We start from the raw sequence: 140,445 nt of genomic DNA, 5'->3' as shown, positions 1-140,445 counted from the left end.
GGCACCTGGTGGGCCACTGCGAGTAGCAGAGTGCTGGACTAGATGGACTCTGGTCTGATCCAGCAGGCTCGTTCTTATGTTCTTAAAGGTTAAAAAAAAATCCCAGTTTGCTACGCCATGAAAAAACACACCAGCTAATTCCCCACAATAATCTGAATGTCTGTTTATGTGTTTGCAAGGGTGCAAGATCTTGGAACGAGGAAGGATACAAACACCAAGACTTTGCTCGCTGTATGTGCCACAGAACAGCGCTGGGGACTGCACAAAAAACCAGCAGTGGATTTTCAATTAAGCCGAGGAGCCGGTTCAAAATTGTACTGTAAATGTCACAGGTCTGCTCCTCGTATATTTCTTTTTAAAGCTGCACAATCAACATATTTTTTTTTGCCACAACAGCACAGATGCGATGTCAAGGCCAGATAGTCATTTATCAAAAAACACTGGGTGCCAACCTCATTTGCCGACTAGGGGAGTTGTGGTCAACAACTCAGCATCCTCCTCCTAGGAGAAGACTCTTAGCTAAGGGTCATGGGGTTGGGTTTTTTTTTTACTAAAATAAGGACAGTTCTATAAAATCTGGATCGCTCCAGACGCGGATGTTGCCTTCAAATTTTTAACCCGTCATTATCTGCCACTTAAAGAGACAATTCAAATGAAAATGTTACCAAGGGCAAACAGCTATTTCTCGTTCTTAAAAAACACACACACATGTGTATCTGTACGCCTATATGTATCTCAGAAACTTATTTTAGGTGCTGCTTATTTATTTTAGGAGCAGCAGTGGCATAGTGGTTAAGAGCAAGTGGTTAAGAGCAAGTGCATTCTAATCTGGAGGAACCGGGTTTGATTCCCCGCTCTGCCGCTTGAGCTGTGGAGGCTTATCTGAGGAATTCAGATTAGCCTGTGCACTCCCACACACGCCAGCTGGGTGACCTTGGGCTAGTCACAGTTCTTCTGAGCTCTCTCAGCCCCACCCACCTCACAGGGTGTTTGCTGTGAGGGGGGAAGGGAAAGGAGTTTGTAAGCCCCTTTGAGACTCCTACAGGAGAGAAAGGAGGGGATATAAATCCAAACTCTTCTTCTTCTTCTCTTCTTATACACCAACGCATTAAAGGTTCCGAGATGGTGACATGAAGGGCATGGCTCTACGCGCACACATTATTTTTTTTTAAAAAGAATATTTTAAAGTATTAAAAATAAATCTGCAGCAGTTACTGAGCCGCTGAAGCATAAAAAGTAAATACACTGTGAACAGCTTAATCCAAATTGGTTGAAGTGGCCTGCAGATTTATGGAGAGGGAGGCTATTTCACATTCGGGAGTATTTCCCTCCATCTTCTGATGGAACGACGGTGACATCCAGTGGCCAAAAAGATGCACCGTGCCCTTTCCGATAAATTCCGCACCTTCCCATTTAACTACAATATACGGATGTCACGCAAGGATGTTAACTCTCCGTTTTTTGCCAAACCGACCTGCAAATTGAACCGCATATACCTATATATAAACCCAACCTTTAAGCCAGAATTATATTACAATCTTTTTTTCTTTTCTTGGCACAATATATTTCAGTATAAAAATATCGCCCCAACCTGGCCCGCAGATTCATTGCTCCCTCCCTCCACCTCCAATAAAACTATACCTCCAAGCATCGATCTTGCCATCTACGCGCCAACATTTCAAGGAGAGGCGGTCTAAATTTGTCCAGGCCCAGCAGGTCAGGAAGCATAACGCAGTGCATCGCAGCAAGCTGACTCCATCCTGTTAAGACACAGGTTGAGCACCGTTTCAGAGGGTTGCCATCTTGGTCTGCGGTAGAACATCTAGATTTGAACCCAATAGCTCTCCAGAGACCGACAAGCTTTTCAGGGGTATGAACTCTTGAGAGTCAAAGCTCCCTTCATTGGATACAAGCCGAAATGGAGATCCTTAAGTTCCTGATATCCTGGTAGGAGGAATGTTGCAAAGAAGGGACTCAGGATGCAAAGTTAACGCCTCTCCCACCTCTTACTAGGATATAAAGACTCAAGGATCTACTGATTTGCATCTGATGAAGGAAGCTTTGAGTCAAAGAAGAAGAAGAGTAGTTTTGGATTTACATCCCCCCTTTCTCTCCTGTAAGGAGACTCAAAGGGGCTTACAAACTCCCTTCCCTCCCCCCCTCCACCCACAACAAACACCCTGTGAGGTGGGTGGGCTGAGAGAGCTCCGAAGAACTGTGACTAGCCCAAGGTCACCCATCTGGCATGTGCTGGAGGGCACAAGGTAATCTGGGTCGCCAGACAGGCCTCCATACCCCCAAAATCTTGCTGGTCTCTAAGACGCTACTGGACTTGAACCTAGTTTAAATATAAAAACCCAGCATCACAGAAGTAACTGAACACCACACTATTCATCAGCATTTACTGTGTTTTGTCAGGCATAACCATGGTTTACTCTCAAAGAATATATATATTTCAAATTAAGGCTGAACCCATGGGTGAGAATTCTCTGTTTTGCATTCATTGGTGTTGCTGTAAATGCAAATTGGCACCAGAGGTTTCCACCTGGGAGTTTTCTGCATACTTCCCTCTGTCAGCTATTTGTTGAATTTGCCCCCACCCCAGGGGGGGGGGCACTGGACAGCTCCCCCCCCCGGTGAATTGGTAATTGGTGTAGCTTAAAAATAAATAAAGCTTAAGAAACCTTCCAGAGGCAAGTGAGAAAAAGGGCAGTCATTGGGAGCTACCAGAAGGAAAATGGCACCAGTGTAGGTGGGACCTTGAGAAAAAGGCAGGTTTGGTAAAAATATATATACTGAAGATGTGAAAAAGATGATTCGAGCACAATATTGTGCAGATACTCCAAAACGAACGCTCCAATTTGACATCCGAAATGTAAGAAAAACTTACACATGGAAGCAGCCTTAATATAAGGTTGGAACAACTCTAGACAACATACAATTAAACTTACTTCAGCATGTATTTGGACTGTAGAGTCTTGTCCTAATCCTTACATCAAGTGAACTAAACTTTACCTTTGTTATAATCTAATCATATCTTGGTGGCTTTTGCCTCTGCCTTTTTTCCTCAGGTCCAAGAAAGGGCCACTGGCTGCTTGGGATGACTTTAGAACGCCAGCCCTTCGGACCAAATGGAACAAAGGAATGATTTTTTTTTTTTAAAAAAAGACTATACAGAAAGTGAACAGTTTTGCAAACTCCAAGAAAACAAGCATGCAAACCTCAAATGAAAAAGTGGGCAAGTGTTTCCTTGACCTCAATAGCTATCTGATTTGCAAACCCCATCTAACAAAACCTTTACTGAGATTTTAAAAAAAGGAGATGGAACAAAATGGGAAAGAGAAATAACTGTGTCTCAGGAGTCATCAAATGAACACCACTATCTCTTCCTAATATCCTGCTTGCTCTCTGCCCCAGTGATTTATCATGACACCAAAAAAAATCATATCTCATCTTAATCTTCAAGACAAGATCACATACTATCCAAATACTAAATATAATCACATATATAATATTTAGAGGCTACATTTTTAAGACTCTTGTGCTATTTTTTTTAAAAAACCTACCTCTTTCATCTTGCTTCAATCAGTTAATTGCATGCTGCAGGTTTATCACAACACAATTATGCACAAAGATGAAAAACACACAAAATGGCTGCAATCCTGCCCTACGTTGGAAAAAACCTATACACCATGCCACCTATACACCCACACTATAGTGCCGTGCTGGCGAACCTTTGGCACTCCAGATGTTATGGACTACAACTCCCATCAGCCCCTGCCAGCATGGCCAATTGGCTATGCTGGCAGGGGCTGATGGGAATTGTAGTCCATAACATCTGGAGTGCCAAAGGTTCGCCACCACTGCTATAGTGTATCAAACAGGAAGCAGTGCCCTCTGTGAACAATATCAAGGTACTGGTGTGTCGCTATGTGCAGCATAGACCAGCAACACAACCAGGAAGGAAGGTTAGAGTACAGCAAGCAAAATCTTGCCCCATATACTGCACCCTCTTCCTGAAGAGAAGCAGTGGGGTAGAATTATCTAGCTCAGCACTCGTGATCCAGAGAATTGTACTGCATGTGGAATGCCATAGGAAGAAGCCCCCCCCAAAAACTCCGGAGCACTGGAATCAATTCTTTTTAGAAAGAGCATCAATGTCATTTAGGCTGAAGCCACGAAGAATAACATGAGAGTGACATGGCCGTTGGGTACCAGAGTCGGTCTTTTGGATGCCTTGATGACCATGTTCCTAGGACTTTTCTAGCCCTGCTAGCAACGACACCTACTTAGGTGCAGGATTGCAGCCAATATGGAAGCTAAAACATGGACAACTCTGCAGGGAAAGGAAAAACTCCCCCGAACCCCCCCCCCTCCCCCGCAGCTAAGGAAACCAAGTACCAGATTTTAATACCACACAAAGCAAATACTACTATTACTACTAATAATAATAACAACAACAACGACAGTCTTAAAAGACAGGACATTACCAGAAAACTAAAATATTGATCTTCACCAATAACAAGATAAGAGAATTGATTTTATATTGGAATCACTCTACGCCACGTCAAATCATATTAACTAGAGAATTTTTGTTTTAATCTCACACGTCTTTGTGACAAAAAATTAAAAGATACCTCTTTCAGGCTTGTGCACGTTACATTATTTTTCGTACTTTGAACAGACTTTGAACAGAGCGGAGGCAAAAACTATTTATCTATATTTAGCTATTTATCTATATTTAGCAAAATATCCCTGCCCCCAATATGGGGGCCCAAACCCAGGTCAAAGATTCTGTTACTTGCCATTTTTGTGTATGTACCAGTGCCATGCTCCTCGTTTTGACTTTTGGGACCTCTTTGCAAACACATCCTCTAACTCACAGGTGTCAAACTTGCGCCCCTCCAGATGTTATGGACTACAGTTCCCATCATCCCCTGCCAGCATCATGCTGGCAGGGGATGATAGGAACTATAATTCATAACATCTGGAGGGCCGTGAGTTTGACACCTATGCGTCTAACTTGTTTATAAAAGGGTTTGCTCTCTCTGCTATCATCAAGTAAATAAGTCTGATTCACTACATAGTGCTGATGCATCATTCCGCTCATGGTGAGATCTCCTATTGGGTGCAACCACCTTGTGTCTAATCAAAGAAGAAAGTATGCAACAGGGAGAAAGATGATACCACCATTGGGGGGGGGGGATGTGGCTGCCCAAGAGGGTTTTAAACCCCGCCCCGCATATTTGCCTAGGGGGCGGGTAAAAAGTTCACCTCCCCAAAATCTCAACGTCTGATAAAATTGAAATCGGGGAATGTTTGGCACAGCTACATCAGCAGCTCCAAAGGGGAGCAAACGTTCAGTCCTTGAATCACTTTAGAAGTAGACTGGACAGCTACTTGATTCTAGTGAATTATTTTTTTAGAGTAAGCTTGCTGTTTTTCCATGACCTAAATGAAGACTTTCTTTTTCAAGGCGGCGACTACAGGATATAACGCAACGTGTGCCGAAGCCATTAGGCTCATTTGTGTTACCTGTTGGGGGGGGGGGAGGGGGGGAAACACGATTGCTTGTTTGTTGTGTAAAAGGAAAAACTGAATACGCTGAATGGCGTTCTCTTTCTGAATGAGATACAATTTTGGTAATCGAAGGAGCTAGCCATGAAATCGCTTAGACATTAAAATGTATAAAGCTTATAGCTCTCTAAACATTGTGATCCTACAGTCATTTGGAGAAACCCATCTTGAGTCATTATTAAGAGTTAATAAGGCTAAGTGGATAAATGCTCAGTTTTTTATTCATTTGCAGCTTACACTGCTCTAGTCGCTACGGGTTGTAAAGCGATCGCGAATCTTGTTAACGGGCCCCTAGCAGACAAAGTCAACAATAAGGTACCACAGGCTTACAAAAAACCGGTGCCCTATAGCCTAATGCTGCGTTAGTAAAGAAAAACATTCCCAAATCTTAATTTTAGTTCTTTTTTTTCGCTTCTTAATTTATTTTATACAGTTAAATATTTATATCCTGCTTTTCCGCCTGGCTTAAGGCAGCTCTACTTTCCCAGTTAAAATAAAATAAAATAAAATAAAAAGCTCTACTTTCCCAGTTGAAAGCTTACTGGCCCTGAAAAAAATATCTTCACGTGCAAGCCAGCACAAAAAAAGGTACTGACTTGTGTTTCTATTCTATGTTTCCCAATCGTTCCACTTGTTAAACTGCATAAAACCTAATTCTGCAAACTCATGGGGATTCACAGTGCAATCCAAAACAGGTTTATGACCTAAGTCTATTTAAGTCAAAGGGCTTTTTTAAAGGACTGAACAGATAAAAGCTGGGGTAGCTGTCCATCCGTCCCCCACCCGCCCACGCTGAAAGCGGTTAGTTAAAAAGCAAACATAAAGAACTTAAATATTCATTCCTTAACCGGCAGGATTAGCTGGCTGTTTTAAGTGATATATAGTCTTTCTGCCTTTTTAAGTGATCTGGCCCAAAGGCAGAGGAAACAAATTAAAATTGATCATTAGTTCCAAGTAAAGGTTGCTAAGTGAAGCTTGTCTGACTATTGCAAAGTGGATGGAGGCGTAGATTAAGAGAGGCACGTAACCATGAGAGAGCAAGTTAGTCAAGAGGGGGTGGGGGGGAAAGGCCAAGTAAGACAGATAGAAACGGAGGCGAAGAATACCTTCATTTACTAAGAAACAGGTATGTAAAGGAGAAGCAGGGTCAGAGCCAGAGTGATCAGCTTCAGTGCTAGCAGAAACAGCGGGAGCAACTTGAGTAGGAAAGAGAAATAAAGAGGATAATGAAGACAGACGTTTTCCAGGAAAAGGGAAAGAAAACTGGTTAGTATTACTAAATATTTTTTTAAAAACAAAAAGTTAATTAAAAGAACAGAGAATCCCCAAGGTTATCGTAACCCAAACAATTATCTTACGACGACCTCCCAAGAAATGTGTTGGGGGGAAAAAAGTCAATTATAGAACAAAAAAGGAGATCTATGTGGAAGGCTTTCGTGGCCAGAATCAACTGGATGTGTTGGGTTTTCCAGGCTGGGTGGCTGTGATCTGGTAGTCATACGCCAGTCATGAACGCGGGCGAAATGTTAGGAGCGAAAACTACCGGACCACGGCCCCACAGCCTGGAAAACCCACAACAAAAAAGAGATAATTTGCTTACTTTGACTGTACCCAGAAACACTCAAGAAAATCCCATTTTTATATAAGGGGAGGAGGGAAGTTACAACCCTACTCACAGTCATGTTAGGGAAAATAAATTGAGAATGTGTCACTTAGTCACTATTGTGGCTACTTTTAAAATTACATGCAACTCCATCCTCCAAAACCTTAAATATAAATAACCACCCCCTGTTCCAATCCCGACCTACCTCCCCACCCCAGCAACTTTGCTGAACCTAAATTTGAGCGTTTCAAACCTTTGAAGATTCCTTTCAAACGCCAGACCAAATAAAACCACCTTGAAAACTAATCTCCTAAAGGCCATGTTGGGATTGATTTAACGTGTAACCTTCAACTACTTCCAGCGAAGAAGCCACTTAAAACTTAATTGCTCAAAACAGTTTTTGCCAAATTAAAATTTCTGCAGTTTTACGACGGCCGTTTTCTGAATGGCGGAGGGGGTCCTTATTTTTTTAATGGGAAGGCAGTCCAGAGGCAGCCGTAAACTTTATAGTTTCACTAATGCTCCATGAATCAAATTATCATATGAAAGGACGGGCAGACCTTATGGCACACACCATTCTACAACCAGAGGTCAATGGTAAGATTTCGAGGTCACTAGCTGCCACTTCCTTCTCCCAGAGAATTACCATATGTCATGCACAAGCATCTTCAAATTAATCCTCCTCTTTTATTCCGCTGCGGAGCAACAATGGATTCGGGCTCCCTGAACAGATTAACCATTGTTTCCTGAATGGTATGTTTGGTTTTCATGCAGTGAACTTCTTCTGTCGCTCTAAGACATCTGCATCAAGAATTACTTCTTCCCCGTGATTTCCACGCAAACGCATCACGGCGGCACGTGCAAAGCGGCAAGCAGTAACACCGTAAAACTAGATCACGGGTATTTTCCAAGACCTTTTGTGTGTTTCGATTTTGGTTTTACTGGCATTTGAGTGGGCGAAACGTGTGCTGATAAACAAAGGGCTTTTTCTGAAATTACATACTCGGCCGGCCCCCTCTGATAGATGAAGTTTACTGTTTGCTATTTTAGCTTTTCTCCTTTGTGACCGGGGGCGGGGGGGGGGGGGCGCAAGTGAGGGACAAGAACAGCCTCTCTGGCTGTCATTGTTTATATCAATCAGGGTAACCGAAAGTAACAGCTGGCTTGGTAGCTCGGTAGCACCAGGCTTTCTGGAAAGCTGAAAATAATAACCACATGAATTGATCACTCCCAACCTCCCTCCAATGTGTATTAACTGCACGGCAAGCTGCACCCCTTTTTGTAGCCACAGAATTTCAAAATTCACAAGGAGGGATGTTTCAGGAAACAGAAAGCTGGTGAAAAAAATTCCTGAATTTAAAACAGCATCTAGGAATTAATACCAGAGATGCAGGAGGGAATCTAAGCTATAATCCTAGCCTTAATCAAATATTCATCACTACTAAAAGAAGAAGAAGAAGAGTTTGGATTTATATCCCCCCTTTCTCTCCTATAGGAGACTCAAAGGGGTTTACAAACTCCTTTCCCTTCCTCTCCTCACAACAAACACCCTGTGAGGTGGGTGGGGTTGAGAGAGCTCCGAAAAGCTGTGACTAGCCCAAGGTCACCCAGCTGGCATGTGTTGGAGTGCACAAGCAAATCTGGTTCCCCAGATAAGCCTCCACAGCTCAAGTGGCAGAGCTGGGAATCAAACCCGGTTCCTCCAGATCAGAGTGCACTTGCTGTTAGCCACTTCGCCACTGATTCGGTCATGCATTGGACTGCTCCGGTCATGCACTTCGGTCATGCATTGGACGGTAAGTGCCACAGTGGGATCCAGGAAATCCAGGTTCGAATCCCCACTCTGCCATGGAAACTTGCTGGGTTACCATGGGCCACTCTCAACCTCAACACAGGTGAGTATTTGGACAGGAGATGTCAAAGGAATACCAAGGCGTGATGTGGAGGCAGGCAATGGCAAACCACCTCCGAGCATCACTTGTCTTGAAAACCCTGCAGGGTCGCCACATGTCAGCTGTAGCTTGATGGCAACAGGACTGTTGTTTTTAAGACACAGGGTCAGAGTTGAATAGCCAGCAGCAGAAGGCCTCGGGGTTTCTTTCCCCCCACCATCTCCTGCTTTTGCTTTTTACACCCAGCCTGATAAAAAAAAGTTTGCTAGAATTCTGTCTGCTTTGTTATTTGGGTTGGTCATGCTAAAATACATCACACGACGTTGGTTGGGAGTTTTTCTTTGGAATAATATTGAATTATTCAATTTCTGTCTTGCTTTGGAAGGTTGTCTCAGGAGATGTGAGTTCCCTGTGGACAAAATGTGGAACAAGATGCTGTTGGGGGGGCGGGGGGGGGGGGGGGGGATCAGGAAAAACCTCCCTCTTCTGAGAGATCCGTGAATATATTGAGTGGCAAATTCCCTCTTGCAGGAATGACTGCTGCCTTGCTCATTTTGGGGAGCAGAACACAGATAATTTCAAGTTGACAACAGACAACAGCCATGATGGCTTTCCTAGCCCCGGAATCTGAGAAAGAACATCTACAGTGAAATCTACAGACCCCACGCGAGGGGAACTTCATGCCCAGTTAGATCAGGTTGGAGGATTATAGAAAGGCTGCACTGAAGAAGAAGAAGAAGAAGAAGAAGAAGAAGAAGAAGAAGAAGAAGAAGAAGAAGAAGAAGAAGAAGAAGAAGAAGAAGAAGAAGAAGAAGAAGAGGAGGAGGAGGAGGAAGAAGAGGAGGAGGAAGAAGAGGAAGAAGAAGAGGAAGAGGAAGAGGAAGAAGAAGAAGAGGAGGAGGAGGAGGAGGAGTTTGGATTTATATCCCCCCTTTCTCTCCTGTAGGAGACTCAAAGGGGCTTACAATCTCCTTGCCCTTCCCCCCTCACAACAAACACCCTGTGAGGTAGGTGGGGCTGAGAGAGCTCCGAGAAACTGTGACTAGCCCAAGGTCACCCAGCTGGCGTGTGTGGGAGTGTGCAGGCTAATCTGAATTCCCCGGAGAAGCCTCCACAGCTCAGGCGGCAGAGCTGGGAATCAAACCCGGTTCCTCCAGATTAGATACACGAGCTCTTAACCTCCTACGCCACTGCTGCTCCTCTGAGTGGGCAGAGGAATAATAGGGCCAAACTAGAAAGACAAACTGATGTTGCATCAGAACAAGATAAACTAGTGGCACTGCGTCAGTGGCACTGGAGTCACTCGTGGCAGTTATGAGCACTATTCTCCAATGTGGCTCCTGACCCCTGTTTCAGGTAAGTGGAGGTTGTTCAGTGGAGGTTGGAAGCTGGTTTTCACCTGGAAATAGATGTTGCCAGAGGAATGAGTAAACTGAAAGGCTGAGGCACAGACTTCATGCCACAGATGCAGGGTAGCACTTAGTTAAAGTGCCACCTGAGGGTCACCATGGGTGCCATGCCCCACACAGCTGTGCCCCTGTCCTGTTGGGGTCAGGGGTGCAGCTGAACGCTGGCTAGCTTGCTGGGGGAGCATTTCAGGGTCGCCCTCACCCTCGCAACTGCATCCAGTCCTGAACTCCCCATGGGGTTCAGGACAGGGACAACGTTGAATGTCAGAGAGCGGGGCTCACCTCACCCCCATGGAAACTGGGGGCAGGGTGAACCCCACTTGCTGGTATTCAACTGTGTCCCTGTCCCAATCACCACCGAGAGTTTGGGAGGGGGCATAGTTGCAAGGGGGGGGTGTGGCCTTAAAATGTGTCCCCAGCACATGGCACCTGGGACTCCAGCCCCCCTGCCCCCCCTTGAAATACCACTGCACAGATGGGGCTACATGTGGCTGTACTAGTTGATGGTAATTGTGAATGTGTCTGGAATATGCTGCCACAGGAGGTGGTGAGGGCCACTAACCTGGATAGCTTTAAAAGGGGCTTGGACAGATTTATGGAGGAGAAGTCGATCTATGGCTACCAATCTTGATCCTCTTTGATCTGGGGTGGGGGGGGGGGGGGGTGGGGGGGGGGGGGGGTGGGGGGGGGGGGGGGTGGGGGGGGGGGGGGGTGGGGGGGGGGGGGGGTGGGGGGGGGGGGGGGTGGGGGGGGGGGGGGGTGGGGGGGGGGGGGGGTGGGGGGGGGGGGGGGTGGGGGGGGGGGGGGGTGGGGGGGGGGGGGGGTGGGGGGGGGGGGGGGTGGGGGGGGGGGGGGGTGGGGGGGGGGGGGGGTGGGGGGGGGGGGGGGTGGGGGGGGGGGGGGGTGGGGGGGGGGGGGGGTGGGGGGGGGGGGGGGTGGGGGGGGGGGGGGGTGGGGGGGGGGGGGGGTGGGGGGGGGGGGGGGTGGGGGGGGGGGGGGGTGGGGGGGGGGGGGGGTGGGGGGGGGGGGGGGTGGGGGGGGGGGGGGGTGGGGGGGGGGGGGGGTGGGGGGGGGGGGGGGTGGGGGGGGGGGGGGGTGGGGGGGGGGGGGGGTGGGGGGGGGGGGGGGTGGGGGGGGGGGGGGGTGGGGGGGGGGGGGGGTGGGGGGGGGGGGGGGTGGGGGGGGGGGGGGGTGGGGGGGGGGGGGGGTGGGGGGGGGGGGGGGTGGGGGGGGGGGGGGGTGGGGGGGGGGGGGGGTGGGGGGGGGGGGGGGTGGGGGGGGGGGGGGGTGGGGGGGGGGGGGGGTGGGGGGGGGGGGGGGTGGGGGGGGGGGGGGGTGGGGGGGGGGGGGGGTGGGGGGGGGGGGGGGTGGGGGGGGGGGGGGGTGGGGGGGGGGGGGGGTGGGGGGGGGGGGGGGTGGGGGGGGGGGGGGGTGGGGGGGGGGGGGGGTGGGGGGGGGGGGGGGTGGGGGGGGGGGGGGGTGGGGGGGGGGGGGGGTGGGGGGGGGGGGGGGTGGGGGGGGGGGGGGGTGGGGGGGGGGGGGGGTGGGGGGGGGGGGGGGTGGGGGGGGGGGGGGGTGGGGGGGGGGGGGGGTGGGGGGGGGGGGGGGTGGGGGGGGGGGGGGGTGGGGGGGGGGGGGGGTGGGGGGGGGGGGGGGTGGGGGGGGGGGGGGGTGGGGGGGGGGGGGGGTGGGGGGGGGGGGGGGTGGGGGGGGGGGGGGGTGGGGGGGGGGGGGGGTGGGGGGGGGGGGGGGTGGGGGGGGGGGGGGGTGGGGGGGGGGGGGGGTGGGGGGGGGGGGGGGTGGGGGGGGGGGGGGGTGGGGGGGGGGGGGGGTGGGGGGGGGGGGGGGTGGGGGGGGGGGGGGGTGGGGGGGGGGGGGGGTGGGGGGGGGGGGGGGTGGGGGGGGGGGGGGGTGGGGGGGGGGGGGGGTGGGGGGGGGGGGGGGTGGGGGGGGGGGGGGGTGGGGGGGGGGGGGGGTGGGGGGGGGGGGGGGTGGGGGGGGGGGGGGGTGGGGGGGGGGGGGGGTGGGGGGGGGGGGGGGTGGGGGGGGGGGGGGGTGGGGGGGGGGGGGGGTGGGGGGGGGGGGGGGTGGGGGGGGGGGGGGGTGGGGGGGGGGGGGGGTGGGGGGGGGGGGGGGTGGGGGGGGGGGGGGGTGGGGGGGGGGGGGGGTGGGGGGGGGGGGGGGTGGGGGGGGGGGGGGGTGGGGGGGGGGGGGGGTGGGGGGGGGGGGGGGTGGGGGGGGGGGGGGGTGGGGGGGGGGGGGGGTGGGGGGGGGGGGGGGTGGGGGGGGGGGGGGGTGGGGGGGGGGGGGGGTGGGGGGGGGGGGGGGTGGGGGGGGGGGGGGGTGGGGGGGGGGGGGGGTGGGGGGGGGGGGGGGTGGGGGGGGGGGGGGGTGGGGGGGGGGGGGGGTGGGGGGGGGGGGGGGTGGGGGGGGGGGGGGGTGGGGGGGGGGGGGGGTGGGGGGGGGGGGGGGTGGGGGGGGGGGGGGGTGGGGGGGGGGGGGGGTGGGGGGGGGGGGGGGTGGGGGGGGGGGGGGGTGGGGGGGGGGGGGGGTGGGGGGGGGGGGGGGTGGGGGGGGGGGGGGGTGGGGGGGGGGGGGGGTGGGGGGGGGGGGGGGTGGGGGGGGGGGGGGGTGGGGGGGGGGGGGGGTGGGGGGGGGGGGGGGTGGGGGGGGGGGGGGGTGGGGGGGGGGGGGGGTGGGGGGGGGGGGGGGTGGGGGGGGGGGGGGGTGGGGGGGGGGGGGGGTGGGGGGGGGGGGGGGTGGGGGGGGGGGGGGGTGGGGGGGGGGGGGGGTGGGGGGGGGGGGGGGTGGGGGGGGGGGGGGGTGGGGGGGGGGGGGGGTGGGGGGGGGGGGGGGTGGGGGGGGGGGGGGGTGGGGGGGGGGGGGGGTGGGGGGGGGGGGGGGTGGGGGGGGGGGGGGGTGGGGGGGGGGGGGGGTGGGGGGGGGGGGGGGTGGGGGGGGGGGGGGGTGGGGGGGGGGGGGGGTGGGGGGGGGGGGGGGTGGGGGGGGGGGGGGGTGGGGGGGGGGGGGGGTGGGGGGGGGGGGGGGTGGGGGGGGGGGGGGGTGGGGGGGGGGGGGGGTGGGGGGGGGGGGGGGTGGGGGGGGGGGGGGGTGGGGGGGGGGGGGGGTGGGGGGGGGGGGGGGTGGGGGGGGGGGGGGGTGGGGGGGGGGGGGGGTGGGGGGGGGGGGGGGTGGGGGGGGGGGGGGGTGGGGGGGGGGGGGGGTGGGGGGGGGGGGGGGTGGGGGGGGGGGGGGGTGGGGGGGGGGGGGGGTGGGGGGGGGGGGGGGTGGGGGGGGGGGGGGGTGGGGGGGGGGGGGGGTGGGGGGGGGGGGGGGTGGGGGGGGGGGGGGGTGGGGGGGGGGGGGGGTGGGGGGGGGGGGGGGTGGGGGGGGGGGGGGGTGGGGGGGGGGGGGGGTGGGGGGGGGGGGGGGTGGGGGGGGGGGGGGGTGGGGGGGGGGGGGGGTGGGGGGGGGGGGGGGTGGGGGGGGGGGGGGGTGGGGGGGGGGGGGGGTGGGGGGGGGGGGGGGTGGGGGGGGGGGGGGGTGGGGGGGGGGGGGGGTGGGGGGGGGGGGGGGTGGGGGGGGGGGGGGGTGGGGGGGGGGGGGGGTGGGGGGGGGGGGGGGTGGGGGGGGGGGGGGGTGGGGGGGGGGGGGGGTGGGGGGGGGGGGGGGTGGGGGGGGGGGGGGGTGGGGGGGGGGGGGGGTGGGGGGGGGGGGGGGTGGGGGGGGGGGGGGGTGGGGGGGGGGGGGGGTGGGGGGGGGGGGGGGTGGGGGGGGGGGGGGGTGGGGGGGGGGGGGGGTGGGGGGGGGGGGGGGTGGGGGGGGGGGGGGGTGGGGGGGGGGGGGGGTGGGGGGGGGGGGGGGTGGGGGGGGGGGGGGGTGGGGGGGGGGGGGGGTGGGGGGGGGGGGGGGTGGGGGGGGGGGGGGGTGGGGGGGGGGGGGGGTGGGGGGGGGGGGGGGTGGGGGGGGGGGGGGGTGGGGGGGGGGGGGGGTGGGGGGGGGGGGGGGTGGGGGGGGGGGGGGGTGGGGGGGGGGGGGGGTGGGGGGGGGGGGGGGTGGGGGGGGGGGGGGGTGGGGGGGGGGGGGGGTGGGGGGGGGGGGGGGTGGGGGGGGGGGGGGGTGGGGGGGGGGGGGGGTGGGGGGGGGGGGGGGTGGGGGGGGGGGGGGGTGGGGGGGGGGGGGGGTGGGGGGGGGGGGGGGTGGGGGGGGGGGGGGGTGGGGGGGGGGGGGGGTGGGGGGGGGGGGGGGTGGGGGGGGGGGGGGGTGGGGGGGGGGGGGGGTGGGGGGGGGGGGGGGTGGGGGGGGGGGGGGGTGGGGGGGGGGGGGGGTGGGGGGGGGGGGGGGTGGGGGGGGGGGGGGGTGGGGGGGGGGGGGGGTGGGGGGGGGGGGGGGTGGGGGGGGGGGGGGGTGGGGGGGGGGGGGGGTGGGGGGGGGGGGGGGTGGGGGGGGGGGGGGGTGGGGGGGGGGGGGGGTGGGGGGGGGGGGGGGTGGGGGGGGGGGGGGGTGGGGGGGGGGGGGGGTGGGGGGGGGGGGGGGTGGGGGGGGGGGGGGGTGGGGGGGGGGGGGGGTGGGGGGGGGGGGGGGTGGGGGGGGGGGGGGGTGGGGGGGGGGGGGGGTGGGGGGGGGGGGGGGTGGGGGGGGGGGGGGGTGGGGGGGGGGGGGGGTGGGGGGGGGGGGGGGTGGGGGGGGGGGGGGGTGGGGGGGGGGGGGGGTGGGGGGGGGGGGGGGTGGGGGGGGGGGGGGGTGGGGGGGGGGGGGGGTGGGGGGGGGGGGGGGTGGGGGGGGGGGGGGGTGGGGGGGGGGGGGGGTGGGGGGGGGGGGGGGTGGGGGGGGGGGGGGGTGGGGGGGGGGGGGGGTGGGGGGGGGGGGGGGTGGGGGGGGGGGGGGGTGGGGGGGGGGGGGGGTGGGGGGGGGGGGGGGTGGGGGGGGGGGGGGGTGGGGGGGGGGGGGGGTGGGGGGGGGGGGGGGTGGGGGGGGGGGGGGGTGGGGGGGGGGGGGGGTGGGGGGGGGGGGGGGTGGGGGGGGGGGGGGGTGGGGGGGGGGGGGGGTGGGGGGGGGGGGGGGTGGGGGGGGGGGGGGGTGGGGGGGGGGGGGGGTGGGGGGGGGGGGGGGTGGGGGGGGGGGGGGGTGGGGGGGGGGGGGGGTGGGGGGGGGGGGGGGTGGGGGGGGGGGGGGGTGGGGGGGGGGGGGGGTGGGGGGGGGGGGGGGTGGGGGGGGGGGGGGGTGGGGGGGGGGGGGGGTGGGGGGGGGGGGGGGTGGGGGGGGGGGGGGGTGGGGGGGGGGGGGGGTGGGGGGGGGGGGGGGTGGGGGGGGGGGGGGGTGGGGGGGGGGGGGGGTGGGGGGGGGGGGGGGTGGGGGGGGGGGGGGGTGGGGGGGGGGGGGGGTGGGGGGGGGGGGGGGTGGGGGGGGGGGGGGGTGGGGGGGGGGGGGGGTGGGGGGGGGGGGGGGTGGGGGGGGGGGGGGGTGGGGGGGGGGGGGGGTGGGGGGGGGGGGGGGTGGGGGGGGGGGGGGGTGGGGGGGGGGGGGGGTGGGGGGGGGGGGGGGTGGGGGGGGGGGGGGGTGGGGGGGGGGGGGGGTGGGGGGGGGGGGGGGTGGGGGGGGGGGGGGGTGGGGGGGGGGGGGGGTGGGGGGGGGGGGGGGTGGGGGGGGGGGGGGGTGGGGGGGGGGGGGGGTGGGGGGGGGGGGGGGTGGGGGGGGGGGGGGGTGGGGGGGGGGGGGGGTGGGGGGGGGGGGGGGTGGGGGGGGGGGGGGGTGGGGGGGGGGGGGGGTGGGGGGGGGGGGGGGTGGGGGGGGGGGGGGGTGGGGGGGGGGGGGGGTGGGGGGGGGGGGGGGTGGGGGGGGGGGGGGGTGGGGGGGGGGGGGGGTGGGGGGGGGGGGGGGTGGGGGGGGGGGGGGGTGGGGGGGGGGGGGGGTGGGGGGGGGGGGGGGTGGGGGGGGGGGGGGGTGGGGGGGGGGGGGGGTGGGGGGGGGGGGGGGTGGGGGGGGGGGGGGGTGGGGGGGGGGGGGGGTGGGGGGGGGGGGGGGTGGGGGGGGGGGGGGGTGGGGGGGGGGGGGGGTGGGGGGGGGGGGGGGTGGGGGGGGGGGGGGGTGGGGGGGGGGGGGGGTGGGGGGGGGGGGGGGTGGGGGGGGGGGGGGGTGGGGGGGGGGGGGGGTGGGGGGGGGGGGGGGTGGGGGGGGGGGGGGGTGGGGGGGGGGGGGGGTGGGGGGGGGGGGGGGTGGGGGGGGGGGGGGGTGGGGGGGGGGGGGGGTGGGGGGGGGGGGGGGTGGGGGGGGGGGGGGGTGGGGGGGGGGGGGGGTGGGGGGGGGGGGGGGTGGGGGGGGGGGGGGGTGGGGGGGGGGGGGGGTGGGGGGGGGGGGGGGTGGGGGGGGGGGGGGGTGGGGGGGGGGGGGGGTGGGGGGGGGGGGGGGTGGGGGGGGGGGGGGGTGGGGGGGGGGGGGGGTGGGGGGGGGGGGGGGTGGGGGGGGGGGGGGGTGGGGGGGGGGGGGGGTGGGGGGGGGGGGGGGTGGGGGGGGGGGGGGGTGGGGGGGGGGGGGGGTGGGGGGGGGGGGGGGTGGGGGGGGGGGGGGGTGGGGGGGGGGGGGGGTGGGGGGGGGGGGGGGTGGGGGGGGGGGGGGGTGGGGGGGGGGGGGGGTGGGGGGGGGGGGGGGTGGGGGGGGGGGGGGGTGGGGGGGGGGGGGGGTGGGGGGGGGGGGGGGTGGGGGGGGGGGGGGGTGGGGGGGGGGGGGGGTGGGGGGGGGGGGGGGTGGGGGGGGGGGGGGGTGGGGGGGGGGGGGGGTGGGGGGGGGGGGGGGTGGGGGGGGGGGGGGGTGGGGGGGGGGGGGGGTGGGGGGGGGGGGGGGTGGGGGGGGGGGGGGGTGGGGGGGGGGGGGGGTGGGGGGGGGGGGGGGTGGGGGGGGGGGGGGGTGGGGGGGGGGGGGGGTGGGGGGGGGGGGGGGTGGGGGGGGGGGGGGGTGGGGGGGGGGGGGGGTGGGGGGGGGGGGGGGTGGGGGGGGGGGGGGGTGGGGGGGGGGGGGGGTGGGGGGGGGGGGGGGTGGGGGGGGGGGGGGGTGGGGGGGGGGGGGGGTGGGGGGGGGGGGGGGTGGGGGGGGGGGGGGGTGGGGGGGGGGGGGGGTGGGGGGGGGGGGGGGTGGGGGGGGGGGGGGGTGGGGGGGGGGGGGGGTGGGGGGGGGGGGGGGTGGGGGGGGGGGGGGGTGGGGGGGGGGGGGGGTGGGGGGGGGGGGGGGTGGGGGGGGGGGGGGGTGGGGGGGGGGGGGGGTGGGGGGGGGGGGGGGTGGGGGGGGGGGGGGGTGGGGGGGGGGGGGGGTGGGGGGGGGGGGGGGTGGGGGGGGGGGGGGGTGGGGGGGGGGGGGGGTGGGGGGGGGGGGGGGTGGGGGGGGGGGGGGGTGGGGGGGGGGGGGGGTGGGGGGGGGGGGGGGTGGGGGGGGGGGGGGGTGGGGGGGGGGGGGGGTGGGGGGGGGGGGGGGTGGGGGGGGGGGGGGGTGGGGGGGGGGGGGGGTGGGGGGGGGGGGGGGTGGGGGGGGGGGGGGGTGGGGGGGGGGGGGGGTGGGGGGGGGGGGGGGTGGGGGGGGGGGGGGGTGGGGGGGGGGGGGGGTGGGGGGGGGGGGGGGTGGGGGGGGGGGGGGGTGGGGGGGGGGGGGGGTGGGGGGGGGGGGGGGTGGGGGGGGGGGGGGGTGGGGGGGGGGGGGGGTGGGGGGGGGGGGGGGTGGGGGGGGGGGGGGGTGGGGGGGGGGGGGGGTGGGGGGGGGGGGGGGTGGGGGGGGGGGGGGGTGGGGGGGGGGGGGGGTGGGGGGGGGGGGGGGTGGGGGGGGGGGGGGGTGGGGGGGGGGGGGGGTGGGGGGGGGGGGGGGTGGGGGGGGGGGGGGGTGGGGGGGGGGGGGGGTGGGGGGGGGGGGGGGTGGGGGGGGGGGGGGGTGGGGGGGGGGGGGGGTGGGGGGGGGGGGGGGTGGGGGGGGGGGGGGGTGGGGGGGGGGGGGGGTGGGGGGGGGGGGGGGTGGGGGGGGGGGGGGGTGGGGGGGGGGGGGGGTGGGGGGGGGGGGGGGTGGGGGGGGGGGGGGGTGGGGGGGGGGGGGGGTGGGGGGGGGGGGGGGTGGGGGGGGGGGGGGGTGGGGGGGGGGGGGGGTGGGGGGGGGGGGGGGTGGGGGGGGGGGGGGGTGGGGGGGGGGGGGGGTGGGGGGGGGGGGGGGTGGGGGGGGGGGGGGGTGGGGGGGGGGGGGGGTGGGGGGGGGGGGGGGTGGGGGGGGGGGGGGGTGGGGGGGGGGGGGGGTGGGGGGGGGGGGGGGTGGGGGGGGGGGGGGGTGGGGGGGGGGGGGGGTGGGGGGGGGGGGGGGTGGGGGGGGGGGGGGGTGGGGGGGGGGGGGGGTGGGGGGGGGGGGGGGTGGGGGGGGGGGGGGGTGGGGGGGGGGGGGGGTGGGGGGGGGGGGGGGTGGGGGGGGGGGGGGGTGGGGGGGGGGGGGGGTGGGGGGGGGGGGGGGTGGGGGGGGGGGGGGGTGGGGGGGGGGGGGGGTGGGGGGGGGGGGGGGTGGGGGGGGGGGGGGGTGGGGGGGGGGGGGGGTGGGGGGGGGGGGGGGTGGGGGGGGGGGGGGGTGGGGGGGGGGGGGGGTGGGGGGGGGGGGGGGTGGGGGGGGGGGGGGGTGGGGGGGGGGGGGGGTGGGGGGGGGGGGGGGTGGGGGGGGGGGGGGGTGGGGGGGGGGGGGGGTGGGGGGGGGGGGGGGTGGGGGGGGGGGGGGGTGGGGGGGGGGGGGGGTGGGGGGGGGGGGGGGTGGGGGGGGGGGGGGGTGGGGGGGGGGGGGGGTGGGGGGGGGGGGGGGTGGGGGGGGGGGGGGGTGGGGGGGGGGGGGGGTGGGGGGGGGGGGGGGTGGGGGGGGGGGGGGGTGGGGGGGGGGGGGGGTGGGGGGGGGGGGGGGTGGGGGGGGGGGGGGGTGGGGGGGGGGGGGGGTGGGGGGGGGGGGGGGTGGGGGGGGGGGGGGGTGGGGGGGGGGGGGGGTGGGGGGGGGGGGGGGTGGGGGGGGGGGGGGGTGGGGGGGGGGGGGGGTGGGGGGGGGGGGGGGTGGGGGGGGGGGGGGGTGGGGGGGGGGGGGGGTGGGGGGGGGGGGGGGTGGGGGGGGGGGGGGGTGGGGGGGGGGGGGGGTGGGGGGGGGGGGGGGTGGGGGGGGGGGGGGGTGGGGGGGGGGGGGGGTGGGGGGGGGGGGGGGTGGGGGGGGGGGGGGGTGGGGGGGGGGGGGGGTGGGGGGGGGGGGGGGTGGGGGGGGGGGGGGGTGGGGGGGGGGGGGGGTGGGGGGGGGGGGGGGTGGGGGGGGGGGGGGGTGGGGGGGGGGGGGGGTGGGGGGGGGGGGGGGTGGGGGGGGGGGGGGGTGGGGGGGGGGGGGGGTGGGGGGGGGGGGGGGTGGGGGGGGGGGGGGGTGGGGGGGGGGGGGGGTGGGGGGGGGGGGGGGTGGGGGGGGGGGGGGGTGGGGGGGGGGGGGGGTGGGGGGGGGGGGGGGTGGGGGGGGGGGGGGGTGGGGGGGGGGGGGGGTGGGGGGGGGGGGGGGTGGGGGGGGGGGGGGGTGGGGGGGGGGGGGGGTGGGGGGGGGGGGGGGTGGGGGGGGGGGGGGGTGGGGGGGGGGGGGGGTGGGGGGGGGGGGGGGTGGGGGGGGGGGGGGGTGGGGGGGGGGGGGGGTGGGGGGGGGGGGGGGTGGGGGGGGGGGGGGGTGGGGGGGGGGGGGGGTGGGGGGGGGGGGGGGTGGGGGGGGGGGGGGGTGGGGGGGGGGGGGGGTGGGGGGGGGGGGGGGTGGGGGGGGGGGGGGGTGGGGGGGGGGGGGGGTGGGGGGGGGGGGGGGTGGGGGGGGGGGGGGGTGGGGGGGGGGGGGGGTGGGGGGGGGGGGGGGTGGGGGGGGGGGGGGGTGGGGGGGGGGGGGGGTGGGGGGGGGGGGGGGTGGGGGGGGGGGGGGGTGGGGGGGGGGGGGGGTGGGGGGGGGGGGGGGTGGGGGGGGGGGGGGGTGGGGGGGGGGGGGGGTGGGGGGGGGGGGGGGTGGGGGGGGGGGGGGGTGGGGGGGGGGGGGGGTGGGGGGGGGGGGGGGTGGGGGGGGGGGGGGGTGGGGGGGGGGGGGGGTGGGGGGGGGGGGGGGTGGGGGGGGGGGGGGGTGGGGGGGGGGGGGGGTGGGGGGGGGGGGGGGTGGGGGGGGGGGGGGGTGGGGGGGGGGGGGGGTGGGGGGGGGGGGGGGTGGGGGGGGGGGGGGGTGGGGGGGGGGGGGGGTGGGGGGGGGGGGGGGTGGGGGGGGGGGGGGGTGGGGGGGGGGGGGGGTGGGGGGGGGGGGGGGTGGGGGGGGGGGGGGGTGGGGGGGGGGGGGGGTGGGGGGGGGGGGGGGTGGGGGGGGGGGGGGGTGGGGGGGGGGGGGGGTGGGGGGGGGGGGGGGTGGGGGGGGGGGGGGGTGGGGGGGGGGGGGGGTGGGGGGGGGGGGGGGTGGGGGGGGGGGGGGGTGGGGGGGGGGGGGGGTGGGGGGGGGGGGGGGTGGGGGGGGGGGGGGGTGGGGGGGGGGGGGGGTGGGGGGGGGGGGGGGTGGGGGGGGGGGGGGGTGGGGGGGGGGGGGGGTGGGGGGGGGGGGGGGTGGGGGGGGGGGGGGGTGGGGGGGGGGGGGGGTGGGGGGGGGGGGGGGTGGGGGGGGGGGGGGGTGGGGGGGGGGGGGGGTGGGGGGGGGGGGGGGTGGGGGGGGGGGGGGGTGGGGGGGGGGGGGGGTGGGGGGGGGGGGGGGTGGGGGGGGGGGGGGGTGGGGGGGGGGGGGGGTGGGGGGGGGGGGGGGTGGGGGGGGGGGGGGGTGGGGGGGGGGGGGGGTGGGGGGGGGGGGGGGTGGGGGGGGGGGGGGGTGGGGGGGGGGGGGGGTGGGGGGGGGGGGGGGTGGGGGGGGGGGGGGGTGGGGGGGGGGGGGGGTGGGGGGGGGGGGGGGTGGGGGGGGGGGGGGGTGGGGGGGGGGGGGGGTGGGGGGGGGGGGGGGTGGGGGGGGGGGGGGGTGGGGGGGGGGGGGGGTGGGGGGGGGGGGGGGTGGGGGGGGGGGGGGGTGGGGGGGGGGGGGGGTGGGGGGGGGGGGGGGTGGGGGGGGGGGGGGGTGGGGGGGGGGGGGGGTGGGGGGGGGGGGGGGTGGGGGGGGGGGGGGGTGGGGGGGGGGGGGGGTGGGGGGGGGGGGGGGTGGGGGGGGGGGGGGGTGGGGGGGGGGGGGGGTGGGGGGGGGGGGGGGTGGGGGGGGGGGGGGGTGGGGGGGGGGGGGGGTGGGGGGGGGGGGGGGTGGGGGGGGGGGGGGGTGGGGGGGGGGGGGGGTGGGGGGGGGGGGGGGTGGGGGGGGGGGGGGGTGGGGGGGGGGGGGGGTGGGGGGGGGGGGGGGTGGGGGGGGGGGGGGGTGGGGGGGGGGGGGGGTGGGGGGGGGGGGGGGTGGGGGGGGGGGGGGGTGGGGGGGGGGGGGGGTGGGGGGGGGGGGGGGTGGGGGGGGGGGGGGGTGGGGGGGGGGGGGGGTGGGGGGGGGGGGGGGTGGGGGGGGGGGGGGGTGGGGGGGGGGGGGGGTGGGGGGGGGGGGGGGTGGGGGGGGGGGGGGGTGGGGGGGGGGGGGGGTGGGGGGGGGGGGGGGTGGGGGGGGGGGGGGGTGGGGGGGGGGGGGGGTGGGGGGGGGGGGGGGTGGGGGGGGGGGGGGGTGGGGGGGGGGGGGGGTGGGGGGGGGGGGGGGTGGGGGGGGGGGGGGGTGGGGGGGGGGGGGGGTGGGGGGGGGGGGGGGTGGGGGGGGGGGGGGGTGGGGGGGGGGGGGGGTGGGGGGGGGGGGGGGTGGGGGGGGGGGGGGGTGGGGGGGGGGGGGGGTGGGGGGGGGGGGGGGTGGGGGGGGGGGGGGGTGGGGGGGGGGGGGGGTGGGGGGGGGGGGGGGTGGGGGGGGGGGGGGGTGGGGGGGGGGGGGGGTGGGGGGGGGGGGGGGTGGGGGGGGGGGGGGGTGGGGGGGGGGGGGGGTGGGGGGGGGGGGGGGTGGGGGGGGGGGGGGGTGGGGGGGGGGGGGGGTGGGGGGGGGGGGGGGTGGGGGGGGGGGGGGGTGGGGGGGGGGGGGGGTGGGGGGGGGGGGGGGTGGGGGGGGGGGGGGGTGGGGGGGGGGGGGGGTGGGGGGGGGGGGGGGTGGGGGGGGGGGGGGGTGGGGGGGGGGGGGGGTGGGGGGGGGGGGGGGTGGGGGGGGGGGGGGGTGGGGGGGGGGGGGGGTGGGGGGGGGGGGGGGTGGGGGGGGGGGGGGGTGGGGGGGGGGGGGGGTGGGGGGGGGGGGGGGTGGGGGGGGGGGGGGGTGGGGGGGGGGGGGGGTGGGGGGGGGGGGGGGTGGGGGGGGGGGGGGGTGGGGGGGGGGGGGGGTGGGGGGGGGGGGGGGTGGGGGGGGGGGGGGGTGGGGGGGGGGGGGGGTGGGGGGGGGGGGGGGTGGGGGGGGGGGGGGGTGGGGGGGGGGGGGGGTGGGGGGGGGGGGGGGTGGGGGGGGGGGGGGGTGGGGGGGGGGGGGGGTGGGGGGGGGGGGGGGTGGGGGGGGGGGGGGGTGGGGGGGGGGGGGGGTGGGGGGGGGGGGGGGTGGGGGGGGGGGGGGGTGGGGGGGGGGGGGGGTGGGGGGGGGGGGGGGTGGGGGGGGGGGGGGGTGGGGGGGGGGGGGGGTGGGGGGGGGGGGGGGTGGGGGGGGGGGGGGGTGGGGGGGGGGGGGGGTGGGGGGGGGGGGGGGTGGGGGGGGGGGGGGGTGGGGGGGGGGGGGGGTGGGGGGGGGGGGGGGTGGGGGGGGGGGGGGGTGGGGGGGGGGGGGGGTGGGGGGGGGGGGGGGTGGGGGGGGGGGGGGGTGGGGGGGGGGGGGGGTGGGGGGGGGGGGGGGTGGGGGGGGGGGGGGGTGGGGGGGGGGGGGGGTGGGGGGGGGGGGGGGTGGGGGGGGGGGGGGGTGGGGGGGGGGGGGGGTGGGGGGGGGGGGGGGTGGGGGGGGGGGGGGGTGGGGGGGGGGGGGGGTGGGGGGGGGGGGGGGTGGGGGGGGGGGGGGGTGGGGGGGGGGGGGGGTGGGGGGGGGGGGGGGTGGGGGGGGGGGGGGGTGGGGGGGGGGGGGGGTGGGGGGGGGGGGGGGTGGGGGGGGGGGGGGGTGGGGGGGGGGGGGGGTGGGGGGGGGGGGGGGTGGGGGGGGGGGGGGGTGGGGGGGGGGGGGGGTGGGGGGGGGGGGGGGTGGGGGGGGGGGGGGGTGGGGGGGGGGGGGGGTGGGGGGGGGGGGGGGTGGGGGGGGGGGGGGGTGGGGGGGGGGGGGGGTGGGGGGGGGGGGGGGTGGGGGGGGGGGGGGGTGGGGGGGGGGGGGGGTGGGGGGGGGGGGGGGTGGGGGGGGGGGGGGGTGGGGGGGGGGGGGGGTGGGGGGGGGGGGGGGTGGGGGGGGGGGGGGGTGGGGGGGGGGGGGGGTGGGGGGGGGGGGGGGTGGGGGGGGGGGGGGGTGGGGGGGGGGGGGGGTGGGGGGGGGGGGGGGTGGGGGGGGGGGGGGGTGGGGGGGGGGGGGGGTGGGGGGGGGGGGGGGTGGGGGGGGGGGGGGGTGGGGGGGGGGGGGGGTGGGGGGGGGGGGGGGTGGGGGGGGGGGGGGGTGGGGGGGGGGGGGGGTGGGGGGGGGGGGGGGTGGGGGGGGGGGGGGGTGGGGGGGGGGGGGGGTGGGGGGGGGGGGGGGTGGGGGGGGGGGGGGGTGGGGGGGGGGGGGGGTGGGGGGGGGGGGGGGTGGGGGGGGGGGGGGGTGGGGGGGGGGGGGGGTGGGGGGGGGGGGGGGTGGGGGGGGGGGGGGGTGGGGGGGGGGGGGGGTGGGGGGGGGGGGGGGTGGGGGGGGGGGGGGGTGGGGGGGGGGGGGGGTGGGGGGGGGGGGGGGTGGGGGGGGGGGGGGGTGGGGGGGGGGGGGGGTGGGGGGGGGGGGGGGTGGGGGGGGGGGGGGGTGGGGGGGGGGGGGGGTGGGGGGGGGGGGGGGTGGGGGGGGGGGGGGGTGGGGGGGGGGGGGGGTGGGGGGGGGGGGGGGTGGGGGGGGGGGGGGGTGGGGGGGGGGGGGGGTGGGGGGGGGGGGGGGTGGGGGGGGGGGGGGGTGGGGGGGGGGGGGGGTGGGGGGGGGGGGGGGTGGGGGGGGGGGGGGGTGGGGGGGGGGGGGGGTGGGGGGGGGGGGGGGTGGGGGGGGGGGGGGGTGGGGGGGGGGGGGGGTGGGGGGGGGGGGGGGTGGGGGGGGGGGGGGGTGGGGGGGGGGGGGGGTGGGGGGGGGGGGGGGTGGGGGGGGGGGGGGGTGGGGGGGGGGGGGGGTGGGGGGGGGGGGGGGTGGGGGGGGGGGGGGGTGGGGGGGGGGGGGGGTGGGGGGGGGGGGGGGTGGGGGGGGGGGGGGGTGGGGGGGGGGGGGGGTGGGGGGGGGGGGGGGTGGGGGGGGGGGGGGGTGGGGGGGGGGGGGGGTGGGGGGGGGGGGGGGTGGGGGGGGGGGGGGGTGGGGGGGGGGGGGGGTGGGGGGGGGGGGGGGTGGGGGGGGGGGGGGGTGGGGGGGGGGGGGGGTGGGGGGGGGGGGGGGTGGGGGGGGGGGGGGGTGGGGGGGGGGGGGGGTGGGGGGGGGGGGGGGTGGGGGGGGGGGGGGGTGGGGGGGGGGGGGGGTGGGGGGGGGGGGGGGTGGGGGGGGGGGGGGGTGGGGGGGGGGGGGGGTGGGGGGGGGGGGGGGTGGGGGGGGGGGGGGGTGGGGGGGGGGGGGGGTGGGGGGGGGGGGGGGTGGGGGGGGGGGGGGGTGGGGGGGGGGGGGGGTGGGGGGGGGGGGGGGTGGGGGGGGGGGGGGGTGGGGGGGGGGGGGGGTGGGGGGGGGGGGGGGTGGGGGGGGGGGGGGGTGGGGGGGGGGGGGGGTGGGGGGGGGGGGGGGTGGGGGGGGGGGGGGGTGGGGGGGGGGGGGGGTGGGGGGGGGGGGGGGTGGGGGGGGGGGGGGGTGGGGGGGGGGGGGGGTGGGGGGGGGGGGGGGTGGGGGGGGGGGGGGGTGGGGGGGGGGGGGGGTGGGGGGGGGGGGGGGTGGGGGGGGGGGGGGGTGGGGGGGGGGGGGGGTGGGGGGGGGGGGGGGTGGGGGGGGGGGGGGGTGGGGGGGGGGGGGGGTGGGGGGGGGGGGGGGTGGGGGGGGGGGGGGGTGGGGGGGGGGGGGGGTGGGGGGGGGGGGGGGTGGGGGGGGGGGGGGGTGGGGGGGGGGGGGGGTGGGGGGGGGGGGGGGTGGGGGGGGGGGGGGGTGGGGGGGGGGGGGGGTGGGGGGGGGGGGGGGTGGGGGGGGGGGGGGGTGGGGGGGGGGGGGGGTGGGGGGGGGGGGGGGTGGGGGGGGGGGGGGGTGGGGGGGGGGGGGGGTGGGGGGGGGGGGGGGTGGGGGGGGGGGGGGGTGGGGGGGGGGGGGGGTGGGGGGGGGGGGGGGTGGGGGGGGGGGGGGGTGGGGGGGGGGGGGGGTGGGGGGGGGGGGGGGTGGGGGGGGGGGGGGGTGGGGGGGGGGGGGGGTGGGGGGGGGGGGGGGTGGGGGGGGGGGGGGGTGGGGGGGGGGGGGGGTGGGGGGGGGGGGGGGTGGGGGGGGGGGGGGGTGGGGGGGGGGGGGGGTGGGGGGGGGGGGGGGTGGGGGGGGGGGGGGGTGGGGGGGGGGGGGGGTGGGGGGGGGGGGGGGTGGGGGGGGGGGGGGGTGGGGGGGGGGGGGGGTGGGGGGGGGGGGGGGTGGGGGGGGGGGGGGGTGGGGGGGGGGGGGGGTGGGGGGGGGGGGGGGTGGGGGGGGGGGGGGGTGGGGGGGGGGGGGGGTGGGGGGGGGGGGGGGTGGGGGGGGGGGGGGGTGGGGGGGGGGGGGGGTGGGGGGGGGGGGGGGTGGGGGGGGGGGGGGGTGGGGGGGGGGGGGGGTGGGGGGGGGGGGGGGTGGGGGGGGGGGGGGGTGGGGGGGGGGGGGGGTGGGGGGGGGGGGGGGTGGGGGGGGGGGGGGGTGGGGGGGGGGGGGGGTGGGGGGGGGGGGGGGTGGGGGGGGGGGGGGGTGGGGGGGGGGGGGGGTGGGGGGGGGGGGGGGTGGGGGGGGGGGGGGGTGGGGGGGGGGGGGGGTGGGGGGGGGGGGGGGTGGGGGGGGGGGGGGGTGGGGGGGGGGGGGGGTGGGGGGGGGGGGGGGTGGGGGGGGGGGGGGGTGGGGGGGGGGGGGGGTGGGGGGGGGGGGGGGTGGGGGGGGGGGGGGGTGGGGGGGGGGGGGGGTGGGGGGGGGGGGGGGTGGGGGGGGGGGGGGGTGGGGGGGGGGGGGGGTGGGGGGGGGGGGGGGTGGGGGGGGGGGGGGGTGGGGGGGGGGGGGGGTGGGGGGGGGGGGGGGTGGGGGGGGGGGGGGGTGGGGGGGGGGGGGGGTGGGGGGGGGGGGGGGTGGGGGGGGGGGGGGGTGGGGGGGGGGGGGGGTGGGGGGGGGGGGGGGTGGGGGGGGGGGGGGGTGGGGGGGGGGGGGGGTGGGGGGGGGGGGGGGTGGGGGGGGGGGGGGGTGGGGGGGGGGGGGGGTGGGGGGGGGGGGGGGTGGGGGGGGGGGGGGGTGGGGGGGGGGGGGGGTGGGGGGGGGGGGGGGTGGGGGGGGGGGGGGGTGGGGGGGGGGGGGGGTGGGGGGGGGGGGGGGTGGGGGGGGGGGGGGGTGGGGGGGGGGGGGGGTGGGGGGGGGGGGGGGTGGGGGGGGGGGGGGGTGGGGGGGGGGGGGGGTGGGGGGGGGGGGGGGTGGGGGGGGGGGGGGGTGGGGGGGGGGGGGGGTGGGGGGGGGGGGGGGTGGGGGGGGGGGGGGGTGGGGGGGGGGGGGGGTGGGGGGGGGGGGGGGTGGGGGGGGGGGGGGGTGGGGGGGGGGGGGGGTGGGGGGGGGGGGGGGTGGGGGGGGGGGGGGGTGGGGGGGGGGGGGGGTGGGGGGGGGGGGGGGTGGGGGGGGGGGGGGGTGGGGGGGGGGGGGGGTGGGGGGGGGGGGGGGTGGGGGGGGGGGGGGGTGGGGGGGGGGGGGGGTGGGGGGGGGGGGGGGTGGGGGGGGGGGGGGGTGGGGGGGGGGGGGGGTGGGGGGGGGGGGGGGTGGGGGGGGGGGGGGGTGGGGGGGGGGGGGGGTGGGGGGGGGGGGGGGTGGGGGGGGGGGGGGGTGGGGGGGGGGGGGGGTGGGGGGGGGGGGGGGTGGGGGGGGGGGGGGGTGGGGGGGGGGGGGGGTGGGGGGGGGGGGGGGTGGGGGGGGGGGGGGGTGGGGGGGGGGGGGGGTGGGGGGGGGGGGGGGTGGGGGGGGGGGGGGGTGGGGGGGGGGGGGGGTGGGGGGGGGGGGGGGTGGGGGGGGGGGGGGGTGGGGGGGGGGGGGGGTGGGGGGGGGGGGGGGTGGGGGGGGGGGGGGGTGGGGGGGGGGGGGGGTGGGGGGGGGGGGGGGTGGGGGGGGGGGGGGGTGGGGGGGGGGGGGGGTGGGGGGGGGGGGGGGTGGGGGGGGGGGGGGGTGGGGGGGGGGGGGGGTGGGGGGGGGGGGGGGTGGGGGGGGGGGGGGGTGGGGGGGGGGGGGGGTGGGGGGGGGGGGGGGTGGGGGGGGGGGGGGGTGGGGGGGGGGGGGGGTGGGGGGGGGGGGGGGTGGGGGGGGGGGGGGGTGGGGGGGGGGGGGGGTGGGGGGGGGGGGGGGTGGGGGGGGGGGGGGGTGGGGGGGGGGGGGGGTGGGGGGGGGGGGGGGTGGGGGGGGGGGGGGGTGGGGGGGGGGGGGGGTGGGGGGGGGGGGGGGTGGGGGGGGGGGGGGGTGGGGGGGGGGGGGGGTGGGGGGGGGGGGGGGTGGGGGGGGGGGGGGGTGGGGGGGGGGGGGGGTGGGGGGGGGGGGGGGTGGGGGGGGGGGGGGGTGGGGGGGGGGGGGGGTGGGGGGGGGGGGGGGTGGGGGGGGGGGGGGGTGGGGGGGGGGGGGGGTGGGGGGGGGGGGGGGTGGGGGGGGGGGGGGGTGGGGGGGGGGGGGGGTGGGGGGGGGGGGGGGTGGGGGGGGGGGGGGGTGGGGGGGGGGGGGGGTGGGGGGGGGGGGGGGTGGGGGGGGGGGGGGGTGGGGGGGGGGGGGGGTGGGGGGGGGGGGGGGTGGGGGGGGGGGGGGGTGGGGGGGGGGGGGGGTGGGGGGGGGGGGGGGTGGGGGGGGGGGGGGGTGGGGGGGGGGGGGGGTGGGGGGGGGGGGGGGTGGGGGGGGGGGGGGGTGGGGGGGGGGGGGGGTGGGGGGGGGGGGGGGTGGGGGGGGGGGGGGGTGGGGGGGGGGGGGGGTGGGGGGGGGGGGGGGTGGGGGGGGGGGGGGGTGGGGGGGGGGGGGGGTGGGGGGGGGGGGGGGTGGGGGGGGGGGGGGGTGGGGGGGGGGGGGGGTGGGGGGGGGGGGGGGTGGGGGGGGGGGGGGGTGGGGGGGGGGGGGGGTGGGGGGGGGGGGGGGTGGGGGGGGGGGGGGGTGGGGGGGGGGGGGGGTGGGGGGGGGGGGGGGTGGGGGGGGGGGGGGGTGGGGGGGGGGGGGGGTGGGGGGGGGGGGGGGTGGGGGGGGGGGGGGGTGGGGGGGGGGGGGGGTGGGGGGGGGGGGGGGTGGGGGGGGGGGGGGGTGGGGGGGGGGGGGGGTGGGGGGGGGGGGGGGTGGGGGGGGGGGGGGGTGGGGGGGGGGGGGGGTGGGGGGGGGGGGGGGTGGGGGGGGGGGGGGGTGGGGGGGGGGGGGGGTGGGGGGGGGGGGGGGTGGGGGGGGGGGGGGGTGGGGGGGGGGGGGGGTGGGGGGGGGGGGGGGTGGGGGGGGGGGGGGGTGGGGGGGGGGGGGGGTGGGGGGGGGGGGGGGTGGGGGGGGGGGGGGGTGGGGGGGGGGGGGGGTGGGGGGGGGGGGGGGTGGGGGGGGGGGGGGGTGGGGGGGGGGGGGGGTGGGGGGGGGGGGGGGTGGGGGGGGGGGGGGGTGGGGGGGGGGGGGGGTGGGGGGGGGGGGGGGTGGGGGGGGGGGGGGGTGGGGGGGGGGGGGGGTGGGGGGGGGGGGGGGTGGGGGGGGGGGGGGGTGGGGGGGGGGGGGGGTGGGGGGGGGGGGGGGTGGGGGGGGGGGGGGGTGGGGGGGGGGGGGGGTGGGGGGGGGGGGGGGTGGGGGGGGGGGGGGGTGGGGGGGGGGGGGGGTGGGGGGGGGGGGGGGTGGGGGGGGGGGGGGGTGGGGGGGGGGGGGGGTGGGGGGGGGGGGGGGTGGGGGGGGGGGGGGGTGGGGGGGGGGGGGGGTGGGGGGGGGGGGGGGTGGGGGGGGGGGGGGGTGGGGGGGGGGGGGGGTGGGGGGGGGGGGGGGTGGGGGGGGGGGGGGGTGGGGGGGGGGGGGGGTGGGGGGGGGGGGGGGTGGGGGGGGGGGGGGGTGGGGGGGGGGGGGGGTGGGGGGGGGGGGGGGTGGGGGGGGGGGGGGGTGGGGGGGGGGGGGGGTGGGGGGGGGGGGGGGTGGGGGGGGGGGGGGGTGGGGGGGGGGGGGGGTGGGGGGGGGGGGGGGTGGGGGGGGGGGGGGGTGGGGGGGGGGGGGGGTGGGGGGGGGGGGGGGTGGGGGGGGGGGGGGGTGGGGGGGGGGGGGGGTGGGGGGGGGGGGGGGTGGGGGGGGGGGGGGGTGGGGGGGGGGGGGGGTGGGGGGGGGGGGGGGTGGGGGGGGGGGGGGGTGGGGGGGGGGGGGGGTGGGGGGGGGGGGGGGTGGGGGGGGGGGGGGGTGGGGGGGGGGGGGGGTGGGGGGGGGGGGGGGTGGGGGGGGGGGGGGGTGGGGGGGGGGGGGGGTGGGGGGGGGGGGGGGTGGGGGGGGGGGGGGGTGGGGGGGGGGGGGGGTGGGGGGGGGGGGGGGTGGGGGGGGGGGGGGGTGGGGGGGGGGGGGGGTGGGGGGGGGGGGGGGTGGGGGGGGGGGGGGGTGGGGGGGGGGGGGGGTGGGGGGGGGGGGGGGTGGGGGGGGGGGGGGGTGGGGGGGGGGGGGGGTGGGGGGGGGGGGGGGTGGGGGGGGGGGGGGGTGGGGGGGGGGGGGGGTGGGGGGGGGGGGGGGTGGGGGGGGGGGGGGGTGGGGGGGGGGGGGGGTGGGGGGGGGGGGGGGTGGGGGGGGGGGGGGGTGGGGGGGGGGGGGGGTGGGGGGGGGGGGGGGTGGGGGGGGGGGGGGGTGGGGGGGGGGGGGGGTGGGGGGGGGGGGGGGTGGGGGGGGGGGGGGGTGGGGGGGGGGGGGGGTGGGGGGGGGGGGGGGTGGGGGGGGGGGGGGGTGGGGGGGGGGGGGGGTGGGGGGGGGGGGGGGTGGGGGGGGGGGGGGGTGGGGGGGGGGGGGGGTGGGGGGGGGGGGGGGTGGGGGGGGGGGGGGGTGGGGGGGGGGGGGGGTGGGGGGGGGGGGGGGTGGGGGGGGGGGGGGGTGGGGGGGGGGGGGGGTGGGGGGGGGGGGTGGGGGGGGGGGGGGGGGTTTGGGGGGAGGGGGGGTGGGGGGGGGGGGGGGTGGGGGGGGGGGGGGGGGGGGGGGGGGGGGGGGCGGGGGGGGGGTGGGGTTGGGGGGGGGGGGGGGTGGGGGGGGGGGGGGGGGGGGGGGGGGGGGGGTGGGGGGGGGGGTGGGGGGGGGGGGTGGGGGGTGGGGGGGGGGGGGGGGGTGGGGGGGGGGGGGGGGGGGGGGGGGGGGGGGGTGGGGGGGGGGGGGGGGGGGGGGGGGGGGGGGGGGGGGGGGGGGGGGTGGGGGGGGGGGGGGTTGGGGGGGGGGGGGGGTGGGGGGGGGGGGGTAGTTCCTGAACATCTGGAGAGCCGCAGGTTCCCTACCCCTGATCTATACATTATAAACATACCAAACAGCATAAAAAATACTAGACAAAACAAAAGTATCTAAGGGGGATGCCATATTCAGATCATTTTTTTCTTTTTCATAATGAATAGGCAGAATTTTGCTGCCCATTTAGTAATGTTCTCCTTATCTTGTAATAGTTTTTCACAACAAACTTTATCAAAACAATATGTCATCTTATGTAGCAGATGTGACAGGCAATTTTTCCTTGCCTCCTCATAAAGGGGACATTTTAATAACATGTGTTCTATAGTTTCTATAGAATTCAGAGAGCAAGAACATAACCTTGCAGCATAAGGTATCTTTTGATATTTCCCTTCTAAGACAGCAGAAGGTAAATGTGCCCTTCTTGCAAGAGTAAAAGCTCTCCATAGATCTTTGTCATTCAGATAAGTTAAATAAGGAGCAAGGGCAGTGATATATTTCTGTGTAGAGTATAGAGGAAAATCTGAATATCTTGCCAGATCAGACTGTCGTGATACATCTTTGATTCTTTGGGTAAGTTCACTTTTATAATGATCCCAATTTTTGATCATATGGATGTTATATGGAAGGCCGCATTGATTAAGGCACTTCTGCATATCTTGAGCCCACCTAGGTTTGTAAGAATCTTGGTGTCCAGATTAAGGCGAGAAGGTTAGTGGCGTGCGAATGTCGAGATGTGGTACGAGATCCTGCCCGCTTTGACCGTCATGTATGTCTGTTTGTGTATCCCTGGATTCTCCACCACCAGGATCCACAGATACACGAATGGGGGAAAGGAGAAGCGGACTGCTCTGAACACCTATCAGTGGTATCTGATGGAAAGGGACAGGCATGTTTCCCAAACCAATCGCTACTATGAATCAAAGGGCTTGGAGAACATTGACTGAACCCATGACGTGATAAGTTCTACCTGAACCAGCTTAATATCAATAAACATGAATTTAACAACAACAACAACAACAACAACAAAAGGTTTATAAGAATCTTTTGCTAGAAAAGGCCAGAGGCTACCAAATGGCCTGGGGTAGGGCTCTTCTTCTATCTTCCATCCCACCCACAACCCTACTTATGGTTGCCTATCAGCCACAGTTTTATTAAAGCTGAATATAGAAGACTGTTTAGTTCTTCCCACGCAGTACTTTACAAATGATTGCCGCTTATTGTAAAGCTCCTTGTACAATTACTGGGGCAATTTTCCCTTGGCCCAATCCCTTCCCCAAACTGCATTTTCCTGCTTTCTTGCTACACGTTTATGCCAAATGGAGATTTTGATTTTCCACAGCCCAGCCTACCAAGACTTTGCCTACACAGAGGTGAACAGTTATCACTTACACTAGATTTATATTGCTGTCTAAACCAGAGTTAAGATTCATGCCCCCAGAGGGACAAACAAACAACGCACTCCCATAGATGCTTATTCAGAATTAAACTCAATAACAGGACGTGTTTTGAAGTAGACATGCGCAGGACGGCCAGCTAGAGGTCAGCATTATAACTTTTGTTAATACAAGTTAATGGTGCCTTTAAATATTTCACAAGAAGGATTTTCAGATCCACAGTTTCACATGGCTAGAAAGAACAGCACAATTCTGGGTGAACTGTACTGGTCGTTATTAAAGAAGGATAGTCATTTTCTCTCATCAACTTACGCTGCAGTTTTCTGGAGGAACGAGTAGCTGTGTTATTTCTCCACCGTGCACACAGAAGATGTGCTTCATTTCTCCAGAAAAGATGTCCCAGATAATGACTGAAAAGTCTACGCCACCTGAGACCAAGTATCTCTGGTCATAGCGAGAAGAGACCTGGTGAGGATACAGCAAACACGTGACTTTGTTCCGATGGCCCCGCAGGGTTCTGTGGGGTGGCCAACCTGCAAGATGCGGGGAGGGGGGGGGGGGTTGAAAACAAATAACAGTTTGCATGAAAGGCATCATGAAACGTTTCAGCGCGGATAATCACATTTCATCACAGGCATTAACCTTAAAAGATATTTATTTACTTACTAACTTACTTCATTTACGTAAAAGATATTTAATTATTTATACCCCGCCATATCTCTACGACTCAAGGCGGCTTACAGTAAAAACAGAAATAGAGATGATGAAGAAGAAGGGTTTGGATTTATACCCCACCTTTCTCTCCTGTAAGGACACTCAAGGTGGCTTACAAGCTCCTTTCCCTTCCTCTCCCCACAACAGACACCTTGTGAGGTAGGTGGGGGCTGAGAGAGTCCTGAACAGACTGTGACTAGCCCAAGGTCGTCCAGCAGGAATGTAGGAGTGTGAAAACACAACTGGTTCACCAGATAAGCCTCCGTCACTCAGGTGGAGGAGTGGGGAGTCAAACCTGGTGCTCCAGATTGGAATCCACCTGCTCTTAACCACCACACCACACTGGCTCTCCAACAATTTTAAGCAAATTCAACAACAAATCCAACAAATCCAACAATTAATCAAAATTCAACAACAATCCATGCAATTTTAGTGAAAAAACACATAGTGAAGACACACACACACATGTATGTGTACAATTTCAGTGAATGCAAATTACCACTACTGCATGTTACAAGATCTGAAATTAGATGGAGAACCGAAGGTGACCATGGCTTGACAAGGCTCATGCATAGTTCTAAGGGTAGTGTTTTTATAAGTCCTAGCTTTTATGTCTTAGAAGGAACACAGCCTGGCTTGAAGAGGATAAAGTGGTCCAATCCATTACAATATAATTTAGCTCATACCTTGGTTAAGGAGGATATATGGGCACGTCAGCAATTGTTACTGTGGGAAGACTCCAACACTGTCAATATATTGAAGATATTATATATTTGTCCAAACCTTGGTTATGCAATAAAAGACCTTTAGAAGGATTAACTTACTATTGCCATAGAGGATGGTTTGATCAAGACTGGAGAATAGCTAGAAAGGCTTTAGTTAAGTACTCCCGCCTGGTCTGAGGTAATAAAGAGGGAGCAATACTACACAGAAGAAGAAGAAGAAGAAGAAGAAGAAGAAGAAGAAGAAGAAGAAGAAGAAGAAGAAGAAGAAGAAGAAGAAGAAGAAGAAGAAGAAGAGGAGGAGGAGGAGGAGGGGGAGGAGGAGGAGGAGGAGGGGGAGGAGGAGGGGGAGGAGGAGGAGGAGTAGTTTGGATTTATATCCCCCCTTTCTCTCCTGTAGGAGACTCAAAGGGGCTTACAATCTCCTTTCCCTTCCCCCCTCACAACAAACACCCTGTGAGGTGGGTGGGGCTGAGAGAGCTCTGAGAAGCTGTGACTAGCCCAAGGTCACCCAGCTGGCATGTGTGGGAGTGCACAGGCTAATCTGAATTCCCCAGACAAGTTTCCACAGCTCAGGCGGCAGAGCTGGAAATCAAACCCGGTTCCTCCAGATCAGAGTGCACCTGCTCTTAGCCACTACGCCACTGCTGCAAATTGTAATTTGTGTGTGTGTGTGTACTTGCAGCTTGCATTCATTAAAATGGTTCAATTAATCCAGAAAAATACCAGAAGTTCCTTCAAATGCTACTGGTATATGAATTCACAGCCCCATTCACAGGCTGGGAATGGTTGCACTAGCCTGTCACTTCCAAGGGTCCCAGCAGCATAGGGAGATTTAAAATATAAAACAGCCTCGCTGCCCCCAGAAAACCCTCATTAGCCTTAATGGAAATACATCACAGAAAAGATGGCATAAATCCTATGCCCCGGCTGCCAGCACAACTAGGGCGGCAGCCAGGTGGGAGCCGACTTGTGTCAACTGAAACTCCCAGTAAAACCACCGGACCACACGGCAGCAGGGGCGAAGGATCACTGGTGTAGCATTCAGTGCTGCATCCTACTGCCAGGGAGGGCCACAGCAGCCATACACAGGTAGATTTGCCCCTCCCCCAGGGAAGGACCCTAAGGATGGCAAATCCACCGGTATGGGCTGGCACGCTCCCAACAGCAGATACAGGCCCCTCCCCTTTGGATGGGGCCGACAGACAGCCATATCATAAAACACGACAGAGCACACAACTGACAGATACGTTCTGTGACTGCACACACCTCTTCTGCGCATGTGTTCGTCTTGCAAGAGTTGAACAACAGCGGTCTGAGTAGCGGGCACAATAACAATGCTTCCGTCTTCACGACCGCAAACCAAGCGTCCGTGCGCCGGGATGTAAACGCTGGCTGTCACTTTAAGCGGCTCGTCGCTGTGGGGCATGAAGCTCAACTGATCGATAATTCCAGCAGGGCGTGGAACAAGTTTGGTGAAAGCTTCTTGCAGCGAAGTGGAGGTGGTTACTTTTAATCCTGGTTTTAAAACAAAAATATTCTGAAGAGAGCTCCCAAGGCTTCTCACTAGATTTGATTTTAGAGAGCAAGCTATTAAAACGGGTTAGGGTTAATGTGTAACAGACTTCCCTCCGTGATACACCTCTGAAGATGCCAGCCACAGAGGCAGGCGAAACGTTAGGAACAAGATCCACCAGACCACGGCCACGCAGCCTGGAAAACCCACCACAACCAGTTGAATCAGGCCGTGAAAGCCTTCGGCAATACACTGATTTATTACCCTGTTTCCCCGAATATAAGACATCCCCTGAAAATAAGACGTAGTAGAGGTTTTGCTGAAGTAAGTAAGTAAGCAAAGTAAGACGTAGCAAAGTTTTTGTTTGGAAGCATGCCTGATGAACAGAACACAGAAAAATAAGACATCCCCTGAAAATAAGACATAGCGCATCTTTGGGAGCAAAAATTAATATAAGACACTGTCTTATTTTCGGGGAAACACGGTAACTTCTTTGGTTTTTCATCCCTGTTTTCTTGTTCAAAAATTTCTACTGTTAGAACAACAGTTCAACAGCACATATAAAAGAGTCTGAAGGATGATCAAAAAGACACTCAAGGTTTTTTTTTAAAGGCCATCCCCATTAGGAAGCGCTATCCCAATCAGGGTAGTGCCAATGCTAAAGCTCTGTAAACCAGTGAACTTCAAAGTTGCTACCTTCTGTCAGGTCTTGCTGGTCAAGCGTATCTGGCACACTCCAAATGCTGAGCCTGCCTGACGAGTCTCCCTGGATAAGCAGTTTATGGAAACACTTCCTGCGGCCATAGAAGAACCGAGAAACGGGAGGGCAGATTAATAACTGCAAAATAAAGAGGCATTAGAACGATCTCAGGTGGCGAGTAACAAGACGTAACAGGTGGCAAGTAACAAGATCTCAGGTGGCAAGTAACAAGAACTAAATGTAAGTTAGAACTCTGTCAGGATGCATTCTGCCATTGATACATTGATGCATGAGATTAAGGTGCAAGGACTCACACCTGCCTGTGGGGAGGGGGGAAGCTGTCTTCAACTCTGATATGTTAATGGACCTTTTCCTTCGGTGCTGGCAACTATAGCCGATGTAGACGCAACCCTGGTGCCGACCCAGCAGGGGGCGGTGGCAGGTGGCTGGACACTATCCACTGGACACTATTCCCACTGTCCTTGAGATCCTCGACTCCCAAACATCTCCCTTTCCACTGTAACGTTCCCACTTTTCATGAGAACCAGGGAGGGGGGATTCTGGCAGGAAGACTGCAGGGATAAACGTAACCCTCTTCGCCAAGTCAGGTACCAGCTGCGTTCAATAATTATTTATTATTATTATTTATTCAATTTGGTATACCGCCCCATCCCCGGAGGGCTCTGGGCAGTGTACAGCATCAACATAAAATACAATAACAAGAGGGGCGAGTAAATAACAACCAATAAATACCTAACTGATCCAGCATCCAGAGCATGTTTATTGACTTCAGTCTAAGACCTGACAGATTCCACCATAGCAAGCCTTTGTTTCGGCAGCTACTTGGATAACGAGGTACATTCACTGGGGTAGTTGTTACGAGGGGTCTTTTTCAAAGGACGGGATGGGCCCATGGAGAAACATTTTTAAATGGCATTCCCTTTCGAACCTTTCTGGACATTCCCAAGGCAGCTATCAGTCGATGGATTATCTTTTTTTGCACAGGTTATTTCCCTGCTCTCTCTTCCTGCGCAGCTTTCCCAGCACAGAACGTCTCCTTACCTGTTTATCGGATTTCACCGCCGCTCGGTCCACGGTACAATGGAGCTGAGGCGGGTTTAGATTTTCAACAACCTTCCCGACATCACTGCGAAAGGTTTCACTAGCCGGCAAACAACTGGGAAGGAAAAAAGAATGAGGGAAACCACATGATGGAGGGATATGTAATAACCGCAAAACTATGGCTAAAAGGGAGATGGAGAGATCAGAGGTCCCCCTCATCTGCTTGAATTACTTTATAGTTCAGCTCTGCCAGAGCTTTGGATGGGTGAAAATTAGGGGTGTGTGCTCTTTTTAAAAAAAATTGTAACAATTCCAGAAATTTTTGGAAAAAAAATTAATCTCCATGTCAGGTTTTTTAAGTTTTTGAAAATTTTAGCCAGCTCTGCGTAGAGGCGGGAGGCAGCTCTGCGTAGAGGCCCCTTCCGCACATGCAAAATAATGCGTTTTCAAACCACTTTCACAACTGTTTGCAAGTGGATTTTGCTATTCCGCACAGCTTCAAAGAGCACTGAAAGCAGTTTGAAAGTGCATTATTCTGCACGTGCGGAATGAGCCCAAGTTAGGATGGTGCATATTACTGTATGCTAGTTTAAAACAAAGGGCTGGAAACCAAAGGACTACACTATGTGTGTGTTTGTGTGTATAAAAGAAGAAGAAGAGGAGTTTGGATTTCCTGTAGGAGACTCAAAGGGGCTTACAATCTCCTTTCCCTTCCCCCCCTCACAACAAGGTAGGTGGGGCTGAGAGAGCTCCAAAGACCTGTGACGAGCCCAAGATCACCCAGCTGGCGTGTGTGGGAGTACACAGGCTAAACTGAAATCCCCAGATAAGCCTCCACTGCTCTAGTGGCAGAGCGAGGAATCAAACCCGGTTCCTACAGATTAGAATGCACCTGCTCTTAACCACTTCGCCACCTGCTCTTAACCACTACGCCACTGATGCTATAGTGTGTGTGTGTCTGCGTGTATTAAGTGCTGCTGTCACTTTCAGCTTATTACAACCCAATGGATTAATGGTGGTAGAAAGTATTGTCAAGTCACAGGTTAAGGTGACTCCAGAGGGTTTTCAAGGCAAGAGTGTTCAGAGGTGGTTTGCCACTGCCTGCGTCTACGTGGGCTGAGAGAGTTCAGAGAGAACTGTGACTGGTCCATGGTCACCCAGCAGGCTTTATGTGGAGTAGTGATGTATTGAACTGGGTTCTGAAGATTAGAGTCCACAGATTTCAACCGCTACACCTCGCTGGAACTCTCTCAGTCCATGCAGGGGCAGGAAATGGCAAACCACCTCCATGAAACATACTGGGATATCCAGAGAGATCATGCCTTAACTTTAACTGCTGCTAATAATAATATTAACAAAGGGTTTGAACATTTGGGAGGGGGAGGAGACAGAAATAGAGCAATTTGGTCCAAGGAAGGAAGAATTAATGAACACCTAAATCTGCAGTAATGAGGGAACAAACTTTGCGCTTTTATCCATCCCGGGGGGGGGGGGGGGGGGAGCATCTTCCTGCTTTGCATAACAAACATTCTCTTTAATCAGGTCTCCCCAGTAAAAAAAAAAAATCACCATCTCTCTCTGTGCCACGTGGTTAACAGGGCAGCAACTCGTCCCTGTACCAAACTTTTCAAAGTTAAACCTCTTAATAAGCAAGAAAAGGCTAAAAGAGTGTGCCCATGTAACGATGGCTCAGTTGAATCTCTGGCCCACCGATTACTACACTGTCTCAGATTCAAGGAAATCAGATCCAAGTATGTGAATCTTACTCCTTACTGACACTTACCTCACAGAGTGTTTGCTGTGAGGGGGGAAGGGCAAGGAGATTGTAAGCCCCTTTGAGTCTCCTGTAGGAGAGAAAGGGGGGATATAAATCCAAACTCTTCTTCTTCTTCTTCTTCTTCTTTACATTTATCCCATCTCCCTGATTTAATTAGATTACACTACTTGTTGGACAATCCTGATCCTTCTCTCTGTATGATAGTGGCAGACTTTCTCCTGGAAATTACTAAACGCCAGTAGATTTCCTTCGACCTAACATTTATTTCCTGTATTGTATATGCTTTTTAATCCGCTTTTTATTATTGTTGTACTGTTGTCTATGCCAATAAAGGCTTGCTGGAAAAAAAAAGTTAAACCTCTTTCCTTCTCCCCTGTTACATCTAACTCCACTTACCTGGCGGGCAGTTTATATATAAAGCTTTGACCATCTTCTGTCCATATGATCACTTTGTCCGCTGATACAAAATCGCCTCCTGTCCAGGTCTGCCCATTCTCGCTGGGGACGGAGCACAACAGGGAATAATCTCCAGCATCAAACACCTGATGAAAAAGATTTACAGCACAGAATCGTTATGCCATAAAACAAGACAGTGAACGGTCTAGTGGAAAATACCACATAGCTTATCTTTTTTGCCCTTCTTAGATGTTCCAAACAAGCCAAGTTTGGCTTCAAAAAGCCAGCGTGCAAAATGCAATCTTAAACTGCAAACTCTTCCAATAATCACTGAACATGCATTCATAAATGTTAGAAAGCATACTTCTGATGGTCTAAGGTTAACAATCAGAAAGCCTTTTAGTGATATTATACATTACCACATCATTTTTAAAAAGGCAGCTAATGTTTGGACACAAAAACAATGCGTCAGCCTCAGTGTGAGATCACATACACCAAGGAGATTATGCATTCAATTAAAGTGAGCCCTAATTGATTTATAATCTGACCATCCTGAGCTTCTTTGCATACAGGCCGCAGTGACAATTTGATTACAGCAGGTTTCACCGCAAAGAAAGGCCTGCTTTGACTTAACTGGTTATCCTTACCCTCCAGTATTTGGAGCACACGACCAAAAGCGACCGTTGGGTAAAAGCACAGAAAGAAATGCTCTGGCAGTTCTGGCAGTAAATCGGTTTCGACTCCTCCTCAAAGATCGGTTCCGTATCCTAAAGAGACAGAGGAAGTTGCATTATTTATATTGCTCGTGTAATGTCATCAGCAACTGAGAAGCACAGCCATAAGCTGGAGCGCTCGAGGGTCACAGGTACTGGATGATCACTAATACCATGTGTTTGTTAGGTCTTGGATCTTTAGCCAATAAATAGACTCTGGATTCTTGATCAGTAGCGTTTATTGAAAGGCTTAGTACCTAGTTTGAGAAAGCCAGTTCTGATCACCCTGGCTTACCTGGGTCCATTTATCTTTGCACAGCCCGCTCTCCTGATTTCCCAGAGAAAGTGTGAAAAGGTCTATTTGGAGGCTTAGGTGCCTCAAGGCCACACGATAGGGATAGATGCACCCACCTGCCTCACCTCCCCCCCCCCCTTTCAGGCCAACAGGCACATCCTGTTTCTCCAAGGGAGAGAGGATCCTCAGGCTCATGTAGCCTAGTTATCTACAATCGTGTCAAATCTATAAACATCAGAGAAAGGACGTAAGGAAAGAGAGAAAGGCCCTCTACATATCAATCAAGGTGCATATCAATCAGGTTACATGAGAGTTACAATCAGTGGTGGGATCCAAAAATTTTAGTAACGGGTTCCCTCGCCAGCCCCACCTCAGCAAAGGGGGCAGAGGCGTACCTAGGCAAACCTGAGCCCTGGGCAAAACCTGAGTTGGATGCCCCCCCCCATGACCCCCCCATTTTTTTGTACCAGGTCATTTCTAAATCATCATCACATTACAGAAAATGCCCCAACTCACAAATCTGAACACAGCAATGGTGAAACACACAGGTTCTTTGATAGAGACTGGTGAGATAAAAGGTACGAAAGGCTGAGAATCAATGAATTGCAGTACCTGAAAGGGATTAACCCGGTTCAGGGAGTGACATTATTAGTCGCAATTGCTATATGGAACCTTCACGTTCAAAGGCAGGATGCCTCTCGGGGAGGCGAGGGCGTGGAGATGGAAAAGCGGACCCAATTGGTAACCCCCTCTCGGCACACACAAATAATTAGTAACCCACTCTCAGGAACTGGTGAGAACCTGCTGGATCCCACCTCTGGCTACAATCGGTTACATAGGCCAGGCTCTGTTCCTGACAGTGTAAGATCCAAAGTACCACAGTTGAGTGAACTGGGTCGAGCAGAACTGCCGTGTCTCCGGCCTCGAGCTGCTACCACCCGCTGGGCCCCCATCCTAAATATTCTGATCCTGGAGGATCAAGAGATCCTTGGCAACAACGTGGAAGGCAAAGGGGGAGCGGGGAAACTAGTACCAATTACAACCCCCTCTACTGCCAAGTATAAGCATCGTTCTCCTTCCAGAACCTTCGTGTCCAACACCACTCAGCTTTTTCTCAGAAAGCGAAGCACATAGTAAGATTGCTTCAATTGAGCATTTCTTAAAAGATCCATCCAGTTCTGCACAGCAAAAACTTTGTTAACTGGACAGCTGGCATGCCCAGGATCTAGAACCCCACCCAAAAATCATTCCGCCAGAACAGCCATCGAAATTATTTAACCCTTTCTGCATGGGCAATTTAGACTGGTGTGGGGCCGGTAAAAACGCTGTTGTGGGGGAGAAGTTCGCACAGCTACCACTGCTGTAGCGCAGCGGCGTCCCACCCGCCCACACACACAGTGTTTTTGGAAAACGCCGGTTTCCATCCAGCGCCAAGCAGACACCGTGTGGAATGCACCATTTTTCAGCCCTCCGCTTTTGTTATTAAAACTTACCCCCTCTTCCTGCGTCGCTCCATGGGGGCAAGGGGACAGGCCTCCTGTCTTCTGGCCCCCAGGGCGTTGCCAGGGCCACGTGGGCATGTCCCCTCATCCTGACGAAGTGACGCAGGAAGACGGGGTAAAAACAAAAGCTGTGTGTTTCATGTAGAGTCACGGGGGCGCACGAGCACTGGAGCCACAAGCACATAACTGTGCAAATGGCTCTAGGCTGGCGCCGGTGTCATGTACACCGGTAATCCGGCGCTCCTGGGACCTGTGCAGAAATGGCTATAGAATCATAGAATTGGAAGGGACCATGCAGGCCTTCTCATCCAACCCCCGCCCAATGCAGGATCAGCCTAGAGCATCTCTGACAAGTATTTGTCCAGCCACAGTTTAAAGACTACCAGAGAGGAGGAGCCCTGGAGACTACCAGAGAGGAGGACTGTTTCTTCTCTCTTACTCCCGGGTAGACCTGAATTCTGGGCCCATAACCTATCAGCAGAGTTTAAAGCGGAGCTACTCTGGTAAGATGAGAAGGTCTATAGTCTTCTTGCACTCGCTGCAGCCTCCTACCACACTTGGAAAAGAATACTCTCCATGCAAGATGTCCTTTCCTAGGCATCTGATTCCATTGCTGAACTACTAGTACTGTAAAAAAATACTGCCTGAATGTCTACCTGGCACCTTTCCACCCACAACCTAATACCCATTATTATGAATCCCATCATCTGCTACCAACAGGAATGGCTCCCTGCCCTCCTCTAAACCTAGCCTTTCGGCTGCATGAAAAGGGGTACTGCCTCCTGATGCATTCATAACTGCAAATGCTAAACTTCACAAGTACGAATCGAAGTAATTTGAAGCACAATATCAAATGCGCTATAGGAGGCCTTCAGCTAGGCAGGATTTTGAGGAGATCAGCGCATTTTGAACGCCTCCGTTTCGTTGGAGAATTTCATATCGGAGCAGAAATAATTATGAAACCAAGCGATATATAGTACAATGGATGAAAATAAGATCCAATGAGTAATGAGCCAGAGATAACAGCCATGTTTGTTCTTGAGTGAGAGAAGGAATGGAAGGGACAAAAGTTATCAATGACCATGAAGATACATTTTCCCTTTTTACCTGTATGTGACTCAATTCAGAAGTTACTATCCACACCTTCAGTATGCCTGTAATCGACACTGCTACGACAGTGTCCTCTAGAGAAAAGAAAAGAAAATGAGGAATACTCACAAGAAGAGAAACAGATAACTTTTCTTCCATGAATGCCATGAGAAACACATTAAAATCTCATAATTTTAAATAGTTGGTGGCAATTATGCATACCATATTCATGCCCAGGCAGTCAAAGACAGGACATTGAGAAAGCCCAGTCTTTTCCATGCTGCATTTTAGAAGTTTTAATCGTGTTGGGTATGCAGCTCTGTGTCTTGAAACTGGGCAAGGATTCTTGGAAACGCAGGCCTGGATTCAGACCATAACGTTCTGGTTGTGGTTGCATTTTCTGACTGAATACCCCAGTTATATCTTTCCCTTGCTTTTCTGACTCCTATGTAAGTGGTCCAAGTTAATTAACAAGAACATGTTATATCTGCTGTTTGGAAAAGAGCAGGCCTTTAGATCGTTGCATCAGAACTTATTAGATATAGAAAGGCAGGGTTTTCTTTTTCCAAACAGAAATTGTTCTTCTATGGCCCTTTCCACACGGGTGGAATAGAGCGTCCCAGGGACATAATGACACTGTAAAATTTTACAACTAAAAATTCAAAGCATCTTCCCCCAAAGCATTTCTGCAGGCAAACCAGAAGTTGATTAAAATTATATACTTTGAAACAGATCCGTAACTTCAAAGTGAATCTCAATTGCAAACTGCAAGAAGGAAGAAGGGGGTGTTTCCTAACTGGGAAGAACCAATAAGGTCAGAGGTAACAGACTTTGCTGACCTTGTGTTCTGTGAGATCGAATGATGCTCATGGAGCTGATCCAATCAGGAGAGATCTTTGACACCAAGGAATACAGGACTTCAAGGCTGGTAGCATCCACAACAAGGATTTCTGGGTAATGACCGTGACACAACAGCCTGCCTTCACGCTGGGTCGCAACTGTAAACTGGTAGAACTAAATTAAGAGAATACAGCAGATTAATGGGACAATGGTTATGTAGCTCAAAATAAGGAGGAGAGCTTGGATTTATATTCCGCCTTTCCTTCCTATAAGGAGTTTGAAAGCAGCTTACAAACTCCTTCCCTATCCCTCCCCACAACAGACTCCTCATGACATAAGTGGGGCTGAGAGAGTTCTGAGAGAACTGTGACAGGCCCAAAGTCATCCAGAAGGGTACACGTGTAGGAGCAAGGTAACAAATCCAGTTCACCATATAAGAATCTGCCACTCATGTAAATTTCGTTGTGCGTGCACAATGACAATAAAAAATGCTTATGCTCATGTGGAAGAGTGGGAATCAAACCCAGTTCGCCAGATTAGAGCCTATTACTCTTAACCATTGTGCCACCCTGGCTCAGCAATCTCGTTTTAGTTTTCTAATGACCAGGTGGGGGGATATGAGGGGGGATATGATTGAAGTCTATACAATTATGCATGGGGTAGAAAATGTTGACAGAGAGAAATTTTTCTTTCTTTCTCACAATATTAGAACCAGGGGGCATACATTGAAAATGCTGGGGGGAAGAATTAGGACTAATAAAAGGAAACACTTCTTCACGCAACGTGTGATTGGTGTTTGGAATATGCTGCCACAGGAGGTGGTGATGGCCACTAACCTGGATAGCTTTAAAAGGGGCTTGGATAGATTTATGGAGGAGAAGTCGATTTATGGCTACCAATCTTGATCCTCTTGATCTGAGATTGCAAATGCCTTAACAGTCCAGGTGCTCGGAAGCAACTGTCAGAACATGTGTTTAGATGGACAAAATCTAGATGACAGGTGGACCTACTCAAGGTGTAAGGATGCAAGGTGACCTACTCACGAGTAAGCCGCTGCTTCAACAGCAACAGCCGCAGAAGGCCATTGCTTTCACATCCTGCATGTGAGCTCCCAATGGCACCTGGTGGGCCACTGTAAGTACCAGAGAGCTGGACTAGATGGACTCTGGTCTGATCCAGCTGGCTTCTTCTTATGTTCTTAGGTGCTTGTTTTGGTCCACTATTTTGGCAGTTTTCAGACCAATGACTAACCCACTCTGTATCACAGATTAATAATAACTTAAAACATGTAAAACATCAGATTTTCTTCAACACTGTTCTACAGAAGTCACAGTAAAGCCCTGGCAACTTGTATTTAATGGAAACAATTAGTTCCTTTATCATTTCCTTTCTTATACTTCCTGCAACCAAAACGCTCAAGTCACAGTTTATATTATACTCCTGTGAGACACATATTAGAAAACTGAAAACACTCTGGTCACAATGTCTACTTTCTCTCAAGCTGAGCACCCCATGTGACGGCAACATTTTGTTTGCACAAAGTATTTAAAGCACATTTTTACCTGCACAACTGGCAGCATTTGTTGTCACAGGAAGCCAGCCTGTAGCAGCTTTTGGTACATGCTCAGAAATTACTGGATTGCAGAGAATGATGGATATTCTAACCTACCTCATTCTTCTCATTTAATTTGGGAGATCTTGCAAGAGCTAGAATTCCCACCAACCCTGGTAAGCCGCCGTGCTGGGCAAAATTGGGAAGGATAGTTTTACAGGAAAGATGGGTGGTTCTTTAAACAGGGGATGATTAAAGCCCAGAGCCTCTTACGGCCAATTCTTGCCCCTCTACTGGAAGGGTATGGTTTGTGGCGGGGGAGAACTGGCTGGACAGGAATAAGCTTGGGTATATTTGCGTGGGTGCACCAGCAGACTTTGCAAGCATCCCCAAAGTTTACAAAACACCCAAGCTTTTTCCTGGGGTGTTCATAAAACGGGGCTAATTCCAGCGAAGCATGGAGGTGTTTAATTCGTCATCTCTGTATTATAGATAATACTGGCACAACAAAATTAAGTATTTTGCATGTACTTTCAAAGATAGTGGTCATTTCTTCTCGTGTACATACATTCCCTCATCAAATAAAAAGAGACTCGAGCAACTAATAAATGATTTATAAATATTAGATGCTCTCTAACCAATTATCTAACTTTCTACATTCCACACAGTCAATGAAACGCCAGTACATGGGTTCTCTTTATCTTCAACAGAAATCAAATGTAGTAAACCAATTACCGTATATACTCGTGTATAAGCCGAGGCACCTAATTTTACTGCCCAAACCTGGGAAAACTTATTGACTCGGGTATAAGCCGAGGGTGGGAAGCCTGGAGGCAGAGGGAGCTCCTTATTTGGGCAGTGACTCCCCCTGATGTCACTGCCCAAATAAGGAGCTCCCTCTGCCTGCCGGCTGGGTTTGACAAAGCCCAGCTAGCCAGCAGGCAGAGGGTGCGCCTTATTTGGGCAGTGACTCCCCCTGATGCCACTGCCCAAATAAGGAGCTCCCTCTGCCTCCCTGGGTTTGATGAAGCCCAGCCAGCCAGGGTGCCTCGGGGTTCCCCTTTCACCCTCCGAGGAGGGCAGCAACAAGCAGCTTCCGGGTGGCAGGGAGGTTGTCCCAGCCCCGCCCCCAGCCTCCTTGTGATGGATAGAAAATGGTGACTCATGTATAAGCCGAGGGGGCTTTTCTCAGCCTTTAAACAGGGCTGAAAAACTCGGCTTATATGCGAGTATATACGGTAATACCAGTTTTTTCCCCAAAACATCAGCAATGCCCCCCCTAACCCTCAAGTAGCTCCACCGGGGGGGGGGAAGGGGTTCAAATCTGTGCCTCCAGCATGCAACAGGGGGCTCAAAAAGAGCTATTGCGAGCTTTATGAATGATAGCAAAAGGTTTTTTTAAAAAATTACAGCGAAGCATATATAAAAAGCATTCGTATGTTTACATAGCCAGGTTGACCTGCAGATAAAGCAATTACCTGTATGCCAGTGTGTGTGCAGGCTAATTTGGTGTATTCAATGCATCGTCCGTCATTCACATCCCAGAGGGACATCTCCCTAAACAGAAAAGGCAATTAACGGATCACTAACCTGTATTTGTATGAGCCCAGGCTCTCTCCCCGTTAATTTGCTCATTTCTTGTGGGAAAGGAAAACAGGGGAAAAGATTAACTTAAGCTGAAAGACTGGTCCTGAAAGTCCCCTATTGTCCAAACAGACCCGATGATCTACATAAAGCTTTCTTTTCCTGTTCTCTTAAGATAGCCAATTATGTAATTGATTACACCAGAAGGAGAAAAAGAGAAAAAGAAAGATAACTTACCCGCTCTCTGAGGCACTCACTATGTACTGTTTCTCACTGGAAGCGCTGGCTTTAGACAAACAAGTCACGGAAGCCGTGTGCCCAAACAACAGAGCTCTGGGATTGATCTAGAGTGAGAGAAAAAGAGACACGGGAAAAAAAACATGCGAAAGGTCTCAAACCAGCTTTCGGCAGAAGTGCTCAATAAAAGCTGCCGCAGTGACGGTGAAGGTGGTCAGCTAACAGATGATGTTACTCAGCTATAATTCTTTTGGAAATGAAAGTATACCGTATATGATTGGCACAGGAACCGAAAACGTTTTGAAGGTGTCACGACACACCTTTGATGAGGATGTCAAACTCATTCCTTATGAAGGCCGGATATGACAGAAATGTGACTTGGGCCCCTTCCGCACGCACAAAATAATGCATTTTCAAACCACTGTCACAACTGTTTGCGAGTGGATTTTGCTATTCCGCACAGCTTCCAAGAGCACTGAAAGCAGTTTGAAAGCGCATTATTCTGCATGTGCGGAATGAGCCAGAGTCAGGCAGGGCTGGGGAGAAGAGGGGGCTTGCCACGTCAGATTGGGGTGGGGGAGCTACCTGGACTGGTGAGGCCACAGTAGTCTCACCGGGTCTGATGGGAAGCTTGCAGGCTCGCCAGGCCAAATCAACAACAAAAGGGGAGGTTGCCTCGGGAAGTTTGCAGACCTGATAAACCCTCCAAAGGGAGCAGATCCATCCCCCAGGCCGCATGTTTGACACCCCTTCCTTAGACTAATTTAGAGCTTACAGTTAAGACACCCAATACATTGTTATGCCACTTCACTGTAAACGAAATGGACTAATAGTGCAATTGAACAGAAAGTTACTCCATTTCAATTGGCTTGGACCGAAGTATTCCCGCACAGGACTGATCTGTAAGTATATTCCATAAAAAACTATTGTCAAAATATCACACCATAACCGTGTGTTTGTCAAGCCATTTTTATTTCGGATGAATGGAATGGAGCACACATTCCTTTTTAAAAAGAATTACGGTTTCAAGCAATTCACCTATTCCAAATCACAATCATGACACTTGTTTGTTCGGCTTTTTTGTACAGGTGTACGAGCCTTCCTCATCCTGAAACAAAAACTTTTCAAAACAAAATGAATTGCTGTTGAAGGCTTTCATGGCTGGACTCAGCTGGCTGTTGTGGGCTTTCTGGGCTTTGTGGACTGTGGTCTGGTTGATCTTGTTCCTAACATTTTTGCCTGCATCCGTGGCCGGCATCTTCAGAGGTGTATCACAGAGGGAAGTCAGTATGTAACAGACTTTTCTCTGTGATACACCTCTGAAGATGCCAGTCACAGATGCAGGTGAAATGTTAGGAACAAGATCTACCAGACACTGCCACACAGCCCAGAAACCCCACGACAACCAAAATTAATTATATTCACTGGGACTACAAACTTATTTTGTTACAGGTCAACTAAAATTTGGTCTTTGATTGTTTTTTTTGGGGGGGACTAATTTTAATTAGTATGGGGCAATTGTAAGCAGCAAACTGTGAATCAAGAGCATACATCTTAAGACTTGGTTTTGGCAAGGTAACATAACAGGGAAGAAGCAGTATAACAATAAATGACAGCTGTTGTTTACTAAATTGTAAGTTGTATCACTAAGACGTGATAATGTAGAAATGTATATTTCAGTTCATTAAACTGGCACTCTAATTCTGCTTTATTTTAGTTGCATTTTTATACTCTAGGTCCGTGGTGGCGAACCTTTGGCACTCCAGATGTTATGGACTACAATTCCCATCAGCCCCTTCCAGCATGGCCAATTGGCCATGCTGGAAGGGGCTGATGGGAATTGTAGTCCATAACATCTGGAGTGCCAAAGGTTCGCCACCACGGCAGGTGGATTACATGGTGCAAATACAATCAATAGGATGGAGGAACCAGTGCAAGAGGATACGGACTGTTAGGAATCTGGAGTCAATAAACCTTGACCGGACAGCCAGCGTGGTTTAGTGGTTATGAGAGGCAGAATCTAACCTGGAGAACCAGATTCGATTCCCCACTCCTCCACATCAAGCCCATTGGGTGATTTTTGGCCAGTCACAGTTCTCTCAGAACTCTCTCAGTCCTACTTACCTAACAAGATGGGGGGGGGGGGGGAAGGAAAGACAATTGTAAGCAGCTTCGATACTCCTTATGGTACAGAAAAGCAGGTTATTAAAAACTAGATCTTTTCTGGAGGGCTAGAGGGTTTCCCTCACGGTTTTAAAAAGTTGCTGAAGACCGTTCGCTTCAAACGGAACTCGCCAGAGTGGGAGTTACTGCGCAGACTTAATTGTCAATTTTCACCTGTATTTCTGTATTTTGTGTATTTTTCTCGTTAGGCATCCTAAATGTTGACCTTCTATGCTTCAATGAGATTGATATTTACTTGGGTGTGATCCTACTTTGTGGGTCGCACTTTCTGGTTTATATTATCTCGTTTGGCACCTGTCCGGTGGTTACGCTACTTTCACTGGCACGTTTCCAGTGGATGTCTCATCTCTGGATGTCATCACGGAAAACAACCCCCTCTTGGTGCCGACACTACACAATCGTAACAAAATGGTATTTCTCAGAGGATCTAGGCAATCGTAATGCAACACAAGGGAAAAGTCGAGCTTCCAGGCACGTTATATTTAAAGCGTTCTGAGTTAATCAGACTAGCAGAGGCTAGCTATTTTTCTCTAGAAATAGAACGACAAAGGAGGGGGAGTGGCCAGTTGTGAGACTCTTTCATTACTCCTGCCAAACTCTAAGCACACCAGGTAATTTCTCTGCTGACTGCTATTTATAATACCCGATCAATATGATCCATCTTGCTTCTGCAGCTCCCACTTGTGACCACGGGGGTTGCTTATCTGCAAAATCAATCCGTACCTTAGAGTTTTATACTAGAATCAGTTTACAGTATTTGAAAGCTGGCATCTTTTTATGGGGAAGGCGGGTAGGGCATTGTTTGCGGTTGCACTGGGCAGCTGTGTTTTGGGTGATGAAGGTGCGCGATGGCAGACTGCGCACCTTTTGCTGCTGGAGAAGGCCCGGTGCCGAGCATGAACACATTGTCTTGTGTTGGTGCTTTCACTTCAGGATTGCCTAGCACTTAAAAAGATTTACAACTTCTTCTTTTTTTCAAAACAGATCGTTGCTTAGAACTGGCAGAGGGGCCGCTCTGGCGCAGGCCCAGCCGCAGACGGCTGGCGTGACCGACTAGCCAATCGAATGAGCTAACAACTTTCCTTTCTCAGCTTATAGCAGAAGACTGATAGATGAAAACAGGTCTTCCCTTTCAAAAGTTTTCAGGACTACACAAAAACTATGAAGATGTGGCAAAGTTCAGCGGCTTTTTGAGATTTTCCTGTACACAGAGAAGGTCTAACAGACTCTGGAAACAAAAACAATCCATCCATATCAACGTATGGATTTCAGATTGCAAATGCCTTAGCAGACCAGGTGCTCGGGAGCAGCAGCAGCAGAAGGCCCTTGCTTTCACCTCCTGCATGTGAGCTCCCAAAGGCACCTGGTGGGCCACTGCGAGTAGCAGAGTGCTGGACTAGATGGACTCTGGTCTGATCCAGCAGGCTAGTTCTTATGTAAAATGAAAAGCCTGAGCCCTTCGGGGGAGGTCGGCATACAAATCTAATAAACCAAAACAAAACAAAACCAGCAAGTTTTCTGATTCTGAAAATCTGAGCGGTGTCTGCAGCACGCCGTTTTATCAGCAGTTTTGACAAGCCGGCCGGGTTTTCAAAGGTTCAGCACATATAACCCTTAACTTTTTTTTACAACAAAATAATATGTACAGTTTTAAAATCAGAATTTAGGAAACACTTCACAGTCCTGGGATTGATATCTACATTAGTTATTCATGTTAAATGGATCTCGTGGGGTGACCCCAAAGGTCAGGAGGGGAGGGAGTGACCCCATGGAGTCACTTTTCAGCTTGGGTCATTGATTTTCCACGGCTTAATGGGTTTTTTTAAAATCAGCACTCTACCCACCTACACACACAAGCCCATGAATATCAATAACATATATTAATTGCTATGCATCAGCACAAGCTGCAAGGTTTTGTTTTAGAAGAAGTACATACACTGCAACAAGCTTTCCCAACAGATTATCAGATTATATACTAGGGCCGTGGTGGCGAACCTTTGGCACTCCAGATGTTATGGACTACAATTCCCATTAGCCCCTGCCAGCATGGCCAATTGGGAATTGTAGGGGGCTGATGGGAATTGTAGTCCATAACATCTGGAGTGCCAAAGGTTCGCCACCACAGTACTAGGGTGTCAAACATGTGGCCCAGAGGTCAAATCTGGCCCACTGAGGGGGTTTATCAGGTCCCTGAGCCAGCTGTTGCAAACCCCCCCCCCACCTTCCCAGTCTGGCCTGGAAAGCTGCAATAGGCTCACCAGCTGAGGTGCGCACGTGCACACATACACACTTTCACGCTAGTGTTGATATGGGATGGCAAGCGTGCCGGAGGATCACCCACTGAGGCAGCCACAACACCCGAGTACTGACCACCTCCCCCAGTGCTTATCAGGATTGATGAGGCTGCTGCGGGCCTTCCAGCTGAGGCAGCCTTTCCTCCCCCCACTACCCCCCCCCCAATCACTTCCTCAGTGTTGTTCTGGGCTGTGAGCTCCCTATGGGTTCAAAAGCCAAGGCAGCCACACACCCCTCCCATGTCAATCTGGGCCCAGCCTGACCAAGTCATATTTATGTCATATCTGAGGGACCGTCTCTCCATATATCGCCCTTCTAGGCCCTTCCGCTCATCGGAGGCAGACCTGCTGGTGATCCCTGGCCCCAAGGCGATCCGGCTGGCCTCTACAAGCGCCAGAGCTTTTACAGCCCTGGCCCTTACCTGGTGGAACAGGCTCCTGGGCGAGATCAGGGCCCTGCGGGACTTACAGAGTTTCTGCAGGGCCTGTAAAATGGACCTGTTCTGACAGGCATTTGGCCGGCCGGGGTACTATTTACTTTTCCCCATATAATGAACATCTGGCCTCCCATGGGTACAAGTAAAGGGGGGGGGGGTCTGAAGCCATCTGTAAGTTATAATGGTTCTTATTAATTGGATATTGGTTGTTGTTAATTGTTTTTATTGTTTTTATGGTAAAGGTTGGACATTGCCCTGAGCCCTTCGGGAGAAGGCGGTATATAAATTTGACTGACTGACTGACTGACTGACTGACTGACTGACTGACTGACTGACTGACTGACTGAATAAATAAATAAATAAATATCTGGCCCTCATAACCCCAGTTATAGACAACACAGAGTTGTCCAACACAGAGTAAACCTGTCAAGAAATAAGTCTGAATTACATTCCTGTAAACGGTTGAGATATACAGTTTAGGTAAACGGCATCACAAAACACAGTTCACACTTACTTCCAGATCTGACGAAAGGTCCCAAAGACATATCTGTCCGTCATGGCAGCCAGTAACAATCATTGACACGTCGTCCATTAATAGAATCGCAGAGACACAGTGAGTGGGGGCTTTGCGCCCCCACAGCACGATCGGCAGCACCAGGCTGTTGCCCGCCATGACGCTTTCACGCCTGAAAAACAGAAAGATTGTTTTCAACTTCAGCTCAGCAGAACAGGAAACTGTTCAAACTCACATCATTCGTAAGGTTGAAAAGGTAAAGGTAGTCCCCCTGTGAATGAACACCAGGTCATTACTGATCCATGGGGTGACATCACATCCCGATGTTTACTAGGCAGACTGTATACAGGGTGGTTTGTCATTGCCTTACCCAGTCATCCAGATGTTACTCCCAGGACGCTGGTTACTCATTTTACCAATCTCAGGAGAATGGAGGGCTTAGTAAACTTTCAGCCGGCTCCCTGAAACCAACTTCTATCAGGATCGAACTCATGTTCTGAGCAGAACTTTGACTTAATAACGTTACTGAGCCAATATATAAATCAGAGTTTCCTAAGGAAGTGTCTGTGGGTTACATGGCCCCCACCAGTCCCATGGCCCGTCCCTTGGCGCTTTCTTAGCTTTTCAGAAAGTCTGTGGAACCACTGTATGGTACGGCTTGTTGTCTTCCCTCATTCAAACGAAAGGATTTTCCACTGGAGGCTGAAACGGACTGGTAAACAACTGAGCTTTTCTTAGTCAGAGCAAGAACTCCTCCTTTGGGAGTTCCAATCTTGATCCTCCTTGATCTGAGATTGCCTTAGCAAACCAGGTGCTCGGGAGCAGCAGCAGCAGCAGCAGCAGCAGAAGGCCCTTGCTTTCACCTCCTGCATGTGAGCTCCCAAAGGCATCTGGTGGGCCACTGCGAGTAGCAGAGTGCTGGACTAGATGGACTCTGGTCTGATCCAGCAAGGCTCTTTCTTATGTTATGTTGATGTTCTCTTCCCAGGAGATGTGAGGAGGATGGTACTGCGTTTGTCTCCACCTTCACAGGTAGCCATTTTGGGGTGGCACTTACCAACCTCTCTCAGAATCCTAAAGGTGCTAACACAATCTCAAAAAGGTTGGGAACCCCTGATATAACCTCTGAACGAAGGAATCTCTCATGGGTTTAATGAAGCTTTCCTGAACAAAGTTTGTAAGTGATTTTAGAACTTTCCCATTCCCCGCAGCAACGCTTGATTCTCTTCAAAGACCTGCAGCTGAGGGTCGCTGTTGACAAATACACCTCATGGCAAGGAAGAGGAACTAGACAGAGTAACTCATCCTCACAGAGCAAAAACTCATACAGAACAGAAGAGGACGAACTTCTGTCTCTTTTACTTTGTTTGTTTGGATTTATACTCTGCTTTTCCCAACCATAAGGAGTTTCAAAGTGGCTTACAATCACAATCCCTTCCTCTCCCCACAACAGACACCTTGTGAGGCAGGTGGGGCAGAAAGAGTTCAGAGAGAACTGTGACTAGCCCAGGGGTGTGCAACCTGTGGCTCTCCAGATGTTCATGGACTACAATGCCCATCAGCCCCTGCCACCATGGCCAATTGGAGAGCCACAGGTTGCAGACCCCCTGGACTAGCCCCAAATCACCCAGCAGACCTGTGGAGGAGTGGGGAATCAAATCTAGTTCACCAGATAAGAGTCCACAGTTCATGTGGAATCAAACCTGGTTCTCCAGATTAGAGTCCACTGCTTGTAGCCACTATATCACCCTAAACTTATTACTATAGCTTCTCTTACCAGCAAACATATTATTACAGAGATATCCTGGGCATCTTGCAGAAGAACAGGGATTTGAAGGAGGAAGGTGACGTAAAACTGTTTCTGCAAACTTGTTTTTTTTTCTGAACATCTAAGATCCAATCTCTTCCATATCAAGTCTAAAGCAGTTGGATAACTGGACCCAATATCATCTCATACCTCTGCAGAAACATTACTAACTTTGTTTTCTTCACCCAGAAAAACGTTCAGTTTAATTAAAGATCATCAAGGAAGGGATGTCGGAATGCTCCAATAGTTAGTAACTGATTAACAATTTTTAAAAGTACTTAAAATAAAAATTGTTATTTTGCCTTTTGGCCAACCAATGTCGAGGCGAAGAACAGCACAAGGAAAAGCTACATCAGGCAGGAAAAAAACGTGTTGCAAATCAAAAATGATGGAAGTTCAATATAAAACAAATGGTAACAACACAGAAACTATTCCAAATAATACATTTACAGACAACCTTCGTGTCTTTCAGTCTATGAACTCTTTCAAGCCTTCCAACAACACTGCACTATGAAGTGGGATACAAAGGTAGTTGGCTTTAATTACCGAGAGCAAAACCTCGTGATCAATCCTGCTTTGTCGAACGGCTGTCAATTCTGAGATTAGCACCGTCAATAAACATCCTTCACTGGTTCACAGTGATTATGCTGAATTCCAGCTATGTCCAGACAGGTCTTTTACCATGGGTTCCTTAAGAAGGATGTGGAAACTAAAGCAGATCGGCTACAGCTGGTATAGTTCAAACCCTCAAGAGGAAGAGGCACTTCCATGCGGCGTTGGTTCCGGCAACAGAGTAGGCAGGTTGTGGTAAAGCTGCTACCGCTGTATTATGAAGAAACTGTACTACTTCCTTATCTGTCAATCAATTACAGACCTGGCTTGCCTTTTTTTTACTTTTGCAACATACAAGCTATTCATCCACTCCCTCCCTTCAAGAAAAGAAAAGAAAACAAAGATGTACTGCAGATGAAATGGCCAATAACATTTTATATATATATGGATGGTCTGTTTTTTATAGGGATACCTTACATGCTGAGTTACAAACGGTCAATGGGCATGTTAATGGTCATGGTACATGCCTCTGAAAATGCCAGCTGTAGATGCGGGCAAAAAAGTTAGGAGCAAAAACTACTAAACCACAGCCACACAACCCAGAAAACCCACAGCACCCTCCTTTTTGTGGTTTTGTCTGAACGTGAGCGGCGCACACAGACTCTACTTCAGAGAAAGGGACAACAGCTGGCAATTGTTTCATCCCTCAATGCATCTTCACTTTAGTGGTAAACAGCTAATTTGGCATGCTATCAGAGCCTTTTAAAAATCCGTATTTGTGCTGCCATGAGAGATAATACAGTAACATGACCTTTCCAAGGAGAAAATAAAGCAGTTTTTATCTCCAACGATACTATTAAAATCAGCACAGACATATTTCAAATTCAAATATTTAGACAGAGTAGTTCTGGTATCTTGATGTACCCTACCTTAAAACCATAATATGTCTTGCATTACAAGAAGATACTGGGTGTTCCGAGCAAATAAAACAGCCAGCTGATTGAGTCAGAAGTCAAATAAATCTATTATGCTTAAGCTACCCTATCACTTTTAGTAATAAATTTACATTGGTTACTGGAGCATATGAGAGAATCCTCAGAAGAAAATCAGTCTGTGTTTCATAGATTACGACAAAGCTTTCAACTGTGTGGATCATGAAAAGCTGTGGCAGGCTTCAAAATAAATGAGCGTGCCACGACACCTGACTGTTTTCACGTGTGATCTGGGACAAAATATGGAGAAACAGAAAGGTATCCAGTTGGCAAGGGTGTCAGACAAGGATGTGTTTTATTTCCCTATTTGTTCAATCGATATGCATATCATATCATAAGGAAAACTGGATTCACTTTACATAAAGGTGGAGAGAAAACTGGTGGAAGGAACATCAACAATCTGAGATATGCAGATGATATCACATCATGTGTGTCTGTGTGTGTGTTAAGTGACAATTAAGTTGCTTCCAGCTTATGGTGACCCTACGAATTAAGAACATAAGAACATAAGAACTAGCCTGCTGGATCAGACCAGAGTCCATCTAGTCCAGCATTCTGCTACTCGCAGTGGCCCACCAGGTGCCTTTGGGAGCTCACTTAATGACCTCCAGAACGTCAGAAGTGGTTAATTTAAAATACGGTATTGGAGGAAAGTTTTGTGGATATCATGGACCACCAAAAAGACAAGTCAGTGGGCTCTAGTTCAAATCAAGCCTGAACTCTCCATAAAAACTAAAATAACAGTGGCTATCATACTTTGGTCATATTGTGAGACGCACTGGAAAAGACAATTATGCCAGGAAAAGTTGAAGGCAGCAGAAAAAGAAGAAGACCCAACATGAGATGGATTTACTAAATAGAGGAAGCCACAGCCTTTAGTTTGCAAGACCTAAGCAAGACTATTAACAGTAGGTTGTTTTAGAGGTCATTAATCCATAGGGTCACCATAAGTCAAAAGTGATTTGGCAGTACTTAACATACTCACAAATCACTTTTAGTGGGCTGCACAGTGTGTACTCTCTGCGAGGCAGGAAACATACTGGGGAAGATGGCGGCCGAATAGGACACAGGAAGTGACTAAAATTGGTTTCCTGCCTCTCGGAGAGTGGTGGGAGCAACCCACGCAAGATGTCCCCCCGACTCCATGAGAACTCTGGTTCTTGTACAAATCCACTACTAGAAATTACCTCTACTGATATGGTACAGCATCTGTGGTGGGAAGCTACCAAAAGACCCATTCAAACAAACTGAGAGCCCAGCTCCTCTACTGAAAAGCAAACGGGCATCTGTGGCTTAAGTAGCTTTGCTTGTGCTGGGCCTTGCTCAACCTAATATTTGCCACTACACTTCTTGGGCCTTGTAACCTTTGTTTAAAATTTCCTTCCATGTAGTAAAGCTGTCACTGTGTGCAGAGCAACTGCTCAGACTAAATTCCTCATCTTACCCTCGATTGGCTGTTGTGGGTTTTCCAGGCTGTGTGGCCGTGGTCTGTTAGTTTTAGCTCCTAACCTTTTACCCCCATCAATGGCTGGCATCTTCAGAGGCACGTCATGGCAAGATGCGTCACTGTGACATGGACAGAAACACATCTTACTGCGACATGCCTCCAAAGATGCAAGCCATAAATGCGGGCACAACCTAAGTAGATAAAACTACCAGACCACGGCCACACAGCCCAGGAAACCCACAACAGCCAGTTGATTCCAGCTGTGAAAGTCTTTGCCAATACACTACCCCTTATTGTTCCAATTTCACTCTTTGGCCTGCCCTGGTTCTTTGCCTCCACCAGTCCCACTATCCATTTCTCCCCCTACACCTGCCTGCATTACCTCTCTGGAACATGACCCTCCTCTCTTTTATGCTTATAAGAACATAAGAAGAACATAAGAACTAGCCTGCTGGATCTGACCAGAGTCCATCTAGTCCAGCATTCTGCTACTCACAGTGGCCCACCAGGTGCCTTTGGGAGCTCACATGCAGTATGTGAAAGCAATGGCCTTCTGCTGCTGCTGCTCCTGAGCACCTGGTCTGCTAAGGCATTTGCAATCTGAGATCAAGAGGATCAAGATTGGCAGCCATAGATCGACTTCTCCTTCATAAATCTGTCCAAGCCCCTTTTAAAGCTATCCAGGTTAGTGGCCATCACCACCTCCTGTGGCAGCATATTCCAAACACCAATCACACGTTGCGTGAAGAAGTGTTTCCTTTTATTAGTCCTAATTCTTATGTTTTTGTATTCACTTTATCCCCAGTTGTACCCCAGCAAAAGCCGGGCTCAGGGTGGCCTGCAACAAATTACAGCCAATCATCTTCAAAACCAACAAAGATAATTTTACATTTCTAATAAAATTGCTTCTAATTAAAATCAGCATTTCATTTCTACATCTCTGTAACAATATGGCACCATTATTGTATTCAGGCATAAGTTTCAAGAGGGATAAAAATGGGACAGCCAAAACCGAATGACCAGGGACACAGGCTTGCTGGTGGGTCTAGCATGGAAAGGGAAATGGACAACGTGGGAATTTGGGGGTGGGGGGGAGGATCTCTGTTGGAATGAACCAGCCTTCCAATCACCCTGGATTTTTGAACCTTCCAAAAAATCCTGCTAGCATAGCTATCTCTCTAGTTTGTAACATACAGATGCAATACACACACACACAAAGAGAGAAGCCAGCTAAATACTAGCGGAAACCCATCCTCTGAAATCCCTCGTGCCGGCTTTGGTTTTATTCTGGGCAGGTTAAAATTATTTATTCATTAAGATTCCTTCCACAGTACTACTGACAATTAATCTTTGCAGGGGCAAAGATGGCTAAAGTTAAACAATTTGCAACCTCTGAATTGCTCTATAAAGCAATTCAAATGAGCCTTACAAACCTGTTGCTTGAAGAAGAAAATGAAATGGCATAAGCAGAAGGAAAACAATTATTTAAACTTTGGACTAAACAGAATGGCATAAATATTTTGACTTTAAATTATCATTTTTTGTCTTCTATAAATCCTCCCCCCCCCTCCACACGCACAAATTACTGTCTTTTAGGTAGTACTGTAGATACTCATACAGTGTTTAAAGTCAATAAACCTGCCATCAGGTATAGCTTATTCAAAAAGCTTGCCAATTTATTCCACTTCTCTTCTGTTTACATCAACCTTCAGCTATCTAAACTAAACATATCCCCTTGGGCACGGAACGTGTTTGAACCAATCACACACGAGCCATGCAAAGTGCACACACAGAACGCAAAATACACAAAACAAGACTGGACTTCAATATTTAAGTGAGGAAATAACCTCATGTTGATAATGGCTGACGAGCATTACAAAGACAGATTGAAACACAAAACAAACTGTGCTTTAACAGCAAAATCAATTACTGGACCCACTACAAGAAAAAAATTATGATGTCTCACTAAATTCTGCATATACTTCTCACTATAACAGGGATAACTGCAAGCATTTGTACCAGGTAGACACTTGAGAGTCATCCTTAAAGGCTCCGGGAGCAAAGTATCCCCACTCCTGCCACTGATTTCAGAAAACATGATGTAATGAAAAGAGGTAGACTGACATACAAGCACATTCTTGACTTTGTAGTAACCAGACACGTTAGGACAGTGATGGCGAACCTTTTTGAGACCGAGTGCCCAAATTGCAACCCAAAACCCACTTATTTATTGCAAAGTGCCAACACGGCAATTTAACCTGAATACTGAGGTTTTAGTTTAGAAAAAATGGTTGGCTCCAAGGTGTGCGTTACGCAGGAGTAAGCTTGGTGGTAGTAGTTACCTTTGCTTTGAAGCAACCGTGCAACTCTTCGAACGGGTGAATCATGACCCTAGGAGGGTTTACTCAGAAGCAAGCCCCATTGCCAGCAACCGAGCTTACTCCCATGTAAAGGATCACGCTTTAGTTCTTTGCATGAGAATCAGTGGGGTTTAACAGCGCTTAACAGGGTTACCGACACTGATTCCCCAAAACTAGGTCTTAGGTTTAATGCTAATAATTAAGCCCAGTGGCCCAGGTCAGCCTAGATGTGTGTGTAGGGGGGGGATCCCCCCCAATGAACTCTGTTTGTGCGTGCCCACAGAGAGGGCTCTGAGTGCCACCTCTGGCGCCTGTGCCATAGGTTCGCCACCACTGCGTTAGGACATCAACTGACCAGCATTCCAACGCTAAATTAAGGGCCACAGAAATATCAGATTCTGGAAAGAAGGATGAAAATTTAAGTTCTGCAATGTTCTGAAATACGAAATCATCTTTCAAAATGAAAGGTTACCTGGCCATGCTCCCTGAGTTGTACTTCCTACTTCTCCTCCTGTGTGATGATATTCCTTTTAGTTTATTATACCCTCAGACAGGTAAGTAAGGTAACGACAACTCTGCTTAGGGATTAACCGGGCTAAAGGTTCACTCTGCTTCTACAGTACTTGCTTTGCTGTCTGCTGTTTCAAATTACCAACCACAACCATGAAAGATCTGTAAATACTGCAGCCCGTTGATTTTCGTATCCCAAGGAAGAATAAACTAACAAGAGCTAAGCTACATCTTTGTAGAAATGTGTTCTCATTATTAAGCGGTGCTTAGCGTAGGGGTTAAACTATGGTCAAAGGCACTGACCCAGACTGGGAAAATATTTTAAACTTCTTAATCAGCCATGTTACAAATTTAAGAGTCCTAATCCTCACGGACTCATGCTGTGTATATATTTGAACATATTTCCAGATTGCTAGCACTGGATCTCTGCTGTTAATCTGCAGTACCTGTACAATGTTCTATGGATTAAACACATGGTTGAACAAATTCTAACAGACATTCGCGCAGCACAATTACCTTTTTAGGTTTCACTGCCAATTTCCAAGTTATAGACTTTTACCCAAAATGGACGGCTACACAGTCAAACATCAATATTTTCAGAGCAGCACAGACCTTTTTTTTTACTGCGATCCTACATCTTTTCCCACGCTCATTTAAAGATAAAAGGTTGTACACTATACATAATAATACATACTTCATTGAAACATTCAAGCAGTAGGGCCCACACATGGAAATGAAACATGTTTTAATATAAAATTTGTCACCCCCAGACAAAGTCGCCGGCAAACACCAGAAGGATACACCATAAAGAACCACTGCCACGAAGCCTTCACGAGGTGAATATTACACCATCAGAAGATATATATATATATTCTTTACCTGCATCCTTCCAATTTTTTAGCACAGGATTTGAATGCCTTTATCACCAATATCTTCATTTTCAAGGAGCGCCACAAGCTCATTTTAACAGATAATAGGCTGATTACAACAGACTAAGCTTCACTATGATTTACAATGCTAAATATAACTGTGTGAAGAAATCAATATTTTTACATCAATGACAGAGCTACAGTAGCAGACAAATATTTGTCTGCTAACTGTTGGTAGTGAAGGACTGTGTGACACTATCAACGTATACGAAGACTTCAGAAGGGGTTCCAGGGCCACAGAAACATATATAGGTCAGGACCCTGTCTTTCCTTTTCACTCATTTGTCTCTTTGATATGTGGATTGCTATTCCACAAACCGCCCAAAAGACAAGTAAGTGGGCTCAAGATGGAATCACCCCTCTCCCTGGATAGCCCAAGCTTTGGTATACACAGATTGCAGACTGGTATGGTACTCATCCATAAAATAATGAGACCATTGTTTTAAAAGGGTTTACTTCTATTATTGACTAGAGACGGTGAGACTGAAGGCAAGACTGAAACGAGAGTTTAAAACTCAAATGGCAAGCGAAGAGTTCCAAAAGTCAAAATATTTCCAATATCTACTTGGGCAAGTTCTAATTTGAGAGCCAGCACGGTGCAGGGGTTAAGCATGGTCTCTAATCTGGAGAATTGGGTTCAATTCCCTGCTTCTTCACATGAAGCCTGCTGGGTAACCTTTGGCCAGTCACAGTTCTCTCAGAACTCTCTCAGTCCCAAGGAGGCAGGCTACGGCAAACCACCTCTGAACGTCTCTTGCCTTGAAAACCCCAAGTGATCGCAACGTGATGGCACTTTACATACAAGCAAGTCCTAATTCAACTATCGCTTTTTAAAAATTGATTAAGATGCCCAATTACATCTCCCTCGTGGCTAGCCCATGAAAGAGTTGTGTGGATGTGTAAATGTCTCTAAAAAACATGAGAGAAGGAAGACTAAAGGAGAAAGACAATGAAAGGAGAAAGCTTGAGATGAACGGAAGAGAGGTTTGGAGAGAGATAAAGGGTGGCTCCTTGGCAAGAACAGAGTCGGAGTAATTAAGAGAAAGGCGGGGGGGGGGGGGACAGGCCAGAGTGAGAGAAAAGGGGAGAGATTAAGAAAAAGGGAGAAATTAGATCATAGCTACCAATCCTAAAGAGCTGGTACAAGTAAATTGAATGGAAAAACCTGACCTAGCTGAATCTCAAACCTTATAAACTCAGTATCCCCCTAGATTCTACTGTATTATGCCAAATAAAGGCTTATCAATCGAATATCCCCCTAGTTTTGAGGGAAGGGGGTGTCCTGAAAGAGGAGTTAAATTAAACTGTCTTATTTGCAAGTGTCCGGCTGGAGGAAATTTATTTTCTCGGCTGATATTCATTTGGGACAAGGCGAACTATGACTTGAGATTGTGTTGACTATCCTTATTCACTTCAGAGCAATGACCAAATATTTGCTTACAGATCTGGCTTAAGAAAACCCGTTTTATTTCACCTGTTAATATTTACCCTTTGTTGTCAAAAACACTGACCATATGGCTGGAATTGAAACAATCTTTGGAAGTCAGGATTTTTTACTTTTAGGAGGAGCTTTTTTTGCAAAAGGGTATGCGGAAACCTCTTTTTGTATTTTTAATAGATTTTGGCAATTATTTTCTTCGAGTTTGATCAAGCTATTTCTTCCCCTTGGCCTTGCGACTTGTCCTCTTAGTGTTCGAAAGCAAGGGGGGGGGGGCCTTCTACAATACAATACAATAACCTTTATTAGGCATATTAAAATAGGCTCCAGAGCGTTACAGACATTTCTGAAGTACAAATCAAAAGTACATTCAAAACACAGACAGATAATCTATACCTAGCATTGGACATTACTTAGAAAGTTCTGTCACTTGTAAAAGAAATTTTGCTACTTTTTCCAAGAGCACGGCCTCTGTATTATTTAACAAAAGCGCCACAACAGAGTTGTCAAAGTCTCCTTAGTTTGTCTAAGATCAGCCCAGGAGAGAAATTCCTAATACCCACATATCTCGGACAGTCAAGTATAATGTGAGCAAGAGTCTCCACTTGGTTTTTACAGTGTGGACAGACCCGATCCTGGAGAGGGATAGATAGGTAGCGACCCTTTGTAATGTAAAGATTTATGGAGGAGAAGTCGATCTATGGCTACCAATCTTGATCCTCTTTGATCTGAGATTGCAAATGCCTTAACAGTCCAGGTGCTAGGGATCAACAGCCGCAGAAGGCCATTGCTTTCACATCCTGCATGTGAGCTCCCAAAGGCACCTGGTGGGCCACTGCGAGTAGCAGAGAGCTGGACTAGATGGACTCTGGTCTGATCCAGCTGGCTTGTTCTTATGTTCTTATGAAACCGATGAAAACCGAAGGCAATGAAAACCGAGGTTCCACTGTACTATGCTATAATAATTGTTTAGCACAAGTCTGAACCATCACACACTATCGCAGCTTCACAGCGCGAGCTGGTGCAAATAATCAGTAAGTTTCAAGCAAAACCAGCAATATTATGCCACACTCAGGGGAACATTCATCTGGGTGGGTGAATGGGGAGGAAAGGTTGAAGTGGCTTTGTAGAGACTGTGATATGTTCAGGGGGCAATACTAGTACAAGAAACATCCAGGTCGTATTAAAATCACTGTAGAAGATCTTGGATCATTATTGGTGGGATGGCTTTTATAGGACAAGTGAGCAGGGGAAAGAGAAATGTTGGACTTTTTGATCATTTCACAAAATGATCGGAAAGGAAAAAAATGCAAATTTACAAAAAAAAATTCTTAGCTGGCGCAATCGGGTTGTGCAAATAGAGAAGTGAAAGTATTAATGGATTTTTAAAACCACATTTATTCTGCAACTGCGGACATAACAGATGAGAGAGCTGTTTGAGGGCAAAATGCTATAAATCGTTATTTTCAGCTTGCCCGGTGTAAGGGCTTTCAGAAAATTAAGTAGGCAGATTCGGTCCTGGTTGCCATGGGGACGAATCAAGAGGAGCGATCGGTAATCAGCCCATCATTATCAGCAGGAGGGCGAAGGATTGAACTGACCTGGAAAATTAGCTAGGCCACTTCTTGGAATTTTAGTAACAGGTTCCAACGGTGGTGGGATTCAAACAGTGGCGTAGCGCCAATGGGGCTAGGCGGGGCACGACAGGGGTGTGGCCAGGCATTCCGGGGGCGAGGCATGCCTAGGCGGGGCTGTGGCAAGGACGCAGGGCACACGCGCCCCAGGTGCAGTTCCCCTTCACCCCACCTCTAGTTTCAAATAATGACTGTTTAAAGTATTAAAAAAGCAATATACCGAAAGGTAGTGTATTATTTCTTTTTTTATATAATTATATTGATTGATTTTAAATAATAAGTAAGGAGAGAAACCAAAAACTGTTTACAATTGTTAACATATTACAAAGATATCTAATTGTCTATCTCTCTCAAGCCCTCCAACTAAAACATCCTATATTGCCTCCCTCCTTCCCATATTTCCCTGCCTCCCTACTTTCTACTTCCCCTTCAGATTCCTACAACTACTTTATCTATTCCACTTGAAAGAAAACTAGCAGAGGAAGAGATCCAAAATCCTTAATCTAAAAGAGTAGTTTAAACTACTCTCTTTCCAATATAAATTTCAACGGAAAAAAAGAAAATGAAAAATCTTTACCTATAATACTTTCCCAACCTTTATACCAATGAACAAAAAAAAATTAGAATTACTATATATTGTATTATTTCATACAGTTCATACACATGTGGGGGGGGGGTGCCATGGGGGGCAGGGGGCCCTGGGGGTGATTTTGCATCCCCCACTTGACGAGATTTGTTGTACCCTTGTCCTTAGTGGAGTTAATCATTAATAACTGGTTCTTCGAACTGAGAAAATTTTAGTAACCGGTTCTACCAAATAGGTGCAAATAGCCTGCATCCCACCTCTGATTGGAAGGCTCTTAATTGGACATGCCCCCGAGTCAGAAGGTGCAGCTGCATGCCGTACGGCCTGCGCCAAGTTGGCACAGCAAACCTTAACACTCTCCAGGCGGGCCAGATGCCACCCAAACGGTTCCCAATGCCTTCTGCCGACAGCTGCTTGGTGCCCCGGCTGGGGAGGGCTTAGGACCCCCACACATGCTGTGGCGACATTAGCTGACTGAAAGCCAGAGCAAGTGGAGGGTGGCTGCTCTTCCAAGAGGGGCTCCGTGCTGTTCTCACACACAAGCGGCTGAAGAGAGGTGAGAAGGCACAGGGAAGCACGGAGCAGGGTGGGCAGGGTGGCAGAAGGAAGGATGCTGGTAGGCCGGAATTTCACTGGCACAGGTGGGCACACTTTTTACTGCTTGCCCAGGGCGCCAATTTTTTATAGGTACTTCCCTGCCAAGTATGTAATACTTTTTCAAACAAGCAATGATTACCCACGTTGAAAATAAGTAAATCTGTGCAAGTTACAGAACTTCTACAAAAAAACTAAAATGTTTCCCTACGGGTATCCTACCACCTCACTCAGCAATGTTTAAAGCCTTCCTCCAAGATAAAAAGTTCCCAAACAGAAGAAAACATTCTTAGGGTAAAAAAAGGTTTCAAACACTGCTCAACCAAGTGGTACAATGCATGCAAACTTTAAGAAATTAAAGCAACATGTAGTTTGAAGCAAGTTACATGACAAATGTTTTTCACACGAATTTTTTGCTGAGTGAATATATGAACACCAGCAATAAAGCCCATTCTACGCTCCAATAAAATAGGCTCTAGAAAGGGGAGGACGGCAGAGGAATGGGAAGTTGGTGCCAGGGAAGGTGTTTCAGGTGTGGGTAGGGAAGCTGGTGCTAGGCTTGGCAGGCCAGCAGGAGACACAGGCCCTTTCCGCACGGGCTGTTTACAGTGCCCTAGGGACGGCAAAAACACCGTCCCCAGGAGCTGTTGGGGGCGCAGCTGCTTCGCAGCCACCCTTGCTCCTCCCTAGCGGCGCGAAGCCGCCATTTTCCCACCTCGCTCCTCAAGTGAGGTTTTTGGGAAACGGCGGCTTCCAGCCGCTGCCGAAGGCACCATCCCTCCCCCCTTTCCTGATCGACTTATCTTCCCTGCGACCTTCTGGCGCATTGCTGAGGCCTGGGGACACGTCCCCCCTGCCCTGCGACTCCGGAGCAGTCACGCAGGGCAGGGTGGCATGTCCCCTGGCCTCAGCGACGCGCCGGACAGTCGCAGGGAAGATATGTCGATCGGGCGACGGTGCTCCGCGGCGCCGTCTTCCCTGTTGTTACCAGGACCGTTCATGCGAACGGTCCCGGGGGGGGCGGGGGGGGGGCGGGTCGGCGTCATGTACTCTGACCCAACCCCCAGCGTGACCGTGCGGAAGCGGCCAAGGTGTCACTGCCCCAGCAGAGCTGGGTTGGTGTTTGGGGCAGGGGTAGACCATGTGCGGGAATGGGAGGGGTAGCAGGCAGGACTGGGTTGGTGTTTGGGGTTGGGGGAGGGCAGCAGGCGACTGGCGGTGGGCCAATCACTGCGCAGGACTCAGTTCCACACACGGATAACTGAGTCCTGCGTGGCGATTAGCTAGGAGTTCGTCACAACATTAGGCACATATAGGATTGGATTTTAGTCATGAAACGGTATGAAACATTTCAAAACTTTGATATTTGTAGTGCGTATATCAGGACTATCATTGCTTGTGAAGAACACAGTTGATTATACACCCATGGCTTAGAAACCATGCATATTCATTAATACACATTACATTGTTTTATTTGTTTGGTTGTTTTTATCCTGTTCTCCCCCACCACAGTCAGATCAGAGCAACTAACGACATAAAGCAATAACATTTATAATACAATAAACCAAAACAATAATGCTCTAAAAAACATAAGATGGCCTTGATCTGGCCTGGGATGGAACAATTCAAAAATTCACAACCCTGTAACGTAAAAATAAGAACTCAGAAACAACTGACCAAAGGAAGGGAGAGAAATGAAGGCCAGCTAACACTAAAACTGCAATCTCAAACAAATCTTATTTGGAACTAAGCCCAGCAGAGCTCAATGTGACTTTGTCCCATGCAAACACACTTAAGATATTTGCAAAATCAACTGCCAAAGACTGCCATTTTGGGACATAAGCAGTTGGACTTCTTATTTCTCCTCAGACTGCACAGTTCTGAGCAATGCGCTAATTTAAATTTATTGTGAGTCTATGAGACAATGCGTTTGCCTCCCCCAAACCACATGTACTTTGCTTTCAAAATAATTTCTTTGAAAGTTAATTTGCACCCATTTTTAAAAGCATTTTAAAAGAATTAGTACATGTCGTTAGTGCACATAATTATTAGTACACATCAAACGTACTATCATAAGCGACAGTTCTAAGCCCGTGGAAAGTGATTCCCTTTTACATTTTTTTACGCACATAAAACATATCTTTTCACCCAATTCACTTTCAATTTAGGAGTTCATGTATTGTTTTTATGGTCTTTCTAGTCTCTTTTATGAAACTTGTTTTAAGCTGCCAAGTTTTTAATGTTGTTTTTATGCTATGCTTTTTAATAGTCAGCTTTTAACCAATTTATGCTGCTTTGTTTATTACGTTTTGTGAACTGTCTCAGGCTGGTTCTCTGAAGAGGTAGCAGCGTTTTCGAAAGAAATAACTAAGCTCAACCTCACGCAGTGAACTCCACAGCTGAGTTAATATTTATTTATTTTATTTATTTATACTTTAGGCTTCTATACCGCCCTGTCCCCGGAGGGCTCTGGGCGGTGTACAGCATATAATAAATACAATCATAAAACCAGCATAAATTGGCTAAAACTTATAAAAGCAGCGAAGACTAACTAAACATTAACATTTAAAATACAGCCATAAATATAAGCATAGGTGGTGCCCGATGACCTAATATCAAATTCTTCCCCCAAGGGAGGAACGGCAGGTCTCAACAGATGTTATAGGCCCAGGTGTAGGAGCCAAAGAGGGGGGGGGGGCACTATCAGCGGCTGGTCCCTCCATACTTTCTTGCATCTCAGAACAATACTTTCTTGCATCTCAGTCTTTAACCACTAGATCATAGGTGTCAAACTCGCAGCCCTCCAGATGGTCCCTCCATACTTTCTTGCATCTCAGAACCATACTTTCTTGCATCTCAGTCTTTAACCACTAGATCATAGGTGTCAAACTCGCGGCCCTCCAGATGGTCCCTCCATACTTTCTTGCATCTCAGAACCATACTTTCTTGCATCTCAGTCTTTAACCACTAGATCATAGGTGTCAAACTCGCGGCCCTCCAGATGTTATGGACTACAGTTCCCATCATCCCCTGCCAGCATCATGCTGGCAGGGGATGATGGGAACTGTAGTCCATAACATCTGGAGGGGCGCGAGTTTGACACCTGTGCACTAGATCATAGCAGCTCTTTGGATATGACTCTGACAAGATCAAGTTAATTCATGCCACTGTATTTCCTATTACTATGTATAGGTATAAAAGCTAGACAGTAAAGAAAGCTGATAAAAAGTAGAGTCCTTTGAAATGTGGTGTTGGAGGAAAGTTTTAAGGAGATTGTGGATTGCCAAAAAGACAAGCCAGTGGGTTCCAGATCAAATCAAACCAGAACTTTCCCTAGAAGCAAAAATGTCAATACAGAGGCTATCATATTTTGGTCACATTATGAGGAGGAGACAACAGTCACTGGAAACAATGCTAGGAAAGGTTGAAGGCAGCAGGAAAAGAGGAAGACCCAACATGAAATGGACAGACTTCATAAAGGGAGCCACGGCCCCCAGTTTGCAAGACTTGAGCAAGGCTGTTAACAAGAAGGACACTAATTCATAGGGTCACTATGAGTCAGAAGAGACTTGACACACAATTCCACTTACTGGACCCAGCAGATGGAAGGAAGATTTTCCTATCTGTATTTTCCTTGATCACTAGCATGATCGGAATCATTATTTCCACACGCCGTGCCTTCTACGTTCATCTTAAGGGAACTGGTGTGATGGAATAGGAACAGATGAGGTAAGGAGTCAGTGGCACAATGGATGAAAGAGCCAGGAGAGTTTACACAAAGAGCTCCCTGCCCTCCAGCCTAGAAACCTCACTGTGCACAATTGTACAGCTCCGACATCCTTATTCCCTACCTGCCCAGCTGCCTCTCCACACTCCACTGGGCCATTTCTCCTTTTCTCTCCAGGCTATGTCCAACCTGATGCAACTGAGGTCTCCGTGAGACAGACTGTCATTCCGCACATGCAGAATAATGCACTTTCAAACTGCTTTCAGTGCTCTTTGAAGCTGTGCGGAATAGCAAAATCCACTTGCAAACAGTTGTGAAAGTGGTTTGAAAATGCATTATTTTGCGTGTGCGGAAGGGGCCAGAGTTGCAACTCTCCTTTTCCTTTTGAGGGATGATGACCTACCGCTCTTGGGTTACTAGTAGGTCAGGCATTACTACTTGTGCCACCTCAACATCCGTGAAAATCACATCTGCAAACTAACTGATGACAAAGAATAGAGTCTCCTTCCAATAAACTTAGGCCAGCTAAGTCAGGGCAGCACCTCAGCATATCTTGGAAGTCCCTGATTCAGAAGGAAGATAAGAAACTACCAAAGAGAGTCACCTGCATGCTGGAGGAGGAGGAGGGATTTGGATTTATACCTCACCTTTCTCTCTGGTAAGGAGACTCGAGGTGGCTTACAAGCTCCTTTCCCTTCCTCTCCCCATAACAGACACCTTGTGAGGGAGGTGAGGCTGAGAGTTCCGAAGAACTGTGACCAACCCAAGGTCACCCAGCAGGAATGTAGGGCTCATTCCGCAGGAGTGTAAAAACACATCTGGTTCACCAGATAAGTCTCCAACACTCAGGCGGAATGTTATGGTATTTTGACTGTCTGTTCTGAAACGACTATAAGGCACTGGCAAGGGGTTTCTCCTCCCCACCCAAGTTTCTCTAACAAACAATTTCATTGTTAGGCAGACTTTCTTCTTTCCTTCACTACAGTTTGAGGTTTTCTACAGCATCGCTACACTATTGACTCTGAAGTGTTAACCTAGTAGCATCTGTGCTCTCAAGCCATAGGACAATGTAGTAATTCACACTATTATTTAAAAAATGTACCTAGTCCTCAGAAACAGCTCACCACACAAATGGCCCTACTGACACACTATTTTTTGTTAGCCGAATTTCAAAAATAAGGATAAGTTTCATAATAGTACAAAGTGCTGATATGAAAAGAAGCACAGTTATAACTAACATCATAGATCACAGTACAGCAGCAGTAGTTCTACCAGACTGAATAAATGGTGTTGAAGATAAAAATGATGGCGGCAAAGATGATGTTGTAAGTTGCTTTTGATCTCCAACGGGAAAGAAAGCAGGGTAAATAAATAAACACCTGAATATAGCTCTGAATATCGTTCAAGAGAGGCTACAGAGAATGAACTTACTGCTGTTTGTGTGACAAAACTATGAAGAAGATGAAACGGGGGGGAGGAAGAAAAGGGGGGAAATGTATTGTTTGAAAATATACGAAGAAGGATATTATTATAAACTGTAAAATTCAAATGATACAATAATTTTTTAAAAAAAATGAATATCGTTCAAGACATCTGGAATAAATGCTGGACATATTTTATGGGATGGAAGGAGGAAGAATTAACTTCCTAAATAACTAGATCATTCATAACTTTTCTGAACAGCCCAACAGTTTCAAAAGCCAAGGTTGGGGGGGGGGGGGGGCGGGAAGGAAAACAGGGAATATCTGCAACCCTATTAATCTGACCCAGTGCTCTAGAAAGTATAGGCTTCAGGGCAGAAATATAGAAGAGAGTGTTCTCCACTAGATGGCTTAAAACACACAAAAAGGCTACTTTTCTCTGAAAGTTAACAGGCTATTACTCAGTTATTACTTGACAACAACGTGTGATTGGTGTTTGGAATATGCTGCCACAGGAGGTGATGATGGCCACTAACCTGGATAGCTTTAAAAAGGGCTTGGACAGATTTATGGAGGAGAAGTCGATCTATGGCTACCAATCTTGATCCTCCTTGATCTCAGATTGCAAATGCCTTAGCAGACCAGGTGCTCAGGAGCAGCAGCAGCAGAAGGCCATTGCTTTCACATCCTGCACGTGAGCTCCCAAAGGCACCTGGTGGGCCACTGCGAGTAGCAGAATGCTGGACTAGATGGACTCTGGTCTGATCCAGCTGGCGTGTTCTTATGTTCTTATGACAGGGGCCTGATGAAGACTTCTGAAGAATACCAAGGAGTGCATGCTTGCTTTGGTTAGTCTAGAAATGTCAATCTCCAGGTAGGCCCAAGAGATCTTCCAGAATGACAACTAATTTCCAGACTGCTAGGATCAATTCCCCTGGAGAACTCTGGCCCACCTTCTCCAATCTCAGAAGCTAAATAGGGTTGGCCCCGGTCAGCATTTATTTGGGAGGCCACCAAGGAAGTCCAGGGCTGGTACACAGAGACCATCAAATTCTGGAGGGTGGACTTTATGGAACTACATCCCTCCTTTCCATTGTCCCTACACTCCGCAGGATCCACCCCGAGATCTGAAGGAATTTCCCAGCCTCAAGCTGGCAACACAAGGTTGATCCTTGAGGAACACAAGGATTTAGAGATCCTTGAAGAACACAAGGATTTAGAGATTTTGCTTTGGACCAATGTGCGTACCTATGGATTGACTTGGATGGTCCAGGCTGGCCTGATCTAATCAGATCTCAGAAGCTAATCAGAGTCTGCCCTGATCAGTATTTGTCTGGGAGACCATCAAGGAAGTCCAAGGTTGATATGCAGAGGCAGGCAATGCCATGCCACCTCTGCTCAGCGGCCCTGTCCTGGATGGACCAGGCTAGCCCAGTCTTGTCAGGTCTCAAGAACTAAACAGTCAGCCATGGTCAGTATTTGGATGGGAGACCACCAAGGTAGTCCAGGGTCATGACACAGAGACAGCCAATGGCAAACCACTTCTGCTCACCCACCTGCCCTGGATGGCCCAGGCCAGCCCAACCTTCTCAGATTCCAGAAGCTAAGTAGGGTTGGCCCTGGTCAACATTTGTTTGGGAGACCACCAAGGAAATCCAGAGTTAATAAGCAGAGACCCTCAACAAATAGTCCAGAGTCTACACAGAGGCAGGCAATGGCAAACTACTTCTCTTCATCCACCTGTCCTGGATGGCTCAAGCTAGCCCAACCTTCTCAGATCTCATAAGCTAAGTAGGGTTGGTCCTGGGAGACCACCTAGGAAGTCCAGGGTTGATAAGCAAAGGCAGGCAATGCCAACCATCTCTGCTCATCTCCCTGTCCTGGACAAACCAGGTGAGCCCAATCTTGTGGATCTCAGAAACCAAGCAGGATCAGTATTTGGATAGGAGACCATCAAGGAAGTAATCCAGGATTATGAGGCAAGCAATGGCAAGCAGAGGCAAGCAATGGCAACCCATTTCTGCTTATCCATCTGTCCTGAATGGCCCAAACTAACTCAACCTTCTCAGATCTCAGTTATCTAAGCAGAGTTGGCCCTGGCCAGTATTTGGATGGGAGACCACCAAATTAGTCCAAGGTTGCCATGCAGAGGCAAGCAATGACAAACCACCTCTAAACATCTCTTGCTTAAAAACCCTACAGGATGGTCATGTGTCAGCTGCCGCTTGATGCCGCTTTCCTCCACCAGCAACAAGAAATGACTGTTTCCAGTGAGTCCCCTTCCTCCCAATAATCACACCGTACTTTCCTTCCTCCCCCCTGCAGTTTTCCTTCCTTCCTTCCTTCCTTCCTTCCTTCCTTCCTCTGGATACCTAGTTTGTGCATTAGTGTGCATGTGTCCGCGTATTTCCACATTGCAGGTTACTTTGCACAAACTAGGTATTCAGGAAGTAGGGGGGGTGTTCAAGTTTGAGACCCCCCCACCCTTGCAACTGAAGGTGGGAGGGCTTTTTCCATCGTTTCCTGATAAGGGAAGAGGAGGTTAAGAAGGGGGTGGGAAAACTGGCGAGGGGGGACAGGAAGATGACTGGGGGGGGTCACTTTGCGGAGGGAGACTCGCTTTCCGAGGGCAGCAGGACAACCTTGGAAGGGGGCATCGGTGGAAGGAGAAGGGGAGCAAGAAGGAGAGCTTGACTCAGCTCGAGGGGGGACCTACCTGGCTCCCGGCGGTCCCTGCCTCCTGGCCGCCCCCTTCCCGGGGTGGGGGTGGGCAGAGGAGAGGGCGGGGGCGCCCCCGGGGCTCCTTCCCTCGCCCTGCCGCCTCCCCCGGCGGATCAGCTGACCGGCTCCGCCAGCCGCCTCTGCTGCGACTCCGACTGCAAGTGTCGCAAAAGGCTTGCTCCACGCTTGGCGGCCGCAGCCCCCGCCCACCCAAGGAGGAGAGGAGCCTTCCGTCGCTATGGAAACGGGGGGAGGGGAACAGCGGGCAGCATGGACCGGGGCGGGGCGTGGGGTGCAGTTTGGAGGGGCTGTTATGGTTTGCATGAGCACGCGTGGGTCGTTGTGAGGTTCACGTGGGCTGGTTTGGATGGCTGAGCTCTCAGATCTCGGAAGCTGAACAGGGTCAGCCCGGGTTAGACTTGGATAGGAGATCAGTGGAGAACTTCCTGCAGGGTGTAATCCCTGCGGTATTTTAGGCAATTCCGCAGGGACTGTGAGATGGAGCTGCTCCACCAGTCATGGTACCATCTGGCTATCCCTTTCCCTTCTTTTCCCTCTCTCCTCTCGTTTCCCTTCTTTTCTTGTTCTTTTCCTATGTCTGTATCCTTTTTTCCACCTGTTGAGATATTGGTGTGTCCCACACTACTATAGGATTGAGCTTTTGCCTCTTAGGCTGAAATGATTGTTCATATTTTTTTTAAAAAAAGAGATGTCTTTTTCCCTCTTTTAAATCTACGTCTAATGCCATGGAGACCAACTTTCAAAGCAGCCATTTTCTCCAGGGGCTCAGATCAATGTCATGCGCTGGAGATTCGCTGAATCTCTGGGAGATCCCCGGGCAACCCTAGTGATCACCCAGTAGCAATAGAGTTTGTTTTTGCACCCCTCTTTTCTCTGTTTTTAAGGAATCTAAAAATAGCTTGCAATCACTTTCCCTTTCCGAACCGCCTCTATTTCTTGCCTTAAAAACTCTACAGGATCACCGTAACTCAGCCGCACTTTACACATTTAATATGTGTACTATACATGAAATTGTGAGTGTACCTCTGTGTATGTATCCAGAATTACACATAAAGACATACACAATACTATTTCTAGACTAAGTACAATTTTAAGGAGAGATACTCCAAGCTAAGCCCTTTCATTTCATGGATTTAGACTGAAGTAATTCTGCATAGGATTGACTATCAAGAGGGACACCTGTGTGAAATATGCTTATATAATAACAACATGTATGTGGAGTCATAATGAGAGAGAGAGAGAATGTAATATAGTGGTTGAGAGGATCAAATCAGGACTGAGGTCTGGGTTCAGAATCTGCCTTCTGACATGAAGCCCACTGTGTGGCCTTAAGTCAGCAAGTGAGAGGCATTGTCTGCAGGCCTTGTAATAACTAATTGTCCCCTGTTAGAAACAGGAAGCTGTACTAGAAGGACCACTGGACTAATCCAGCATGGCTAATCTTACATTCTTATATATTCTGTCTCAACTAACTGTACCTCATGGGGCTGTTGTGAAGGCAAAATGGATACAAGGGTTAGCCAAGTACACCAGCTTTAGCTTCTTGGTGGAGAGTGGGATAAAAGCATAACAGAGAGAGAGAGAGAATGTGCAAAGAGTGACATGGCTACAAAAACTCATAGGTTAGTAACATCACATTATTTTTATCTTTCCCAAAATGGAATGAATGAAGCAAACGATGTATGTGGTCTCTCTTGCCTTGTTTTTATTTGACTGCTTAGCAAACAGAAGATGCTATCTGAATACCTGTGCTAGAATGCCATATCAGAGAAAGGCCTTGTTGGTTGGCAAGAGGCAGGCTGCTGCATGAAGCAGGATGCTGGAGCAACTTCATATGCCTCACAGTTTCTGCCATCCTATATGCACTTAGTTGGGAATAAGAACCAACATGGTATATGCTTAACTTTGTGGGCTGAGCGTCGACTCTTTATTAGGAGAACAGGACCACAGAGGATAACAGTTTTAAATGGTGCATTTGAGAATCCCACATCTTGTGATTATTTCCAGTCTGCTATGAAAGCGAGCCACTGCCATAGAGCCCAAATAAAAAAAAGATGTGTCTCTCAGCCATATGGATGCCTGCTTCTCCCCTAGCCAAACGAGTCTGAGAAGGAGGCACAGAATACCGGACACAAGACGTTTGCTAATTTCCGCCTTTCTTTCCCTCGGCCGACAGAGAACCGCCGCAGAGGTGGGGGCGAGTCAAAATGATAAAACTATTCCTTTCCCTAAAACGATTGCCCTTTACCAAGATGGCGGCGACGGAATCAATTTCTTCGTCTACCACGGAACTGACGCTAAATTCCAAAGGGCGGCTCACGACAGAGATGTCAATGCTAGAGCAACTCCGCTACTGGCTAGCGCCGCCTTCCGGGATTCTTTTAACCGGAAGAGGACTCTCCGTGCCGCTCTAGCCCGTCTGGATTTTATGGTTTGCTTCTCCGCGAGCAAACCTGATTGGCTTTCCGTCGGGCGAGGGTTTCCTGGGCCGATGACGGCCGGGGCTGCGTCAGGAGTGCGTCTGCGCCGGCGGCCGCTGCGGTGCATGCTGGGCGCGCCCCCTTCTTCCCGCGGTGACTGTGCACATAGCTGGGGCGACGTTGCTGCTACCGCTGCCGGCTCGTCTGCGACGCTCGCCCGCCTGTCACTGCCGGGATGGTGGGCGTGAAGGGGATCGCCAACGACGCCGAGTTCCAGAGCGAGCTGAGCGCCGCCGGGTCCCGCCTAGCGGTGGCCAAGTTCACAATGCGGGGGTGAGTCTCTCTTATTCTTACAACAACCCTGTGAGGTAGGCCAAGGTGGAAGTGAGGGCTGCGGTTATTCCTCCCTTGGGAATCTCTCGGGAGACAGGCTGCTTTCCCCCTTCTTATGCCAACAACGGCTTACTTGACATGACATGCTTTCCCCTTCTTTCTTATCCTCACAGCAACCCTGTGAGGTAGGCCAGGGTGGGAGAGAACGGACCCACGGCCACTCCGGTAGCTTCAGGGCTGAGCTGGAGATGTGAAATCCGGTTTCCCCAGAGGTCTGCAACCTGTGGCTCTCCAGATGTTCATGGACTACAACTCCCATCAGCCCAATTGGCCATGCTGGCAGGGGCTGATGGGAGTTGCAGTCCATAAACATCTGGAGAGCCACAGGTTGCAGACCTCTTCCCCAGCACTTGGGCAAAATCGCGTGGTCTAGTTTGTTGGGGTTTTCCAAACTGTGTGGCTGTGGTCTGGTAGTTTTTGCTCCTAATGTTTCACCCCCCTCCGTGGCTGGCTTCCTCAAGGTGAGATGCGCTGTGTTGTTAAGAGAAACACACCACACCATGACATTCCTTTGAAAATGCCAGCTATAGAGGGGGAGAGAAACATTAGGAGCAAAAGAAGGGGCTGTGGCTAGGTCACAGGGAGCAACCGGTCGACTTTTGCCTGGCTATGCTGGACTGTGAGGCACTGCACTTAGCCTCGTCCATCGAAAGCCTGGGCATGATCCTGGACCCAATGTTGTCACATGAGGCCCAGGTTGCGTTCTATCATTTACGGCAGGTACAGCAATTGGCCCCGTACCTCTCCCGTTCTGACCCTGCCACAGTACTCCATGCTACAGTCACCTTTAGGCTTGATTATTGTCACTCTCTATACGCTGGCTTGCCTTTGACCGTGACCCAGAAGCTTAAACTCGTTCAGCAAGCGTCAGCCAGACTCCTTACGGGGACATCTAGTTGGGACCGGATTACACCAGTCTTGGATCACCTTCATTGGCTGCCCTTCGAGTTCCAGGTCATGTTCAAGGTGCTGGTCCTAAACTTTAAGGCTATCAGCAGCCTTGGACCTGTATACCTGAGGAACCGCATCTCCCCTTACTGCCCCGCTAGGTCTCTCCGATCATCGGAGAAGGATCTATTAAGAGATCCCTGGGCCAAAACAGATCCAGCTGGCCTCTACTAGGGCCAGGCTTTTACGGCCCTGGCCATTCCTCTGGTGGAACAGGTTCCCTAGAGCACAGGTGTCAAACTCACGAACCTCCAGATGTTATGGACTACAGTTCCCATCATCCCTTGCCAACATGATGCTGGCAGGGGATGATGGGAACTGTAGTCCATAACATCTGGAGGGCTGCGAGTTTGACACCTATAGAGACCAGGACTCTGCGGGATTTGCAGAGTTTCCGCAGTGCCTGTAAAACGGTCCTATTCCCTCAGGCATTCGGCCAGTCGGACTAAGTACGCTCCCCTTTTCATCTTGGCCTCTGGTGGGCTCAGCACGCGCCGGGGTGGGGGTTGGGTTACCGCTGTCCGATATTTGGTTTTTTATCATTGTTTTAAGGGGTACTGTTGTATGTTTTAAAAAAATATTTTAAACTGTTATATTTGTTATGATAAATTGTGTTGTTCGCTGCCCTGAGCCCTTCGGGCAGCCTAAAAATCCTATGTATGTATGTATGCATGCATGCATGCATTCATGCATGAGCGAGCAGCCAGGCCAGACTCAGGTGGAAGAGTGGGGAATCAAACCCAGTTCTCCAGATTAGAATCCACCTGCTCTTAACCATTGCACTATGCTGGCTTTCAGGTGGGTGGGGCGGGCAGGCCCAGCTTGGTGTTTGGCCCATGGGGAAGGGTGGGCAGGAGAACTGGGAAGCTATTTCCAGGCCCAGCAGGCTGCTTGCTGTCACTGCCCCGCCAGGCCCAGCTTAGTGTATGGGCTAAGCCTAGGGGAGGCTGGTGCTGGGGACAGCAGTGGCTTGCCTCTCCGGATTGGTATTTGTGCCGGGATTTAATTTGTGGCAGCAGATTAATTCAGAACTGAGCTTCTATCTGTTGGTGGGACAGAATATTAAAGTGGAACAAAATATCTGTCTGCCGGCTGGGGTTTGACTGCCCACAGGTCATAACCTAAAAACCTTTGCTGTCTTTAAGGTGCTACTGGGCATGAATTAAGAAGCTAAGGCTCTTGGGTCTAATATGCCTTGGTTTTCACTTGCATTTGCTGTGTATTAAAGTTTGGTGCTCTTGGTCCACTTCTCTCTCATCCCTGATTGGGCCACTTCTCTCTCATCCCTGATTTCAAGTTGCTTAAGCACAAGCATTTTATTGTCATTGTGCACGCACAACGAAATTTACAGCAGCATTCCTCGATGCACACAATTTCAGACTCATACCCCATCCTCACTTTCCCCTTCCTCTACCCATCCCTACACAGCCCCAAACACATCAACACGAAGCCACGGCCCTGTCACTTGTAAAAGGTATACAAGCCTCTTTTTTTGGTTGGGAGTTACATTTGCTGTCTACAAACATGCACCATTGCTGTGTAGAAGAGAATGGGGGTGGGAGGGAGAGAGCATTCTTTTCCTCTTCAATGATATGCATTTGTCCAATATGTAATTATCTGAAGGAATTTCCTGCCACAAGATATGCTGATGGTCACTGTGTTGTATAGCTTCAGAAGGTTTCCCCTGACTTCCCTGGAATTGGTTCTGGTGGGTTTTCCGGGCTGTGTGGATCTTGTTCCTAACGTTTTGCCTGCATCTGTGGCTGGCATCTTCAGAGGTGTATCACAGAGAAAAGTCTATTTCTCACTGTGTCTAGTGAGAAGGGAAAGTTTAGTATGGTATATTGTCCATGTCCCAGAGTGGGGAACCAATCATTAAGTGTTTGTGTTGAACTTGCTATGCAAAGGTGTGGTTGAATGCATTGTATTGCTGGTGGGGTTATCAGTCCATTTTTTAAGTACTGGGAGCCAAGCTCTCCTAATTTTCAGAGTCTCTTCTTTCTTACTGAAGTTGTCTTGGTGTTTGTGAATTTCAATGGCCTTCCTATGCAGTCTGACATAGTAACCTTCTGAATTGTCCAGAATTTCAGTGTTCTCAAATAAAATGTTCTGTCCAGTTTTTTTTTAACACATGTTCTGCAATTGAAGATTTTTCAGGATGACACTGTCGGCTTAACCTACTTTGCAGTGTTGTAGTGAGGATAAGATGGGGAAGAGGAGAATGTTGTAAGCCATTTTAGGTCCCCACTGGAGAGAAAAATGGGGTGTAACTGAAGTAAGTAGTATATAGTATTTTTTAAATCAGTCAAATTAGTTTTCTGTACTGGGTTATCCTGTTCTTCCTGGATGTACTTGTATCCACCCTTCTTATAGCATTTAGTAAGTTGATTTTTGTTCTAGTAATTTGGCCGACACCCTGGATTCTCCAGTCTGGTTTCATTAATACCCTGTGACTAATCACAGTACTTCCTGCTTGGGATACACTGTCAGTGAAGGATAGCTGTCAAGGGTACATACTCGGAAACTCACAAATGCATCAGATCTTGCATCTGTGATTCCCTGTGTTGGGTTGTACTTGGGGCAGTGAATCCTGCTCCCCCCATTAAAAAGTTATGGACTTTGAGCAAGAGGGGGAAATTATGATGTAACCCTGTTTGGAGACCTTCATTAGAGAGAAAAGTGAGATAAAATTGACCTGAACAGCCTAGGCTAGCCTGATCTGATCGGCTCTTGGAAGCTAAGCAGGGTTAGTCACAGTTTGAATGGGAGACCGCCAAAGAAGTTCATGGTCACAACACAGAGGCAAGCAATGGCAATGAGATAAAATAAATAAAGCCAACTAAACTTGCTGTCTTCACTACATCCTGTGTCAGTGAATTCCACAGGTTAACTTTGCTGTAAGTGAGGAAAGACTTCCTTTTGTCTGTCTTTGGTTCCCAGATAACTTACCTTGTGTGTATTGTTGGCAGTAGCTTATATGGAACAAGTTGGTGGTGCATAATACATGCTGATAGCATAGAAATTAATGTCATGGTTTCATAATGAACTCCAGTTTATTTTATGCTTTCCCAAGACCATTTTTTAAAGTAGATATTAAAAATGTGGCTTTCTGTGGCCGAATTCTGTCAATTGGCTAATCTTTTTTTTTTCATGGTTAGGTAGTTACCGGTAGCACTGAACTTAAAACTTGTTTTCTGTATTTTAATAGTTTTTGCACCTCTCTTGCTGTGCAGCCGTGGGAAATTGCTCCACCTTTAATCCACACAGTGCCAGATTGTACTACATGAATAACGCTTACAGATCTTTTGTGTTCAACCACTGCGAGGGATTCTGATTCTCCAACAAGGGAGCAAACCCAGATATTATCCAAACCACAACCGTGATCAGACTCACCCCTGAGATTCTGAAATAGCCTCAATTTGCAAAGCTCACAGATTTGACTTCATGGTTGTCCCTTATTATTTTGGTTGTGCCATATTGAATAAATCGGTTTGGTCCAACCTTTTGTAAAAACAAATTATGATCCTGCAGTCTTTTAACGTGTTAATTTTTAACAAAAAGACCTTGATGCATCTCTGGCCCATGTCTTGATCTACGCAGGTATTTATGGTGAAGACATTTGAATGGTATTTCAACAGTACAGAATTTTTTCCTACTCTGTGGCCACTTCCTCTTAGTTACCGTTCACACCTGATTATCAACAGAACAAAGCACAGTTTTGGTGTGTGTTTTTTCCCCACTGCAGAGAGGATGTGAAAAATGAATGAGGTGGTTGGGGTGAAAGAATGGAGGTAACTATCCAATTCATTGATGACTCCGGAGGAAGTTGTGGCTTTTCTACTGCTTAAGGACACTTACAGTGCCATCCTATGTGGTATTAGTACAGTGGTTCTCAACCTTCCTAATGCCTTTAATACGGTTACTCATGTTGTGGTGACCCCCAACCCTAACATTTATCCATTTTACAGATGGAGAACACTGATGCAGAGAGTCCTAGGCGACCCCTGTGAAAGGGTCATTTGACCCCCAAAGGGGTCCCGACCCACAGGTTGAGAACCGCTGTATTAATAGAATATAAAGCAGTTGAAATCATTGCACTTAGGTTAATAGCTAGAGGAGCTCTGTATTGGGGTTCTCTGTTGGAATGCCTGTCCGCACTGACTCCCAATGAGGGACATTTGGCACAGGCATGAGGAATGATTGCCCAAATCCTAAAAAACCTTATTCCTACTATCTGGTAGGGTTGCAAGGGGGGGAAATAAGCCGCAGAAGGCCATTGCGTTCACATCCTGCATGTGAGCTCCCAAAGGCACCTGGTGGGCCACTGCAAGTAGCAGAGAGCTGGACTAGATGGACTTTGGTCTGATCCAGCTGGCTTGTTCTTATGTTCCTAACTCTCTTGAACTGGTGGGCCATCACCTGGGGTTTTTTCGGAGTGGTGGGGAGATGAGGATTAGGAACCAAACTGAGCTACCCTGGTCTAAATTCAAATGCAGAGTTTTTGGAAGGGCGGAAACCAGTGTTAAGAGCAGGTGGATTCTAATCTGGAGAACCGGGTTTGGTTCCCTGCTCCACGTGAGTGGCAGAGGCTTATCTGGTGAACCAGATGTGTTTCTGCACTCCTACATTCCTGCTGGGTAACCTGGGGCTAGTTGTTTGAAGCTCTCTCAGCCCCACCTGCCTTGTGAGGTGTCTGTTGTGGGGAGAGGAAGGGAAAGGAGTTTGTAAGCCACCTTGAGTCTACTGACTCTTTTTCTTCTCCTCAGTTCAGGGCAACTGGCTAGCTCTGACAGACCAGACAGGATAAGTAATGGTCTGCTCAGAGCGCGGATTAATTCCCCTTTGGGTGACACAGTAGAGATTAGCTGGCCGCATTATCCAGCCAGGCACGCCTTTGGACCAGGGGAAAAGGTCAATTGCCAACCGCCTTTCTGCCCAGGTTGGCAACACAAGATGGATCCCCAAACCCTCTGAGATGCATCCATTTTGTGTGGGGCTGTGTCTTGCTCTTATGCCAGTCTTTGGTTCCCATTCCTTTTTATGGCACCCCTTAGTGGGAGGAGGCGTCTGGCTGCTTACACCTGCCTGTCCTGCTTTATAGAAGAGAACGTGAGTAAATCCGTGTAGATCCCTCATGGCAGCTTGTTTTGCTCTTCTGTGCTTTTCTCAGGAGACTGAGTTGTGCAGTTGAAAGCAGCTCTGTGTGTTTTTGTTCCTGAATGGTTACAGCACTTGAATACTGAAGGACACTGGGAACAAGGTTCCGCAAATAGGGCTCTCCCACGGCAGAGTCTCCTTCCCCTGAGATCTTCATGAAGTGGAGATTGTGACTGGGAAGTAGGATTTGTCTCACTTGCACAGGGCTGTGAGAATCTGATGCCTCCTCCCCCCATCCCCCATTGCTTAGAATTTGGAAACCATGGGCACGGGCCAGAGGACCTGAAAACCACTAACGTTTGACTGTACTCTTCCCACCGAAAGATCTGTCTTGCAACTTCATCCGCCACGTGCTGGACCACCTTTGTTTCAGAGCATTAGTTTTAGTGGAGCATTCTGAAACAAAGGAGGTCCAGCACGTGGCGGATGAAGTTCTACTTAGATCTTTTGATAGAAAAGAGTATAGTACGTCAAGCCCACATTTGTGGGTCTGAGAGCAGCAGTGGCATAGTGGCTAAGAGCAGGTGCACTCTAATCTGAAGAACCAGGAGATTCCCCGCTCTGCCGCCTGAGCTGTGGAGGCTTGTCTGGGGAATTCAGATAAGCCTGTACCCTCCAACACATGCCAGCTGGGTGACCTTGGGCTAGTCACAGCTTCTCGGAGCTCTCTCAGCCCCACCTACCTCACAGGGTGTTTGTTGTGAGGGAGGGAAGGGAAAGGAAATTGTAAACCCCTTTGAGTCTCCTGTATGAGAGAAAGGGGGGATATAAATCCAACTCTTCTTTTTCTGAGACTTGAGAGCCCTTGGGTATGGGTCCCACAAATTGTCAAAGGCATGTTGTTAGCATTCACAAATTGCCCAGGGATCGGGGGCGGGGGGCAGGGGATGTTATGAGCAATTATTGTGGCTATCTCCTCCTCTTGGACTTCTTTTTGTAATATTCAGAATAAGCAAGAAGGTGGTCTGTTGTACTGTCAAGATGTGGTGTGTTTTAATACGCAAGGAGTGATAAACATCCCCAGAAAGCCAGAATGCACTGAGCCCTAGTATTTCAGGAAACAATTACTGTTCTAGTGGCTTTTCAGTTGGCTATAGTCCCTGAGCCCTATGGAGAAGTGTTAAAAAAATTACCAAAGCAGCTAATGCTGAACTAAGGTGACAAATACCAATTTCTAGTAAGGTCGGAGATCCAGTGTAGAAACCAATTACGTTTCAGCGGCTCCACTGGTGAGCTTTCATTATGCCTCTTACTGAGAAAACGACTCCTGTCTTTGCTGAAGCTAGATGTTGTGCCAAAAGCAGGGATCCTGCTGGAAGAATTTCTCACACATCTCCTTCCACACTCAGATTGTTTTAGCTGAAATGGGATGCCCTTGCGTTGCATGCTTTCCTGCTTCTGCAGGTGAAAGTCAGTGGGCTGGCACAGGGAGACCAGCGATAAGCTGACATCCTGTTAACACTGTTTAATTGCCTAAATATTAATAGGACACGTTAAATGATGCTGAAATTACATAGTGGGATCCCAGTTTCATCAAGCTATGCCCAGTAGTGCAGGCTGAAGTCCCTAGTACTTGATTCAAGTAAGTCTGTGTAACATGATTTTCCTTCTTGTAAGGAGACTCAAAGGGACTTTCAAGCTCCTTTCCCTTCCTCTCCCCACAACAGACACCTCAGGTGGGGCTGAGAGAGTTATGAGAGAACTGTGGCTAGCCCAAGGTCACCCACCAGGAATGTACAAGTGGGGGAAACATATCCGGTTCACCAGATAAGCCTCTGCCTCTCAGGTGGAGGAGTAGGGAATCAAACCCGGTTCTCAAGATTAGAATTCATCCACTCTTATCCACTACACCACGCAGCGCTACTGTTGCCTGTGTGGAAGAGCCCTCTTGAATAGTTCAGGTTTGCAGTTTGCAGAAAGTCAGGATAGTTGGAGTCTCCCTGTTCTCCTCCGGCAGACCATTCCACAAGACAGAGACCACCGCAGAGAAGGTGCATGTACGAGCAGCTGTTGATTTTGCCCATTTGTTGGTTGGTACCAGTGGACTTGAGGGAAGCTATGATGGTGGAGTGTGAAAGGAGAGATAGTTTCACTGATATAATGGTCCAAGGACATGAAGCAGTGGTGGGATTCAAAAATTTTAGTAACAGGTTCCCATGGTGGTGGGATTCAAACTGTGGCGTAGCACCAATGGGGCTGGGCTGGGCACAACGGGGGCGTGGCTGGGCATTCCAGGGGTGGGGCATTCCTGGGCGGGGCTGTGGCAAGGATGCAGCCGCTGCGCCGGTCCTTGGGTGGGAAACGAAGGTGCAGGCTGCCACACAGGCGCAGGCTGCCACGCACGCTGGTGCACCTCCTGCTAGAGTGCTTCAAGTTCTGCACGCTACTGCTGAGAGGAGGGGCGTAACTAAGACAAAAATCACGTGGCAAAATCACCAATTAGTAACCCCCTCTCGGCACACACAAATAATGAGTAACCTACTCTCGGGAACCTGTGAGAACCTGCTGGATCCCACCTCTGACATGAAGGACTTTGCGTTTAATAGCCAGGTGCTTCAATTGAGCTTGGTGATTGACAGTTGGCAAGTGAGGTACGCCTGCTGAATGGGAGTAATATGCATATTCCATCTAGCTCCCTGTAGTAGCCGAGCTGCAGCATTCTGCACCAACTGAAGTGATCAGATTCATTTTCATGGGAGGGCATAGCAGTAGTCTAGAATAAAGCCAGCGTGGCATAGTGCTTAAGAGCAGTGGAGTCTGATCCGGAGAACCAGGTTTGATTCCCCACTCCTCCACATGAAGCCTGCTGGGTGACCTTGGGCTAGTCACAGTTCTCTCAGAACTCTCTCAGCCCTGTCTACCTCACAAGCTGTCTGTTGTGGGGAGAGGAAGGGAGGAGGTTTGTAAGCCGCTTTAGACTCCTTATAGTAGATAAAAGCGGGATATAAATCCAAACTCTTCTTCTTCAAACATGAGGTGTTCATGTGTTTTCTTTCCTTCCCAACAGATGTGGGCCGTGTTTAAGGATAGCTCCTGCTTTCAACTCTCTGAGCAATAAATATCCCCAAGCAACCTTTTTGGAAGTCGATGTACATCAGTGTCAGGTGAGTAGTTGTCGTTCTTGTTGATATGGTTATATGCAAGTAATATTTGCTAGCTGTTGGCAAGTATTTTCCTTTATTTAAAACAGATTTACCGGACAACCCATTGATGGTTGCTGAATGTAACTGCTATAAGGAATTAACTGAAGTTCAAAGTGCTTGTGTTGACCTTTGAAACTCCACGTGGCCTGTTTGTATTTCCTACAAATATCTGCCTTCTGAAAAGGATGCATGACTTGTGCTGTCAGGTTTCCATAGCAACTGCTGCAAGTTTCACACAGGGTTCCCATGTCTTTTGCATGTTCCCTGTGAAGGAGCCAATGCCCACTTTAACTGGTTTATTTATTACAGCTTAGGTTTTTGGTAGTACAAAGTTCAAAAGTTGGCAAGTAGACAGTCCTCTGTCTCCACAGGATCAATGTTCAAGCTGTTTCTCAATGAAAATTGAATCAACTTTGGTGGATATGACCAGATTTGTTACAATTGCTAATGTTTGGATGTGGAATATCTACTCCTCCCTTGCAAAATTGGAGAATACGGCTACAGGATGCTAGCAACTGACCTTTCCTTTTCAATATTTTTTTGCATTCTAGGGAACAGCTGCAACCAATAATATATCAGCCACCCCGACGTTTCTTTTCTTCCGGAACAAAGTTCGAATCGACCAGTATCAAGGCGCGGAGGCTGTGGGGCTAGAAGAGAAAATCAAGCAGCACCTAGAGAATGACCCAGGAAACAATGAGGATACTGACATTCCAAAGGGATACGTAGGTTCATTTATTTCAATATTGTTCTAATGATCTGTAGTTGCTCTGCTTTATGAATGTATGCTACGAGTAGCCAGTAGGATTGGCATAGGTCAAATGCTGCTGCCTGACACCCCCCCTCCCCACCACCTCATCATCCAGGGACAAACCCTGAGCCCTCCGGGGGAGGGCGGTATATAAATATAATAAATAAATAAATAAACCAATCTGTATAGCAACACTTCTCCTGCTACTCATCTACTAGAACTGGAGGCAATTCCAAACAGGATCACAAGCAATCATGCATGACAAAGTTCACTGCTTAGGATCACCAAGACTAACTCATTACAATGATCATCTTTGAAATATTAAAATTAATGTTATTATCTTTGAAATATTAAAAGTTATCAAGCCTCTTTCTGGTTAAAATATTTCATTTCCATTCTGATAGTTAAAGCTTTAAAAATAGTTGACCTTCTTATAGAATCATAGAGTTGGAAAAGGCCAGAAGGGCCATCCAGTCCAACCCCCTGCCATGCAGGAATACACAATCAAACCACTCCTGACAGATGGTCATCCAGCCTCTGTTTAAAAGCCTCCAAAGAAGGACCCCTTCCGCACATGCAGAATAATGCACTTTCAATTTGCAAGTGGGTTTTGCTATTTCATACAGTTGCAAAGTGCACTGAAAATGGATTGCAAGTGCATTATTCTACATGTCCAGAGGGGGCCAAGGAGACTTCACCACACTCCAAGGCAGCGCATTCCACTTCCAAACTGCCCTTACTGTCAAGGCTAGATCTGTCTTTGACTGGTCAAATGCCAGAATGGGCTATGGAGTTTCTGTGTATTCATTGGGGCCTCTTTTGTGAGTTTCCCCTTCCTACTGCATTTTTGTTTGCTTCCTGGAAACCTGTTCCTCTGTTGCAGCAGCAGCAGGTCAGCGGAAAAGAGAAATCCAGAGAGTCTGAAAGCGTGTATGGGAATAGTTGGGCACTTGTGAGACACACTCGATTGTGGGTCTCATGAATTATAGTGTTATACCTTATTTAGCCAATCATTATTTGGGTTGCTTTTCATGCATTTATTTGTGTGTTTGAGGGGAGAGAGGGGACAACAGTGAACTGCAGAAGGAGAGGAGGCAAGAAAGTCTTCTTCTGTGATATCTGCTGGCAGAACCTTGGATCCCACCTCTTTTCCTTGATACATTCAGGTGTGGGCTTTGAATGCATGGTAATAAGACAGCACAAAGTGCTGAGTAGATAATGTGTGCATTACGCCTGTTAAAATATTATCCTATGTGTTAACATATCACTGTGAACAGAACAGAAAACTTGCACAGCAGATGCAGGGCTAGACATTTCCCATGCTCAGATTGCCTTTTCTAAGAAATTTTTTGCAAAGCATCCTTAATGTGAGGAAAATATTCCAAAAAGCATTATTTCCCTTCCCCCACCCCATGTAGTCTAAAGTATAACAGTCCCGTATTGTCTGGTTCCACTGCATGCGTAGACCCATTCTTATTTATATATATAAATATATAAATAAGCCATATATATATATTCCTGAATTGGGCTAAGAGATGTTTTGCACAGGAGAGGAGCAGGCTAGTCTGTATCCCACCCACGGTACCTTAATTAATTAGGACCGCAGCAACACTACTTCTGTTTCAGGCCACTAAAACCATCTTCGGGCAAGTGGGCCAACTTCTCCTCAGACAGCAAATTCTAGGTTTGGACTCGGGTTGAAAGAAATCGTGACTGGCTTTCGGCAAACCCCTTTTCGTGCGTTTTCCGTGCTTGAGTCTCACCTTCTGCACTTGAGCGTTATGGATCAAAGTCTTGCCTGACAGCTGGATTAGCAAACACATGTAAATGAGATGCTTAATGTGACAAAACACTCAACTGGAGCTGTCATTCTCCTGACAGCTTCTGAGCCATGTTTGTCTCAATGTTCCTGCTTGAAAAAGAGGTCCATTTTTGCCCTCTTCCCCAAATATTAATGAAACCATTGACTCAGTTCTTAACATTTTGGTGGAGCGCCAAGGCCTCTAATAGTTCTACAAGCCTGAATGGTTCCAGTTTGATTTCTGGGGTGTTGCAAAGGTTTGTGTCCCATCCAATCCAATTCATTAGCTGGGCAAACAGCTTTACAGAAACCTGGAATCTCTTTAAATTGAAAAAAAAAACTAATAAAAACCATCGCTTTTGCTATGTGAAGTACTGTACTTTAAATTCACAGCTGAATAGATTCTGACTCTCTCTCACAGATACTGCTTAGTTTACCTTTCCAGCTGAGCCTTTCTTATATAAGTAGCCATGAATATTGTCTGTGAATTGATGTTTGCCCTATCACCAGGAATACTGCTTGAATTCGTACTCGTTCAGATCTACGAATGTTGTTTCTACCGCTGTGTTCATTCATCTAGTGTGAGCGTAAACAGTAATGCTAATTAAGGGGAGCGTTGCATATAATGTGGCAGCTTTAACTTCTGAAGAACCCCCAACTCTATGTACACTGCAATGCAGTTTTGGAGTTGTAAAGCTTAAAAGTTGCCTTGGCTAAGTGGAGAGTTTTCAGAATTAGTCTTTTCTCTAGCTCTCTTTTATTTGGGCATTTGTAGCTTGCTTGTCTCCCCACTGGAAAGCCAAAGCAGCTTACAAAAAATATCACATTACTATTTAAACAGACATATAATTTAAATAAAAACAGGCTATTGTGGGTTTTCTAGGCTGTGTGGCTTTCTCCAAGTTTTATCTCCGAATGTTTTGTTTGCATCTATGGCTGGTCTCTAGAGGCATGTCACAATAGCATGTGTTTCTCTGCCGTTGATTTGGCAATACCTTAAATCAAAACACTTCAGGAGGTTCTGCTGTCGTCGTCGTCTTCTTCTTCTTCTTCTTCTTCTTCTTCTTCTTCTTCTTCTTCTTCTTATTATTATTATTATTATTATTATTATTATTATTATTATTGTTATTGTTATTGTTATTGTTATTATTATAATTATTATCAACTAATCAAGTAATTAATTAACTAATTAATTAATTAATTAATTAATTAATTTGATAGACCGCCCTACCCCCGAAGGACTCAGGGCAGTGTACAATAAAACCAACAACAAGTAATAATAAAACATAATGCAACAATATAAATCAAAGTACATTAAAATCCATTAAAACAGTAGCAACAGTTATTGTGGGTTGCTATCTTGCCTGGAGAAATATGTTACAACTGTTAGCTGAAAGCTATACTGGTGATTATTCTTTCTTACAACTAGTACCTATGGGCCAAGCTGCCATTGAACTCCTTTATATCCGGAAAGTAGGATCCGGAAATAGGATCTTGGATAGAGATGTAAATTTTCTGGAATTTGTGGGGAAAAAAAGCATAAGGAAAACCATAAAAAAAAGCAAAGGAAAACTCTGGGGAAAATGTATGCAGCACTTATTTTCTCATCAGACCTAAACTACTTTTCCGCTTTAACTAGTATGATGATGCATTGTTCATCACTTTTTGAAACATAAAGTGCATCTTGAGTACATAAAGTACATCTTGAGTACATGTCTGAAATTTAAAAGCTCTGCTGCACCCTGTGGTAGCTACACACTTAGATCTTATTTTTTGCCGTTTGGTAAGGGAAAAAAAGACAGGTGAAAATGGAAGCTTGAAGGCCCAGGCAGAAAGACCCATGGAGAGCCCCTGCCAATCTAAATAGGCACACCTGGATGGATCATTGGTCTGACTGAGTACAAGGCAGCTCCGTGTGTTCAAGGCGTACCAGGAAGAGAAATAGATCATACAGCAACATTTCTCTTAAGATGCCAGCCATAGACACAGGGGAAACATTCAAAACAGAAACTCCCAGACCCTGGCCACACAGCCCAGAAACCCCACAACAGCTAACTGATCTTACAGTGTCTGAGTCATTATCACTATGGCCCCTTCCGCACACGCAAAATAATGCGTTTTCAAACCACTTTCACAACTGTTTGCAAGTGGATTTTGCTATTCCGCACAGCTTCAAAGAGCACTGAAAGTAGTTTGAAAGTGCATTATTCTGCATGTGCGGAATGAGCCTTTGAGTGTCAGGGCCGGCACCTAGTTGATTGAGGTGCATTCCTAATTCCATGTATTGGCTACATAATATATGGATGGTGATTGTATCTGGGTGATTGAGATGCGTTCCTGCCAATGGCACTGCTTTTGTAGATATATGTACTTAGCCTGCTATATGTTACCACCGATGCAATGGAACATTCTTTTCTTGATCTTCCTTCTATGGTTTCACATGCTTGGTAGATAACTAGACTTACCCCTGACACACTCTCTACTCCCATGGGAAACAGGATGTATCTGTTGCTCCGTGGGGGTAGGAGGCCAGGTGGCTTTATCTCTATCTGTCGCTGACCTTAGGCTCTGAAGTAACCCTTTCTCATGTTCTTTGGGAAAATGGGAGGGGGGATTATTTCCTTAATTAGGATGGGATAAGATGCCCTCACTTCTTCAGTTAAAAGAACCTTCAGAATAAATCCAGTGTTCCTTTTTGTTTAACTTGATGCGGGATGGCATGAGTTCTGTCTGTTACTCAGGTTATTAACGTACGCAAGGCATCACTTGATATTACAGTCCGTCAAGTGATAAGTGAGCATGTGTGAACATGTCCTTGATTTTCTACTGTAAGACCAGTAGAGAATTTTTAGCTGTAATGAAGCGGTGAATATGTTCCAGGCATCAGAACTCCTCCGTTGAGAGTGTTATCAAGCTTTTTGGACATGGGAAACAGATTTCTGTGTTATCTGATCTTTTCCTCAGTGATCTTTTCATGCATTTTCACCCGGGTCTGGAAAAGGAGAAAATTGGTACTGATTTGTAAATTATGCAAATATGTGGACAAAAAAGGGTGATGGTGATGAAGTTCTCCTCAGGCTTCTTGTACTTTGGTGTGCTGCTACTCAAACATGATAGCCCTGTTTAGATATGTGAAGGGATGTCATGTTGATGAGGGAACAAGCTTGTTTTCTGCTGCTCCAGAGACTAGGACCAGGAGTAATGGGTTCAAGGTGAAGGAAAAGAGATTCCACTTAAACCTCAGGAAAAACTTCCTGACAGTAAGGGCTGTTCGACAGTGGAATGCACTACCTCGGAGTGTGATGGAGTCTCCTTTGGAGGTTTTAAAAGAGCTTCTGGGTGGCCATCTGTCAGGAGTGCTTTGATTGTGTGTTCCTGCATTGCAGGGGGTTGGACTGGATGGCCCTTGTGGTCTCTTCCAACTCTATGATTTATGTCTTGCGTGCCTACGCAGCACAGCCAGTTAATCCATGTTGCTTCCTGTTCCTGTCAGATGGATTTGATGCCGTTTATCAACAAAGCCGGCTGCGAATGCCTTAACGAAAGCGATGAACACGGGTTTGATAACTGTTTACGTAAAGACTCTTCTTTCCTGGAATCGGACTGTGATGAGCAGGTACTTGACTTCCAAAGAATGTTAAATGTGCACTTCTAAGGGACAGAGGTCCTGTGTGTGTGAGGGGGGGGGCAGGCAGAGAAAGAGAGAAGCTTTCTTAACATTGCGATCTTGTGCAGAGTCACTGCCGTTTAAGCATGTTGATTTGAGCAAGCTCATAGTGCAGTTCCATGCACCGTTAATCTGGTCTTATCCCATTGAAATGAATTGATCTTAGACTGGTAACTCTTCTTAGCATTGCACTGTTAGACTGGAGTAATTCTGCCTAGGAGAGATTTGTTGTTTTATTTTGTTTTTTTTAATTTTAACTTCATTTTTTTAAAAAAAAACGATTGTAAACTGCCTTGAACGATGAGGAAAGGCAAGATATAAATATGTTAATGAATAAATATTAGGCCTGAGTCCAGACCGTACCCAGCAGAACACAGCTAGCAGAGTGGCATTTCTCAGTATCCTCAGCCCTACTCAGTGGCCTGTAATTCTCCTCCTGCGAGGTCAAAGAATGCTTGGAGCTGCGTGGACATCTATAGTAGAAGGGGGAAATGGGCACAAATTGTCTTCCCCTCCTCTGCCAGTGGAAGTGCCAGCATAATTGCTGTAGCACCAGCAGCGTGGCATCTTTGGATCCAGCGCATTATATCTGAAACTTTTTTTAAATCCAGATTGTGAGGATAGCCTTAAAGAGAGAGTGATTGGCCCAGGGTGTCCAAGTGGAACTTTCTGCCTTAATGAGGGTTAATGGCCCCAGGCCCCATTTCTATTCTGATGTACTTACTCACTGATTCATAATGGGGGATTTGTATTGTCCCGGGGTGGTGGTGGTGGTGGTGGTGGTGTAACGTACATATTTTAGGCAATTGGACAAAGTGAGGCATTTCGGATTTTAGACGGCCTTTTCTTCTGGCCACAATTTCCAGAGTGGAAGAGTCGTTTCATGCTGCTCGCCCTGCCCCAGAGGCATAGCAAAGGGGGAAAGCACCCAGTGCACCAGTGCGTCCTCCGCCCCAGCCATGCCCCCAGAACAGTGATGGCGAACCTTTTTGAGACCGAGTGCCCAAATTGCAACCCAAAACCCACTTATTTATCGCAAAGTGCCGACACGGCAATTTAACCTGAATACTGAGGTTTTAGTTTAGAAAAAACGGTTGGCTCCGAGGCACACGTTACTCAAGAGTAAGCTTAGTGAAGCAACCGTGCAATGCTTCAAATGGGTGAATCACGATCCTAGGAGGGTTTACTCAGAAGCAAACCCCATTGCCAGCTTACTCCCAGGTAAAGGATCATGCCCAGGCCAGCCTAGATTTGTGTGTGTGTGGGGGGGTGATTTTCCACCCCCCTCCCACATGACGAACTCTGTGTGTGCGTGCCCACAGAGAGGGCTCTGAGTGCCACCTCTGGCACCTGTGCCATAGGTTCGCCACCACTGCCCCAGAATGTCCTTGCCACACACACCCCACCCGCCCCCTCGGAGCTATGTCTCTGCCATGCCCCGATGATAAAATCCCTAATCTTTGATTTCTCCTCTTGGTCCTTAAGAAAGTGGCATGCAGCAACCTGGATTCAAACAGAAATGGCCCCTCCCAGCTTGCATATGTAATGAACTGTATGTAAAAATTGGCCATGCTGGCAGGGGCTGATGGGAATTGTAGTTCCATGCACATCTAGAGTGCCATAGGTTCGCCACCACGGTCTTAGGGTTTTTGTTCCCTTGGCAACAGCTCGGGAATTCTCTGAGATGGTTCTTTACTGGATGGATGGTCACAGGTGAAAGGTTGATAACCTCTGCTCTAACTGGCTTGTGATATGCTGTGAGGTCTGTTTGTCACTGCTATGAACAGGCATTGCAGTTCGAACCAAACAAGATTGTTAAATGATGTTAATTACAGACAGATTTGAAATCTCTCTTACGGCTATTTTTTTCCCCCTTCCACAGCTGCTCATTACCGTTGCTTTTAACCAGCCTGTCAAGCTTTATTCTATGAAATTTCATGGGCCCGATAACGGTGAGCAAAAAGACTTTTCTTGGAACGTAGTTTTTTCCTCATGTGACCTGTTGAGGATACTTTTTTAGTGCTGTCGTGATTTTGATCGTGTGAAGCACAAGCCCGTCATTTCCGCTCCCTCAAAGCCTCTTACTTTTCCTACTTCCTTCCCTGTCTCTCCTTTTGCTTTGCTTCGTTACGAGTCCAGTCTCCCTCCTGGTATTTATCTGACCGTTTCTTCCCTAGCCATCTCAGGTCTCAAAATGAAACTGTAGCTACAGTGGTGGGATCCAAAAATTTTAGTAACAGGTTCCCATGGTGGTGGGATTCAAACTGTGGCGTAGCGCCAATGGGGCTGGGCGGGGCACGAGGGGGCAGGGCCAGCCATTCCGGGGGTGGGGCATTCCTGGGCGGGGCTGTGGCAAGGATGCAGCCGCTGCGCCGGTCCTTGGGCAGAAAACGAATGCACACAGGCGCAGGCTGCCACGCACGCCGGTGCACCTCCTGCTAGACTGCTTCAAGTTCTGCGCGCTACTGCTGAGGAGCAGAGGAGGGGTGTAACTAAGGCAAAAATCATGTGGCAAAATCACCAATTAGTAACCCACTCTCGGCACACACAAATAATTAGTAACCTACTCTCGGGAACCTGTGAGAACCTGCTGGATCCCACCTCTGTGCAGCTGCCATTTTGGATTGCGCAGGCACGCGGGGCTCTTCGCTCCAGGTTGGGGGACTCTTGGAGATCTGAGGGTGCAACTTGGGAAGGTCGGGGATTTCAGCTGGTTCTAGTGCCGTAGAGTCCACCCTCCAAAGGGTCCATTTTCTCCAGAGGAACTGGTCTCTGTAGTCCAGAGATGTAATTCCTGGGGATCCCACGTGAAAGCTGGCATTCTTAGCCTCATGAGATACTGACATTTAAAAAGATTTTATCTTATTTTTTAAATTTAAGCTTTTTAAATTTCCACTTTGAGTGGGTTTTTTCATCCACATTCTGGAGCCTAGTTGACAAATTGGGCACTTTTACACATGCAAAATAATGCACTTTCAATCCACTTTCACAATTGTTTGCAAGTGGATTTTGCTATTTCACACAGTAAAATCCAGCTGCAAAGTGCATTGAAAGTGGATTGGAAGTGCATTATTCTGCATGTGCGAAAGTGCCCTTAGATAGGGAGAAGGAGGAGGAGTTTGGATTTATATCCCCCCCTTTCTCTCCTGTAAGGAGATTCAAAGGGGCTTACAATCTCCTTTCCCTCCCCACCCCCACAACAAACACCCTGTGAGGTGTGTGGGGCTGAGAATGCTCAGAAGAGCTGTGACTAGCCCAAGGTCACCCAGCTGGCGTGTGTTGGAGTGCACAGGCTAATCCAGTTCCCCAGATAAGCCTCCACAGCTCAGGCGGCAGAGCGGGGAATCAAACCAGATTCTCCAGATTAGAGCGCACCTGCTCTTAACCACTACGCCACTGTTGAGTCTTATCACTCAACTGACACTGCCTTCATCTGGTCCAAGGAATCTTTTTCTGTTGCCGTAACGTCAGATGGTTGCTCATTTGATTGGGAGAAGATACTGCCATTAATCAAATGTTAAGGCATGGTCTGTTGGTTTAAGTTGGACCTGGCCACCAAGGATCATGTCGTTGAATCACTGTGTGCTTAAGCAGTGTGATCGACATCATGCCATTGGCCAGTGATATACAGAGAAACTTTCAAAGTTCCACTGGCTGTAAATGAAAGATTGACACCTGCTCTAAAATGGTTTGGTTTTTAAAAAAAATCAATACGTTTATACAGGTCAAGGTCCCAAGTACGTAAAAGTGTTTATCAACCTCCCCCGATCAATGGATTTTGAAGAAGCAGAAAGGAGCGAGCCCACCCAAGCTCTGGAGCTATCGGCAGATGACATCAAAGAAGACAGTATTATCCAGCTTCGCTATGTAAAGTTTCAGAACGTTAACAGTGTAACCGTAAGTCAAAAGCCTTTTGCTCTAGCTTTCTGTTTTGGTAATTACAGATAATTTGAGAGGACCACCTGGTAGAACTTTGAGTCCATCCAGTATTTTGTCACTGCAGATCTGAATCTGAACGTCACGTCCTTTACTCTTAGATGTGGTCCAAATATAACAATGGGAAACTAGAACACTTAGGTTTTCTTCTGAGGGGGAGTGAAAATGAGGTTAGACATAAGAACAAGCCAGCTGGATCAGACCAGAGTCCATCTAGTCCAGCTCTCTGCTACTCGCAGTGGCCCACCAGGTGCCTTTGGGAGTTCACATGCAGGATGTGAAAGCAATGGCCTTCTGCGGGTCCCCAGTGTGGTGTCTGTCGACTCCCTGGCACCCACTAACACCTCTCCTGACATCTTTTAGAAAGTAGGCAGGGCTATGCATAACAGTGATCGTGATTGGCCATTGGAAGTCTGGCTGTGCAGTTCTTTAAAAAATTGTTTAGACATCAGCTGTTGCCGCAGTACAACGAACTTCACTTTGTGACTGAAGGTAAGATGTGTGTAAGCAAGAAAATATTTGTAAATAATATGTTCTGGTTGTGGTGGGTTTTCCAGGCTGTGTGGCCAGGGTCTGGTGGAGCCCTGAAAACGTACCACAACCAGTTGAATCTGGACGTGAAAGCCTTCGACAATACAATAATACGTTCATTAAAAAAAAGCATCCTGTTATATCCAGATATTTAGATGTTCTTCAGCTACAGCTCAGATGGTATTTCACTGTTCGGTAAGATTTCAGTTTGTGACAGATTTCTGAATTCTTTGAAAGTCCGTCTTATTTCAAAGAATTTCGGAAACTAACTAAAATCTTACCAAGCAGCCAAATACCATCTGAGCTGTACTTCAAGAACAAACTTAATAGTTGTATATAAATCTGTTTCTTTCCTTCTTACCAATTTTCCCTCCTATTCCTCTGAGGAGTTTCATAAAATTCTAATGTTTTATTGTTGAACTTTGGAAAAACCTCTGATGTGATCATCTTGGAGGTAAAATAAAAGGCAACGGTCATAGTGGGGGTTTCACCTCAGTTCCAGAAGCTGGTTCGGTTATACAGTCACTAAATAGGCTCTCCTTTTCCTGTATCTCACTGTTAATCTTCTGCATTTTCAGTTATTTGTCCAGTCCAATCAAGGAGATGAAGAAACAACGAGAATCACGTATTTCACGTTCATCGGAACGCCAGTCCAAGCGACAAATATGAATGATTTTAAGCGGGTACGTTCAGAGCTTGAGCCTGACGTCAATTGGTGGGTTGCAATTTTCAGAAGCTCCGGAGGGGTCTTGCTTCAGCTGAAAGAATGCGATGTTTTCATCAGTGCGGAATCTTTAATGTACCTTGAACTTGCACGACAGCCGAAGAGCTGGAAGCATCCTGGCTGGGTTGTTCTGCGTGTGTTTGCAAGGTGTTGAAGACTGCATGGTTTCTGTAGGGAAGGCTTGTGAAGACCAATTACCTCTTAAGGCAGGGTTTTCCAAAACGGGTTATTTTCTCTCCAGGATGCCAGGATTTGTAGAGTGAGGAGGAAGAGGGGATGGGGGAGAGACTTACCGCTGTTGTGCCCTTCTTGCAGCACTCTGAGAGCCTGCACGGTGTGGCGGTTAAGAGCAGGTGGGTTCTAATCTGGAGAACCGGGTTTGATTCCCCACTCCCCCACCTGAGTGGCAGAGGCTTACCTAGTGAACTGGATGTGTTTCCGCACTCCTACATTCCTGCTGGGTGACTTTGGGCTAGTCACAGTTCTTCGGAATTCTCTCAGCCCCACCTGCCTCACAAGGTGTCTGTTGTGGGGAGAGGAAGGGAAAGGAGCTTGTAAGCCACCTCGAGTGTCCTTACAGGAGAGAAAGGTGGGGGATAAATCCAAACTCTTCTTCTTCTGAGTGTGTTGTGCACCCACCAGAAAAAAATCAAAAATATGTTAATTAGTGTGGATTTTTTAAAAAGAAGAAGAGTTTGGATTTATATCCCCCCTTTCTCTCCTGCAAGAGACTCAAAGGGGCTTACAATCTCCTTGCCCTTCCCCCCTCACAACAAACACCCTGTGAGGTGGGTGGGGCTGAGAGAGCTCAGAAGAGCTGTGACTAGCCCAAGGTCACCCAGCTGGCGTGTGTGGGAGTGTACAGGCTAATCTGAATTCCCCAGATAAGCCTCCACAGCTCAAGCGGCATAGCTGGGAATCAAACCCGGTTCCTCCAGATTAGATACATGAGCTCTTAACCTCCTATGCCACTGCTGCTCCTGCTTGGTCTTATGCAGTATTCTTCTGCTTCCAAGATGTACTTTGCAGGTAATAAAAGTGTAGACCGTCACAGGAGCCATAACTGAAATAGGGATCCGGCTTTGTGTTAAAGTTGATCTCAAGATCTTGGAAAGCGTTGCTGTGCTTCCTTCTAACAACTCAGTGTCTTTTACTGTTTCTCTGCATCCAGAAGGGCTCGGGATCTCTTTCCTTGGAGCCCGACCAAATAACCACCAGCTAGAACTGCAGGCTCCTGACCTGGATGGCCCGGGCTAGCCAGTCTCATCGGATCTTGGAAGCTAAGCAGGGTTGGCCCTGGTTAGTATTTGGAAGGGCAACCTCCCAGGAACACCGGGGTTGTGACACAGAGGCAGGGAACGGCAAACCAACTCCAAACAGTCTCTTTCCTACAGAACTGTGTTAAGTTGGCTGCTTGCGACTGGGTGGCAGTTTACGCAGGCACACAAAGCTCCTGACGTCTCCAGCTATGTACAGAGCTGTTCATTATGGACAGAATTTACCGATCGGCTGGGACTGCCCAAGTAGATTAATTACCTCGGGGGGATAAAATGCAGTGCGTCATTTCAGAGGAACAGATCAATAACGTGGGTTGGATGGGAGAGCATAGCTGCAGCTGAGGAGGAGGAAAGGACCATTTTCACAGACCCCCCCCCCCCGTTCCTGAAAGGTTTTTTTTGTTTCCAGAGCAGAGTTTTATGGAGGTTCAGATGACTGCAGCAGGGAAGGGAAGGCGGGAAGACCCCCTTACTCCATTACAGCACTTTAGATCTAACCCTTTGATTTTGTAAGTGGGTGGGTTGGATCCAACCATTCTCTGCCTGGCTCTTTCCCCAACAGATCTCTCCTTAGACTGTAGGAAGGCTTCAACCTTGAGCCAAAAGGAAAAGCTGGAGCATTCATATTTTAATAAATATATTTCGCTCAGTGGGGTGATAGGACAGGGTTCACCGCAGCGTAAGCATCAAATCTGTTGTGTTAAAACGTCAACCGTGACATTAAAAAGGATGCTTTAAAAATACTCCTCCGGTCTTGTCACGGTCAGCCAAACACCCAACCGTTAATGAGGCTTAACTCCAAAGGGTACAGCAGGGCCGGAGGCTGGCATAAACACTGGAAAACTTATGACTTAAGAAGTACGTTTGGTAGTTCGTTCTGTGCATGAGGGTGTGTTGCAGCCATTGTGCAGAAGGGGATGGCCCCGCAGAGAGATCTTGTCCATGTGTCTGGCGTGGTCAGGGTTGACTTTGGTTTTTACGTTTTGTGCATTAGTCGCCCACATCTGTCTGTCTGGTCTCAGCGTTCTCGTTGCCATTTTTTCCTGCTTCCTGCCACCCTCTTCTGAATTGTGGGTATAGTGAATATTGTATGACTACACAGGAAGGGGTTTTGTGAAGATGCTGGGAAAATTGGAAAAAGGGCTCGAGTATTCTGAGTTGGAATGGAGCATTCCCACCTCCTGTTTCCCACTGCGGTCTGCCGTGCCATCTCCTCCTTGAGTGCTAGTCGTAGAGTTTGGCAGAGCTGCCCGGGGGGGCGGGGGGGGGGGGGGTTCAGTAGGAATTCAGTAGGTTTTCTTTTGTGTTTGTTTGCAAAGGTTTTTTTAAAAAAAATTAAGTTTGGACCAACGTGCAGTTTATGTAAAAGTGCTCATCTCGGCAGCTGGCAGAATCGCTCTTCGAACATGCCAGGTATGACCTGGTCGAAGTCGTGCAAATGACACTGATAAGAGGGAGGGAAGTACATAATAATGAGAGGGAGGTGCATAAGGGGAGGGAGTGTGATTTTGGAGACTGTGACGGGGAGCTAGACAGGAGGCCCCTGGGACCACCGTGAGATTCCACTTTCACCCCCTTTCTCCTGGAGTTACAAAGTATTCAACGTAGGTTGCCTACATCCAGCATGTAAAGAGAGTTTCGGAGTGTAGCTGCTTTAGCCTCTAGTAGCAGCAGTGGCGTAGGAGGTTAAGAGCTCGTGTATCTAATCTGGAGGAACCGGGTTTGATTCCCAGCTCTGCCACCTGAGCTGTGGAGGCTTATCTGGGGAATTCAGATTAGCCTGCACACTCCCACACACGCCAGCTGGGTGACCTTGGGCTAGTCACAGCTTCTCAGAGCTCTCTCAGCCCCACCTACCTCACAGGGTGTTTGTTGTGAGGGCGGAAGGGCAAGGAGATTGTAAGCCCCTTTGAGTCTCCTGCAGGAGAGAAAGGGGGGATATAAATCCAAACTCTTCTTCTTCAAACTCTTCTAGTAGAAGAGCTAGATTTGAGTCCAGTAGCACCTTTAGAGACCAACGGGATTTGGGGAGCTATGAGCTTTTGAGAGCCCAGGCTTCTGTCATCAGGTTTTTGCCACGTAAAGAGAAAAAAACATGCCGCTATTTTGAGTAGTCCACGTCATCCTCTCTTGAATTAAAACAAGGTCAGTTTGGGAAGTTCCAGACTTTCAGTGTCATTAATATGGCATTAATGTCACAGACTACTAGAGGTGTTCAGGATTGCAGAAGTCACAAATGGCATCAAATCTTCTTAGCTTTTTAATCTTTTTTTTCCTGAATGACTTCAGTTGCTGATTTCTGCTACGAACAAGGTCTCATCTCGTTTGTTAATCTGGATCCAGATTAAACGGCAGGCAACTCTTTACTAGCCTTTTATCTCTTCCAAACAAACAAAACAAAAACAAAAGTTCAGTGGAGAGGCAGCTCGTGTTTTGTTGGACTGTCAGCTGAAACATAGCAGAAGAACACAGTAGTGCTTGAACCTTGTTTGCAATCACTGATGACAATTGAGTCTCCTTTGCATAGTGTGACCTGCCAAGCTCAACACGCCTCACAATATCCCCTGGCCTGGCAAAATCTTGATGAATGTTCTGATAGAAGAACTGAAATTATCCAGTTCTGTATGGAATATGCTGCCACAGAAGGTGGTGATGGACTAGATAGACTCTGGTCTGATCCAGCAAGGCCCTTTTTTATGTTCTTATGAGTAGAGCATACAAAGCTATACCATAATATGCAGACAATGAAGGTGACCCCCAATCAACCCATTAACAGCTCACCTGCCCTGCAGTAACAGAAACAAACCAAATGGGGCAGATGTCTTACTCCTGAAAGAACTTATAGCAGTGGTGGCGAACCTATGGCACGGGTGCCAGAGGTGGCACTTCGAGCCCTCTCTGTGGGCACTCTCACACAGAGCTCATCATGTGGGAGGGGGGTGGAAAATCACCCCCCCCCCACACACACACACACATCTAGGCTGGCCTGGGCATGATCCTTTACCTGGGGGAAGGTCGGTTGCTGGCAATGGGGCTTCTGAGTAAACCCTCCTAGGATCGTGATTCACCTATTTGAAGCGTTGCATGATTGCTTCACTAAGCTTACTCCTGAGTAACGCGTGCCTTGGAGCCAAACATTTTTTCTAAACTAAAATCTCAGTGTTCAGGTTAAATTGCCGTGTTGGCACTTTGCAATTAATAAGTGGGTTTTGGGGTGCAATTTGGGCACTCGGTCTCGAAAAGGTTCGCCATAACTGACTTATAGGAAGAGTCACAAATGATGCCAAATATTTTAACATGTTCTAGGTTGGATCCTTCCCTTGGTGTAACATATTAAGTGGAATAATACTTCTGTAGGCAGAATGGAGGGGTGGTTTTTGCCAAGACTCCCTCCCCAAGTGGGATTCTAAGAAGCTTAGTGGGTGGTAGAAGGCCGGGAAGTCCCATTCCACAAGCTTTGTTCCGCTCACGGTTCTCTGGATCTGAACCCTGTTATTGTTGCCTTCCTGCTGGGGTCTGTAAAAATACAGGATTTGCCTTGCCAAGGTTTTTGTGGGCACAGTAACTCACAGAGTTGCGTTCACCTTGGTGGGCCACAAGTCTTGCAAATGTTGGTGTGATATGCTGCCAAGTGAACGTAAGTTCTGCATCACAAATGAAGGCCATACGCACGGGAGATTTGGCAACTCTGGATCTTACCCTAGCTAGTAACGTTGTTTAACTGGATTGCTGGATTTCAGCATCTGATACAAGATATCCGAGAAGCTCTTAAAAATCGGCCTTTCCAGGTTAATCTGTCAGGAAGGCTGTAAACAGCAGCACGAGAGCCGGTTTGATCCCCTCCTTGCCGATTGTCGTGTCGAATAAAAATTTGCAATGTCCGGCATGCTGCATGCTCAGCTGAAATGTTGGCAGGCTTCAATTTGGCAGGCGCAAAGAGCCGTCGGCCCTTTCCCACGTCGAGGTCTGTTTTATTTTCATTTTCCTCTCTTGCTAATTAATATCCAAAAGGAGAAAAGAAGTTAGGGGTTGGCTTGTTTTGCTTTTTAACTGCAAATGTCCTCAATTATTATTTTCAGCCTCACAGGACCATGCAAGTCCAGGTAGAAATGTTGTAATAAGCGAATGGCTGTGAAGTGAGGCCCAGACAAGGAGACAGTGATGAGAGTTCTTAATAAGAACATAAGAACGAGCCTGCTGGATCAGACCAGAGTCCATCTAGTCCAGCACTCTGCTACTTGCAGTGGCCCACCAGATACCTTTGAGAGCTCACATTCAGGAGGTGAAAGGAATGGCCTTCTGCTGCTGCTGCTCCCGAGCACCTGGTCTGCTAAGGCATTTGCAATCTGAGATCAAGGAGGATCAAGATTGGTAGCCAGAGATTGAATTCTCCTCCACAAATCTGTCCAAACCCCTTTTAAAGCTATCCAGGTTAGTGGCCATCACCATCTCCTGTGGCAGCATATTCCGAAGTCCAATCACTGTTGTGTGAAGAAGTGTTTCCTTTTATTAGTCCTAATTCTTCCCCCCAGCATTTTCAATGAATGCCCCCTGGTTCTAGTATTGCCACTCTTTGTGTGTCGTGTGGCAGCATGAAACATGCATCCATTCCACCACCCCCACCCCACCCCCGTTGCATGACGCTTCCATTCCTTCCTGTTCGTTCTGGTGGCTATTTTTAATTCCTTTGCTTCATTCTAACACTCTTGTTTTTACTATCTTTCAGCATTTCCCCGGCCCCAAGAGATAAAAATGCAGAAGATATGCGCATAAATATTTTTAAAATGTCCTCTCCTTCCACCACTCCCCACCCCAGTTTCCTGCTCATCCGTAGCGTCTGCCTTGCCTTTATCTGCCATTTCACTGCTTACGGTGCCGTCGCTGCCTACTCTGCGCCTTCTGGGACAGCGTTCCTGGGCCTCTTTTTTTCCTCACGGACTCATCTCTTTTGTTTTTAACCATCTTTTAAAAATCTTCTTTCACATACCACGTTGCTTTTTCAACTGTCTCGTTCTGTTACCAGCAGGGCTACTTCTTGTCACACGTCCCTGTAATTTGGGTGCTTCCTATCTTGGGTTATCGCCTTACACTTTTATATCGGGAGGATGTCCCCCCCCCCCCCCCGATATCATCTTTGCAGTTTTATTGTGTGAGTCGAGTGTGATGGGGGAGGGCATGCTTTTGCAAGATCGCTTTGTGTTGGGAAGAGCTACGGTTGTCGCTTTGGTCGGCATGGGGAGCCATGTTGATATCAGTATCATCTTAGTGCCCAACAAGATTTTGGGGGTATAAACTTTCAAGAGCCTAAGCTCCCTTCATTAGATACACTTTAACTCTGGAAAGCATGTACCCTTCAAAATCTTGATGGGCTCTAAAGTACTGGTAGAATCTAATCGAGCTGGCCCACCTGTGTAAATATTGATAGAGTTGGATTGGCCATTGCCACCATTTCCTCTTTCCTACTGCAGAGACCCCTCGTGTTGCCCCTCAGTGTCCTCTGTCCCCGAATGGAGGCATTTCATGGAGATCCCTGGCAGCAGCAGTTGGAGGGGGAGAGGCAGGGAAGTTTCATCCCACTGTCAGAAATCTCATTCTGTATCCAACCTGTGGTAATTCATTGCCTTTTTCAAAATATCAGCATCATTGCCTTTTCTTAAATTTCCCAGGGAGGGGTGGGGGGTGGGGGGCTGGTCGATCAGCAGAACTTTCCCAGCCTGCTAAATGGTGACACCTCAGCCTGAACCCATCTAGAGGTAACTTCCAAAATAGATGTGTTAACAAGACCGATCGATACATTCAGGCAAGATAATAAAATCAAAGGCAGTCGGGCTTCTCTGCTGGAGTGTGGTAGAAAAGGTTAGTTCTAAATCTCATTAAGAAAGCAGCATGCCCATTGTCAAAAGAACTCCGTGTGCTCGTTGTCAAAAGTTCTGGAGTGTTACTTGTCTACCTTGGTGACCTAGGATGACCTGGTTGGAAGTTACTTCTGATTAACAGTGGGAAGGCTGTCAATCAGGCACCCTAAAAGCAGTGGCGTAGTGGTTAAGAGCAGGTGTACTCCAATCTGGAGGAACCGGGTTTGATTCCCCGCTCTGCCGCCGGAGCTGTGGAGGCTTATCTGGGAATTCAGATTAGCCTGTGCACTCCAACACACTCCAGCTGGGTGACCTTGGGCCAGTCACAGTTCTTCAGAGCTCTCTCAGCCCCACCTACCTCACAGGGTGTTTGTTGTGAGGGGGGGAGGGTAAGGAGTTTGTAAGCCCCTTTGAGTCTCCTATAGGAGAGAAAGGGGGATATAAATCCAACTCTTCTTCTTCTAAAAAATATGGAATGCAAACAGAACTCATCCCCAGTGGAGGACACGTGGAGTTTCTACACGAATTCTAGATTAATAACAAATCTGCTTTATTCTTGTTTTAGCCTTGCATATAGGTTGCTTGGTTGGTAAGGAGGAGAATATACAGTCAGTTCTGATTGTGCTGACAAAATATCAATGCCCGAATGTTTTAATTTTTCAGGTAATACACATGGGCCCGTTGACCATTTCCCCCTTCTGAATGGTATAGATGTAATTTTTTTGTGTTTTAAGATGGTTGGTCTACCTCTGCTAACCTCATAATGGTTTTATTTGTAGATGTAACTCTGCTTAATCCAAACTGGAGCACCGTGCTTTTAAACAGAAGCGAAGAATAAACGTTTCACTCTTTTTGGTCTGGTTTAATTTTGCCTTTTTATAACATAATTAATCAAATCTTAACTGGTTTGATTTTTTTTTAATACAATCTTGTACTGCTGTGAGATTTTAGTTTTGGTTTTGATGTTCTTTATATAAAGGTCTCATCCGCATGCCACTGTATATTCTGCAAGATTAGGCTAGTCTTGACTTGGGGGGGCTATTTCACAATACACTACATGATCAATGGTGGTATATCGGATATTGGACTTCAGAGGTTACGAAGCTTCTTCCTGCTGCCCTGAAGATTGTATATTTTCACATCTTCGACATCAGATAACGCTGAAAACTGTCTTGTTAAATGGATAATGTTTATGTTGGCCTGTGGAGTTAGTGACCTTGCCATTATGCCTCTTGGGTAGGTACCATTCTGTTGCTTGAGAAAAGAAGATCGCTTGAGGGTGATTGTGCTGTGTGTCTTCTAAAGTCAAAGATGATAATAGAACTGGAACAGAACTTAATCTTCTCTTCACCCTTTTCTGCTGAACCCTATTCACAATGGGCAAAAATAGCAGTTACTGAGCGTTAGTACAACAGCCAGATGTATATACACATAGGTAACTGGTTTCCACATAAGCTGTGACTTCAAAACTTCCATCCCTAATTTGAGAGAAGATCTGTTTTTTTCGACAATTTAGGATTTATCTGCCCACACCTTGCTGCTAAGTCTTGAATCTTGGGGCTCTGAAATTTGTTTCCACATCACACCGTGCTCCCAGAAGATACATATGCAGAAATAAGCCCCATTAACTGCAATGGGGTCCACTGCCAAGAATGGCAGGACTGATTCTGAGCCACCTCAGCCCCACCTCTCAGTTCCCATGAGGAGTCCACGGGCCGCCGCCTCGATTCCGTCCATCGACTCTCTGTTTCTATGGTGTTGATTTAATTGCTTTCAGGCCATCTTGGGCCCTGCCCTGGATAGGCCCAGGCTAGCCTTACCTCATCCGATCTCGAAAGCGAAGCAGGGTCGACCCTAGGTAGTATTTGGATGAGAGACCTTCAAGGAATACCAGAGGTGTGACACGGAGGCAGGCAGTGACAAACCACCTCTGTACGTCTCTTGCCTTGAAAACCTAACGAGGTTGCCATAACTCAGCTGTGTCTTGATGGCAAAAAACAACAACTTTGGGTCATGGAGAGATTAAAATATACATGACTGTGTTAGAACACGCAATTCTGAGCTAACAGTTTCAGGGCAACCAGTGGTGAATTGCATTTTTCTGTATTTGGTGCACTTGGAAGGCCAGGCAGGAGCCATCTTGGATTTTATTGGGCAGGTGCACCATAGCCTCAGAACTTGCTTGCAGTCGATGCAGCTACGTGTCCCTGTCAGGAGTCTTATAGGAGTGGCCATCACTTTCCGTTGGGAGGTTCTGGTAGAAGTCCATTTTGACAGTCTGGAACTGTGTGAGGCTACTGGGGAGGCCCATAGTCACAATGCTGTATTCTGCATCTCGCAGTTCGTTCTTGTCGTTACTGAGATTATTTTGGGGCTTCACTCCATAGAACATGGGATGATTCTTGCATCTTAGTGCAGACACAGAAGGCTACGGCAGTTCCTAGATGTTTGGGGAGGTTGGGGGTTGTATCCAGTGCCACTTTGGGCCTGTTTTTATAACTCAAAATGAGTCTTTAGTGACTAGCTTTGCTGGCTGGATACTATTAATTTTCCCGTTCAATCTCTTCTTGTTTTGTTGTGGACTAGGGTAGACTTAAAGATCTCTTCCCCTATCCCTGCCAGCTCTGGAATGCACGTTGAAGAGAAAAATGCTTCCGACAGTCCCTAGCTTCCTTAATTGTGTGGGTCTGAGATTTTTTTTTTGTCAGTCCTCCAAGCAATAACTTGGCCCTTTTCTTCCCACAGGTAGTAGGCAAGAAAGGAGAGAGCCACTAGATGACGAGGAAAACACTGGAAGGCCTTATTGCAATCAACACAAGATCATCGCGTCTGTCTCAGACTCCTGGGAAACTACTTGACTTGGCTCAAGAGAGACTCTCAGTCTGTTCCATTTTAATACCATTACCAATAAATCGCTGCATTTTGTTAGTATGGGAATCTCACTCAAGTGTTTACTGTTGTAATCTTGGGAGGTGGAATTTGTAAATAAAATTCATTAATTTTGCCAAGTTACACAGTGGAAGGTTTGACTTTTCCTGGGTTGAAGATCGCTTTAAACCTGGAGTCTTGCTTGTTCTTGTATTTACCTTTCCCCCATCCCATTTGTCGAATGTATTGAGTGTACTTGAGAGCAAGCATGGTGTGGTGGTTAAGAGCAGGTGGATTCTAATCTGGAGAACTGGGTTTGGTTCTCCACTCCTCCACCTGAGTGGCAGAGGTTTATCTGGTGAACCAGATGTGTTTCTGCACTCCTACATTCCTGCTGGGTGACCTTGAGCTAGTCACAGTTCGTTCAGAACTCTCTCAGCCCCACCTGCTTCACAAGGTGTCTGTTCTGGGAAGAGGAAGGGAAAGGAGTTTATAAGCCACCTTGAGTCTCTTCACAGGAGAGAAAAGTGGGGTATAAATCCAAACTCCTCCTAAGAACATGAGAACATAATCTCCTCCTGCTGCTTCTCCTGCTGCTGCTTCTTCTGCTGCTGCTGCTGCTGCTGCTGCTGCTTCTTCTGCTGCTGCTGCTGCTGCTTCTTCTTCTCCCCCCCCCCCCTGTTCCAAAATCTCTAATTTAGAGATGGCTGATTCTGCACCATGCAGAAAGTTTGCTTCCCCCTTCCCTAGTGATCCCTGCTCTATGCCTAGAGGAAGCAAACCCCCCCCCCCCCCAGCATTCTTGGCCAGTATGGACTGGAAGACAATTACTTCCTGACTCCAAAGTGGCCATTGGCCCTATACATGTAAGAAAGAGCCATAAGGACCAAGCGCTGGCTAAACCCTTCTTACCCTCGAGCTGCTTGAATTCACAGAATCTGCATTGCTGTCAAATGGCCTTCTAGCCTCTGCTTAAAAACCTCCAGAGAACACACAGAAGGTTCCCCATGTTCCGAAGATGGCAAATAACATTGGGAAAGGGGTCTGTCCACCATCCCTTTCCACTGATGTCATTCAAGTTCCTTTGAATCCTCATAAAGCCACCTTATCCTAATGAGACCATTGATCTATCAAAGTCACTATTGTCTACACTCTGACCAGCTGCAGCCCTTCAGAGTCACAGAGGTCTTTCACGCCATCAGCTGTCTGGTCCTTCTACCTGGATCTGCCCTGAGCCTGAAAAGGGAAGGGTTGTATAATAATCCCATTGAATAAGTTAATGCCTGGAATTGAACCTGGGACCTTCTGGATCCATAGTCAGTGAGCCACAGCGCCTCCCAGAGTACTGTTGCAGCAGGGACAGGAAGACTTGCTAGCTTCTTGTATTCAAGGTTGGGATCTTTTATACCCAACCTTTTGTACTCAGGTGGTGTTGTGCCAGAATATAACATCCAAATAATTGCCTTCAGAGCTTTTCTGATGAGGATACTTCAAAATGGCCAGCACTTGGCCAACGAGAGCCTGCTTTGGTTTGAATCTCCTACTGCACTTCATTCAGACATGCTGCAAATGCTTATCCAGATGCCAAAGTGGTACAGGCCTTGGAAGCTGGTTTTTCAGAACGCTTTCTCATACCCACCTGTGATATTGTCTCATGGTAAAGGAAAAACAGCCCAGGCTGGCCCACAGAAGCTAAGCAGGGTCAGCTCTGGTTAACACTTGGATGGGAGACCATCATGGAGATCCAAGGCTGCTATAGAGAGACCGGCATCAGAGCCAGTGTGGTGTAGTGGTTAAGAGCAGGTGAACTCTACATCTGGAGAACCAGGTTTGATTCTCCCCTCCTCCATATGAGTGGCGGACTTTTATCTGGTGAACCGGATTTGTTTCTCGCTCCTACATTCCTTCTGGATGACCCGTCAAGACTCTAAGCCTCACCTACCTCACAAGGTGTCAGTTGTGGGAAGAGGAAGGGAAAGGGATTTGTAAGCCACCTTGAGTTTCCTTACAGGACAGAAGGTACAAATCCACCTCTGTTCATCTCATGTCTAGAAAGTGGGTGGGGCCACGTTGGACTTTTCTTAGCAAGGGGCCTTATTGGCATTAGACATTTGATCGACTGGGCAGATTTTTTAAAAGATTGCTTTGGCAGCTGCTGCCACCACAGCACACGGATCTTCACTGTGTGGCTGAAGATAATCTGTGGAAGCCATATTTTGGCAGCCTTCACCTCCTGGAACAGCTGTTTTACGGCAGGCATTTTGTTAGAAGTCCAGAGGTGCCTTCAGGCTCTGAATGGTTGGGGAAGATGAAGAGTTTGGATTTATATCCCCCCTTTCTCTCCTGTAAGGAGACTCAAAGGGGCTTACAATCTCCTTTCCCTTCCACCCCCCCCCCCAAAAAACACCCTGTGAGGTGGGTGGGGCTGAGAAAAATTGTGACTAGCCCAAGGTCACCCAGCTGGCATGCGTTGGAGTGCACAAGCTAATCTGGTTCACCAGATAAGCCTCCACAGTTCAAGTGGCAGAGCGGGGAATCAAACCCAGTTCTCCAGATTAGAGTGCACCTGCTCTTAACCACTACATCACGCTGGCTCCATAATTTGGGTGTTGACTTGGCAGCTAAAAAGCAACAAAAGGAGAATCCATGTCATGATACAGGAGACATCTGCATTTTAGTGCTGTCCAAATCTAACTTAGTCCCTTTGCATTTTAGTGCTGTCCAAATCTAACTTTGCAGATATACTTTTCTAATCTGCAATTCCCACCCCCCCTTCTTTCCCCAGATTTGAACTCAGTGGGAGAGAAAAAAAAAATCTCATTGGCAAATATTTCTGATATCTGCCTGTATGGAGTCTCTTTCTAACATTTGTTGCTAAACTTTTAATAGCATTACATTATCTCTGTGGGAGGTTTTATACCGAAATATTTAATGCAGATAGTTATCTTTATCAGTGGAAGAGCGTCTAGGCTTGATTGTTTTAAGACTTTCCCATAAATCAGCTTGGCAAAACGCCCTCTCCAGAATTTTCCCTAAGTCGTACACTGACCAGCGCTGTGCCCGTATGTGTCTAACAAAGACATTTTAATTGGAATAATTACTTTGTTGACTTAAATTTTGTTGAGTTTCTAAGTACAATAAATCCCAACAAAAAACTTAAATCCAATCCTCATTAGCATTCTGAGGGTTTGTGGGGTTTTTTGTGGTTGTTAAGTGCTGCAGGCGATTTGGGTTGTGTCTTGGCAGATTTAGGCATTAAGACGGAGCTAAATTCTCATGCACAAAGAGTTGGACACAGTCCACTAGAAATATCTCCTGTGAAAGCCGTTTTGGAAAGCTGAACTGTGTTAGCTAAAGAAGCATGCTGGTTTTTCGGCCAACCTGCTGCTTGGAGCAGTGGTATAAAGAGGGGGCTGGTTACTCAACTGTGTCCCACTGAGTAACTGATACTCAACTGTGTCCAGTTCTGGGCCCCACCGTTCAAGAAGAAGAGGAGCTTGGATTTATACCCCACCTTTCTCTCCTGTGAGGAGACTCAAGGTGGCTTACAAACTCCTTTCCCATCCTCTCCCCATAACAGACACCTTGTGAGGTAGGTGGGGCTGAGAGAGTTCTCAAGAACTGTGACTAGCCCAAGGTCACCTAGCAGGAATGTAGGAGTGCGGAAACACATCTGGTTCACCAGTTAAGCCTCGGCCACTCAGGTGGAGGAGTGGGGAATCAAACCCGGGTCTCCAGATCCAGAATCCACCTGCTCTTAACCACTATGCCACATTAGCTCAAAGGATACTGACAAGCTGGAGGGCGACCAAAATGGTAGAAGGTCTGGAATCCATGCCCTATGACCGTGGTGGCGAACCTTTGGCACTCCAGATGTTATGGTGGGGGGGGGGGGGGGTGGGGGGGGGGGGGGGTGGGGGGGGGGGGGGGTGGGGGGGGGGGGGGGTGGGGGGGGGGGGGGGTGGGGGGGGGGGGGGGTGGGGGGGGGGGGGGGTGGGGGGGGGGGGGGGTGGGGGGGGGGGGGGGTGGGGGGGGGGGGGGGTGGGGGGGGGGGGGGGTGGGGGGGGGGGGGGGTGGGGGGGGGGGGGGGTGGGGGGGGGGGGGGGTGGGGGGGGGGGGGGGTGGGGGGGGGGGGGGGTGGGGGGGGGGGGGGGTGGGGGGGGGGGGGGGTGGGGGGGGGGGGGGGTGGGGGGGGGGGGGGGTGGGGGGGGGGGGGGGTGGGGGGGGGGGGGGGTGGGGGGGGGGGGGGGTGGGGGGGGGGGGGGGTGGGGGGGGGGGGGGGTGGGGGGGGGGGGGGGTGGGGGGGGGGGGGGGTGGGGGGGGGGGGGGGTGGGGGGGGGGGGGGGTGGGGGGGGGGGGGGGTGGGGGGGGGGGGGGGTGGGGGGGGGGGGGGGTGGGGGGGGGGGGGGGTGGGGGGGGGGGGGGGTGGGGGGGGGGGGGGGTGGGGGGGGGGGGGGGTGGGGGGGGGGGGGGGTGGGGGGGGGGGGGGGTGGGGGGGGGGGGGGGTGGGGGGGGGGGGGGGTGGGGGGGGGGGGGGGTGGGGGGGGGGGGGGGTGGGGGGGGGGGGGGGTGGGGGGGGGGGGGGGTGGGGGGGGGGGGGGGTGGGGGGGGGGGGGGGTGGGGGGGGGGGGGGGTGGGGGGGGGGGGGGGTGGGGGGGGGGGGGGGTGGGGGGGGGGGGGGGTGGGGGGGGGGGGGGGTGGGGGGGGGGGGGGGTGGGGGGGGGGGGGGGTGGGGGGGGGGGGGGGTGGGGGGGGGGGGGGGTGGGGGGGGGGGGGGGTGGGGGGGGGGGGGGGTGGGGGGGGGGGGGGGTGGGGGGGGGGGGGGGTGGGGGGGGGGGGGGGTGGGGGGGGGGGGGGGTGGGGGGGGGGGGGGGTGGGGGGGGGGGGGGGTGGGGGGGGGGGGGGGTGGGGGGGGGGGGGGGTGGGGGGGGGGGGGGGTGGGGGGGGGGGGGGGTGGGGGGGGGGGGGGGTGGGGGGGGGGGGGGGTGGGGGGGGGGGGGGGTGGGGGGGGGGGGGGGTGGGGGGGGGGGGGGGTGGGGGGGGGGGGGGGTGGGGGGGGGGGGGGGTGGGGGGGGGGGGGGGTGGGGGGGGGGGGGGGTGGGGGGGGGGGGGGGTGGGGGGGGGGGGGGGTGGGGGGGGGGGGGGGTGGGGGGGGGGGGGGGTGGGGGGGGGGGGGGGTGGGGGGGGGGGGGGGTGGGGGGGGGGGGGGGTGGGGGGGGGGGGGGGTGGGGGGGGGGGGGGGTGGGGGGGGGGGGGGGTGGGGGGGGGGGGGGGTGGGGGGGGGGGGGGGTGGGGGGGGGGGGGGGTGGGGGGGGGGGGGGGTGGGGGGGGGGGGGGGTGGGGGGGGGGGGGGGTGGGGGGGGGGGGGGGTGGGGGGGGGGGGGGGTGGGGGGGGGGGGGGGTGGGGGGGGGGGGGGGTGGGGGGGGGGGGGGGTGGGGGGGGGGGGGGGTGGGGGGGGGGGGGGGTGGGGGGGGGGGGGGGTGGGGGGGGGGGGGGGTGGGGGGGGGGGGGGGTGGGGGGGGGGGGGGGTGGGGGGGGGGGGGGGTGGGGGGGGGGGGGGGTGGGGGGGGGGGGGGGTGGGGGGGGGGGGGGGTGGGGGGGGGGGGGGGTGGGGGGGGGGGGGGGTGGGGGGGGGGGGGGGTGGGGGGGGGGGGGGGTGGGGGGGGGGGGGGGTGGGGGGGGGGGGGGGTGGGGGGGGGGGGGGGTGGGGGGGGGGGGGGGTGGGGGGGGGGGGGGGTGGGGGGGGGGGGGGGTGGGGGGGGGGGGGGGTGGGGGGGGGGGGGGGTGGGGGGGGGGGGGGGTGGGGGGGGGGGGGGGTGGGGGGGGGGGGGGGTGGGGGGGGGGGGGGGTGGGGGGGGGGGGGGGTGGGGGGGGGGGGGGGTGGGGGGGGGGGGGGGTGGGGGGGGGGGGGGGTGGGGGGGGGGGGGGGTGGGGGGGGGGGGGGGTGGGGGGGGGGGGGGGTGGGGGGGGGGGGGGGTGGGGGGGGGGGGGGGTGGGGGGGGGGGGGGGTGGGGGGGGGGGGGGGTGGGGGGGGGGGGGGGTGGGGGGGGGGGGGGGTGGGGGGGGGGGGGGGTGGGGGGGGGGGGGGGTGGGGGGGGGGGGGGGTGGGGGGGGGGGGGGGTGGGGGGGGGGGGGGGTGGGGGGGGGGGGGGGTGGGGGGGGGGGGGGGTGGGGGGGGGGGGGGGTGGGGGGGGGGGGGGGTGGGGGGGGGGGGGGGTGGGGGGGGGGGGGGGTGGGGGGGGGGGGGGGTGGGGGGGGGGGGGGGTGGGGGGGGGGGGGGGTGGGGGGGGGGGGGGGTGGGGGGGGGGGGGGGTGGGGGGGGGGGGGGGTGGGGGGGGGGGGGGGTGGGGGGGGGGGGGGGTGGGGGGGGGGGGGGGTGGGGGGGGGGGGGGGTGGGGGGGGGGGGGGGTGGGGGGGGGGGGGGGTGGGGGGGGGGGGGGGTGGGGGGGGGGGGGGGTGGGGGGGGGGGGGGGTGGGGGGGGGGGGGGGTGGGGGGGGGGGGGGGTGGGGGGGGGGGGGGGTGGGGGGGGGGGGGGGTGGGGGGGGGGGGGGGTGGGGGGGGGGGGGGGTGGGGGGGGGGGGGGGTGGGGGGGGGGGGGGGTGGGGGGGGGGGGGGGTGGGGGGGGGGGGGGGTGGGGGGGGGGGGGGGTGGGGGGGGGGGGGGGTGGGGGGGGGGGGGGGTGGGGGGGGGGGGGGGTGGGGGGGGGGGGGGGTGGGGGGGGGGGGGGGTGGGGGGGGGGGGGGGTGGGGGGGGGGGGGGGTGGGGGGGGGGGGGGGTGGGGGGGGGGGGGGGTGGGGGGGGGGGGGGGTGGGGGGGGGGGGGGGTGGGGGGGGGGGGGGGTGGGGGGGGGGGGGGGTGGGGGGGGGGGGGGGTGGGGGGGGGGGGGGGTGGGGGGGGGGGGGGGTGGGGGGGGGGGGGGGTGGGGGGGGGGGGGGGTGGGGGGGGGGGGGGGTGGGGGGGGGGGGGGGTGGGGGGGGGGGGGGGTGGGGGGGGGGGGGGGTGGGGGGGGGGGGGGGTGGGGGGGGGGGGGGGTGGGGGGGGGGGGGGGTGGGGGGGGGGGGGGGTGGGGGGGGGGGGGGGTGGGGGGGGGGGGGGGTGGGGGGGGGGGGGGGTGGGGGGGGGGGGGGGTGGGGGGGGGGGGGGGTGGGGGGGGGGGGGGGTGGGGGGGGGGGGGGGTGGGGGGGGGGGGGGGTGGGGGGGGGGGGGGGTGGGGGGGGGGGGGGGTGGGGGGGGGGGGGGGTGGGGGGGGGGGGGGGTGGGGGGGGGGGGGGGTGGGGGGGGGGGGGGGTGGGGGGGGGGGGGGGTGGGGGGGGGGGGGGGTGGGGGGGGGGGGGGGTGGGGGGGGGGGGGGGTGGGGGGGGGGGGGGGTGGGGGGGGGGGGGGGTGGGGGGGGGGGGGGGTGGGGGGGGGGGGGGGTGGGGGGGGGGGGGGGTGGGGGGGGGGGGGGGTGGGGGGGGGGGGGGGTGGGGGGGGGGGGGGGTGGGGGGGGGGGGGGGTGGGGGGGGGGGGGGGTGGGGGGGGGGGGGGGTGGGGGGGGGGGGGGGTGGGGGGGGGGGGGGGTGGGGGGGGGGGGGGGTGGGGGGGGGGGGGGGTGGGGGGGGGGGGGGGTGGGGGGGGGGGGGGGTGGGGGGGGGGGGGGGTGGGGGGGGGGGGGGGTGGGGGGGGGGGGGGGTGGGGGGGGGGGGGGGTGGGGGGGGGGGGGGGTGGGGGGGGGGGGGGGTGGGGGGGGGGGGGGGTGGGGGGGGGGGGGGGTGGGGGGGGGGGGGGGTGGGGGGGGGGGGGGGTGGGGGGGGGGGGGGGTGGGGGGGGGGGGGGGTGGGGGGGGGGGGGGGTGGGGGGGGGGGGGGGTGGGGGGGGGGGGGGGTGGGGGGGGGGGGGGGTGGGGGGGGGGGGGGGTGGGGGGGGGGGGGGGTGGGGGGGGGGGGGGGTGGGGGGGGGGGGGGGTGGGGGGGGGGGGGGGTGGGGGGGGGGGGGGGTGGGGGGGGGGGGGGGTGGGGGGGGGGGGGGGTGGGGGGGGGGGGGGGTGGGGGGGGGGGGGGGTGGGGGGGGGGGGGGGTGGGGGGGGGGGGGGGTGGGGGGGGGGGGGGGTGGGGGGGGGGGGGGGTGGGGGGGGGGGGGGGTGGGGGGGGGGGGGGGTGGGGGGGGGGGGGGGTGGGGGGGGGGGGGGGTGGGGGGGGGGGGGGGTGGGGGGGGGGGGGGGTGGGGGGGGGGGGGGGTGGGGGGGGGGGGGGGTGGGGGGGGGGGGGGGTGGGGGGGGGGGGGGGTGGGGGGGGGGGGGGGTGGGGGGGGGGGGGGGTGGGGGGGGGGGGGGGTGGGGGGGGGGGGGGGTGGGGGGGGGGGGGGGTGGGGGGGGGGGGGGGTGGGGGGGGGGGGGGGTGGGGGGGGGGGGGGGTGGGGGGGGGGGGGGGTGGGGGGGGGGGGGGGTGGGGGGGGGGGGGGGTGGGGGGGGGGGGGGGTGGGGGGGGGGGGGGGTGGGGGGGGGGGGGGGTGGGGGGGGGGGGGGGTGGGGGGGGGGGGGGGTGGGGGGGGGGGGGGGTGGGGGGGGGGGGGGGTGGGGGGGGGGGGGGGTGGGGGGGGGGGGGGGTGGAGGTTGGGGGGGGGGGGGTGGGGAGGGCGGGGGGTGGGTGGGGTGGTGGGGAGGGGGGGGGGAGTGGGGGGGGCTGGGAAGGGTGGGGGGGTGGGGGGGGGGGGGGGTTGGTGGGGGGGGGGGAGGGGGGGGGGGAGGGAGGGGGGGGGGGGGGGGGGGGGGGGCGCGGGGGGGGGGGGGGGGGGGGGGGGGGGGGGGGGGCGGGGCGGGGGTTGGGGTGGGGGGTGGGGGGGGGGGGGGGGGGGGGGGGGGGGGGGGGGGGGGGGGGGGGGGGGGGGGGGGGGGGGGGGTGGTGGGGGGGGGGGGGGGTGGGGGGGGTGGCTCCGGAGCCGCATGCGGCTCTTTCAGCCTTATACTGCGGCTCCACGTAGCCTGGAGGTCGGAGGGTAGCACGGGCGTGTCCCTCCAGCCCTCCAGAGCAGCGCTAAAAGGAAAGGTGAATAGAGGGGCCGAACCGGAGCTCTCCAGCTCGGTAGATCATCGGGGTCGTGGAATATGGGTCCAAATGGCTCTTTGGGTGGTAAAGGTTGCTGACCCCTGCTCTATGAGTTTCCCAAGCCAGAGTTAGCAACCCTGTCTCCACTGGTACGGCATGTCACTGCTCTTTACAGTTCTCTGGGCATTTCTCTGGTGAAACTCCTGAATATTTTGTATTGGGAAACTAGAGTTGAAAACGAATTCAACTGCAGATTCACAAGTTCAACATTAGACTCCTCCCATGTGTGGGTGGAAGGACCATGGCTCCCAGGTAGGGTTGCCAGCTCCTGGAAATTCCTGTAGCTTTGAGAATGATGCCTGAAGAGGGCAGACAGTGAGGGGAGGGAGCTCAACCAGGATGTGATGTCATGGGTCGATTCCGCACTTGGGTTATCGACCTAAGTTCGAGCTGCGTTGGACCTAAGTGCTCCGCACAACCACTGGGATCAACATGGTTTTGTACCAGCTTTGCCTCGTGTAATGGTCAAATTTCTGACTCCAGTTGGGAGCTACTACTTTTTCAGGGAACCACGCTCGAACTCAGCTTGATTCCAGTAAAGTGCGGAATCTCTGGTGCCAGGAGTCCCCCATTCAGTCAATCACAGCGGTTTCGGGCATGTGTACAGCTAGCCAATCAAAAAACCGCCACCTTCGTCCCTCCATTCCTGTGGCATTTTTTTTTATAACATGTGTGGGGATGGACGGAACATGGCCGTAGAACAGCAGTCAATCGGAACGGAACGGTGAAGAGGCACAGGATGATCCCGCCCTCTGAGCTGGGATCAAGCTGGTTGCAGTGGGGAACAACAATGGCTTCGACCTAGGTCAGTACCCTTCTCAGGGAACTGGGTTGAACCTATTTTACTCATGTGCGGAATCGCCCATGGAGTAAGGGATGGCAGCCTCCAGGTGGGAACTGCAGCAGCAAGCCTTTATTGGCATAGACAACAGTACAACAATAGTAAAAAAAATGATTAAAAAAACATATACAATACAGGAAATAAATGTTATACAGGAAATAAATGTTAGGTGGGAACTGGAGATCTTCCAGAATTACAGCTCATCTCTAACGGCAGAGATCAGTTTCTCTGGAGAAAATGACTGCTTTAGTGGGTAGAAACTGTGGCACTGTCCCTCACTGACGTTTCTCCCCGCCTTATCCTGCTTTCCCCTCCCACTGGCCGTTGCTTTGGCTGAGGAGAATCTGGTGGAGAAGGAAAAGATCAGGGGTTTTAGAATCGTAGAGTTGAAAGAGACCACAAGGGCCATCAAGTCCAACCCCCTGCCATGCAGGAACACACAATCAAAGCACTCTCGACATATGCTGATCCAGCCTTTGTTTAAAAACCTCCAAAGAAGGAGACTCCACCACTCTCCGAGTCAGTGAATTCCACTGTCGAACAGCCCTGACGGTCAGGAAGTTCTTCCTAATGTTTAGGTGGAATCTCTTTTCCTTCACCTTGAATCCATTACTCTGTGTCCTAGTCTCTGAGATTCTCCTCAGCTAGAGCACCTGCCAGTGGTCTGAAATAAATGAACTCACCTTCTCCCTGTGTGGTGTAATTTGCTTTTAAGAGTTTATGCCCAAGCAAGTTAAGTCCTAATGTACAAAGGTTTACCACCTCAGTGCTGGAGGTGCCAGAAAGAAAGAGGTACAACATATCATATGTGGTGGAAATGTGATGTAATTCAGAATTTCTGGTTAAAAATCTATAGAAACGTTAAGGAAAATCTAAAAATTAATTTGAAATTTCAGCCAGAATTATTTTTTGTTAAATATGGTGGATTCTTCTACGAACAAATCATATAAAATTTTACGGCAGCCAGACTTCTGATTGCAAGAGACTGGAAGGGAAAAACTGCACCACTGATAACAGACTGGATACATCTACTCATTGACTTTGCTTCTCTAGAGAAACTTTCAAATCTACCGGGAAAAGAGAAGTATAAACAACACTGTAAATCAGCCATTCTCAACCAGGGTTCCCTGGTACCCTGGGGTGCCGTGAGCATGTCGCAGGGGTACCGCGGCAACACTACTGCCCCCCTCATTTTTGTGGTGTCTCCCACCGGCGCCAGCAAGGACATGGAGCTGGCCCATGGGGCAGGGCCTGCCACAAGGTCAGCAGCCACCCCCCCCCCCCCGTGCTTCCCTTCACCCTGGGAGGGGAAGGTGTGGTGTGTGGCAAGCAGGGGCAATGGGAGGGGAAGGTGGAGGGTGGCGGCAGGGGTACCGTGAGATATGAAGAGTGAGGTCAAGGGTACCCTGACCTCGAAAAGGTTGGGAAACACTGATGTAAATATATGGCAACCTCTAAATAAGCATTTGCAAACTAGCTCTGATCATGTGCCCCAAAATATGTTAAACTGTCTCTATTGTTGAAAAATGGATGATGGATTTTATAACAGCGATACATTTCGATAACAGTTTGACAAAACAGCCTTGACTGGAAATCATTTCTTTTGTTTATTATAATTATTTCTATTTTAATTATTTTCTCTCTCTTTCTACTATAGTTTTCTTTCTTGCTTTTTCATCTGTCACTAATATTTGTTGTGGCTTTTGGTACTGAACAAATACATTAATTAATACATGAGATAATGATGATGTTATTAACGGGGAGAATGACAAACTAATGTTAACACAACTTATGTCTGGTTTTTTTCATTTTTTTGATACAAACTAATAAAGATTATTATTTTAAAAAAGAGTTTAAATCAGTGGGCAAAGTTAAAAGACCCAAGAAAAGGAGGTTTATGTACTCAAAACTCAATCCAAACACCTCCTGAGCAGCGATACAGCTGTAGCAATGGCCCTGGTCTGTTGCCTAGCTGACTTTCCACTAGAATATTAGCAGGACCTGTGACCCACTGTTAAAATAAGGCAAAAAGCAGAGGTGGGATCCAGCAGGTTCTCACAGAGTAGGTTCCCGAGAGTAGGTTACTAATTATTTGTGTGTGCCGAGAGGGGGTTACTAATTGGTGATTTTGCCACGTGATTTTTGCCTTAGTTACACCCTCCTCTCAGCAGTAGCACGCAGAACTTGAAGCAGTCTAGCAGGAGGTGCACCAGCATGCGTGGCAGCCTGCGCCTGCGTGCATTCGTTTCCCGCCCAAGGACCGGCGCAGTGGCTGCGTCCTTGCCACAGCCCTGCCCAGGAATGCCCGGCCATGCCCCCGTCATGCCCCCCCCAGCCCCATTGGTGCTACGCCACAGTTTGAATCCCACCACCATGGGAACCTGTTACTAAAATTTTTGGATCCCACCACTGGCTAAAAGACAATACTACACCCTATGCTATCAGCACTGCTAGGTCCTTATCAATACCTCTATTTCCCAAAGTGAAAGCTGAATTGAACAGAATGATGCACTTCTGAGTGATTGAACCAATCACAGAACCTATAGGCTGGTGTGCTTCGACGTGCCAGTGCCCAAGAAAGATGGTTCAGTACATATCTGTGTAGACTTAAAACAACTGAACAAAGCTGTTGAGCGTGAACACTTTACTCTTCCAACCATAGTACTTAGATGGGAGGCTACCAAGAAATTCCAGGGTCATTACCCACTGAGAAACAATGACAAACCACCTCTGAATGTCTCTTGCCTTGAAAACCATGGGCCTACAGGATCACCGTAAGTTGGATGTGACTTGAAGGAACGTTCTACTTCTGCCATATTGCAGTGAACTGGGGAAAAAGGGTGACCGGCAAAGAGGCAGCGTTCTGAATAGGCCTTGGGGGATGATGGATCTTGGCAGTCTGTTTTTGTCTGATGTTTGGTTTCCATCTGAGAGCTTAAAGGGGAGAGGGGCAGATAAGAACATAAGAAAGAGCCTGCTGGATCAGACCAGAGTCCATCCAGTCCAGCACTCTGCTACTCGCAGTGGCCCACCAGGTGCCTTTGGGAGCTCACATGCAGGAGGTGAAAGCAATGGCCTTCTGCTGCTGCTGCTCCTGAGCACCTGGTCTGCTAAGGCATTTGCCATCTCAGATCAAGGAGGATCAAGCTTGGTAGCCATAGATCGACTTCTCCTCCATAAATCTGTCCAAGCTCCTTTTAAAGCTATCCAGGTTAGTGGCCATCATAGTCTGGTGGCTCTCAGCAGCCCTGCCAAGCCAGCACTGACAAAAATCATGTCTCTTAAAGGACTTCACTGGTTGATCTTCAACCCCGGATGTGGGAATCCTAGTTAGGGTTGCCAACTTTGGACCGGGAAATACCTGGAGTTTTTTTGGGAGGAGCTTGAGGGAGAAATTTTGGGAGGAGCTTGAGGGAGAAATTTGGGGAATGGAGGAATTTCTTTCACATTTATTTATAATAGATACAAACCGTACACAATAGAAAAGAATAAAAGAAAGGAAAGGGAATTAAAAATCATATCCAAACAACAACTGCAATTACATTCCGAGACCGAGGAAAAAAGGACATATAATATATTAAACAACGGTATAGAAAGCAGTGAACTATAGCTGATGATAACAGTTATGAACATTTCTGAAGCCATATATGTAATAATAGGCACTAAATAGTGATTGTCTTAATTATCTTATCTGAAATCATAAGATGCCCCATATAATACTTAATAAACCCAATACTGATGTTAAACAATATTGTGAAGCAAACTCAAATGAAATAGAATGGATAAAAAGAAACTTGCAGAGGTAATTGTTGTTATTCATTTCTAAAAAATACTTCCCAATTATTGAATTGAGTTCATCTGTTATGATGACTTCAGTGGTGTATAAATTAATGCCACGAGTCCGCCTCCCAAAGCGGCCAATTTCTCCACGTGAGCTGATCTCTGTCGCCTAGAGATAAGTTGTAATAGCCGGTGATTTCCAGCCACCACGTGGAGGCTGCCAGCTCTGATCCCTTATTCTCCAAATCTAGACTTTCTTGGGTTTGAAAGATCCAAAAACAGAATCATGAACTGGATGTGGACACAAATGGGCAGCTAATTAAGTTGTTTTGTGAAGCAGATCCCATACAACTGTGCAGGCTAAAACCAGATGACAGTTAAGCAGCGTCGTTTTGAACTAGATGCATTTTCTGAAATGGATTCAAGCGTCCAGAGCCCACAACAATAACCTAAGCTAGAAATCAGTTTGTAAATCAACAAGGTAAGGATGACAGTCAGGGGCGTAGCGCCAAGGGGGCGGGGAGGTGTACGATGCACCAGGCGCGTGGTGGTGCAGAGGTGGGGCGGGGGCTCAGGGTGCACGCGTGCCCCAGGTGCAGTTCCCCCTCTCTCCGGCCCTGATGACAGTTGCCAGATTTCTTTACCTTCCAGCAGTTATTGCAATGGTGAAACCAAGCAGAACGTCTAAAAAAGCTTTTTAGACCGTAGACACTAACTGCACTGGCTACCCAGAAACACTGGCAGGATCTAAGAATATTCTTCTGAGCCTGCAGACCTGAGATCTTGGGGGAAAGGTAGACGTAGACAGCTGGTCACTGATTGGTCGCAAAGTACTTAAGACCTAATCTCTCAATCAGAAAGAGTGTTCAATAAGGTTACCAACCTTAATTGGGGCTTGGAGATCTCTCAAAATTACCACTGTACAGATCCATCCCCCTGGAAAGAAAATGGCTGCTTTGGAGGATGAACTCTATGGCTGTATACCCTGCTGAGGTCCCTTTCATTCTGAAACCCCTTCTTCCTGAGGCTCCACCCCCAACCTATCAGGAATTTTCCAACCCGGAGTTGGCAAACCATGTTCAAGGTGGATACTTAATAAGATAGCCAGCCGTACACATATATTCACCCTTCCAAGTCTGTTGAAGTCCACAGGCTGTAACTTGGTTAACAATGGCACTGTCAAAGGCACTGAATTAGCAGTAAAAGACAAGGAGCCATCAAACACAACAACAGACAGCCGAGGAAGAGGCATGATGCTACAGGATTTCTTAACGTGCCAAACCAAGGCCCACATCGGTGGAACAGAGGTGATTGCTTTGAAAGCTCTGCAGCTGTTTGCACTGAAAATGAACAAAACTGGTCCTTGGAAATTGGGAAATAGCAGGCCTTGCCTCCCGCTGCTGTAATATCTGCGTTCATCCCATTAATCATATATGTCTCCTAGTTCTAACTCTGCATGATCTCTCCCAGTGCCTTCCTCTTTGAGTAAGTGCCATATGTGAACGAAAGTATCCATGTAAAGTACACAGAGAGTCCAAATGGCCTTCCACCCACAGCATAGTCTGAGAACAACAGAGAATCATGGTCTACAATGCTTCTCTCAGCCTGTTTGGTCTCTTTTCTCTACAGAATAGCCTTTGTTTGGGGGCAGGGTTGTTGTAGCATGACTGGCCTCATGTTGGATCAGCAGAACAGATGTTTTCCATCTGTGGTTCCTGCATTTTTCTGAAGCTTCTCAGAAGCTGATCTGGGATTCTCAAAAGCGAAGAAAAAAAGAGATTCTTTGGGTTGGATCCTGCAGTTCCAGTATGTTAATGGTGGCCCATTCCTTTGGTACAAGGGGTATGCCCCCCAAAGCAAGCACTTCTGCCAGCTGAGTCAGTACAATACAGTACAGTAAGCCTTTATTGGCATAATAATAACAGAAAAAGTAAAAAAACATATGAATATAACAATAGGTGTAATAATAAGGAGAAGGAGAAGGAGAAGGAGAAGAAGAAGAAGAAGAAGAAGAAGAAGAAGAAGAAGAAGAAGAAGAAGAAGAAGAAGAAGAAGAAGAAGAAGAAGAGAAGGAGGAGGAGGAGGAGGAGGAGGAGGAGGAGGAGGAAGAAGAGTTTGGATTTATATCCCCCCTTTCCTGTAGGAGACTCAAAGGGGCTTACAATCTCCTTGCCCTTCCCTCCCCCCCCCCACAACAAACACCCTGTGAGGCAGGTGGGGCTGAGAGAGCTCCGAAGAACTGTGACTAGCCCAAGGTCACCCAGCTGGCATGTGTGGGAGTGCACAGGCTAATCTGAATTCCCCAGATAAGCCTCCACAGCTCAGGCGGCAGAGCGGAGAATCAAACCCGGTTCCTCCGGATTAGAATCCACCTGCTCTTAACCACTACGCCACTATGCATAAAATGCATACAACAATAAACACTGAATGTATAAAACATAGAATAAATACAGACTCTGTCAGCTGAGTCTAACCACATTAACAACAGGGGTGGCAGCAGCCCAGCCCCAAATGGCAGCAGGAGATGGAGGCTGGAGGGAGGCCCCCTAGGCAGGGGGACATGCTCCCCTGTGGGCCCTTCCAGTGGTGCCTGGGGCTTCTGCCCTCTCATGCCCCCCTCGTTGCACCAATGGGGAAAGATTGCTATGCTGGAGAAAGGCATCACACCTAGTGGGGTGGATCCAAGAAATCCAATATTGTCACTTGAGACAACAGCATGGACCTCAGGATTCATTCAGCTTTCACACCCGTTGGATGATGAACTTTCAATGCATTGTGCCTTGACCTGGATAGCTCAGGCTACCTTGATCTCATCAGGGACTAGTACACCATCATCTAATGTGGAAATGCTGTCAAATCACAGCAAACTTGCAGCAACCCTGTGGGGTTTCAGGCAAGAGTTGAACCAAGATGGTTTGCCATTGCCAGCCTTTGAGTCACAACCCTGGACTTCCAGGGTGCCCAACTTTGCCTAGCTTCAGAGATCTGACAAGATCTGGCCAACAATAGCTTGTGCACTCCAACACATGCCAGCTGGGTGACCTTGGGCTAGTCACAGTTCTTTGGTGCTCTCAGCCCCACCCACCTCACAGGGTGTTTGTTGTGGGGGGGCGGGGAGGGAAAGGAGATTGTAAACCCAGTTGAGCCTCTTTACAGGAGAGAAAGGGGGAATATAAATCCAAACTCCTCCTCCTCCTCCTCCTCCTCCTCCTCCTCTTCTTCTTCTTCTTCTTCTTCTTCTTCTTCTTCTTCTTCTTCTTCTTCTTCTTCTTCTTCTTCTTCTTCTTCTTCACTTCAGTGAAGTGCTCTGCCCTTCCTTGCTCTCTGTGGCAGACATTGGGAGATCAGATTTCTGAACAAGAACAAAGATCCATCTTAAAGCTGGTTGGTAGGTTTAATTATTTCACACACACACACACACACACACACACACACACACACACACACACACACACACACACACACACAGAGGATAAACGTATTGCTGTGTACTTTATGAGGGCAAATATACCTCACAAGGAAAATATGTAAACATTGCTGAAGGTGCAGGTGGCTTGGTCTCCACAACCTGTGTTGTACACACACTAGATTGTGTCGTACACACACAAGCAAACAGGGCTGAATTGGTCTGGTAAGAAAGTGGTTTGGGCGGAATGGATTTCCGAGGCCAACTTCCATCACTCAGTGGATAGCTTATGACATCAAACTGAGTTGTAAACAGGCAAATGGCTTTTCCTTTCAGCTTCCGAGCCATTAAGGTGAGGGAAGCTTGCCAGAGAGCCGTATCTGTAAACAGTAACACAGATTTTTCTACTGAGGGATCCTCTGCAGTTTAGATCAAACTTATTTGGAGAAGAGCTAATGGACAAGAGGGTGATTTTCACCTCAACCCCTCCAGCCCCCAGGCCCAAACTGCTGTTCATAGAATCATAGATGTTGATACATACTGAACCTACCTAGGAGCTTAAGGAACTATATTGGGGGGAGAGATAGTGAAGGAAATCTGTATCCTTTCCATTGATGGTTTGTTGGACATCATTTGATGGTATGCAGGGGGCGGGAGATGGGGTCTACGCGTCTTCTCCTTCTTCCCTTTTTTTGGTCTGGAATAGTTCCCTATTTTTCTGGGGCTGTTGGTGTGTGTGTGTAAAGTGACACCAAACCACAGTTGACTCCCTCTGCACTGTGATTCTGGAATTCCTTGGTGGTCTCCCCTCCAAATTCTTACCGGAGTCGATCCTGCTTAGCTTCTGGGATCTGGTGAAATTGGGCTTGCCTGGGCCATCCAGAGACAACTGTGAGTAGCTACCCCGAGTGTTTGTCCAGCCAATACTTAAACACTGCAAGTGGTGGTGGTGGGGAGCTCACCACCTCCCTAGGTAGCCGATTCCACTGTTACTATGCAGCAGTGGCGTAGGAGGTTAAGAGCTTGTGTCTAATCTGGAGGAACCGATTTGATTCCCAGCTCTGCCGCCTGAGCTGTGGAGGCTTATCTGGGGAATTCAGATTAGCCTGTGCACTCCCACACACACCAGCTGGGTGACCTTGGGCTAGTCACAGCTTCTCGGAGTTCTCTCAGCCCCATCTACCTCACAGGGTGTTTGTTGTGAGGGGGGAAGGGCAGGGAGATTGTAAGCCCCTTTGAGTCTTCTGCAGGAGAGAAAGCGGGGATATAAATCCAAACTCTTCTTCTTCTTCTTCTTCTTCTTCTTCTTCTTCTTCTTCTTCTTCTTCTTCTTCTTCTTCTTCTTCTTCTTCTTCTTCTTCTTCTTCTTCTTCTTCTTCTTCTTCTTCTTCTTCTTCTTCTTCTTCTTCTTCTTCTTCTTCTTCTTCTTCTTCTTCTTCTTCTAATATCAGTCACAATCTCTCTGTCCAATGGCAAACCACCTCTGCTTCTATTTTGCCCTGAAAACCCATTGCTGGAGTTGCCATAAGTCAGTTGCAACTTAATAGAACTTTACACACACAACAAAAGGGGATCATTTCCGCCAGTTCTTCTGTCCCTCTGTACACCTCTGCCATCTCTTATATTGTTCCTGAAGGTCACACCCGCCAGCAGCAATATTGCAGGCAGTGGGAGTGGTAGGTAGATAAGGAAGTCCACCTCATTATAGAAATCCTGTTAGTGGTGATTTATGGTGGGATCCAAGTCCAGGAACCCTTCTTTTCATGCCACGTTAAATTGCCTGGCACCAAACTGCCTGTGAAATGCACACCTCACACCAATCATTTTTTTTTGTGCGTCAATAAATCAGCGTAATATACCGCTTATTCGTATAAATGGCATTGTAGTATAAGTACCACATGAATTGCAACTGTGAATATACGATAAATGTACACAGCAACTAGATTCAGATCCCACAGCACCTTAGAGACCAAAAAGATTTTCAGGGGATGGTCTTTCAAGGAGTGGCTGTGAATCACCATGGCCGCCGTTCAGAGGTGGGATCCAGCAGGTTCTCACCAGTTCCCGAGAGTGGGTTACTAATTATTTGTGTGTGCCGAGAGGGGGTTACTAATTGGGTCCGCTTTCCCATCTCCACGCCCTCGCCTCCCCGAGATGCCTACTGCCTTTGAACGTGAAGGTTCCATATGGCAATTGCGACTAATAATGTAACTCCCTGAACTGTGTTAATCCCTTTCAGGTACTGCAATTCATGGATTCTCAGCCTTTCGTACCTTTTATCTCATCAGTCTCCATCCAAGAACCTGTGTGTTTCACCATTGCTGTGTTCAGATTTGTGAGTTGGGGCATTTTCTATAATGTGATGATGATTTAGAAATGACCTGGTGCAAAAATTTTTTGGGGGGGTCATGGTGGGGTGGCTGCCCTTGGGGGGGCATCCAACTCAGGTTTTGCCCAGGGCTCAAGTTTGCCTAGGTATGCCTCTGCCCCCTTTGCTGAGGGTGGGCTGGCGAGGGAACCTGTTACTAAAATTTTTGGATCCCACCACTGCTGCCGTTGCTGCCCGGGAAGGGTGCGCCAGAGAAGTCCTATGGCTCCTGTCCTGGGAAGGGCAGAGGCCGACCAGCAGCCGAGAAGGGCATGAGGACATAATCAGGATGAAGACATCATCAGGAAGAGCCAGTCGAGGGCCTACATAAGGCCGGTTCAGCCTTAGGCCCTCCCCTTTTCGACCGAGAGGCCGCCGAGTTGCCCACCCACCTCTCCCCTGTTTGTCAGTGTTGTTAATGCATGTGTTCTTTGTCATAGCCAACCTGGCGGGTTGCGCAGGGGAACTGATTTAAGAGTGCAGGGGGGGGGGAGCTGGGGAGCTACCCCCCTCTTTGTTGAAGGGGTTCTTCGGCAAGAGGTCGTCTGCCCAGCTGAGTTCCTCCGCCATCGTGAGGTGCAGAGCGGAGCTCCGGTAAGAGGTCAGCAGCCCAGCGGAGCTCCGCCATGGCTGCACAAGGTTATCTGTTTCCTCCGACAGGGTGGCTGGAAGACAGGTTTTCACTCGGGGTGGGGGGGAGCACTTGTGGCGGCCCAGTGTTCAGATCAGGCCCCACGCAGCACCTCACGCTTCTTAGGCACTGTCAAAAGAATGGTTTGGTTATGTCCAAAACACTTTACCCACAGACATGAGTTGTGGGGTGGTGATTGGGAAAGGGGGGGCTATGAGCAGAGGTGGGATCCAGCAGGTTCTCACAGGTTCCTGAGAGTAGGTTACTAATTATTTGTGTGTGCCGAGAGGGGGTTACTAATTGGTGATTTTGCCACGTGATTTTTGCCTTAGTTACGCCCCTCCTCCGCTTCTCAGCAGTAGCGCGCAAAACTTGAAGCAGTCTAGCAGGTGGTGCACCGGCGTGCGTGGCAGCCTGCGCTTGCGTGCATTCGTTTCCCGCCCAAGGACCGGCGCAGCGGCTGCATCCTCACCACAGCCCCGTCCAGCAATGCCCTGCCCCCAGAATGCCTGGTCACGCCCCCGTCATGCCCCGCCCAGCCCCATTGGAGCTACGCCACTGTTTAAATCCCACCACCATGGGAACCTGTTACTAAAAATTTTGGATCCCACCACTGGCTATGAGCAATATTGATCCCGCCCTCGGGTGGCCATCAGGCCTGCCTTTGTCAGACAGATACACAACAAGGCATAAAACTGCCAGCAAAAGGAAGAGAAGCTAAACTGTTGAACCAAAAGGCAAGTATTGTCGAAGGCTTTCACGGCCAGATTCAACTGGTTCTGGTGGGTTTTCCGGGCTGTGTGGCCGTGGTCCGGTGGATTACACACTGTGTCCAGAGAGAAGGACTGATAAGCCCCACCCGCAATACAATACTATCAACTACATCTGTGCATAACAAGTTCCACCCAAACACTTACTGATTGGTTCCCCACCCTGGGACATGGACAATATATACCCCAAACATTTCCTTCTCTCTGGACACAGCGTGTAACAGACTTCTCTCTGTGTGATACACCTCTGAGGATGCCAGCCAAAGATGGAGGCGAAACGTTAGGAACGGGATCCACCAGACCACGGCCACACAGCCCGGAAAAACCACCAGAACCAAAAGGCAAGTGACCGTAAAAAGGCACAAAACAGAGAACGTTTGCTTGTCTTTAAACTGGTGTAAGCAACAATCTGGTGCAGGTCAGGGACATCACAGGCCTTCAACTGGGCTTGCCTCTTTCCAAACTATAAAGTAACAAATCTTTTACCTTCTAAGTGCTGGATGCAGTATTTGGATAAATGTAAACAGTGCTTCTTGTGGGCTTTGTCTCTCCTGGAGGAGATTCAGGCTACGGCAGTTGTGTTTTCTTTGGAGTTTATAGTACTATTCCCTCCCCCCCTCCCTCCCCCCTCCCCTCCCTTCCCCTCTGCAGCTGTTCTTGCTTCTAGGGCTTCTTGGAGAGAAAGGGGAAAAAAAGACTAACTTGCACCTGGCAAGAAACCCTCTCAAGTCTAGAGCAGCTTTTATCTCCGCAGATTGAGTATTTCTCGGGCTGCTGCCTGTGCCTCAAAGCAAAGCTGTGTTGGTTAGTAGCACCCTGTGAAAATACAAGGGCCATACTGTGGCTAATGGAAATGGTATATATCCCCTGAGGGTTGAGGAATTTATTCATGAAATGCAGTTGCCGGGCGGCATCTTTCAGAGTTGACTTGAAGCAATAGAAAGGGGAGTTGCAAAAACTTTCGCCCTATGAAAAACTCCCCTATCTTTTCACAGCTTTTCCAGTTGAGGGTAGAATAGGGGTAAGGCCATGTGTCCGTTCAGAGAGTGGGACGTCTTGCCCTCACCCTGAATGGGCTTGGTGATGTCATCACGGAAGCCAGTCTGATTGGTTGCATAGAACTGTTACGTCATCATAATCACGATACGATTCCTGACTGGTTGTAATAATATTTTATAGCATGATTAATGGCCTTTAAAAAAATGGGGACAAAACCCACTACCACATAGGGCACGAAATATACATAGCTGAGCACGGAGAGGCTGTGGAAAGTCCCTGAAAATATTCATCTCTGGACACACAGTTTGCCCCGGTTACAGCAATCTACCCAAACCATTCAAAGAAGTGCTTAAAGAGGCTGTAACAAGTGTTGCTGTGTTATATTAACCAGGCCTTGAAAGGCTGATAAAAATGAAGGCTAATTCACCCAGGGGTTTTCCCCACTACAGAAGGGAGCTAAGGTCGACTCGGTTCCCTTCAGTGGAGGGCGATTCCAGGCTGGCCCCTGGAATTTACAGTTACATGCGCTTTCTGCCCGCCACGACTCTCCCGTTCTGTGCATGCCACAAAAGCGGCTCGTGATTGGTTGAACGGATGAGGTGTCTTTTCGATGCTTCCCCACTTCGAAGCTTCGAAGCAGTATCGACCTTGTTCCGGCAGAAAAGTATAGTTCATAACTGGGACAAGGATGTCGCAGTTCTGAGGGGGGTGGTGGTGGTGGAGTGAGACAAAACAATGTTGAGCTCGGTGGCAGTGGGGATTCACTGAGGCGAACCTAGGTAGAAACCAGTTCAACTCTGTCAGTGGGGAAAGTCCCCCAGACACACTTAGTTGATGACTGCGACATCATATACAAATGGCCAGTCACAATTCTAATACATCCCCTGCAAGGTGGTCCAACTAAGTCAATTTGTGCACTCAATCAAATGTAGAGAACAAACTCAAGAAGGGTGCATGCATGTGTGAACCAACTCTTTGTGAGACGTCCTTCGTTTCTCACATTTGATAGTTGAAAGGGAAGCTTTAGCCAAAGAGCTTTCTACAACTCTCTCCTGTGGGCCCTGTGGTGAATGAGTGTTTTTATCTGGAATATAGAATTATGTGCCAGTGTGGTGTAATGGTTAAGAGTGGTAGACTCTAACCTGGAGAACACAGTTCAGTTTCCCGCTCTGCATGAAGTCCTGGGTGACCTTGGGCAAAGTTCTCTCAGAATTTTCTCCGCCTTTGCAGAGGCAGGCAATGGCAAACTACCTCTGACATCTCTTGCCTTTAAAATCCTGTGGGGTCGTCATAAGTCAGCTGTGACTGGATGGCATTTTCCACCTCCAGAATCAGAAGCCCCCCGCTGAAGCGTTTGTTTGGAAATACAGTCTTCATTTTCACTTTCTTTCCTTCCTCCTTGTGCATCACCAAAACCAGTTAGGTACCCCGCAAAGCCTCCCACCTGCAGGTGTGCCGATTTCCGGAGAAGATTGGTCGCCAGAGAGAGGGCGAAAACTTCTGCTTTTGGAAGTTCACTTCATTAATTTAATCTCACACATCTTGGAGAAAACGACGGCAGGCAAATGCTGTCATTTATCACCATTATTTTAAAAGCCCGACTCCTGCTCTTCGGAGCCTTTTCCTCAGTCCTTCTCGTGTCAAGCGCTGCATGCAAATGTGTTAGCACATGGAGACGTGACATCCTTTTAGTGAACAGGCTTTGACAAGCCACAACGTGCAGGAAGCAACGGAGAAAGGTGCGGTTGCGCCGGTTCATCAAGTCAGCAGACACGTTTGCTCTTGACATGCTTAACGTCGCTAAGGTGGGTGCGGGGAGGGGGTGGGTGTGTTTACATTTCACCTTCTCCTGGAATATTTTGGGAGGAATATTTTGGGAGGAATATTTTGGACCCAGAGACACCCACCCAAGTGGCACACTGATGCTTACCTATCACCAAACCAGATGCAAGAAACAGCCATCTTTGCAGAGCAGAAAGGAAACAAAAGATCTCTTGGCATTTAACTGTGTGCTGTAAGCCTTGGTCTACCTCTTCCCCAGCGGCTCTTTCAACCCACAGTGGAAAAGAGCAGGTACTCCCATTTTTCCCCTCTTGCAACAAAATCTAAAGCAAATATGATCAGAAATTAAGTGGGGAAGGGTTATCCTCCTTCCTTTCACCTCCACAACAATCCTATAAAATAGATTAAGGCTCATTCCGCACATGCAGAATAATGCACTTTCAAACTGTTTTCAGTGCTCTTTGAAGCTGTGCGGAATAGCAAAATCCATTTGCAAACAGTTGTGAAAGTGGTTTGAAAATGCATTATTTTTGTGTGCGGAAGGGGCCCTTGGTGAGACAGAAGCCTCTTCCACACATGCAGAATAATGCACTTTCAATGCACTTTGCAGCTGGATTTTACTGTGCAGAATAGCAAAATCCACTTGCAAGCAATTGTGAAAGTGGATTGAAAGTGCATTTTTCTGCATGTGTGGAAGGGGCCAAAGAAACCCATTGAAGGTAACTCAGCTGAAGAAAAAGCAAAAAATAAGGGTGCTTGAGGGGAACTATTTATTGTCTATATTGGTGCTTGAGGAGAAAATATTTATTGTCTATACACTCTTGCTTGTAGGGTGTGTAAAGGTAAAGGTAGTTTATTATTCTTCCTCCTTTGGCACATTTAGAAATAAGTCCCCCGCAGCTGCAATCTGGCTTACTCCGGTCTTAGACCAGCATTCTAACCACAACGCCACACTGAACCTTATTCTTCCAACCACTGTCAATTAGTTAATATTATTATTTTTATTTTATTATTTATTAAATTTAATAGACCGCCCACCCCCAAAGGGCTCTGGTCTCAGGCATATTCTGAGAGGGCTCCCAAGTTGTGAAATGGCATTATCAAATATGTCAGAAAGGTTCCACAATTTGAATTTTTTTTAGAAGAATGTTTGCAGGTTGGAGATGAAGTTTAGGAGGGTTTCCTCTGCAGTGCATACGGTTATTATTTATGTATATTGTTCCATGGTTGTTTGAACTAATTCCATTGCACAATGTTAGCTTTTTAATCATTTTAAATATTCTATTGTGCCTCATGTCTCTCATTGGGGAGAAGGAAGGAAGGAAGGAAGGAAGGAAGGAAGGAAGGAAGGAAGGAAGGAAGGAAGGAAGGAAGGAAGGAAAGGAAGGAAGGAAGGAAGGAAGGAAGGAAAGGAACGAGCGAGCAGGCGAACTGAGCAACGAAGCAGTAGTGAGAACGAGCGAAACGAAACGAACGAACGAACGAATCTAACGAATCCAACGAATCTAACTAACGAATCGAACGAACTAACGTAATCGAATCTAACGTAATCTAACGTAAGCGAACGAAACGAAACGAGCGAAACGAAACGAAACGAACGCAAACGAGAGCGTAAAGAGCAAGAAAGAAAGAAAGAAAGAAAGAAAGAAAGAAAGAAAGAAAGAAAGAAAGAAAGAAAGAAAGAAAGAAAGAAAGACTCCTGTCATTTTTAGCTCCAGCCAGCTGTACAGGATCAGAGCCCAGGGGAGCCATGAAGATTTGTGACATTTTTGCAATTTTTTACTTCTCTATAGATATAGGAGCAGGAAATGAATTGGGATGGTGATTGCCAAATACTGGTCTCAAAGCAACATCAGCGCTGTGTCCTAAAAACAACCAGACTGAAATAGCTTCACATTTTTCCAGACAGTTCCAGAAACAGTTTCTCTTCCTCTGACCAGTGGGGAAAAAAAAACCCAGCTGAGGTAACTCCTGCCTAAATTTGGCTTGTGGCCCCCACATGGGAAGTGACATCCCAAAATGGTCTTCGGACACAAGGAGCAGTTTGGCAGCTCCTCGGGAAAGCAAACCAAACCTTAGCGAAAGGGACACTCGGCATGTCTTTGAGAGCAGTGCGCTTTTCCTAACTTACTTTCTTGTGGGAATCAAGCTGGAGATGTATGCAGACAGTTGTTTATTTACCATCATTTAATGTTACCCTACCTTTAAGGATTCCTTTAAAATGTGGTGTTGGAGGCAAAGGGGGCGTGACGCCCCAGGTGGCACCGCAGTGGGGGGGTTGGGTCGTGGTGGCGGCATGGCAGGGCGTTCTGGGGTGGGCAGTGCTGCGGCAGGGGCGCAGGGCAGACACGTGCCCCGGGCACAGTTCCCCCTCGCTCCGCCCCTGGTTGGAGGAGAGTGTTATGGTTACCGTGGACCACCCAAAAAAACCAAATAAGTGAGTTCTAGATCAAATCAAGCCTGAACTGTCCCTAGAAGCTAAAATGGCTAAATGGAGGCTATTGTACTTTGGTCACATAATGAGAAAGCAAGAGTCACTTGAAAAGAAATAATTGTGAAGAAAGGTTGAAGGCAGCAGGAAAAGAGGAAGTCCCAACACGAGATGGATTGATTCTGTAAAGGAAGCCCCGACCCTCATTCTGCAAGACCTGAACAAGGCTGATAACAACAGGCCATTTGGGAGGACATTGATTTATAGGGGTGCCAAGAGTCAGAAGTGACTTGATGGCACTTAACTCAAACACACCTTTAAAGAAGTTCACTTTCTCCCATTCTTCATTTTATGCGCACATCTTCTCTGGTTAGGCTGAGATTATCTGGTTTGTTCCACCTGGCAACAGTTCTCTTGAGTTTTCCTGTCGTTGCTGTGGTTGTGATTGCAGCACAGTGGAGATTGGGCTTCCGTATTGTAAGTTTCCCCGCATTTCCCCTACAGTTGCCCTTGCATCCTTGTGCCCAGTGGTGGGATCCAAAAATTTTAGTAACAGGTTCCCATGGAGATGGGATTCAAACTGTGGCGTAGCACCAATGGGGCTGGGTGGGGCACGACGGGGGCGTGGCCGGGCATTCCAGGGGTGGGGCATTCCTGGGCAGGGCTGTGGCAAGGACGCAGCCGCTGCGCCAGTCCTTGGGCGGGAAACGAATACATGCAGGCGCAGGCTGCCACGCACTCCAGTTTGTGACCTCCTGCTAGACTGCTTCAAGTTCTGCGCGCTACTGCTGAGAGGAGGGGCGTAACTAAGGCAAAAATCATGTGGCAAAATCACCAATTAGTAACCCCCTCTCGGCACACACAAATAATTAGTAACCTACTCTCGGGAACCTGTGAGAACCTGCTGGACCCCACCTCTGCTTGTGCCACTAGGCAGGGACAGAGCGAGGGGAAAGTGTGCCCGTTGCACACGTATGCTGTGCGCCCCTCCAAGCCCCTGGAATGCCCCACCCTGGAATGCCCTGCCACACCCCAGAACACCTTGTTCTGCCCCCGCAACACCCCCACAACACCTCCGCAGGGGCGCCTGCCCAGTGAGTCATGCACCTCCCCGCCCCCTTGGCACTACGCCTCTGCCACTAGGGGATTTTCAAAACTGGTAACTGAGACATCAATAGGCTATTATACCAGTATATTCATATGCAGTCACCAGTTTTACAACCCCTGCAGGAAGTGGGGTTAGGAAGATCTTCTGAAATTACTCCTGATCTCCAAATGACAGAGATCATGGAGGTATTATACCATACTGAGTCAGAATTGCCAACTCTGCATGGAGAAATAGTTGGAGATTTGGAGGTTGGAACCTGGGAAAAGGAAGGTTTGGGGAGGGAAGGGACCTCAGTAAGATATCATTCCAGTGCCCCCCCTCCAAAGTAGACATTTTCCTCTGTCATCTGAAGATGAGTTCTCATTCAGGGAATCTCCAGGCCACACCTGGAGGGTGGCAGCCTTACACTGAGCCCCCCCAATTCTGCCCGGCCTAGCTTCCATCCACAAACCTCCACAAGTTTCCCAACCAAGAATTGGCAACCCAATGAGGCGAGGAAAATGGACCCAGTGTGCGTGGAACTGGGAAAATCCAGCTCCCTGCAAACACAGCAGGCAGCCCGACTTTGTTGTGATCTTTTCCAAAACATTACAACAACACAGATTTGGCAAAGATCACCAAAAAAGTGGAGGGAAATTCAGAAGCTGTATGAAAGCACCACTATGCTGTGGTGAGGAAGGTGAAAAAAAAAATCCCAACAGCATCAGGACAAACAAGCCATGATCAATGACTGGGCCCAGTTCACAGAGGGAGCTCTACTGCCTCCCTGGGTTCGCTCTGTCACCACTAGGGGGCATGGTATTACACAAACAATATCCTGGGATGCCAGAATACAGAGACTTAGCTCCAAGGGGGAGGGGCACGACGCAGTCGGCATGCGCCCCTGTGGGGGCGTGGTGGGGGATTTCCGGGGCATGGCGGGGGCGTTCTGGGGCGGGACGGGGGCAGAAGCACTGGGCGCTTCCCCCCTTGCTACGCCTCTGCCAGAATATCACTTCCAGCTGCATAACTAGAAAAGGCATCACCATGGTGAAGGACTCTCTAGGATACATCGAAAACTCTATTGTAAAAACTATAGATGTGTTAAATGTGGGTAAAAGACAGAACATGAAAGCCCAGCACTATGGAAGGTGCAAGTGACAAACTGCATACAATTCACTTCCCCTTCAGAAAAAGCTTTTTGGTGGGATCCTAGAGGGTGCTCTCTCTCTCTCTCTCTCTCTCTCTCTCTCTCTCTCTCTCTCTCTCTCTCTCTGTGTGTGTGTGTGTGTGTGTGCGTGTTTGTGTGTGTGTGTGTGTGCCGTTGAAGAAAGAAATTAGTAATTAGTAATGTCAGGTTTGTGGAGAGGAGCTCTTTGTTTAAAGAGGGATGTTTGGAAAAAATAAATAATTCCATGCAGATGGAAGGAATGCATTTTAATGAATAATTATAAACGGGAAGCAAAGCTTCTGGGTGGTTAGCTTTCATCCTGGCTTTAAAGAGGATGCATAATAATGTATACAATATTGGAACGAGAAAGGAAGTGCATGAGGGGTGTATGAGATACCAACGCTATAACAGGAATCAGATTTTTAAAAGACCCAGCCGTTGCCTTATTCGGATTAGCAAGATTATGAGGATCCAGATTATTAGGGCTGCATTATTAAGGTCATTAGAAGACGATAGGATGGGGAATGTGTTATAAACTTCTTAGCAGCAGCTAAAACTCTTCTAGCAAGTTGTGGACCAGTTCTCACCTCTCAGTAGTTTAGCAGATGGCTGGAATGGGCCGTCACTGTCATTAAAATCAGAGCTTTCTGGAATATGTTTTGAATGCTTTGGTAGTCCCAAATATGAGATGATTAGAGTGTTGGATTAGGATCTGGAAGATCCAGGTTCAAATTCCTGGTGTGCTTACCAGGGGACCTTGGCCCTGTCACACACTCCTAACCTACCTCCTCTGCAAGTATAGAACAGAGGAGGGAAGAAAAGCATGGTGTATTTATCTAAATAAATGGATGAAGAGTCAAGTTCCATCCCTACCTTTGGTGCTGACAGCACAACCTATATCCCTGTCAGCCATATAGTCAGGCCTGATCTGAGTGTGCCCCCGTGATGTAAGCAGCAGCCAAAGACTAGCATAACAGCAAGACACTGCTTCACTCAAAGTGGATGCCTCACGGATAATTTGGGGATCAGTGTATTGTCGAAGGCTTTCACGGCCGGAACCACTTGGGTGCTGTGTGGGTTCCGGGCTGTATGGCCGTGTTCTAGTGGCATTCTCTCCTGACGTTTCGCCTGCATCTGTGGCTGGCATCTTCAGAGGATCATTTGGGGATCCATTTTGTGTGTCAAGCCTGAGCAGGAAGGTGGTTGGCAGCTGAACTTTGCCCCTGGCCCACAGGTGTGCCTGGCTGGACAATGGGGCTAGCTAATCCCTATTGTGTCAACCTAAAGGGATTTAATCCATGCTCTGAGCAGACTGTTCTTTATTCTACCTGTACATCTCAGCAATCCATTGGTATTCAACAGAACAGTCCAGACATTCTCTTGGGTCCTGATGACTCATCCAGCCTTTCCTATCTTATTGTTAGAACCCCCAAAAAGCAATCAATTCTTTGTGTCTGGTTTTCCTGCCAGTTTACCTCATTCTGCCTCAAGACCCATTTTGGGGTATAAGTATTGGTCCTTTGGTCATTCATACAGTGTGCATTTTGGATCCATGCAAGCACCCCCACTTGTGTGTGGCCTCTTTCCTTTGCTCCTGGAAACCCTGTACAGTTCTGGGCACCACCATTCAAGAAGGATATTGGCAAGCTGGAACGAGTCCAGAGGAGGGCAACCGAAATCGTCAAAGGTCTGGAGTCCATGCCCTAAGAAGAGAGACTTAGGGAGCTGGGTATGTTAAGTTTGGTGAAGAGAAGGTTAAGAGGTGACATGATAACCATGTTTAGATATTTGAAGGGATGTCAAGTTGGTTAGCGAGCGAGCTTGATTTTCTGCTGCTCTACAGACTAGGGCCAGGAGTAATGGGTTCAGGGTGAAGGAAAAGAGATTCTACCTAAACCTCAGGAAAAACTTCCTGACAGTAATGGCTGTTCGACCGTGGAATTCACTGCCTTGGAGAGTGGCGGAGTCTCCTTCTTTGGAGGTGTTTAAAGAGAGGCTGGATGGCCATCTGTCGAGTGTTCTCTGATTGTGTGTTCCTGCATTGCAGGGGGTTGGACTTGATGGCCCTTGGGGTCTCTTCCAACTCAATGATTCAATGATTTTCATCTTCCCCTGAACATAGACTGGCAACTGTCACCCATCCCTGAAACCCTATCCAAGGTCGATTCCTCACTGGCAATTAATCGCGTGGTACTCACGTGAAAAAACGAGGTTTCAGGCATGCCTTCCCACTGCTTGAGCGACAAAGGAGGTTTCTTCCCGGTTCTGGCGCTTGTCTCCCCCCTTATTCTGTGTTTTCGCTGTACCTGCTTGGAAGAGCAACTTTTTGTTTTGCTACAGTTTTTCCCAGTCTCAAGGGGAGGGACAGAGGACTAATCTTCACTAAATTTTCTCGCCCTAGAGAGTGACGCAAATCTTGTCGACCAATCAGCGGTCACCAGGACTTAGCAATGCACGCGCAAGATTTCATTTTCGCAAGTGCTAGGAGGAGACGAAAAAACGTGCGAACACAGTAACACGGTAAAACGAGAGATCAAGCTGCCATTTAAATGATTTGCCATCACCTAAACAATTAAATGTTTGCTATTCACTTAAACAATCAAATGCTTTAACCTAGCAAATGAGGCAGGGGTGGATGTGTTTACATGTCTAACGTCATGACATGATAACGTTATGATGTGATAATTATAACATCTTCAGGGCATTCTAAAAAAACCAGGGGTTTTTGGGCTTGTTGTTCAATTGGTGCCTTTCATAACGTTCTGCAAGTGTGTTAAGCTCCTGAAAATAATTTGTGCTGTTTTGGCCCATTTGAACAGAAAACGCTTTTTTTAAAGCCACGCATGCGTAGCTTTGAAGCCCCAAAGACAGGAATCAACCTGGCCTGGCCAATTTTCCAGCAAACTGTTGCCCATGCTCTGATCTGATGTATCCATTGCTCCCTGTCTCCTTTGTTTCTATTGTTCCCACCCTTGGATGAGAGAAGATTTCTGATTCGTCGTTAGTTTCTACAGCAGACACGAGTGACCCAACCAATGCCTCCCCCTCCTTTTTCTCCACTACAGTACCACACTTTTAACAATGGAAAGAATTCCCCACCTCATCCTTCTTAAAATGAATGATATAATAAATAAACATATGATATTAATACATGCAAGAATCTGCCCCGTTCCCTCACAAATGCCCCCATCGTGGCTGTTCTTGTGTGCAGCTTTGCAGCTTTGCATTTTCAACAGACAAAATAAAGCAAAAAAGGGAAAAGGGCATTGTTTGAGCAGAAATCAGATGAGGGGGAAAAATGAATCACTGTGTAATCACCACTGAAATCAACCAGAAGTTACAATTTGATGACAATATTCTCCCTTCCTTTTATATTGGCAAGTTTTACACAACCTGTGACGATCTGTCAAAGGCAACTAGATGCATTCCGTCTTTCACCTCAGGCCACTATTAAGTCTATCAGTATGTCATCTCCCTCACTCTCTCTTACTTTGCTTTTGGTTTTGAGCACGTTGTCCTTTGAGCGACGACATCTGGTACCGTTCTTAGGTCATGACCCAAAGGCCTGTTTCTCATAGCCAGGAGTTTGACACCCACAGATTATAACATTGGAAAACAAAAACACAACCACTTGAAGTCTCGTGTTTTTGATAATGGGCTCCAGAAGGCATCTCTCTCCACAAGATAATGAAAAACAAGCCACGTTCCAGCTCTTCCAACTTGGCCTGGAGCTCCTAGAATCTTACATCAGCCTCTCGGCACACATTCCTCTCTCCCATTCCAACTATTTTGAAAGTTATTCCGGTCTGCCATAATGGAGAAGCTTTGTCTCCTACCAATAGGCAATTGTCTAGTGAATAATTAATTTGTTCCCCTGATGGTATAAATATGTCAGGCTGAAATAATCCTCTGTTCCTTGGGAGTGAAATGTGGATGTGATTTCTCAAGCGTCATATTTTTGATGTATCATCATTGAGCCTCTCCGTACCATCGTACATAATTAATTGTGGGATGATCTATGGGAATGAGGCCCTGCTTCATATGGTGTTGGCCAAGAGGAGAGGCATAACTTCTGAAACAAGGTAATAGGTACAAAGACATAACATCCCAGGGCCTAAAATGTAAACACATCAACAAAGTTGTCTGCAATGTAGGTTAAGAAGAAATCCAGATTTTGAGTCAAGGGGGTGGATCCCACCAGCTTTTTGGCTGGTGAAAAGGAAAGAGCCACCAAAAATTATGGGGATCATAGCACCTGAGTGGACAAAAGCCATGGGGGATGGAAACTGAAGTGAGGAAAGAAACCGGGGAAGAAGAAGCAAAGAAGCTGGTCAGATCCAATGGGTGAAAACTAAAACAAATTAATCAAAACACTGAAACATAAACATAGACCAATGATTCCAAACCAGGGTTCCGTGGTACCCTGGGGTGCCGTGAGCATGTCCCAGGGGTACCGCAGCAATGCTGCCGGCCCCCCTCCCTTTTGTGGTATCTCCCGCTGGTGCCAGCAAGGACATGGAGCTGGCTCAGGGGGCAGGGCCTGCCGCAAGGTCAGCAGCCACTTCCTGCCCCCCCCCCAGTGCTTCCCTTCACCCTGGGAGGGGAAGATGGGGGGCATGGTGGCAAGCAGGGGCACTTGGAGGGGAAGGGGGGATGGCAGGGGTACCGTGAGATATGAAGAGTGAGGTCAAGGGTACCGTGCCATTGAAAAGGTTGGGAAACACTGACATGGACATATAAGAAACTAAAAGATAATGCACCATCACCATAAAAGCTTTGACATAGATAGAGACACAAGTTCAATTTAAATTCTTGCGAACCCTGGGTATACCCAGGATGTGTACCATATGCAACTCTATGTATGGAAAGCAGCAGGGTCTGTTGGAATTGAAGGCATGGCTTACTACCATTAGGTATTGGCTGAGAACAGGGGCGTACCGCCCAGGGAGACATATGGGCTCAAATGTCCCTGGGTTGTGGCCATTTAGTCACGTGGGGGGTGGAAAATCACCCCCCCTCTTTCCCCCTGAAAGAAATGAACTGGTGCAAAAAAAATTGTTTGGTCGTGGTGTGGGAGGGCGGCTGCCCATATGGGTGTGTGTGTGGAAAACTCAGATTTTTCACCAGGCTATATTTTTCCTACATATGCCTCTGGCTGAGAATACACCATAATTCCGATCCCACAAGCCTTATTTATCAAATGTCAGAATCCTATGTTTCAAACTGGCTTCCTGCTATTAAGAA

The 140,445-nt window shown here is 54.1% G+C and overlaps 4 protein-coding genes across 5 annotated transcripts in view; 2 read left to right on the top strand and 2 right to left on the bottom strand.

The window, feature by feature from the left end:
- LOC125436949 (WD repeat-containing protein 7-like) overlaps positions 1 to 10,860 on the bottom strand; it is a 232,635-nt gene extending 221,775 nt beyond the window's left edge. Inside the window, exons 1-3 of the mRNA XM_048504332.1 lie at positions 10,769 to 10,860; positions 6,684 to 6,853; positions 1,642 to 1,760 (exon numbers count right to left, since the gene is read on the bottom strand). Of these exons, the coding sequence (XP_048360289.1) occupies positions 1,642 to 1,760; positions 6,684 to 6,853; positions 10,769 to 10,860 (381 nt within the window). The remainder of the gene's footprint in view (positions 1 to 1,641; positions 1,761 to 6,683; positions 6,854 to 10,768) is intronic.
- Positions 10,861 to 31,810: 20,950 nt separating this feature from the next.
- Positions 31,811 to 32,123, top strand: LOC125436232 (NADH dehydrogenase [ubiquinone] 1 alpha subcomplex subunit 1-like). Its single transcript, XM_048503067.1, has one exon. It carries the CDS (start codon positions 31,850 to 31,852, stop codon positions 32,060 to 32,062), a length of 213 nt encoding a protein of 70 aa, XP_048359024.1. The 5' UTR covers positions 31,811 to 31,849; the 3' UTR covers positions 32,063 to 32,123.
- A 692-nt stretch (positions 32,124 to 32,815) lies between these two features.
- Positions 32,816 to 73,505, bottom strand: WDR7 (WD repeat domain 7). The gene is made up of 12 exons (XM_048504331.1): positions 73,354 to 73,505; positions 52,641 to 52,812; positions 47,212 to 47,318; positions 46,869 to 46,947; positions 43,838 to 44,012; positions 43,017 to 43,093; positions 40,047 to 40,166; positions 39,400 to 39,545; positions 37,227 to 37,341; positions 36,161 to 36,302; positions 35,218 to 35,466; positions 32,816 to 33,045 (listed from the first exon to the last, which is right to left on the bottom strand). Exons 2-12 carry the CDS (start codon positions 52,797 to 52,799, stop codon positions 32,816 to 32,818), a joined length of 1,599 nt encoding a protein of 532 aa, XP_048360288.1. The 5' UTR covers positions 52,800 to 52,812; positions 73,354 to 73,505.
- A 2,395-nt stretch (positions 73,506 to 75,900) lies between these two features.
- On the top strand, positions 75,901 to 106,994 carry TXNL1 (thioredoxin like 1). Of its 2 annotated transcripts, none has more exons than XM_048504209.1 (8): positions 75,901 to 76,132; positions 85,305 to 85,401; positions 85,992 to 86,165; positions 91,486 to 91,608; positions 93,542 to 93,611; positions 95,384 to 95,556; positions 96,705 to 96,809; positions 102,854 to 104,224. In XM_048504209.1, the coding sequence occupies exons 1-8, from the start codon at positions 76,035 to 76,037 to the stop codon at positions 102,875 to 102,877; spliced, it is 864 nt and encodes a 287-aa protein (XP_048360166.1). In that variant the 5' UTR covers positions 75,901 to 76,034; the 3' UTR covers positions 102,878 to 104,224. The 2 variants fall into 2 exon arrangements, with proteins under 2 accessions (XP_048360166.1, XP_048360165.1); XM_048504208.1 differs by lacking the exon at positions 102,854 to 104,224 and adding an exon at positions 106,728 to 106,994 and having other exon boundaries at positions 75,904 to 76,132.
- The last annotated feature ends 33,451 nt before the right edge of the window (positions 106,995 to 140,445 follow it).

This window comes from Sphaerodactylus townsendi, linkage group LG07 (genome assembly GCF_021028975.2).
Source record: "Sphaerodactylus townsendi isolate TG3544 linkage group LG07, MPM_Stown_v2.3, whole genome shotgun sequence".
Classification (NCBI taxonomy): domain Eukaryota; kingdom Metazoa; phylum Chordata; class Lepidosauria; order Squamata; family Sphaerodactylidae; genus Sphaerodactylus; species Sphaerodactylus townsendi.
The sequence above is the reverse complement of the archived record's forward strand: the minus strand, read 5'-3'. Positions and strand labels throughout refer to the sequence as shown.

What these genes read in the sequence shown, in the direction of transcription:
- LOC125436232 (XM_048503067.1), top strand. Translation starts at nt 31,850, where the DNA reads ATGTGGTACGAGATCCTGCCCGCTTTGACCGTCATGTATGTCTGTTTG.
- WDR7 (XM_048504331.1), bottom strand. Translation starts at nt 52,799, where the DNA reads ATGGCGGGCAACAGCCTGGTGCTGCCGATCGTGCTGTGGGGGCGCAAA. An exon ending in CTGAATTGAGTCACATACAG is followed by an intron (nt 40,167 to 43,016) that starts GTAAAAAGGGAA and finishes CTGTCTCTTTAG; the next exon opens with GATACGGAACCGATCTTTGA. An exon ending in TGTGCTCCAAATACTGGAGG is followed by an intron (nt 39,546 to 40,046) that starts GTAAGGATAACC and finishes CTTTTTCATCAG; the next exon opens with GTGTTTGATGCTGGAGATTA.
- TXNL1 (XM_048504208.1), top strand. Translation starts at nt 76,035, where the DNA reads ATGGTGGGCGTGAAGGGGATCGCCAACGACGCCGAGTTCCAGAGCGAG. An exon ending in ATTTCATGGGCCCGATAACG is followed by an intron (nt 93,612 to 95,383) that starts GTGAGCAAAAAG and finishes ACGTTTATACAG; the next exon opens with GTCAAGGTCCCAAGTACGTA. An exon ending in ATATGAATGATTTTAAGCGG is followed by an intron (nt 96,810 to 106,727) that starts GTACGTTCAGAG and finishes TTCTTCCCACAG; the next exon opens with GTAGTAGGCAAGAAAGGAGA.